Below are 144,179 nucleotides of genomic sequence, written 5' to 3' on the forward strand. Positions count from 1 at the left end.
GCATGAACAACAAACATTGTTTAATGACCTATCAAGGAAGATACCAGTACAAATGGTTATGTTTAACTTCATGTAAAGCTATGTGGATATTAGGAAAGATTCCTAGCACCAGGCAAGAAGTAGGGTACCTTCTAAACACTGGAAGTTCAGGTACTTTACCCCTTTTAGGAGTTGCCTAAAGTACTTACATGTACTCTAATTAACCATTGTCCCAATATTGTGCACCTTCATTATGAGTTAAAACTGTAACAAAAAGTGCTTCATAAATTTTTATTGATGGCATTTTATCCCATGGTTTAACATGTTAATTATACTGTAATAAACATGGCTTTAATATTAAACTTCTCCTTATTATCCAAAGTCACCACAGTCCATTTCAGTAAATATAAAAATATATGTTTAATACTTTGTACAATACTGGTTTTTGGTCCAAACAAAACTGGATCAGAAAAGCCAATAAATTCAACTTTAAGAATCTCCAATTTTTTTTTTTAAAGATTTCCAAATGGATTTAGGCAACTTTGAATAATGGGATTTACATAATAAAATCTGAGACAAGACTAAACAAAAAAGTCTAACACAAAATTAAAATTTCAAGTTCACAGATTTATGTTATGCCAAAAAAGTACAGAAACAATTGTATTTACAGATGTTTCATAATAAAATAATGAAAAAGGCAAGACGGGTGATAGAATGAAAATATAGAAATAGCATATAATTATTCAATGGAGAATGAACTAGATCTAACAGGTCCTTAGCATGGACCACTCTTTAATCACGCTTTCTCTATCAGAAAATTTTTGTGCACAATACACCCACCTCACTCACTTCACACATACACCAGCACAAACTCAGCATAGAAATCATTCATTTCAACATCCTCTAATCTATACAGAATTCCTCATATATAATTACAATTCCACGCGTTCCATAAACACTGCACATAGTGGTGCAGACAGAGGTTCTACACAAGCCATTCACCGTGCAGGCTCTATTTCTGGTACAGCCAGACTACGCCAAGCCAGTGAATAATGTGCTAGATCATAAAGTGTTCTTGCTTTAGAATCAGACACCAGTCTAGCTATTATTTTCAAAAAAGGGGTGGGAAAGGTGGGGCAGGGGCTTCCATAGAGAAGAAGATCATTCCAAATTAGAGAAGTCCTTAGGCTCTGATTTCGGATAAGCCCAGTATGTAGTACAATCCAGTATCTGAAAGCAGGGCACCAGCTGTTGTTAAAACTCTTGGGTATAACACCTTTGTCACCTTTATTTCCTACGTCTAACAGCAGTCTTTATCTTGCGACCAGAAACTGAAGTTCCAGAAGAGGAGAACAAATTTTTCCCATTTGACCTGTGAAAAACAAGACTTCATATTGTGACATGATGTTCAGAGCAAGTTTTAGGATTATAACATTTAACATGACCAGCAGCAAAGAGGACAGGAACTCTACTGTTAAAACAAATACATTTCCTCTTATACGTGACACACATCACTATTTCTCAGATGATAAATACAATCTTCCAAAAGTGCTGCAATAGGAGAATATGTCTAACTGTACCCAAACTATACTGCATCTTGATGACTTAAAAAAAAGCAAAACATGCATGCATACCTTACAATGTAAATTATCTGTTAAGAAAAAAATTCTCTTACCCCACAGTAAATGCTGCTGAAGACTGGTTAAATGCAAAGCCCCCAGAGCCTGAAGGCTGGGCTGAGGCTGCAGGTGTACTGGGATTTGCACCAAATGTGAAATTGAAATTTGTAGTGCTGCTGCCAAATTGGAATACAGAACCTGTAATTGTTGCAGAAATATGTCATTAACGCTGGCCTCTACATATGAAAACACATAAAGGTTTAAGATCTGTTATGCTCAATCTTTTCCCTTGACACTTTCAACAAATGATGTAACTTACCATGACCAAGAGATAAAGAGCAGAATGGAGAAATAACTGGTTTAAGATGGCAAAATCAGCAAAAACTTGGTAGCATTATATTGTTTTAAAAGTGAATTAAAGTAACAGCAAAGGGATATTTATTGGTCCCCAGTTATTCACCGAAAAGCCAGAAATGGAACTGTGGCTCAAGTGGTAGAGTCAGCTTTAAGCAAAAACATCAACAAAAGGACAGTGCCCAGGAGTCAGCTTGAGTTACACACACACACACACACACACACACACACACACACACACACACACGCGCGCGCGCGCGCGCACGCACACACACAAACGCACACGCACGAGATAGACTATTGGTTTCCTAGACTCGGACACACCTACCCCAATACCACACAAGACAGTAATTCTCTTTTACTCTAGAACCTAAGTTTAGTCTTTGTAGAAGACAACAAGATGCCAAAGTTACAGCTAATAAAATGCATAACTGACAACTCCTATTAACTGAGCTACCAGAACCCTGGCAAGCAGACTGGAAGTATCTTCTCAGGAATTTAACACACTGAACAGGAAGTTTTAATTTAAAGATAACAAGCTGGGTACTGATGTCTTACACCTGCAATATAGCTACTTAGAAGGCTGACAACTGAGGAGCACTGTTCAAAGCCAGCCAAGGTAGGAAGGTCCATGAGACAGCTCCAGTTAACCACCAGAAAACTGGAAATAGACCAGCGGCTCAAAATGGTAGAACACTAACCTTGAACACAAAAGCTCAAGGACAGCACCTGAATTCAAGCCCTGTGATTGACAACAACAACAACAAAACCAACTACGTTTTACCAAACAAAGTTAAAACAGAAAAATCTACAATGAAACTGAAGACCCATAGCTTTCCATTTTCAAGTGAATAGCCAAGTAGCACCAGACATTTAAGGGCAGTATTTTATATCAGATATACAAAAACAGTTGGGGACAACTGGGGGCAAGAAAGAAAAAAAAATCAGAAAACAACAGGATTTAGAAATGAAAAGATTGAACTTTTTATCTTTTTACAAAAAATAAAAAGTGCAAAGTTCAGAGAAAAAGAACAGAATTTTTTTTAAAAAGATCAGAGAGCCAGGTGCTGGTGGCTCACGCTTATAATCCTAGCTACTCAGGAAGCTGAGATATGAAGATCACGGTTCAAAGCCATCCTGGGCAGGAAACTCCATGAGACTCTTATCTCTAATAAACCACCAGAAAACTGGAAGTGGCGCTGTGGCTCAAGCGGTAGAGCGCTCACCTTGAGCTGAAGAGCTGAGGGGACAGCACCCAGGCCCAGAGTTCAACTCTAGAAGCCAGAAAGTTCACAAAGCAAAAATGCATTCAACGCTACCTATATTCAGTTAAAATCTTACCAAACACTGGAACAAAGAAAGATACTTCTAAAAATGCAAGGCCTGAACATTTTTATTCCCTCAACTTTTAAGAAACCACTAGAAACAGGATGTGGCTCAGTAGTAGAGCATTTGCCCAGCATGCCTAAGACCCTGAGTATGATTTCAGTACCACCAAAAAGGAAAAAAAAAATTACTATTAGATGTGCTTATCTAAGTGTTAAGATGGAAGAACACATGATAACCAAGAAAGGAGAGTTTTCTTCAATAAGCTAAAAGACAGGCACTGGTAGCCTGCACCTGCAATCCTAGCTAGTCATGAGATTCTAATTTGAGGACTCAGGTTCAAAGCCAGATCAGAAGGAAAAGTCCACAAGACTCTTATCTCCAGTAAACTACTACTAAAAAGGAAAAAAAGCCAGACATGAAGCTGAGGCTAGAGCCCTTATCTTGACTAAAAAAAAAAGTTCAAGGACAGAATCCAGGCCCTGAGTTCAATCCTCCGGACAGGCACCACCACCACCAAAAAAAAATTAGAGAGAGAGAGAGAGAGAGAGAGGAAACAACACTTTAAAAACATTTGACACCTTCAAAATGCTGTAATTGTACACTGAGAATATGGTTATGAAATAAATTCACACATAATCTGCTGTCAAGTATGAAGATAAAAAAGGTATGAATACGTTCAAAAAAAAATACTATTTTTTAAAGACACAGAATCTAAATAGATACAATCTACATTATTTGATACAATCTACGAACTTACTGGAATTAGGAGCTGAACCAGAGCCAAATGCAGATTGACTAGGCTGTTGTCCAAACACAGGAGGCTGGCTACTGCTTGATACTGTTCCAAAAGTAGGTGGTGCAGGCTGAGAACTAGCAGGAAACAATGCTGTTGAAGATGATATAGATCCAAAGCTTGGAGGATTAGGCTGGCTGGCACCTTGAGTTTGTCCAAACGTAGGGGTCTGGTTAGCACCAAATGCTGGACTGGCAGATGGTGCTGAAGGTGCACTACCAAACACAAAGGAGGATCCTGAAAGCCCAGAAAAATACTTGATTCAGCACGTTTACTGTGAGATAATTCCACAAGAAATTTGTTAGCCACAAGCAAATTTCAAGCTTCTCTTACTTCAATCAAGTTTTGAATAATTAAAATGTTAACTCTCTACCACTATTTAGTAAAACATACAGAATCCATACAAACAAAAACACTACAATTTTGCAGCCAAATTTAATGTGTGCATTAACCAATCACCTGAGGACTAGAGCTAGTACCTAACAAGAGACAACCACTAGTGCTTCCTTCTGACAACCTGGAATTTTAAGAAACCTTGGAAACATTTATTATAATCTTACCATGACTAGTAAAATAGTTTCTAAGATTCAATCTCAACAAACACACACAGTTCAGTAAATAATCATTCTAGGTATAGATGATATGGAGGCACTCACACCATTTTTGGTGATGACCTGGTATATCATTTGCTAAGAACCGACACTACTAATAATATTAAAGCCAATTCAATCATATGTTCTTTTCCAAATACCTGCAGTACTAGAAGTGGTTGTGGCTCCAAAGCTGAACCCAGAGGTTGCAGTGTTGTTACTGCTGGCTCCTGGTCCAAAGACAAATGGGGTGACAGCTGAACCTGTGCTGGATGTAGTAGCTGGTTTGCTATCCTGAGAAAATAGCAAAGACTGAGATGTACTGGATTCAGCAGAGTTACCAAAGGCAGAGCTGCTCACAGGATTGCTGGCCTGTCCAAACACAAAGGCAGCCACAGGTGGGTTGGAGGAAGATGTGGAACTACCAAATATGCCTCCACCTGCTGAAGTAGTTGGGGTACTTGAACTAGAGGAACTGTTGTTCAAGAAGTTAAAAACTGGTTTTGATGCACCTTGATCTGTAAGACAGAAATTAAGAAATCATTAAATCATCACAGAAACACCTTTCCTACATAAGTAAAATTCTTACATAGATATATTCATCAAATGAACATTAATAGTTTTGCATAATCAAAAATATTCGTATTTCCTTTTCTGGCTTAAGGATTTTCTGCTTTTCATAGGAAAGCCTTCAGCTTTTAAGTAAAAACACTATGCCTCAAATCCAAATCTTACTTGATGCTGTGTTGTTTAGATCATCAATTCAGATAATGAAAGATGGTTGCCTTTTTATGTATTGTATTTACAAATTTGTGCTGCCATGTGCAACAGGTTCTTAACTTCAATTCACCCATATAGCTAGGCATTTTTATAGCAAGGACCTAATGCCATCTCTGACACACTGAAGCTATTATACCTATTTGTTCCCTGTGGTGTTGCCATTAGGTTGTTTTAACTATACTCAAGTTAAAACTATACTAATATAATAGTAAAACTATACTTAAAATTTAACTATATTATTATTAGGCTTCTGCAACTTCCTGAGTCTGACTTCCTTAATCTTGTAATTTCTTTTCTGTGTAAATTTTAAAGTAGGTTAGCTTGTCAAGTTCCCCAAAAATTCCTCTAAGAACTAAAATTAAGTGGGTGGGTAAAATACTCCTACTCTCAGGAACTTCATTGTTTACGTTGTTTTACAGCATTCTGCTACTGTTACAAACATAAATTAGACATGTAAGAAAACAAATCAGATTATGATGTCCAACTCCTGCTGCCTGGAGAAGAGCTTTTTCTTTTGGTGACCCTAAATAAACTCAGCTTACTAAGGACTTTTTCTGCTGTTCCTATCTCGGTTGCAGCAATGCACAATAGTCAGGGTGAATCACAGGATGCTGTGACATTAGTATGACATTAATGCTATGAACTATTGCCTGAATTTCAAGTTGGCTTATGAAAGGTAAAGAAAGACCTTTCATGATTAAGGTTTTTGTCCTTTTAAAAATCCCTTTTCAAATAATTTAAATTCTGATTGCCTTTGTAGGTAGCTTTCAAATTCTTAAGTAAAAATTTAATAGGGAAAAAAAAAGTCTAAGTTATTAAGCCAGGCACTGTGGCTCACATCTGTAATCCTAGCTACTCAGGAGGCTGGTGTCTGAGGATGGAGGTTCAAAGCCAGTACAGGCAAGAAAGTCTGTAAGATTCTTATCTCCAGTTAGCCACCAGGAAATTGGAAATAAAGCTGTGGCTCAAAGTGGTAGAGTAACTAGGCCTTCAACAAAAGAGCTCAAGGACAATGCCCAGACAGAGTTCTGGCCCACAACAAATCCCCCTCCCCCAAATCCTCAATTCTTTGTTAAATTCTATATTTTAGGTTAATCTTTAATTTTCAATGTTTCTAAATTATTCAAATGTTAATCAAATATATATGTATGTATATATATATATATGTATGTATATGTATATGTATTTTTTTGGTCGGTCATGGGGCTTGAACTTTGGGCCTGGGAGCTGTCCCTGCACTCTTCAGCACAAGGCAAGCACTGTACTGCTTGAGCCACAGCACCACTTCTGGTTTTCTAGTGGTTTATTGGAGATAAGAATCTCACAGACTTTCATGCCTGGGCTGGCTTAGAACTGAGATCCTCAGCTCTCAGCCTCCTGAGTAGCTAAGTATTATAGATGTGAGCCACCAGTGCCCGGCTTTATATTGTTTTTACATGAAACATTTTATGCTTCAATAAACTTGGCTAGTTACAGAATTCTATGTCCAAGAATGTTTTTACTTTGAAACACTGATGTTGTCAAATTAAGAAATCTAAGCTGCGGGGCACTGGATGGCTCACACTAGTAATCTTAGCTATTCGGAGACTAAGATCTAAGAATGGCGGTTAGAAGCCAGCTTGGAGAGGAATGCCTGTGAGACTATTATCTCCAAAAAACCTGCAAAAAGCAGAAACAGCCATGGCTCAATTGGTTGGGCACTAGTCAAAGCTGAGGGCTATCACCTAGGCCCTGAGTCGAAGCCCGAGGACTGACACAAAAAATAAAAATCTGATGCTAATCTGAAAAACAGATTCTTTCTCTGAAAACCCACAGTTTTAACTTTGGAATATCCCCTATCTCTCATTTTCAAATTGCTCCAATGTCTCTGCTACTCAGTCCACAGAATGATTTTACTTCAACAACCATGCTTTAACTTAAAAATGGTATTTTTATTTTTTCTTCAGGATTTTAGTTTCTAAAACCATCTGTTTGCTCAGGGTTTAATTATATTTGTTGCCTCTATTCTTTAAATGTTTGATGATGATTGGTTAACTATAATTACTTGTAAACGAAGGCCTTTATATGAAAATCCTAGTAAAACAGTATTTTGAGCTTTAAAATCCCTATTTTCCTGGGTAGCTTATAACAACTCTAATTATAAAAAAACCCAGACAGAAAGGAGAAAGATAAATATCAATGTACACTATAGGAACTTGTTACCTACTAAGGACTGTATTTTTTCAAAATTGTATTTGTACATAACTTCAGCAGAAACATGAGGGTTTGAAGCAATTACAACTCAAAAAAAAAATCTCTGGCTCCTTCCCACAAGAATTTCACAGCTGGCATTCTCAACCATGTTCTATATAAACCATTCCTTGAGTTGCTGCATTTGTCAAGGTATCAAAGGCACCCTATAAAAAAAGGAGGAAAAAAAAAACAAAAAAACAAAAACACCTACACTTACCAGCTGTAGTACTAGTTTGAGCTCCAAAGGCAAAAGTGGATTTAGTTGGCTGTTCTGATTCCTTCTCAGGTGGTTTTACCATACTGAAACTAAATGTTGATTTTGAAGAACTCTCATCTTTGGTTTGTTCTGAATTCCCAAAGGAAAATACTTGTTGACACTTTGGCTCCTGGTTGTCAGCTTTTTTCCCAAACACTAGAGAAGTAGAAGTGACAGGCTCTTGTTGCTTCTCTTCTGTCCTTCCCAAAGCAAATACTGAGGCAGATGGTAGAGAGGCAGATTCCATACTGCCAAAAGTGAACCCTGCCTTGGTGGCAGGCGTCTCTTCTTTTTTTGCTTCCGTTTTACATGTGAAAGGAGACACTGAGACATTCTTGGTTTCTAGGGTTCCAAAGCTGAAGGTGCTCTTGCTCTCAGAGGTCACTGCAGTGTCAGTAGCAGCAGGGGTGGGGTTACTAACACCCGTACCAGTTCCAAAGCTAAAGCCTGAAGATGAAGATTTAGGTAATTCCTCTTTCTTTTCTTGCTGCCCAAGGCTAGCCACTGCAAACTGAAATGGAGCTGAAGAAACAGGGTTGCTTAAACCAGAACAAAGTCCAAATTTAAAATTGTTATCAGTCTGACTGTCTTTCTTAACTTCTTCAGGTTTAGAATCAGATGAAATTCCAAATTTAAAATCTCCAGTTGGTTTAGAAAATTTAAAGCTTTCATTCATGGAGTTAACAGACCCCGAGTCAGATGTAACACCTATTTTAAATGCCCCCTGATCTCCAAATTTAAAATTTCCAGTGCTTGTTAAGGTCTGAGAAGGCCCAGAAGATGAGATACCAAATTTGAAGGATGAAGCTGCTGGGTTCAAAGATGGGGATGATGTACCTCCAAAGCCTTCAAAAACATACAAGACATGGCATTAATGTGTTTATCCCTTAAACAAATGCAAACCATAAAAGCCAAAATAATACATGGAATAACTTTGAAAAGGCCTTCTTGAGGAGTATTAACCAATGGCAGTAAACACATTTTACGGGGGGGGGGGGGGGGGGGGGGCCCCGCAGGGGTCTGCAAAAGACAAGAATGAAACTAGTTTTCAAACTTGCCTCAAAAGGCTCCACAGACCAATTTAAAGTATGGTGTGACACTGTGTTACTGGGAGAAAACATGGGAAAGGCACTGTAAAGCAACAAGAAGGTGATGAAATGGACAGAAAAAGTCACCTTCCATGTGTAGTTTTCAAACTATCAGTTGTATCCCATTAATCATCCAATTAATTTAATCCATTTTCTTCTAAAATGAAAATACAAGATACTAGGTATTTCATACATACCAAAGATTACTATTTTATTTTAATCAAAATATAGACAAATACAATGCGTGGACATGAGGGGTTATATAGATTAATACCTTAGAAAACTAAATCTTCCTCTCCTGAACAGTTCTACAGATCAATGATCTCTTCTGCTTCCTAAGTTTGTCAAATTTTTGACTGAAATGTATATGAGTAAATAATTTATGTGATAAAAAAAAATTGTAAAATTCAGTTTCCAAATAGTTTACCTGACCATCAATTACGATATGAAGTTCCTCCTTTATACTTATATAGCAAAATAATAAGGAAAGTTCTTTTTCTGAGATACTGTGGGAAACTAAAGTCTAAAATGAGATGCCTTATAATAAGGTCCTAGGGATGTGAGTTCTTAATCAGGTAAAAGTCAAGAAATTCATTTAGGGGCTGGGAAGGTGGCTCAGTGGTAAAGCGCTTGCCTTGCATGCATGAGGCCCTGGGTTCGATTCCTCAGCACCATATAAGCAAAAAAAAAAAAAAAAAAAATTCATTTAGGGGTTAGAAATACAGCTCCACTGGTAGAGCACTTGTCTAGTAAGTGCTAGGCTTTAAAGTGTAACCCCTCAGTACTAACATCACACACACACACACACACACACACTCATCTAAGATGAACAAAATTTCCTACCAGACTACCACACACACACACACACACACACACACACACACACTCATCTAAGATGAACAAAATTTCCTACCAGACTACCATGTGAGGAGGGTGAGATCTGAGGACCACAGTTAAACCAGGCAAGAAAGCCTTGAGCCTTATCTTTCAATTAACTACCTAAAAAGCCACAAATAGAGCTGTGACTCTAGTGGTAGATTGCTATCCTTAAGGAAAAAAGCTAAAGGACAGCACCTAGGCCCTGAGTTCAAGCCCTAAGACTGGCTTAAAGAAAATCACTCATTTTCTGAGACTCAGTAACACAGATGCAAAAAAAGGCATCTCACTAGTAACATGCAACCACCTTAACTTTATAGTGATTCAGAAACAGATGTGTATGAAAACATGTAAGGACAATATCCCATACTGTATGAATTCTCAAATGAATTTAACTTAAAAAACAAAGCTATTAGCAAAACATTTCACCTTAAATCTTCTTACCTTTAAACTCTGATTTCATGCCTGGCTTTGCACTTTCACATGCTACACATTTAGTGGAGTCTGCTTTATTCTGCACTAGGCACACTTCACAGTCCCAGCTGCCCTCAGGCTTTTTGAACTTGTCCAATCCCAGACAGCCTCCAGATGACAAAGAGACAGGTACAGCACTGCTACTTGAAACAGGTACTGAACTTCCTAAGAAATAATAGGGAAAACTCATGAAAATTTTAATTTATGTTATATCATCATCTTAATGGTACCACAACTAAGTGTGTTCTAAGTGTGTTCTTCTAACCTTATGAACAATTTGCTCTAACCTGGCTCAATAGTGACCTGGGTCTTAATCTAGTTCAAATGGCTCCAGTTGAAAAGAACAAATCCCTAAAAACCCACATTCTAACAAACTCAAGACTACAAGGCAATTTGTCTTTTAACAATGTTTGTCAAATTTCTACAAACAGCACAGCATTCTAAAACATATAAATTGGAGACAATATCATAACACATAAAATACACAGCTCTATAGCTAAAGCTACTCATGTACACATTCATTTCGCAGAAAGTTTCCCATCATTCACTCTGCAAATAAATGTATTAAGTTCACAACACTCTGGCTATTATATGCTATTTAACAGACATTTTTATGAAGCACCATTAATACTGGTAGGTTCTGGGGACATAAAGATAAATAAAATGGTACTTAACTTCTAAGGTGCTAGAGGTCTCAAAGGGAGAAAATAAAACAAATGCATGGTAGTACCATTACCAAGTGATAAATGATCTGAAACAAATGTGCAAGAAAAAATGACTAAGAAGCATGAGAAACTGTCCCCCCTCTGTACATCACCTTTTTTATACCAGTAATTTTTTCATGTACTCTTTACCTGACTTACATAACTATAACCTCTCCCCTGTATATCACCTTTATAATATCAATTTAAAAAATTTAAAGACACATGCCAAGCTATTCATGACAAAAAGGGGGAAAAAAGGAAGCATGAGAAGGATTCTCAGAGTTGATCATCTTTAAGCAGAACTAGCAAGGCACAATGTAGAGGAGACAGTTAAGAGTAAAGACAATCATACTAGTAACAGTTTCTCAAGTCTCCACCTGCTGTGACTTCTCCCAGTTACCTGAATTTTATACGTATGTCTCTTGCCAACAAAGTGCTAGCTAGGATCCCATTTTTGGTCCACTGTCCTGAAAAGCTTTCATCTTACTCTGATGGTTTTAAACACTAACATCAATTTCCTAATCTATACTTGTAACCCACACTTCTCTTCTGAGATACTGTTAGTGGTGGTTCTACCACCAACTTGGTTTAAGTGAGAGAGCTTCATTTCTCTTCCTCCATAATTATTTCTCAAATTTCTTTCAATATTTCTCTGATTTTTCTGTCACTCTCATTCAAGTCCCTCTCATCAAGTTCCTTCCTCATGTCTTCCTTATATATTTGCCATCTTATTGAAGTCTCTGGTCTTATTCCTCTGTTTTTCTTCTCTTTACACCAATTTGATAGGTACAAGTTTTATTCCTACCACCTCCTATTCACCACTGCTACTGTGACTTTCATGATATCAACTCATGGCTTAGGATGACTCCCAGATCTGTACTTCCAGTCTCAAGGTCTATAATCCATATAAATGTATGCAAAGGCACCACACGTATCTGAACCTTTCATAAGCTTGGAAATAGAATGTCCTCAACTGTACATCATTGTGTATCCTCTTTATTTAATTGCATTAATACATATCACCAGTATCTATATTACTCATATAGCTTTCCTTAGCTGTCCTCTAAATTGACGCCTTCAAATCTATTAACCAAAAAACTAGTTATTTCAGAGCTTCACATTACAGAAACTAAATCCAAGTCATTAACAATGGAAATATAATTCACAAGGTATTTGTTTTATTGTCTATATTAATATATATCCATACCATAATAACTACATACTGGCATTACAAAAATCACATTAAAAACTGATGTGAACTTTTTTTTTTGCCAGTCCTGGGGCTTGAACTCAAGTCAGGACCTGGGCACTGTCCCTGAGCTTCTTTTGCTCAAGGCTAGCACTCTACCACTTCAGCTACAGTACCACTTCCAGCCTTTTCTGTTCATGTAGCACTGAGGAATCAAACCCAGAACTTCATGCATCCTAGGCAAGCACTCTACCACTAAGCCACATTCCCAGCCCTGATGTAAATTTTTATTTTTTTTAAATTTTTTTAATTTTTGGGTCCGGTCATGGGGCCTGAACTCTGGGCCTGGGCGCTTTCCCTCAGCTCAAGGCTAGCGCTCTACCACTTGAGCCACAGCGCCACTTCCGGCTTTTTTCTTTTTGCTTATGTGGTGCTGAGGAATCGAACCCAGGGCCTCAGGCAAGTGTTCTACCACTGAGCCAACTTCCCAGCCCCCCTGATGTAAATTTTTAACTCAGCCTCTAAACAGGAATTTTCTAGCTAGTAATTTTTCATAAAACATTTCGGTAATTTTTACTGGCATCTCAGATATAGATGCTATCAATTAGTATTCATCTGGAGCCTTGTCACAAGCATTACTGTCTACCCCTTAAAGAAACAACTATCTTTCTTTTCTACAAAGACAAAATAATATTTCACTCTGCCCCACTCTGAAAGTTTCCAGTATCCACTGATCATCCTTGATAATTATCAAGATAGCAAAAATATTTCTAATAAAAATCACAAAGAAAAAGATTAGCATACTAGATCTAACCCCAACCAAGTCTTTTTAGATTTTTAAGATGCACAAAGAAATACTTAATTCTGGTTCATTTGAAATACTGGGACTGGTTCTTAGCTGATTTACAAGATAAATTAAAATTACTGCTGTAATAAGCAAAATTATTCCACAGTTGAATAAACTTACCAGGTTTCTCAGACATACAAGACACACATTTGTTGTCTTCTGAATTATTAGAAACACAGCACACTGGACACTCCCAAGATCCCACAGGCCTTTTGAATTTATCTCCGAATCCTAAGCTACCAGTGGCCACAGTACAGCTAGAAGTCGAAGCAGTCATCGTTTCAGGACTTTCTGAAACCACTGTCAATGTAAGGACTCGCTTCACACCAGTTCCAGGCTTCGGTGTTTCACAGGCAACACATTTTACTGCTTCAGGTTTGTTTTGCACCAAACAGGTATCACAGTCCCAGGTTCCCATCACTGGTTTAAATTTGTCTCCAAAGCCTGTCCCTGATAGAGGAGTTGCTTTGCCACTTTTGCTTGATGTCCCAATTCCAGACTGTTTAGCAGTTTCTCTTGGTGGCAATTTTGCTGCTTGGCAAGCTATACACTTATTGTCTGTTACTTTGTTCTGGACAAGACATGTGTCACACTGCCAAGAGGATCCAGCTTTTAAACTTTCTCCAAATCCAGTCCCACTAGAAGAAAAGGTACTTATTGCTGGTCTTGTATAAACTACTGGACTTGTAGTAGTAGGTTGAGCAGCAAAAGAATCTACCTTTGGTGATGCAAAACCTACAATGCAGGAAGACAGTGTTTCAATGAAAAAATATAGAAAGACTAATTAAAAAATAACTACAACATTTTTACTGATACAACTTTATATATTTACATTTACCTAACCATATTTATTGAAAGTATAATAAACAAAACTTAGACCTAGTTAAAATCCTACAAAGTGCATTTTTTTAAGTTATATAACCCTAACTATAAGTTGTCTTCCTTGCAATAATAAACTATAATATACTCAGTCTCTGTCCTTTCTTCTTTCAAGTGTTTACTTGGTTTTGCCAAATGACTTCAGTATTTATAATTCTGACATTGTCCAATCATTATCCATAGCATCTGCTTACAGTAAAACCTACTGAGCTAAGCAGCCATGATTATTTGATAGATGTCCCTCCCAAAGCACAACACAGTGGTAAAGATTTTTTGTTGGTCTGTTTCCTTGTTTGAGACACGGTCTCACTATGCAACCCAGGCTTGCCTTACCCATGTTCTCCCTCCTGCTTTAGCTTCCCAAGCAAGTACAGGTGTAATCTTAAAATTATTCTTATTCATAGTAAGTTTTAAAACTGGGTTGCTTAGTGACAAGATAAAGCCCAACAAAGATGTACTAAGCTCTCTGAAAAGGCATAGAAATACAAAATATAATTAAGACCTAGTCTTATCTTCGTTTAGCAAGAACTCATAGCTGTATATAAAGTTCTGAACAGTAACTCAATAACACAATTGTCCAAAGTATCTTTTGAATGTAATTTCAAGGAACTTTTCACAATTTATCTTCTTTTTTAAAAATAAAAAATAAAAAAGGAAGGTATACCTAAGCAATTAAGGTATTTACATGGAAAAGGCCAGAGGAATCTGTTTCCTCAGATCTGGCAGAGGAATTTGCCAGAACCGCTGTTAGTGAAATGATCCACTCAAGAAAATGCCTTTCTAATCCATGATTTGAGATAAACAAATTTTTACACATATCAACACCATTCACTAATGATGTTTCTCCAGCCTTTAAAAACAAAGGAAAAGAAAATTACAAAGGAAGAAAAATTGGAAGATTGCCAGATTTCCTAGTGGTACCAAGAAATAATCCAGCTAACACTGCTGACAAAATTTTAACAGTAATCACTAATCCATTAGAATTTTTTTCCTTCCATTTTGTCACATTTTCATAATTTCACACAAATGAAGACAAATCTTTCTCATTCAGAATTGAAAGAGGCAGGTTTTTGAAAGCAAAGTGTAACCCTAAACACGTAAGATTAACCGATGTATCTGATGCTTGCCAACTACTTTGGCCATTTTCTAGTACAGGCATTACAGAATTCTGGCACAAATACATAAAATTATATATAATTGGACTCTAATAGGCAGCATACACCATCTATAAAATGAGAAAGCTGGAACAAAACAACTTATTTTTGTAAATCTTGTAGAAACTGCCCTTATTTTTTTTAAACCTATTCTTTACACACAAATACATCTGCTAAGTAAATCTAAACTCAATCTGAGCTATTTGGTTTTCTAATAGTTTTGTATTCTTGTATTATATGCATCACATCAGAAACTATGAACATCTTGACTTCAAAATGAAAACTCCTATTCATTCCTTCCAAATTATATATCTCCCCAGATCATTACATGTTTGATCACTGCACATTTGTATACTTATATTGACTTATATTTTACTTCATGTTGTCAAAATATAATTATTATTATACAGGGCCTGTGCCCACTATCAAGTAATTCATTTTTCTCTTTTTATACCTTCACCAATACAGAATTCTTGAATTCTAAAAGCTTCTAAGGCATTTCCCATAAAAGGATAGCTGACCACACCGACACTCAAATATCAACTTTCTATCATGATTTTTAAAAGTTATAACATATTAGGAGATCATGAAATTTTAATTAATATCTCTGGCTGCCTAGAGGCAGCCATTATCTTACCAGGGTTTTTCAGAATATCTAGAACACTTCCTTCTTTCTGGATTTTGGCAGGTCTAAAAGGACCCTCATATTCTTCGTCTCGCTTCTTACAGCTTGTACTTGTATTATTTGATGCAATGTTATCTGGAGCTGTAATTGTTTAATTGTATGATATCATGAAAAGAAAAACATAGGACTCAAATTTTTAAACATCTTCCCAAATCATTTCTTTTGGATCCATTTCTAAAACCTTATGGAAGTCATCATAATTAAAAAATAATGAAAAAGGGGGCTAGGAAGGTGGTTCAGTGGTAGAGTGCTTGCCTTGCATGCATGAGGCCCTGGGTTTGATTTCTCAGCAACATATAAGCAGAAAAGGCCACAAGTGGCACTATGGCTCAAGTGGTAGACGCTAGCCTTGAACTGAAGATCTAAGGGACAGAACCCAGGCCCAGAATTCAGGCCCCATGACCGACCAAAAAAAGAGTAAAAGTATATGGTTAATTGGTCATTGCAAGGAGGCAAAAATACTATTTCCCATAATTTCCCCACTATCGCAAAAGGGCAAGAAGTATAACTACCAGCCAATGAACTCAGTGAAAGAACATCAAACAAACTTTGGAGGCATATAGCAACTAAAGCAGCACTTTCCCACTGACTCATATAATTTGACTGTGCAGCAACTTAAAATATTAACATTCCTCCCCCCAAAAAACTTTAAAAATAATCTTCAACTATGCCAATTAGTTCATATATACCAATTCATACTATAATTAGAAATACCTTTCATGCTAGTTGATGGTTCACACTAACAATCCTAACTACTCCTCCCTCCTAAGGATTGGAAGTTGAAGCCAGCCTGATCAGACAAAAGAGATTCTTATCTCCAAATAATAAGAGACACAGAAGTGAAGGTAGGGCTCAAGTGACAGCACCACACTTGAGCAAAAAAGCTAAGAGAGAAGAAGCCTTGAGTTCAAGCCCCCCCAACATTAACTTATTTTAAGCAGCACAGTTCAGTAAAAACTGGTGACAGGCTAGGAATGTGGTTCAGTGGTAGAGTGCTTGCCTAGCATGCATGAAGCTCTAGGTTTGATTCCTTAGTACCACACTAATAAAAGAAGCAGGAAGTGGTGCAGTGGCTCAAGTGGTAGAATACTAGCCTTGAGCACAGAGAGGCTCAGGGACGGCGCCCAGGCCCTGAGTTTAAACCCCAGGACCGGCAAAAAAAACTGTTGACAAAGTCTTTAAGATTTACAATGTTTTAATCTAGATTATTGTCACTGCTAGTGATGATAGGCACTCTAATTTTTCAGATCACCCAGCATGAAAAAGCTCTCTAGCTTCTAGTACTTCCTTTTTCTTACAACTTTGAAGAAACAACATAGTATTCTAGTTCTTTCAGCAGATATTTCTAGGTAGAAAAAAAAGCTCTCTATTGAGTTTCTACCTATACCCTCCCTCATGCTGTATTCCTATCACCATACCTTACACCTACCTCACTCATCGTCCTACCACATTCAGAATAAAACTCAACTCCTTTGCATGGCACTCAGGAATTATTACCACCTCATAACAAATTGTCTTCAATATGCAGAGTATGCCATGCTTTTTCTCTTGTGCCTATGTCCTTGCGGTGACTCCTCACTTCGTGTGTAAAATATCCTATTTCAAAGTTCTTGATCTGAATGACTCAATCCAGATGTTTCTGTATTTTGAACACTGAAAAAGAAGCCACTACTACTACAAATAAATTGTTTCAACTACCTGATTATTCATTTGTCAATGATGTTGATTTCTTCAGTTCCTAAGTTGTATATCACTATCTGCACCACAACCTGTGTAACTCTTTCTTATCACTAAAAACGCTTATGCATCAGCTGCACTGGACATTGATCAAAACGAACTAAGCAACTCAATGGCAGCGATGGGAGGGAGGGAATGAGTGGGAAAGAAGGAACAGCTGATGCTATGCAAAACGAAAGAAATATACATATCACCTGATGTGGAAGAAATAACTGTATTGTCAAAGCTCACAGAACTCATAAATGTTGTAGACCACAATAGACAATTTACTCCATGAAAGTTAGAATGTGTTTGTGACTTTAACTAAGCATCACTATCCTACAATATTGTGAAATTTGGGAAATTATGTAACCATTTAATCACAATAATTTGGGGGGGAAAAAACACCTATGCATCAATCAGTTCACCCCAAATTATAATGTAGACAACCCTTAAATTTGCAATAAGAATCCATTTAAACAAAAATTTCACCTTATTTTGACTAGATAAAAGCAATGAATAAATTTGCTATTTGGGGGCTGGGAAGATGGCTCAGTAGTAGAGTGCTTGCCATGCATGAGGCCCTGGGTTTCATTCCTCGGCACCACATAAACAGAAAAGGCTATAAGTGGCGCTGTGGCTCAAGTGGTAGAACACTTGCCTTGAGCTAAAGAGCCTAAGGGACAGCGCCCAGGCCTGGAGTTCAAGCCCATGACCAACCAAAAAAAAAAAAATGCTATTTTTACTTGCCCACTCAAAACAATCTATGAAAGCTAAATATCCCTAAATATAATTTTTAAAAAGCATTGATGAAGAGTTTTTTTACATGCCTTTAGAACTGATTCATTTAAGTGAAGGCATTTAGAAAAATTTGAGAAAAAAACCAAAGTACTACTCTAATGTAAGCACTCTTTATTGTTTTTCCTTTGGTAAAAATATGTGAAAAATGTGTACTTACCTGAAGTACTTCTAATTGGTTCTGAAGTACTACTAGAGCCAGAAAGTTCTGTTTTTGCAACAGGCACACTAAATGTAAATCCAATCTATAAAGAAAAAAGGTGTATTTTGTCAAATTACTTTCAAACAAATTAAAAGCTTAGTTTAATTACAAATTAAAAAATACACTGAATTATGTATTTCAAATCTCCATAAAGAGTTCATAAGCTACTTAGCACAGCTGGGGGCCAACACTTGGGAGGCTAAGGCAGAAATGCTTGAGCCCAGAAATTGAGTCTGACTGGGAAAATATAGCAAGACCCTATTTTGAATAAGTGAGTGAATGAATAAATATTAAGCTGAGGTTTTCTTATATTTCATGTCAAAACACAGTTTAACATTTTAATTTCTTGGGTATTTTTCCTTTGAAAACAATGGTATGTTCCTAATGTCTAGTTCTGTTTCTGAATGCTATTTTTTAATACAAAACATGAGATTTTTGGGGAAACCCATAGATTCCAGACAGCAAGGAAAATCTATTTCATCTGCCACACCTATTTCTAATAGAAAACAAAGACAAATCAGAAAACATGTTAAAACGTGCCAAATAGAAAGCAGTTTTAGTGTTCCAGTGAACAGTCCTAGGCCAGAGAATTACACCAAGCGTGCCATCACAGTACAGAGAGTTTGGCTAGAGAGGGAAAATCCAGGCAGAGACAGTTCTGAGCACTTGCTGGCAACCGTGGCGGCCATAGCCGCCATACCTTCAACACAGAGAGTCCAGGACAAAGGCGCCAGACCCAGACGCAGTGGGCGAGCGGATTCTACTTAACACCAGCAAGAACTGACAAGGAGGAGATATCTTCATCTTGCAGAACGAAGACCAGAGACGATCCAGGAACCAAGACTCTGGCAGCATGAGTAGAAGCCTGACATCCTCACTCCTCCTCAGGGAGCAGAGGAGGGAAGGCACCCATCCCCCACCCCACTACCGGAGATCTCCATCTTTGATACTGACAAAAGCCCAGCTGAGCTGCCAGTTCCAACTCAGGCCTTGAGAGAAAACAAGACAGTCATTTAGCAGGTCACGGGAAGTGCCAGACCTGCCAGGCTCAACTCCACCCAGGAAAAAGTCATCCACCCCAGGCAGAGGAAAATCTGCCCCCAGGAGTGGCTTTCTTCACTGGGCAAACAGAGCCAGAGGATGCCCCTCCCTACAGCAGCCTAGACAATCAATTGAAATTCAGTAAACATAAACCCTGAGAAAGGCTCCAGGCTGGGCTCTGTGAGTATCTCAGAAGCTAGCATCTCAGGGAAAAGCTAGTGTTTGCAGAAAGGTCTCAACTCTACCCAGAACCTAGCCTCATCTCAACATCTCCAAACTAGAGCAAACAGCCATCTCCCTCTTTTGCCATACTCAAACAGATCCCTCTCCTACTGAACTAGCCTGGGAGAAGGTAAAGCAGAGCATTTTTCTGCTTGCCCAAACAAACTGACTTAAGTAACCAATCAAGCCACAGGAAAACCAAGCACCACAATCAGACCAGAGACTCCACCAAGAGACTGGTTAAAGACACAAGAGACATACAGAATCTTCCCATCCCCCCCCCTCAAAAAAAAAAATAAATCAAAGAACTTTTTTTATACCTTATTTTTAATTTTTTAATTTTTATTTTAGGTGTATATGTGAGTGTGCTTCTTTTTTATCTCTACTGACCTTTTGATCCTTTTTTCATTTCTTTCTTTTTCTCATTCTTTTCACTTCTCTTTCATTCTTTTCTGCATGACTTAATTGCTGTTCTGCTCACCCTCAAATATACCCGTGGTTGATTATTAGATCTTATCCTCCATTGTACACACTTAATCCAGACATTTATTACTCAATTCAAAACCTCTTAGGCTTAAAATTCCTTAATAGCAGTATTACCTCTTTATACCCATATAATATTTTAAACATTTTTATTTTTCTAGTTTTTCATGTCTCCTTTCTATTCCTCCCCTCCTCTCATCCCATCCCCATTCTCTGAATACAACTCCTTCAAACTTGCAGTTTTTAAGGGTTTCACTTTTTAATTTAAAATTTTTGTTTTTCCATTTTTTCTCATCTCTTTTTTTTCCCTTCTTTTTCTTTTCTTTCTTTTTTTCTCTCTCTGCTATCATTCTGTCCAATCCATTTCCCTCTTTGAGATTAGGACATGGTTAATTCCATTCTTCCTCACCTTCCCGCATCCCTCTAATCCTATGTTTCCCCATTTTCCCTAAACCTAATAATTTCTGGTTGCCAAATTCTCCTTTGCTGTACTTAGGCCATTAAGACATAGCTGTTTGATGTTCAATAGATTGTATCTCTTGAACCAGATTTTTGACTGTGCAACTACGGACTTTGGTTGATGCTTACCTTAAAATAGTGTTCTAGCACAAAACTGGTGTAATTCTCATCCCAAATGGGCAGAACAAGCCAGAAAACACAAGAAAAATGGCAAGCCCGGGGATCTCAACTCCCACTCATTATAATGAATAATCCAGAGGAGAGTTGCCAAAAAGCTCTACAAACACTACAGGTAAACAGGGTAAATGAAAAGAGTGAAAACCTGCAAAGGTCTCAGTGTGAGCATGATAGGGAGAGAGAGGAGGCAAACCAAAGATCAATACAGGAGTCTCATGAGCGTGAGGAAGCTACTCAAAGATTGATATAGGAATTGTGTGAGCAGGTTGAGAACACTCAAAGAGAAATAAGGAATTGCGTGAGCAGGTTGAGATCAGTCAAAGAGATAGACAGGAATTGCCTGAGCTGGCTGAGAACAGACAAAGAGAAAGTCAGGAATGGCATGAACAGGCTGAGAACACGCAAAGAGAACTACAGGAAATGGGTGTGAACATGAGGATGCTAATCAAAGAGAAATAAAGGAACTGAGAGATCGGGATGAGAATAGACAACGATCAATGGAGGCATTCATGGAATACATAAACGGGAGAGCTGAAAGAAATCAGGGAGACCTTAAAGGGAATGCTCAGTGGAGCCCAACAGAAGGAATGGGAGTCCAAGGAAACCATAACCAATCAACTAAGTGATTTGAGAATAAACATGGAACACCAAATTAAGGAAGTAAAGAAGTTCTTACAAGATCTAGAACAAAGGTCCAACAAAGAATTTGAAGCCATCAAAGGAAAAGAAATAAAAAAGTAAAAAGTCTTGACAGTAAGTTAGACCATGCAGAAGATCGAATCTCGGGTAATGAAGACAGCCTAGATATTATAGAGAAAGTACATACAACTATCCAAGACAAATCCAAGAAATATGATAGATCTATTCAAGATTTGAGAGACACCTAATCTGAGGATAATGGGGCGTGGAGGAGTACCTAGAGACAGAAGTTAATGGTCTAGGAAATTTGTTTAACAGGATCCTAGCAGAGAACTTCCCAAACATGCAAAAAGATAGGCCTATTCAGATACAAGAAGCTTTTAGAACCCCAAATAGACCAGACCAGAACAGGACGTCCCACCATCACATTATAATCCGCACAGGATCAATTCAGACCAAGGAAAACATCCTTAAAGCTGTCAAGGAGAAAAGATCAATCACCTATAAAGGGAAACCAATTAGAATCACCTCAGATTTCTCAGCAGAGACAATTAAAGCAAGAAGAGCCTGGAATGATAGATGCCACGCCCTAAAGACAAACAACTATCAACCAAGAATACTGTACCCAGCTAGACTCTCCTTTATAACCGAAGGTCAAATAAAAACCTTCCATAGCAAAGAAAAATTGAAACAATATTTATCTCCACCAAACCAGCCCTACAAAAGATACTTAAAGATGTCCTACACATAGAAAACCAACAAACCACAATAAAGGCCAAGGAACCGCACCCAAACTGAGAATCAAGAACCATAGGAAGAGCCCAGTTGCAGCAGCCCCCAAGAAGGTGGATAAAATGGCAGGAACTCCCAAATACCTCTCAGTCCTATCTCTTAACATCAATGGGCTTACCTCTCCAATTATTCGACATAGACATAAACAGGCGGGAGTTGCAATACTAATATCAGATAAAATAGACTTCAAATTAAAATTACTTCTAAGAGATAAAGGTCCCTACATACCAATTAAGGGATCTCTCCTCCAGGAGGATATTACAATTCTAAATCTCTATTTGCCAAGCAACGGAGCACCCAAATTTATCCAAGAAACACTACTTTCTCTCAAATCTCATATAGATCCAAAGACATTAATTGTCGGGGACTTTAACACACCACTATCCCCACTAGATAGATCAACTCGGCAAAAACTCAACAGAGAAACCGCAGACCTAAACAACTGCATAGATCAACTAGATTTAACAGACATCTACCAAATATTTCACCCAACAGCATCAGAATACAAGTTCTTCTCAACAACACATGGAACATTTTTCCAAAATAGACCACATTTTAGGTCACAAAGCAAACTTGTCCAAATACAGAAACATTAAAGTTATACCTTGCATTCTCTCAGACCACAAGGGAATAAAATTAGAACTCAACACCAAAAGCTACCAAAGAAAAGTCCTGTAACACATGGAGGCTGAACAACACACTGTTGAACCACAAGTGGGTCATGGAAAAGATTAGAAACGAAATTCAAGTGTTCATGATATCCACCAAAAATGAGCACACAAACTACCAGCTCCTCTGGGACACAGCAAAGGCAGTACTCAGAGGCAAGTTTATAGCTCTGAGTTCCTACATCAACAAATTGGAGAGATCTGAAACCAACAATTTAATGAGACAGCTGAGCCTCCTTGAAAAAGAGCAGCAAGATAAACCCCAATCCAGTAGACAGAAAGAAATAAAATTAAATCAGAATTAAATGAATTAGAATCCAAAAAAACCATAGAAAGAATCAACAAAACAAAGAGTTGGAAAAAATTAACAAAATAGACAGACCCTTAGCAAATCTTATCAGAAAAAGAAGAGAAGACATCCAAATAAATAAACTCAAGAGATGAGAATGGAAACATCACCACAGAAACAACCAAGATTCATAACATTATAAGGGAATACTTCTCAAACTCTTAGGCTAATAAGTTTGAGAACTTGGCAGAAATGGACCTTTTCCTAGCAAATATTGACATGCCAAAACTAAACCAAGATGAGTTAAACCATCTTAACAGGCCCATATCAAAATAGAAACAGCAATAAGAGACTTCCCATCTAAGAAAAGCCCAGGACCAGATGGTTTTACAGCGGAATTCTACAAGGCCTTCAAAAGCAGAACTCACACCAATACTCCTCCAACTCTTCAATGAAATTGAAAGAGAAAGTTCACTACCAAATTCATTCTATGAAGCTATAATAATCCTCATCCCAAAACCAGGCAGGGACTCATCGAACAAAGAGAACTATAGACCCATTTCTTTGATGAACATTGATGCAAAACTTCTCAATAAAATTTTGGCCAATTGACTTCAACAATTCATCCAAAAAAATCATACACCACGATCAAATAGGATTCATTTCAGGGATGCAAAGCTGGTTCAATATACGCAAATCAATTAACGTAATTCATCACATCAACAAGAGCAAGGCTAAGAACCACATGGTTATCTCAATAGATGCAGAAAAAGCATTTGACAAGATCCAACACCTCTTTATGATGAAGGTTTTGGAAAAACTAGGAATCCATGGAACCTTCCTCAATACAATAAAGGCTGTATATGACAAACCTACAGCCAGTATTATACTCAATGGTGAAAAACTAAAGCCACTTTCTCTATACTCAGGAATGAGACAAGAGAGTGGGCACTCTTTCCACTGCTCTTCAATCTAGTATTAGAATGCCTAGCTACAGTAATAAGATGCAAACATAAAGGGGATCCAAATAGGGAAAGAAGTAAAACTCTCCCTATTTGCAGATGACATGATCTTGTATTTAAAGAATCCCATGGACTCCGCTCCCAAATTACTCAAGGTGATTCAAAACTTTGGCAAAGTAGCAGGGTATAAAATTAACCCTCAAAAATCAATGGCTTTTCTATATGCCAACAATGAGAAAAGTGTGGCTGAAATCAGGAAAGCAACTCTATTCGTAATACCTCCACAAAAAATAAAATACCTAGGAATTAACCAAAGAAGTGAAGGACCTCTATGATGAAAACTTCAAAAACCTGAAAAAGGAAATCAAAACAGAACTTAGAAAGTGGCAAAAACTCCCATGCCCCTGGATTGGAAAGATCAACATTGTGAAAATGGCAATACTGGGGGGCTGGGAAGGTGGCTCAGTGGTAGAGCACTTGCCTTGCATGCATGAGGCCCTGGGTTTGATTCCTCAGCACCACATAAGCAAAAGAAAAAAGCCAGAAGTGGCGCTGTGGCTCAAGTGGTAGAGCCCTAGCCTTGAGCTGAAGAGCTGAGGGACAGCTCCCAGGCACAGAGTTCAGGCCCTATGACCAGACACACACCCCACCCCCACCCCCCCCCACCCCCGCCAAAAAAAAACAACAAAAAAGACAATGGCAATACTTCCCAAGGCTATCTACAAATTCAATGAGATACCTATCAATATTCCAACCTCATTCTTCAAGGAAATAGAAGAGGCAATCCAAAAATTCATATGGAACAAGAAAAGACCTTGAATAGCAAAACTGATCCTTAACAGAAAGAACAGTGCTGGAGGACTGTCAATACCAAATTTCAAACTCTACTACAAAGCCATAGTAATCAAAACAGCTTGGTACTGGCACAAGAACAGACCCCAGGACCAATGGAATAGAATTGAAAACCCAGAAATGAACCTACAGACCTATACCCATCTAATCTTCGATAAGGGAGCTAAAAAAATAGAATGGAAGAAAGACAGCCTCTTCAGTAAATGGTGCTGGCAAAATTGGTTAACTACTTGCAGAAAACTAAAGCTAAATCCTTATATATCACCCTGCACCAGAATCAACTCCAAATGGATCAAAGACCTCAGACACCCTGAAAACATTACAGGATGGAATAGGAGAAACTCTAGGACTCCTTGGCAAAGGCCGAAATTTTAGTTAGTAATGTCCTTGTTTTTAATAGGATCCAGGATCAACAGAAATAAAAAAGCTATTAAAAGACATTCTGGAAATAGTAAGGAAATATGGACTATATCATACGACTTTTTTGAGGTATAGCTATTGAATGAATACAAAGAAATACCCTTTTACTTACAGGATATACAGGAAAACATTTGGGCATCAAAATGTTCGCATTTTGTCAAATGGCACAGGAGAATATGCATACAAATACATGTATATAATTATTCTGCATTAAGCTTTTTTCTCAATATCATGTTTTTTGTTGTTGTTGCTGTTTGGGTTTTTTTTTTTACCAAAGGCATATAAAAGTTTGACAAAAATACAGCATCACTTATGAAGTCAATAAACATATGAGATTCCTTGCTTGCTACTTACAGATGGTGGAGGTAGTAGTACATCTGCCTCAGTAGATTTTACAATCGGAGATGAAAATCTAAACATAGGACTGCCAGTGCTGCCTGGGGAGGTCATTTGTACCTAATTTTCCATAAGATTAAGAAATAACAAAAAGAGCAACTCAGAAAACAGGCTAAGAATATTATTTCTAGGAAATTAATAGCATTCTTTTGCCTTTTTGATTAAAAATAATCATGTTAACATCTGAAAACACATTGAAAAGTGACTTGCTATATAAAATCTGGCTTTCTCATGGAAGAGAAATACACATGATTATACATGAATTTCTGTTCAAAGAAGAGAGTAATTTCTATACACCTTTGGAGGAAGTAAAAAGCTAGGGAACAATAAACCACAGGAACATATTAAAGGTATTAATCCTGTCTAAGAAATAAAACATACATACATCTTTCAAAAAATTACCTTATTAAAAATACTGCTTGAAAAAAAAAAACCTTATGTTTCTTTAATGTAGAAGACTTTAAACAATATTTCCATTGTTTTTACACATATGTGAAAGAATACTTTTTTTGAGAAAATAATACATCATTATCAGTTCTCTGGGGCTAGGGTATAACTAACTACTCAATAATATAGTATATATCCCTAATGCATAAGGCCCTGAGATTCAATCCCCAGCAGAAAAAAAGCAAAACTAAAACACCTCTGTTTCATTCTGCTAACGATGAGTTATTAACGTCCATGGTGAAAATCCATCACTGCTTTTAAAACAAATACTCTATTTGTAAAATTAAATCATAAGAACAAAAATCACTTCATTTATATATGCTTTTGTACCTTGTTTGTCAATGATTGAGGAGGACTGATGGGTGAGGGAGAGGAAGTTGTATTCACAGGAGAGCTAAAATTGAAGGTAGGAAGTGAAGAACTGGTAATTGGTAGAGAGATTTTCGGTAACACTGGTACTTCCATTTCCTAAAACAATAATGTTATAATGATTTATTGCACCTTTTCTGACATTCATTTATTTTCAGGTAGAACTGACAAAGTAATAGGCAAAGTCAATACTATACAATTCTAACAATGTAGACTCAAATTAAAAAACATAATTAAGATTTGAATACCAGCTGTGTTACTGACCATCACATCATCTGACTTTGAAAAAGTATTACTCTCAGCACCAATTTTCTACTTCAAAAAATTTGCAGAGAAAAAAATTCTTACTTGATACCACAGTTATAGGGTGAATATAAAGCCTATGTCATGTATAGTCTTTGCATGTAATACAAGGACTTTTTAATCATCAGAAAGCTGAGCATGATGACACACATCTGCAATCTCAGCAGTCAGGAGGCTGAATGAAGCAGGAGAAACAGTTTATGAGGCCAGCCGGGGTTAGGAGTTACGTATATAGGAAGACCGTGTCTTAATAAATGGAAGCCAGGCACTGGTGACACTCACACCTGTAATGCTAGCTACTCAGGAGGCTGAGATTGAAGGATCATGGTTCAAAGCCAGCCCGGGCAAGAAAACCCATGAGATTCTTATCTCCAATTAACCACCAGAAAACTGAAAGTGGTGCTGTGGCTCAAAGTGGTAGACCACTAGCCTTGAGCTGAAGAGCTCAGGGCCAGCACCCAGTTTCTGAGTTCAAGCCCCACGACCGACCAAAAAAATAATAATGAAAACAAAGAAAGGAAATAGAAAACCAAACCACCCTGTGTACATCGTAATTTTTTTTAAAATCACAACCCATGAGTCTGTTGAACAATCTTATTTTCTCACTTGAAGTCTCTAATGGCTTAGATTAAAAGCCCACAAGAAACATTTATGTATCTACTAGTGAAGTAGTTTGTATATGATCTATGCCCTGGACAGATAAACTATGGGAGAAAATATAACAAAAACTATCTGGAAACATTGTAAAACCAACCCCCCCCCCCCAAAAAAAAACAAGAAAGAAAAAGAAAAAGTGGATGGAAAACAACAATCAAAAGAGGGAAAGGCTCTGAGTAAGCTGTCACTGGACAATGAAGAAAACTACAACCTGAGGAAATCAGAGGACAATTTTCACTATTAGCAGCTACAAAATAAGGAAAAATGCAAAAGCTAAGAGGTACAGAATTGGAAGCACAAAAAGTCTTTAAATAGACACCAAAGTGATCCTGAGCAAAAAGGACAATGCTGGAAGAAGTATTTTAATACCCAACTTCAAACAACCCTCTGGTTTTTTAAAATGAAAAACCCTATGTTGGGGGAAAAAATGGTATTGAGTAAATGGATAGCTAGATGTAGAGCACAGAAACTAGATCCATATCTCTCATCCTACAGAAAAAATTAATTCACTGGGTAACACAGGACTATAATCTTAGCTATTCTTCAGAAGGCTGTGAGATCCAAGGATTGTGATTTGAAAGCCAACCCAGGCAGGATATTCCCTGAGACTCTCATCTCCAATTAATCACCAGAAAAGCAGAAGTGACACTGTAGCGCAGAGATGTAAAGCACTTGCCTTGAGCAAAAGCTCAGGGACAGCATCTAGGCCCTGAACTGAAGCCCGACAATGGAAGGGGGGAAAAATTCAAAGCAGGATATTGGTGCTTCACAAAGATGAGCTCTGAGGATTGAGGTCTGATGTCAGCTCAGGGAGGAAAATCTGTGAAGACTCTTATCTCCAATTAAAAACATTTTAAATATAGATTTCTATTGACATGAATGTTTAATGCCTCAAGAATACACAGGATCTAAAAGTAATATAATCTACATGCCACTAAAAATAAATTTCTTCCATTTGCCCTTTCTGAAAGACCCAGTAAAATACTCATCAAGAAAAGTCCAACTAGAAGTGAATTAGTGTTTGAACAAGTAAACAAAAAAAACCAGCATTGTATTCAAAGTAACTATAGACTTGAGTGTACAAATCTATTGTATCCAAATTAACAAAGGAGATAGAAAATCTGAGGCAGCCAACCCATTAACCCATTAGTACCTCTTCCCTTAGAGACTGCAACTCCAATGTGGAAAAGAGCCAGGGATAGGAGGGTGAAGGATTCTGGGATGGAAATTGGCAGTTGGCTAGAGTGGGGGAGGGGAAGAGAATGAGGGGTGTGTTTAAAGAGCTCTTCAATTAGTATATCAAACAACAAACAAGAACAAAATTCAAAACACATCTAAGATACACTAAACACATATATCTGCAAGATGATTTCAATTAAATTAAAGGTAACAATCTGGGCTTCAGCTTAAGATCTTAGAAATTTTACCCTTAAAAACTGAATGATGAGCAAAACCTACATAGTTTGTCATCTGGCAACAAACCAAAATATTTTCCTCATCAAGGGGTAGTATGTAAACCTCAAACACTCAAGACTCAGGATTTTTTCAATGTGATGGAATACACATATATTTCCTCTCTTCACAACACTCCAGAAGCAGAGTGATGAACAGGACTTATGGAAAAGATAGAGCCTCCAAAAAGTAATCGAGCCAAGGCTCTTAAGCATAATCCCAACCACGCACTGTAAGACATGAAGTCCAAAATGCCCAAGGAGGATTATTCTGGTAATCCAGAGAGATACAACTACTGAAATAGGAAAAGAGGAGATAAAAACCCGCAAAAGCAAAATACTAACAAATATTAAGAACCTAACAATAAGACATACAACAACTTCAATTAAAGTGTTAAATGCACTCCCTACCACAATCACGGGCAAAGGAAGACACAAATGAAATTCTAACTGAAAACAAATGACAAATGGAGGAAGTATGATATACCAAAGCTTGAAGTCTTTTTCTTCCTTAAAAAAATAAAAAAATAAAAAAATAAAGGAGGAAGTAGTGTTAAAATGATCCAGCTTGATTGGAACACATTAAAAAACTACACCCAATTCAAATGTAATTAAAACTGCAGACAGGCTAAATGAAGCTATTTTCAATTCGTTTTGCAAATACATAATACTTTTCTCAAAAAAAAAAAAAAAAAAGACTCCACAGAAAAAATGAATATAGAAAACTCCAAGCCAGGGCTGGGAAGGTGGCTCAGTGGTAGAGCACTTGCCTTGCATGCCTGAGGCCCTGGGTTCAATTCCCCAGCACCACATCAGCAAAAAGAAAAAAAGCCGGAAGTGGCGCTGTGGCTCAAGTGATAGAGCGCTAGCCTTGAGCTGAAGAGCTGAGGGACAGCGCTCAGGCCCAGAGTTCAGGCCCCACGACTGGACCCAAAAAAAAAAAAAAAAAAGAAAACTCCAAGCTAGTCACCAATGGCTCACACATGTAATCGTAGCTACTGAATCTGACACTGCAGTTCCAAGCCAGTTTGGACAACAAAGTCCATGACACTTATCTCCAAATAATGACCAAAATAAAAAAATAAAAAAATCCAGAACCAGAGCTGTTTGTGGGTCAAGTGGTAGAACGCTAACCTTGAGAAGAAAAAGCTCAGGAACAACACTCGTGCCCTGAGTACAAGCCCCAGGACAGACACACACACAAAAAAAGATCCAAATTGTTAAAAGCTACACCAAAAAAGATGTACTTCACCCAATAAGCAAGGAAATGGAAAATAAAACTCTGATGATACACTTCATACTCGTAATATTGGCAAAAAAAAAAAAAAACCCTCTAAAGTCAATAATCAAATGGTGGTTAGAATAAAAAAAAACTAGATCTATCTACTGTCACTTGGAAATGTTAATATCTAAAATTATCTTGAGAAAAGCAACACAGTAACATCTAATACATGTAAACGTGGCATCCCTATATTCCAACAATCCCATTCCTAGATAAACAATCTAGAGAAAATACTGCATGTGGGCAGAAATATTTACCATTACACATATTGGGAATCAACCCAAGTGTACCCTAATGGTAGCATAAATTTTGAAAAAGAATCTTTGTATTGGATATATAGCAATGAATAAAGTAACTTACTTTTCACACCAAAAGTAAAAAATAGAAATAGAGGCAAGGACAAGTGAGAAAAATACATACAGTATTAAGCATTTACATAGATTTTAGAAGCAGGAAAAACTATAAATAGTCCTATAATTAAATAATCAATAATTTGGAGGATGGTATTTGTGTTTCGTTTTATAATCATGAAATTTGGGGAACCAAGTATAAGCATAGTTCTTTTTTTTTTTTTTGGTCGGTCGTGAACCAGATCTGGGCTTGGGTATTGTCCCTGTGCTCTTCAGCTCAAGGCGAGCACTCTACCGCTCAAGCCACAGCACCACTTCCGGTTTTCTAGTGGTTTGTTGCAGATATGAGTCTTATGGACTTTCTTGCCCAGGCTGGCTTTGAACTGTGATTATCAGATCTCAGCCTTCTGAATAACTAGGATTATAGGTGTGAGCCACCGGCACCCGGCTAGCATAGTTCTTTTTTTTTTTTTGGGGGGGGGGGGGGGGGGGAGGGGGCGGGTCCTGGGGCCCGAACTCTGGGCCTGGGCACTGTCCCTCAGCTCTTCAACTCAAGGCTAGCACTCTACCACTTGAGCCACAGCGCCACTTTCGGCTTTTTTCTTTTTGCTTATGTAGTGCTGAGGACTCGAACCCAGGGACTCAGGCATGCAAGGCAAGCGCTCTACCACTGAGCCACCTTCCCAGCCTTTAGCATAGCTCTTTAATGGTATATTTTCTTCAACATTACCCCCATTCCTATCTTCTAAGTTCTCCCTTAACACTACCACCACACCACTAATTCTAAGCTTTTAACCTACCTCTTCCTCTGGAGGCTTGGCAGCAACAAAGCGTGTTCTCTCTCGTCTCATCTTGCCACCTCCACAACCTGCTCCAGATGATATACCATTGGCTGCTGGAATACTGAAATTTGGGTACGAAAAGCCACTAGCAAATAAAAAGAAAATGGACACAATATAGTATTATGGCATGTAACTTGAATACTTGCAAGTGAAAAATAGTTGTGCAGCAGAATGATTTTTAAAATATGCATTATGTGTGTAAAGTTTCTACTTTTTGATTTTCTTCATCTTCAACAAAGGTATTTTTACATATTAAGAAATCTAGCTGTATGTGAACTGACATACCTTTCGTGCTCTCTATTTTGCCTTGATGTTGTACTTTTTTCATATATAGTCTAGAAAAACAAAAAGTGAGGTGATTATTTAATTTTTGCCAGATTGAAACATACTCTAACATTGAGCTAACTCCCAGCTCTACTTGCTTAATTTCCTAATTGGTATCCATCTTCCTATGAATTTTATTATTTGAAATCAGATTTGGTAGAGGATTTTTGTTTGCTTTTTTTGGGGGGGAAGGAGGGGAATCCAGTCTGGGGCTTAAATTCAGGGGCAGAATAATGTTCTTCATCTTTTTTGCTCAAGGATAGTGCTCTAGCAACTTGAACCACAACTCCTTACAGCTTTTTGCTGGTATTTAACTCAGATAAGCATCTCACAGACTTTGCTGCAGTGGCTTTGAATCATGATCTTCCAATTTCTTCTTCCTAAGTAGCTAAGATTACAAGCATGAGCCCTCAGTGGCTGGCTTTGACAGGTTTAAGCTAATAAACCTTGAAATTTCCATCTTAAACCTTATCTTTCTAAGTGCTAATCAAGAGTTACAATATAAGCCGGGCGCTGGTGGCTCACGCCTGTAATCCTAGCTACTCAGGAGGCTGAGATCTGAGGATCTCGGTCAAAGCCAGCCCGGGCAGGAGAGACCGTGAGACTCCTATCTCCAATAAACCACCAGAAAACCGGAATTGGCGCTGTAGCTCAAGTGGTAGAGCGCTCGCCTTGAGCTGAGAGCTGAGGGACAGTGCCCAGGCCCAGAGTTCAAGCCCCACGACCGACAAAAAAAAAAAAAAAAAAGAGTTACAAGATGTTACTGATCACACATTAGTCTCTGAACAAAATCACAGAATATAAACCAAGTATATACACTTACTAGCCTGAAAAACACTCTTTGCCCTGTTAAATGAACAAACAAATTTGCAAGGCTATTTTTTTAGAAATATTTTCATGCAATTTAAAAGTCCTTCCACTGAAAAGAAATCAATGTTCCCTGAGAAGTGGATGTTAAAGGGCAGGAAATATACAAGTTGAACCTTACTTTGTAATATCAAAAACAAAGTACTTAAAACATGCTGGGAATATATACTAAAAGAATACACCATTAATCCTAGCTATTCAGTAGGCTGAGATCTGAGGATAATGGTTCAAAGCCAGCCTGGGCAGGAAAGTTCATGATACAATTATCTCCAATTAACCACCAGAAAGCTATTAAGTGGTGCTGTGGCTCAAGTGGTAGAGTGCTAGCCTTGTGCTAAAGAGCTCAGGGACAGGTCCCAGGCCCAGAGTTCAAGCCTCATGACCAACCAAAAAAAAAAAGAACATAGGAGCCAATTCAAAGAGAAAGCAAAACGGCAAACAATTATCATAAAGAATGTTACTCAATTTTAAAATTCTGGTCAACATCAAAAAGCAATAGGTTAACTAAAAGCTAAAGAAAAACTTCCTTATACTACATGCCTATTAACTATATGTAAAGGCATAGTAGAATCAGAAAAATAATGAGCTATCAACCCAGCACCAAAACAAACAAAACTCACAAATCTGAAGATCCAAACTTATATTCAAAATATCCGTGTGTTAAAAGCTAATGAAAAAGTGTGCCAAAAAGACAAATGTGAAGAAAATGTTAACGACTAATAAATAAATCAAGGTAAGTACATGGGGATTCACTGCACAACTATGGTTAATTTCCCAGTTTGGAGTTTCTAAAGAAACTGAGTTCTTACAAGGTTAAATTAGTACATCACAACCAGTATGTGAAAGAAGCTCAGCAATTTATTTATTATTATTTTTTGCCAGTCCTGTGGCACTGTCCCTGAGCTTCTTTTGCTCAAGACTAGTATTCTACCACTTGAGCCACATTGCCACTTCTGTCTTTTTCTGTGTAGGTGATACTGAGGAATCAAACCCAGGGCTTCATGTATGCTAGGCAAGCTCTCTACCACTAAGCCACATTGCTGGCCCCATCGGCAAGCATTTTTAAACGACACAGAAAATGGATAAACAGCTACTGTAGAATACAAATGGCCTTGTCTCTTCAAACACCAATGAGCCAAGAAACTCCATTCCTAGGCATAGACCCAAGAGAAATGTCTACCAACAAAAGGCTTAGCAATGTTTATTGAAGTAGCATTCACTATAGTCAAAAGTGAAAATTGTCCAAATATCCTTCAACTAATAAATAGTTAAGAAAAATCTGATATATCCACATAAAATAGTATTCAGTCATTTATAAAGAGAGTGAAGCATCAGTGGCTTGGGTCTATAATCCTAGCTACTCAGGAAGCTGAGATCTGAGGACTACAGTTCAAAGTCAGCCCAGGTGGGAATGTCCATGAGACTCATCTCCAATTAACTACAAAAAGCTAGAAATGGAGCTGTGGCTCAGCACTACAGCCTTGAGCAAAAAAACCTCAAGGACAACACCCCAGGGTCTGAATTCAAGCCTCAAAACCAGAAAACACTTGTACCTGCTAAAATATAGACAAGATCCAGAACATCATTCTAAAATACCATAAAAAAAAAGAATTTTGAGGGGATAAGAGACACGATGAAAATATTCCAAAATTGTTATGGGAGCTGAAGAACTCTGAGCTCATGGTAAAAAACTAAAATTTTAGATGAATTGCAATATATGTGGATTATCTCAAAAAACCAAAACCAAGCCAGAAACTGGTGGCTCACATCTGTAATCCCAGTCACTCAGGAGGCTGAACTGAGTATTGTAGTTCAAAACCAGCCTCAGAACTAATTACCAAAGAGCCAAAAGCAGGGCTTGTGGCTCAAGTGGTAGAGGGCTAGCTTTGAGCAAAATACGCTCAAGGAAAGTGCCCAGACCCAGAGTTTAAGCCTTAGCAATGGAACTAAAAAAAAAAGAATGCAGATAAGATAGATGAGAGAATACAAGAGGAAGTACTTAATACTTATAAGATAAATGTCAAAGTACTTATGATAGGATATCATCGAAAAATGAGATGTTGGAAATGTATTTCCAGATGATTCAATAGGAACCTAAGTAAAGCAAGCTGGACACAAATTTACCTATACAATGAATAACAGCTTACCACTAAATACTAATTTAGGGTTTGATCAAGGTAAAAGCCATCTTAATTAAAGGCACACCAAAATTCCTTATCATCATTACTTAACAAACTGCATTTTTTTTGCTACATTGTAGTGACAGAGTACTTGTAGTTTACATTATTTATTCTTACTCATTTCAATCAACATTCAAAGACTGGTTAAAAAAAAAAAGACTTAAAAACAAACATATACTCACACTGTGCTTTTTATCTATCCTTTCATTAGTCTTCCTTAATTCACCAGATGGGGTTAGAGATGGTCTAAAATAGACAGTTCTATTTGTTGCTATGGAAACTGGCTTCGGGGTCATGAGTCTCTGAACAGGGGGATACTGAGAGTCCACCTTATAAGCAAGCAGAAACCAGAGACAAATATTTTCATATATATGAATGTCTTATGTCTAAATTATTTCACAATAGCTAATGTGACGTACATACATTCAGTACGTCCTAGAGAATTCTGAGGTGGATGTAAATACCAGGAGGAAAAAGTATCAAATGGTATTTACTGACCGCACACGCGCGCGTGTGCTCATACAGACACACAATTCTAAGCAATTCCATAGGTAGACTGAGTGACTCTTTACATGAAAATGTGCGTACACAATCTCAGCTTCTACAGGATGAATTTTGAATATGATTAATGTGACTTATGTACGACTCATATGCTCCCCAAATTTGTTTTCTTTTATCTTCCGTTGATATTTTAACTAGCTGTATTTTTTTAAATTCCTAAAAACATTACCAAATCCTTCACCAATCTGGTTTCTCCCTTTTATAAACCAACCAAGTCCGACAATATAAACTGGTAAAATATGTTAAGACTGGAAATCTTTCTGAAATGAGCTGATTTTATTGTCTAACTACACAATAGTTTCATTAATAGTGCTGTGCTTCACTCGAACAATGGTATATGAATAGGGTCCTTTCACTCAGGAACAGCTGTGAACAATGTTGCTTTCCAGGGCAAAGTCTCAGTAAGTTACTAGTTCTTCCTTAAATTCTTTTCCTAAGTGATTCTACAACAAGTCTATTTTGTATACTGTTTTCATTACATCTATGATACACAAACTATAATAAAGACTCTTCTAATTAATAAGTTAACATTACAGGCCAGTCTTAAATTTTTACTTTTTAAATAACTAGATATGTAGGTCTGAAAAGTTAACCACTTAGATCCACAATAACAGCTAATACTAGGTTCTCCTTCTTCAATTACCAACATCTAGATAATCCTAAAATTGAGAACATATCTTCTAAGAAAAAAATATTCAGGGGCTGGGAAGGTGGCTCAGTGGTAGAGTGCTTGCCTTGCATGCATGAGGCCCTGGGTTTGATTCCTCAGCACCACATAAGCAGAAAAAAAAAGCTGGAAATGGCACTGTGGCTCAAGTGGTACAACACTAGCCTTCAGGTGAAGAGCTGAGGGACAGCACCCAGGCCCAGAGTTCAGGCCCCCCCCCCCAAAATAAAAAATTATTCAATTTTAGCTTTCTTCTCTGTATCAATTTCAGCAAGAATAACTTACCAACCTCTCATATCTAATCCCCACAATTCAGGTAATTATAATAATGTTATTCATTATATGGGCAGCTTAATGTTGCAATGTTTCCACAAGTAACAATCAAGGAGTATGTGCTTTTTCTGGGGGGATAGTTAACCAATGATAAATATAGCCAACCAAAAAAGACAAATGACTATTTTAATATAAATTATTAAGCATCTTATTTTCCTTAACAATATCCTTGAAAGTTAATGTGAACCACATAGAATACTGAAAGGTTATGAAGACATCTACACTGTATTTTTAATTAGCCTTGATATCCTGGAATAGTATTTTGACTGGCTGATGAAATGTATCCAAGTTGAAATTCTACCCACAACAGATATGATATCATGTTGATTAATGTGGAAATTTTTCAGACAATTATTCAAATGAGGATTTTTGTTCACTGTCAGAACACAATGAAAAGCTAACCAAAAACTATTAAATGACACTTATGAATACAGAGCCTTAAGGCTGTGAGAACAGTGTCCTGAAAGAAACTCATTTTTCAATGTTCCCTAGTGAAAACCAGCCAAATCCATCTGCACACTTGTTGACTATCTACACAACAATATTACTAGCACTTCAAAAAACTGTCTTACCTTTTCTGTTTTGGCCTGAAAGACTGTGGTATCCATCCCACTTCTACTGAAAGGCTGAAAAAGTAAAATACTATTAGAATGGATGGGAAGCTCTAAAATAAGACTTGTATCATGTAATAGGTTTAAAAGTCAACTTACAAAATTGAGAGAAGAAACAGCAGATGGAATTCTTTTTGCATCCTGTTAATTTATAATAACAGAATTTATTTTTGTGAAATAACAAAATTAAGATTTTTTTTCCATGAAACTCAAACTTCATTACACATTTCTATATTCAATTGTACTTTTAAAAACTTACCCGCTAGAGGGCTTGACATCTTCTCTAAAGACTGCAATATTCGTCTAGCTGTGGAACTGGTCACACCATAAGATTGTGCATTAAGTTGCTTAGCTTTCATCTGTCTTCTAACCGGTGCCTATGAATATTAGTATTTATTAGATTAAAAATCGAAGGCACATATGCCATGGGTTGAAAATATAAAATAGAATGGATGTACAAAGTGAAACAAAATTAATATGTTAAAGCAACTTATCCTAAAAGGATGATAAAATAACACTCACCATTCCTTGGCAGAAATGGGACAACTAAGTAGTGCTGTGGTTCAAGTGGTAGAGCACCTCACCTTGAGCTTGAAAAGGTCAGGGACAGGGGCTGGGAAGGTGGCTCAGTGGTAGAGCGCTTGCCTTGCAATGCCTGAGGCCCTGGGTTCGATTCCTCAGCACCACATAAGCAAAAAGAAAAAAGCTGGAAGTGGTGCTGTGGCTCAAGTGGTAGAGCACTAGCCTTGAGCTGAAGAGCTGAGGGACAGCGCCCAGGCCCAGAGTTCAGGCCCCACGACCAGACCCAAAAAATATTTTAAAAAACGAAAAGAAAAGGTCAGGGACAGCACCCAAACCCAAATTCAAGACCAATGACCAGGGGAAAAAAAAAAAAAAAGAAATGGGACAACTAATAACTTCTAGCACTAGCTTTGATCTACTTACTCTTGATATTTATATCATAGAGCATTAATGAAAATGAATTAAATATCTACCATACTGAGTACTAAAGTAACTTAATTAAATAAGTTCCAACAGACTAGATCCTGCCATGAGGACGTTAATGTTTTAATACTAAAAACATAACTTGTTTCTCAAAAGTAGAGGTATGGCTCAAGGACACTGAAGCAACGGAAGGGGGGGACAGAATTATATTCATTACTTACTACCCGATTCATGTAACTACAGCCCCTTTGTATATCAACTCTGTAATAACAATGTAAAAAACTGTTTAAAAACGTTTAGATAAGGGAAAACAAAGGAGGAGGGCAACAATGCTTGATAAGAAATGCACTCATTACCTTGCAATTACCATGTAATTGCAACCCCTCTGTATGGTATTTTCACAATTAAAAAAAGATGGATTGATTAGAAATAATTTTTTTTTTTTTGGGGGGGGGGGGTCCAGTCGTGAGGGCCTGAACTCTGGGCCTGGGCACTGTCCCTCAGCTCTTCACCTCAAGGCTAGCACTGATTAGAAATAATTTTTTTAAAAAAGAAAAAAAAAAGTGGTAGAGCACTAGCCTTGAGCCAAAAGGGGTGAGGCCATGGCTCAACTGGTAAAGAAATCAAGAGCAAAGCCCAGAGTTCAAACTCTAGTTAATAAATAAATTAATTAATTAATTAATTAAATAAAAGCCACGTAAAATATCCACCAACAAAATATTGTAACAATCTTTTCATTGGACTCTACTGGCTTCTTATGGTCTCAGTCACTAATACAGTATAACTGAGTTACAAACTCTTTAATCTCGGGCTGGGAAGGTGGCTCAATGGTAGAGCGCTTGCCTTGCATGCCTGAGACCCTGGGTTTGATTCCTTAGCACCACATAAACAAAAAGAAAAAAGCCGGAAGCGGTGCTGTGGCTCAAGTGGTAGGGCGCTAGCCTTGAGCTGAAGAGCTGAGGGACAGCGCCCAGGCCCCCACGACCGGACCCCCCCCCCCCAAAAAAAAACCTAGAAAACAAAGCTCTAATTGGTAATTATAGAGGCAGAGTATAGCTCAGTGGCAGAATAGTTGCTTAGTAAGCATGTAGCCCTAGGCCCTAGGTTGGAGCCCCAAAATATGGGTTGGGAGGAAGAGGGTGCTAAGGAAACCTACAAATATTTTGGAAGCCTGTATGGAAAATTATTCTCAAGGTATTAATTTACCATTTCACATTCAAAAGGCTGGGCTGGAGGCATGCCTCAAGCAGTAAGAATGTCTAGCAAGCACAAAGCCATGAATTGCAACTGCCTCCTCTCTCCCTCAAAAAAGGAAAATAAAAAAGTATGAAGCTTTGGCTACAGGATGGTAAATGCTTATAACCAGAACTCATTAGGTTGAGGCAGAGGATTGTAAGTCAGAGGCCAGCTTGGGCTACCTACTAGACTCTCTCAAAGAAAAGGGCAGGAGAGTAGGGGAGTCCATCAATCATTCTACTCCACCAAACCAACCTGATAAGGTGTATTTCGTAGTTTGGACTGTCTTGCAGCTGCTGCCGCCCCACCATACGTTGTTTTTCCTGGATAGAAAGGAGAATCTCCAAGCTGACTTGCTTTAAGAACTGAAGAATTCCCAAGTGACTGTACAGAAACACAATGACAGAAATTGTAAGCCAAAATATTTAAGACTAAGGTGATTAAATCCAATCCAGGTAGTACTTACAGGGGACAGTGTTCCAAAGGCAGACAAGTTAAATGCTGGTTTTTTTGAGCTGGTGGCAGTATGCTGTGAGAGTGAATGAGAACGTTCAGCTTCTGGGGACCACAGAGGTGGCAAGGAAGTATTCTTTGAAACTGCTATATCTGAAACAAAAATGCAAAATTCACAATAGTACCAATTACAGGACCCTAGATTTTTATAAAGAAAAATTAAAATTAAAACTAAGTCTGAAAAAATTCACACATGAAGTTTAAAATTTTTAGATACCAATATTACTTACAATCAAGTTAAATAAGAATACCTTTATCAGAAGCTCTTGAAGAAAAACCACTGGTGGTTGAGATGTTATCATCATCATGCTGAGAGGTAGAATCTTTAATTTCCTTTACAAGGGAAAATCCAGAACTGCCAATTGGAAATGCAGAGGATGTAGATGGCTGACAGTGTAATGCAGGGGTTTCCAACATGGAGAAATTCAAGTGACTCCGATGAAGAGAAGGCCTTGTTAATACATCTGGATAATTTGAAGCAGTATTGGTTGTTGATGATTCTTAAAAGAAGAGCAATAATAACAGCACATTATATACTAAATAAGGTCATAATATTGTGTTTAGATTTGCATCAGCCATAAATGCCTTGTTTCTAGAAGTATAGCTATAATCACAAAGGCAAGCTTTGTTTTGCCGGTCATGGGGCCTGAACTCTGGGCCTGGACACTGTCCCTCAGCTCTTCAGCTCAATGCTAGCACTCTACAACTTGAGCCACAACTCCACGTCCACATGCATGCAAGGCAAGCACTCTACCACTGAGCCACCTTCCCAGCACCAGCAAGCCTAATGTTTTAAAAAGCATGTAACTGCCCGGGCCTGGCACTGGTGGTTCACACCTGTAATCCTACCTACTCAGGAGGCTGAGATCTAAGGATCACAGTTCAAAGCAACCCCAGGTAGAAGTCTTATCTCCAATTAATTACCAGAAAACTGGAAGTGGTGCTGTGGTGCAAAGTGGTAGAGTGCTAGCCTTTAAGTGAAAAAAGCTTAGGGACAGGGCCCAGGCCCTGAGTTCAAGCCCTGTGTAAAAAGTAAGAGAAAGAGAGAAAGAGAAAGAAAGAAAGAGAGAGAAAGAAAAAGAAAAGAAAGAAAGAGAGAGAGAGGAAAGAAAGAAAGAAAGGAAGGAAGGAAGGAAGGAAGGAAGGAAGGAAGGAGGGGAAAGGAGAAAGGAAGGAAGGAAGGAAGGAAGGAAGGAAGGAAGGAAGGAAGGAAGGAAGGAAGGAAGGAAGAAAGAAAGAAAGAAAGAAAGAAAGAAAGAAAGAAAGAAAGAAAGAAAGAGGCTAGAGATAAAGGCTCAGTGGTAAGGTAGTATGCACTAAGAACCGTGGTTTAATCCACAGCACAACACACAAACATTTTCTCTACCCGGCCCCCCCAACATACACAGATTAACTGGACTTCAAAATTAAATACAATTATGTTTCAAAGAGTGTCAGCAACAGCCAGGCACTGGTAGCTCTAGCACTGGTAGCTCTATCATCTTACTCATGAGGCTGACATCTAAAGATCAAGATTCAAAGCCAGCTGAGAAGAAAAGTCTTGTGAGATTTTTTTTTTTTTGGGGGGGGGGGGGGTCACTTGTGGGGCTGGAACTCAGGGCCTATGCCCTGTCCCTGAACTTTTTTGCTCAAGGCTAGCCCTCTTCCACTTTGAGTCACATGTCCACTTCTGATTTTTGAGTGGTTAACTAGATTTATTATGAATTATCCTGTCAGGGTTGGCCTTGAACTGAGATCCTCAGATCTCAGCCTCCTGAGTAGCTAGGATTGCAGGCGTGAGCCACCAGCACTGGCAAGTCCCATGTGATTCTTACCTCCATTTAATCACCAAAAAGTCAGAAGTAGCAGTATGGCTGAAGTGATAGAGCTCTACCCTTAGGCAAAACACTCAAGTAAAAGCTTAGGGCTCTGAGTTCAACAAAAACTGGAGGCCCTGAGTTCTAGTCCCAGTATAGCACAAGGGGATAGGGGTTTGGAGTGCCTTGGAATCCCAACAAGAAAGTGAAAGCATAACCACAGAATGGAGGAACATACCAACAAATCACACTGATAAGGGATTTATATTTGACACATAAAGATATCTTACTATTAAACAAAAACACAACCAAATTAAACAGTCATTTCATGAGGTAAGTACTTTCAAAGATGCATCAAGGGAAACATAAATCAAAACCACAATGATACCACTACTTTCACTAAGACAGCTATAATACATTGAAAATCATATAATAATAAATATATATGCTATCATTAAATAATGTTATTTATTACATGATATATAATAAATTTAAAATAAGTACTGGTAAGTATATAAATGAGAATTTTCATATACTGCAGGTAGGAAGCTATAAAAATAGTTTAGCCAGGATTTCATTGTAAAAGAATTACTATATGACTCAGTAATTTAAATGTACACAAAAACTTACATATAAATATTCACAGTACTATTTATATTAAAAAAAAAGTAAAAACAACCAAAATGCTTATCATCTGATGAATGGACAAAGAAAATATAGTTTATCTATACAACAGAATATTGTCAACAATAAGAGAAACAATGTTCTAAAATGTGACATAGTATTATGAACTTTGAATATATCATGCTAAGTAAACAAGGTAAGTTAGCCAAAAGCAGAGCACTACTGGCTCACACGTGTAAATTTAATTTTTCAGGAGGCTGATATCTGAGAATCACGATTTGAAGCCAGTCAGGGCAGGAAAGTCTAAGAGATTCTTATCTCCAATTTAGCACCAGAATGCCAGAAGTGGAGCTGTGGTTCAAGTGGAAGGAAGGAAGGAAGGAAGGAAGGGAGGAAGGAAGGAAGGAAGGAAGGGAAAGAAGGAAGGAAAGAAAGAAAGAGAGAAGAGAGAAAGAAAGAGAGAGAAAGGAGAGAGAAAGAAAGGAGAGAGAGAGAAAGAGAGAAAGAGGAGGGAGGGAGGGGGGGAGGGAGGGAGGGAAGGAAGGAAGGAAGGAAGGAAGGAAGGAAGGAAGGAAGGAAGGAAGGAAGGAAGGAAGGAAGGAAGGAAGGAAGGAAGGAAGGAAGGAAAAAAAAGTTACCAAGACTCCATTCTTAAAGTTTTGTGCCAGTCCTAGGACTAGAACACTGGGTGCTATCCATGAGTTTCATTTTGCTCAAGGCTAGTGCTCTACCACTGGAGCCACAGCTCCACTTGCAGCTTTTCTGGTTGGTAATTGGAGATAAGAGTCTCATAAACTTTCCTACCCGGACTGGCTGTGACCATCAGATCTCAGAATCCAGAGCAGCTAGGGTAACAGGTGTAAGCCACCGGTGCCCACCTGACTCCAGTCATATGAAATGTATAATAAACCCAAATGCACAGAGATTATAGTGAGCCCTGGGAACTCCCAGATAGGAAAAAAGGGAGCCAAAACTAATAGGAATGAGGCTTCTTGGAGTGACAAAAATGTTCTTAAAAAAAAATAGCAATGATGTTAATATTGACTATAGAATTCTTTGAATGTAATAAAACATACTAATTTCTTTTTCTTCATCAGCATAGATCATGGCTCACAATCATCCTGCCTCAGCCTCCAAAGCACTGGGATTACAGGTGTGTGCCACTAGGTTAGGCTCCTCAACCACATACTGTAAATAGGTGAGGTTTATGGAATTTGAATGTATCTCAATAAAGCTGTTAACAAACAGTCAAATAATAGAGTAATATCCCTGAATATGCATGGGTTTATACTGTATGAATTTAATACTTGTAAACCTTACCGACTAATTGCAAAATAAATTTTTAAAAAGCTCCAACTTTTAAATGTAGAGTTATTTACCTGAAAGACTAATGTGGGATGACCCAGTTGCTGATGGACTGGACAGGAGTCCACTACAGTTACACTCAAATTCACATGTTTTGAGACACACTATCAGTTTCAAGTTAAGTTTTTCTACTGCTCCCTTAGCTTCAGGAAATTGTCTAAGGACTCCTTTTTTTTGAAATGGAGTCAGTATCAAACTCTCAAAGTTATGGGGTCAAGTGATTCCCTCATCTTACTCTCCCCAGCAGCTAGGACAGTAGGCATATACCAACATACCCAGCTTATACTTTTTTAGAAAACTTACACATGGGAGCAAATATATTATCTTCCCAGAGACACCTGACTAATATTGTTAGTATACAACTTCAAATTCACTGTCTAACATCAGAGCATGTACTCTTAACTGATTTATCAACCTTTCTTACTGGACAGCTGATAAAATATATCCAATATGATGAACCTGATCATCACCCTCCTCATATGTGGTTTTTGTACTGCTTGACCAGAGTTTTCCCACAGCCAGTTAATATAGATATTATAATTAAGGGCATGAAAGCTTTTCACTTGCAACAAAACATTCACATACTATTTACCTTCTGTGTTGCCAACTGCTGGCTCAGGGGTGATTCTCCCATCATTGATATTAGATCTTTCCTCATCAGCATAGATCATACGGTCATTGTCTCGATTTTCTGACCAGTGTGGTACTTCATTTGCATCTGATGAACAGCTACATGCATTTTCATTCTTATTGAAGTATCTTTGTAACCAACCTGGCACAATGTTCTTAACAGATTCTGTAACTCTACTAAGAATGCCCTGTTGAGAAAAAACATGTAGACATTAGAAATCCATCTATTAAATAAGTACCTACACCAAACTGAGGATGTAGATATAGTTTAGTGGCAAATCTCTTGCCTAGCAAACATGAGGGTTGGGTTGGAGCACCAGCACCAAAAGTATATAACAGCTGGGCACCAGTGTCTCACTCCTCACTTGGCTGAGATCAGAGGATCACAGTTCCAAGCCAGCCCAAGAAGCAAAGTCCCTAAGACTCTTATCTCCAATTAAACACCAAAATGCCCAAAGTGGAGCTATAGTTCAAGTAGTAGAGCACTAGGCCTTGGGCTTTTATAAAAGCTCAAGGACAGTGCCATGTCCTGAGTTCAAGCCCCATGACTGGCATACTACATATATACATACATACATACTTATTACTTACTGAAATCTGTATCAAGGAAAACTTAAGCCTTTCCAAAAAAATTTACTAAAATTAAGTTACCAAAGTTCTAATAACAATAGTATGCAGTTCTATATTATAAAATTGCTTTTGTTCTAAATGCAATGTCAATACTTGTCACAAATAGCTTTCTAATTCTTTAAAAATATCAATAAACCAACAAATAAGTAAAATTAGATTAATAAAATATGCAATGAATGTTTTAACCTAAGAAAAGGTATCTTTTTTAATCCCACCATATGAGATATGTACAATACAAACCATCTTTGACAATTGTATTTTTTAAAACAACAAACACTGAGATAGATTTTCTAAAAATACAAAATAATTCAACATTCAAGAAATACCCTAACAGCCAGGCATTGGTGGCTCAGGTCTATAATCCCATCTACTCAGAAGGTTTAGTTCTAGACACTCTCAGCTCAAAGGCAGCAGAGAAGTTCCCAAGACTCCTAGTCCAAAATAACTAGCAAAAAATAGAAAGGTAGCTGTAAAAAACAAAAAACCCTGTCAACAGAAAATATGAAAAATATATCATAGAGGTAAAAACTGATAATTATTTTTACATGCTTTCCTAACTTAATTTTTTTTAACATAGCTACAAGGTAAGCTCTCTAACACAAATCTAACAGGTTCTAGAATGTTCACTACTGAAAAACACAAATTCACTCTTTTCCTTTACTACACCTAAGTTACATAGTATTGTCACTTATATGTCAGCATCAGATAACTTAAAAAAGAATCAGAAAATAGAAATGAGCAAGTCGGTAAGATATAATAAGCCTGGTGTAGTGTCTTATGCCTGTAATCTTAACTATTTAAAGCTCAAATTGAGAGGATTTCAGTTCAAGGCCAATTGAGCAAAAAGTTCACTAGACTCCATCTTAATCAAAAAACTGGAAACTGTGGGTGCTTGCCAATCCCAGCTATTCAGGAAGCACAAACAGGAGGGGGATTATGGTCCAGACCAGCTCAGGCATAAAAGGAAGATTCTATTTAAAAAATAGTAAGACATGCTGATAGTATGGTTTAAGTGGTAGCAGATGCCTAGCAATCAAATACCAGTAACCAAATACACAAACACAAAATAAACGTACTCTAAGTGTGTGAACTGTGTTTTTAAGACTTTCTTCTATACCAAGGTTTAGACAACTTATCTACTCTAGCTATGAGCAGCTTAGTACAGAAAAATTGCAGTGGGACAGAGTTCCTAATGGCACAATAATAAAAGAAACATAATTATAAAGTTGAATTGCAACCATTATAACATTCTTGTACTTCAGCAACAATATATATATACACATAATAAGTACATATATGTTCTTTTGTAGGTTAAATGATCTGACCTAAATTATCAGTAGAAAGTTAAATTAAGCTTAAGATACTATAATACTAATGATTCTTAAAGAATGGTCCTTTTACCACTATTTCAGGTTTCATATGTGGTCCTACTAAAGACAGACTAAGGTAGGACCCCCATCTCTTTTATCAAGTCTTTCCAAGTGATTCTGGAACACACTAAAGTTTGAGAAGCACTATTATATAGTTAAAGAGATTAGGATTACACATCAAGACCCTGATATCTGGGCATGAGTGACTTAGACCTACAATCCTAGATACTCAGGAGGCTGAGAGATCTGAGGATGAAGGTTTGAAGCCAGCCTGATGAAAACTCTTTTTTCCAATAAACCAGTGAAACACCAAAGTGGAGGCACGCCTCAACTGATAAGAACAGGAACCTTAAGCAAAACAGCTGAGTTAAAAGTACAGGACCCCGAGTTCAAACCTCAATACCAGCACCAAAAAAAAAAAAAGACAGTGACTAGCAAGAAAAAACAAAACCTTAAAAAAGTACATATATGTAGATGTGAAACACTAGTTGTTAAACAGTAATTAAAACATAATGAAAATATTTTAAGACCAGAACAACAACTTTCAAGATGTTCATTTTAAATTGTGCTGAATACAATGCAGTTTACATATTGCCATTCAAGTCAATCAGTTACTGATCACGTACTGTGCGTAAGGCACTGAACAAGAATATAGCAGTAAACAAGTCTCTAATAACTTGGAGCTTGAGGAGAAAAAAGCAAAGAAACAAAATATGTAATACAGAATACGGTGATTAAATACCATGAATGAAAATAAAGCAAAATGGCAAAATGAGTTAGGCATCCAATTACAAGCACACACCTGAATAATTAAGGAATGAGCAATGCATGATTCTAGTACAAATTGGGAACCAAAGGTACAAAGACCCAACATAGAATCATCATGGATAGGCTGTCCACTTCTGGTAACTTTACTAATAAACACAAAAATCCTTCAAAAACCCTCATGATTCACTCACTTATACATGTGCCTATTTGCTCTGTAGCTTACACGTCTAGTCACTATAAAAGGACTAAATCAGCAATTCTTAATGTTAAGTCCTCAGACCAATAGTGTTACAAATGAGTTCTGTTAAAAGGCAATTTTTTAAACAAGCTCAAGATTCCTATGCAAATTAAAGTTTAAGAATCTCTGCTGGGAAAAAGATGGAAGAGATTACACTGCTTAATAAGAAATATACTTATTATCTAACTTATTATATAACACCTCTGTACATCACCTTTACAAAAAACAAAAAAACTCCCTATTAAAACCATATAAGCAGAGGAAATGAGAGCAGTGGCGGCTGCCCAACCTGGGGGGAGGGAGGGAGCTACTGTCTACAACAATCAAGGAAGTGTGTGATGGGTGGTCTCTTATGAACCATGATTGCTTTGCACTGCAACATGCTGACAGTTCAAACTTCTGTATCATGGAAAAAGTCTTATGAAACTGCACCCTGAGACACATTAGGAGAGGATGATGGGAGATGAAATTATGAACATATTGATAGCCCTCTTGACTCTGAAGATTACCAATGCAAGATTTGTCATAGAAGCAGAGAAGAAAAAGATGCTCACTGAAGAAGTAAAGGATTTCTTCAATCAAATGGCAGAGGAACTCGACTTTGAAGTCTGTGTCCTTGATGACCTCTGGCTTCCACTATATTCTAGTTATTTCAATGGGAACAGAAGGTAAAAATTCCTTGGAAATTACTTCTCAGACAGTGATGCAAGCTAAAGAAAAGAAATGAACTATATAACTTGGGGGATCAGGGGAGTCAGGAGGGCAAACACTGGGAGAACATAAGGGGTGACACTTGAAATGTACTCGATGCCTGACTAAAGCAACTGTAATCCCTCTAAATTTCACCTTTATAAACAAAAGAATCATCCGATTCTCAGAATGAGACTGAAGCTCAGCCCACACCTAGAATGATGAAGAAGACAGATAGCTCCAACCAGGAATTCCTGTATCATGCACAATGTGAAAGGAGGTAATGAAGTGTGTGGCCCACACATATCTCACAACCAAAGCACAAAGCTTTCCGTGTTAAAACCCCAAGTATTTCTTCCAGTCCATCTGCAGTTGTGTCTTCAGAAAAGCTGGGGTTCCCCCAAGGGCATTTGAAAGGGAAGAGGTTTTTCTGCTTCTCATTATAAAAATGAGACCCAGTCCTTCAGTCTCATGGCCTTGATTGGAGCCATGCACTATCCCTCCCAAACCAGTCTCTTACCTATCTCCTCATATCCTCCTTCCACCTTCCTTGTGCCCAAAAAACATTACAAGAAGTTGGACACATGACTGATGCATGCAGTCCCAGCTAGCCAGGAGGCAGGAATTGGGAGGATCACAGTTCAGGGCCAGGAAGAACTAAACTGTTAGCATGACCCCTCTCAAACAGTAAGCTGGGTGTGGTGGCATGTACCTTTGCGTGTAGCTCCATGGATGACTACAGGTTCAAAGGATCCTGGTCCAACCTGAACTAGGACAAACCAGGAGGGGCTATGATAGATTTGCCTTAGAGAACAGTAGGGAGTAAATTACCCGTGTGGTGTGTCACCAACAATGATAAAAACTGACATCATGTAGGGTACTGGTGGCTCATGCTTGTAATCCTAGCTCCTCAGGAGGCTGGGACCTGAGGAATGCAGTTCAAAGTCAGTCGGGGTGGGAGAGTCCAAGAGACTCTTATCTAAAATGAACCACCAAAAAGCCGTAAGTGGTAGCCTTAAGCATAAAGTTTAGGGACAGTGCCTAAGCCCTGGGAGAGAGAGAGAGAGAGAGAGAGAGAGAGAGAGAGAGAGAGAGAGAGAGAGAGAGAGAGAGAGAGAGAGAGAGAGACACACACACACACACGATACAACTAACCTCACATCTAAGTATATAAGAATTAAATAATTATGAAAAATACTTTACTTCAATGACAAATATGTTAGTAGATTAAAATAAGACTAGAAAATTCATATTCTCTAGACAGGATAACAGGTCATCTATAGTAGATGCAATAGGAATACACAACTTTATTGATCTCAAATAAGTTTTCTGCTTATGAAGAAAACTCTACCAAAAGACTGTAAATTGTGGTACATATTTCCTGCTTATAATCCAATAAAACTGGAATTCACACTTTTATATATATATATATATATATATGTATATGTATATGTAGAAAAAGGCAGAAGTGGTGCTGTGGCTCAAGTGGTAGTGCTAGCCTTAAGCTGAAAAGCTGAGAGACAGCACCCAGGCCCTGAGTTCAGGCCCCTGGATTGATTAAAAAATCAGCACTCTGTTACTCAAATTACATTTTGATAAAAAAATAACCCTGAGTATAAGCTACAATATAAGGTAAAATCTTACTGAAAAGGCTACCATATTTTCATGATTATCCCATTTTGTACTAAATACATATACCAGTAAAGTCATAATAAGTGTATTGAAGTTTTTTTGGTTTTTTTTTGGTCAGTCGTGGGGCCTGAACTCTGGACCTTGGCACTGTCCCTCAGCTCTTCAGCTCAAGGCTAGCGCTGTACTGCTTGAGCCACAGTGCCACTTCCAGCTTTTTCTGCTTATGTGGTGGTGAGTAATTGAACCCAGAGCCTCATGCATGTGAGTCGAGCACTGTACCACTGAGCCACCTTCCCAGCCCATAGTGGGCAGAGTGTTCACCTCGCACGCATGAAGCCTTGGGTTCGTTCCTCAACACCATATACACAGAAAAAGCTGGCAGTGATACTGTGGCTCAAGTAAGTGGTAGAACGCCAGCCTTGAGCAAAAGAAGCTCAGGGTCAGTGCCCAGGACCTGAGTCCAAGCCCCAGGTCTGGCAAAAAAAAGAAAAAGACATTTTAATGAGCACCTACTTTATAATATCAACTATGAAAATCAAATATAAACATGTCTACCTTTGAGTCTATATTTTATTTCACTTGATTTACACAAAGATTATGTATTTCACTTATAGTAAGTAAATAACCAACTATCAGACATAATTACTTAAAAGCTGCTTGGAAGGAACAACATCTGCTGCCTATGCATAATGGGGTAAGGATCTAGTCTATCACACAGATTTGGAGAAGTGGCTCCCAACCTGGTAACTGTCAGTTTGATCCAAGTACCAATGGCCTTTTAGCTACTAATGGAAAACTGAGAAAGAATGAAAGGAGGTAGAAAAAAGAAAAATGGTTGTTTTTTTTTACAGAAGGAAGTTTCCACTGACTACAGAAGGTCCAATAAAAATGCATGTATCTGTTCAGGAGTTCTTATAGCAAAAGTTTTTCCGGTAGTTATAGGAATGAGGCCTATCAGCTTCAAGAAAACATGCTTCGCAATTAAAAAGTGCCACCACTGGGGCTGGGAAGGTGGCTCAGTGGTAGAGTGCTTTCACCACCACATAAGCAGAAAAAGCTGGAAGTGGGGCTGTGGCTCAAGTGGTAGAGTGCTAGCCTTGAGCTGAAGAGCTGAGGGACAGTGCCCAGGCCCAGAGTTCAGGCCCCATGACCGACAAAAAAAAACACCACTCAAGAGGGAGAAAGAAATGCTGAGAAAAAGTTTTCAAGGGAATGAGTACTCAAACCCTACTTTAACATCCTACTGTCAGAGGCTTCAAGCAACATTACAGCAATAATTTGATCCAGAAAATTCTCACCCTCCAAAGTCTGGGACAATCATTCCCTTATATATGTAACATGTGCTCCAGTATGATGGTAATTTGTCAAACAGATGGTAATTACAGTCTGTCCATGGCATCAGACTGATGCCATGTTGGCTTGAGGTCTGACAGTGCAGATTAATTGCTGCATGGGTTTATCTATACAGCTGCACTACTCAAATAACATCTTAGTGTCACATCTGTATATTCTAGGGCAAACTACTGAAAACAGCAACAAATCCAAAACCCCAAAATAAGCAATTTGCATAGTTAATATTTCATCTTTAGCAATTATCTTTGTTGCTTCACTAATCTTTTCCTTACAAAAATTACCTTCTGAAGTTAGTCAAGAAGGGAAAAGAACCATTCTCTAAAATAAAAACCACTAACTAGAAAGATAGCCCCAAAAGGAAAATTAATGGAGCTCTTAGGAGGAAAAAAAAATTAACATCTCAAAAATATGACTTGTGGCACTAAAGCAAAGTCTATACTAAGTCAAATTCAAGTATTAAAAGAGTGAATTTTGCCAGTCGCTAGTGGCTCATGCTTGTATTACTAGCTACTCAAGAAGCTGAGATATGAGGATCACAGTTTGAAGCCAAGCCCAGGCAGGAAACCCTGTGAGATGCTCATCTCCAACTAACCACTAAAAAAAGGTGGAAGTGAAGCTGTGGCTCAAGTTGTAGAACATAAGCCTTGGGCAAAAAAGCTAAAGAACAGCTCCTAACCCCTGAATTCAAGCCTCAAGCCCCAGCTTTTCTCTATCTCATTGAAGAATGAGGTTGAGTTTTGTTTTTTGTTTTGGCCAGTCTTGGGGCTTGAATTCAGAGCTTTGGCACTGTCTTCTTTTGCTCAACACTAGCACTTTAGTACTTGAACCACAGCACCACTTCCAGCTTTTTTTTAGTTGTACCGAGGAACCAAACGTAAGGCATCATGCATGCTAGACAAGCACTCCACCACTAAGCCACATTCCAATGTTCAGATTTTTGATGGGGACTGCATTGAATATATACACTGCTTTGGGCAGTATTGCCATTTTCATGATATTCTGCCAATCCAAGAACATGGAAGGTCTTTCCATTTCTTTGTCTTCTTCATAGTTTCTTTCATCAGATTTTTATAGTTTTGCAAAGGCCCTTCACATGCTTGGTTAGGTTGATTCCTAGGGCTTTGGGGTTTTTTGTTTTTGAGACTACTGTAAATGGAGTTGCTTCCCTGATAAAAGGCACTGATTTTGCCGGGTGCCAGTTGTCACACCTGTAATCCTAGTTACTCAGGAGGCTGAGATCTGAGGATCACAGTTCAAAGCCAGCCCGGGCAGCAAAGTCCATGAGACTTTAAAAACCACTTATAAACCACTAGAAAACTAAAAGTGGCACTATAGCTCAAATGGTAGAACACTAGTCTTGAGCTGAAGAGCTGAGGGACAGTGCCTAGGCCTACGTTCAAGCATGAGGTTCAAGCCTCATGGCAGACAAAAAAAAAAAAGGTACTGATTTTTGTAGATTGATTTTTATGCTCTGCTACTTTGTAATTGCTCTAGCAGCTTAGGGGAGGAGTCCACAGGATTCTGCAGGATCATGTCATCTGCAAATAGGGATAATTTTATACCTTCCTTCCCTATTTGTATCCCCTTTCCTTAAACCATCATCAAAGAATCAATAACCTAATTAATAAATGGGCAAATGAGCTAGCTGAGCAAGAGATTTCTCAGAATAAATAAAAATAGCCAACAGACTCATAAAGAAATAAATGTTCAACAAATCTGGCCATAAAGAAAATGCAAATCCAAACACCATTGAGATTCCTCCTCACTCCAGTTAGAGTGGCCATCATCAAGGATACAAACCTAACAGGCCAGCTTGGATGGGAGTTACCTTGTTCAACGTCTCTAGAAGCCAGTATGGAGATTCCTCAAAATGCCCTATGATCCAGCAATTCCGCTCTAGTGCATTTATCCAAAAGATTACATACTAGGATACAGTAAAGCTACCAAGCAGAACTATCTTCATTGCAGCAATATTCAACATAGCCAAGAAATGGAATCAGCTCAGATGCCCCTCAACGGTCAAATAAATCAAAAGAATGTGGTACGCATACAATGGAATTTTACTCATCCATTAGAAAGAACAATACTGCAAAGAAATGGAAGGACCTGGGAAAAATCATGTTAGTAAAGTTAAGTCAGGCCCAGGGAGACATAGATACAGATAGAGATAGACACAGACATAGAAACAGAGAGCTGTATCTGTATATGTCATATATATACATAAATCAGATATAGATATTGAAAGCCAACATACATGAGTGAATTTTTAAACTTGAACTGGTTAATAAATCCACTAGTTTGTTGTTGAATTTCTTCCCCCAAAAGTAAGATCTCTTCATTTGACAAAAAACATCAAAAACGTTACTGGAGGGTTACAATAGATATTCAATTTGGGGACTCATCACAGCACATACAAATGAAGAATATTCAAACTGGGCACCATTGGCTCATGATTACAATCCTACTCAGGAGACTGAGATCTGAGGATCTAGGTTTGAAAGAAGCAGGAGTAGGGAAGTCCGTTAACAACCCCCACAAAAAAGCAGAAAGTAAAGCAGGGCACTGGGTAGCCCACGCCTGTAATCCTAGCTACTCAGGAGGCTGACATCTGAGGATCATGATTCAAAGCCAACTGGGACAGGAAAGTCCAGTAACCACCAGAAAACTGGAAATGGAACTGTGGCTCAAAGTGGTAGAGGGCTAGCCTTGAGCAAAAGAGCTCAGGGACAGCACCCAGGCTTGAGTTCAAGCCCTAGGACTGACCAAAAAAAAAAAAATAGAAAGTAGAGCTGTGACTCAAGTGGTAGAACCCCACCTTAGGTGAAAAAGTTAAGGCACCCACACATACGTGCACACACACCCAATGTTATACAGATACACATACACACATCAAGTAATATACATATATATGTTCAGTATATATGGCACTGTAAATTTATTAGCTTTTCAAATTATATTTAATCTGAGTTCAAATACTAATGAAAGAAGGTTGGAGTTAAAGGGGGAAAACCTATTTTACAACAACTACTCAGAACTGACCTTGTAATTGACCTTTTTTTCCTTTGAAACTTTACATTTTTAAAATTCTAGCCAACTTTTTTTTATTGGGGGGTTGGGGCTGGTCCTGGGGCTTAATTCTGGGCCTAGGCACTATCCCATCCCTAAGCTTCTTTTGCTCAATGGAACACTCTACCACTGGTGTCACAGCACCACTTCCAGCTTTTTTGAGTAGTTTATTGGAGATAAGAATCTCAGGGCATTTCCTGCCTGGGGTTGGCTTTGAACCTTAACCCTCAGATCTCAGCCTCCTCAGTAGCTAAGATTATACAGGCATGAGATACCTGCATGTGGCTTCCTTATTTCTTATACATGTTCTGGCTTCTCCCTCACTTCTTTTCTCCTTCAGTCGTTCAATTTAACTTTTGTCATATAATCCTTTATTAAATAGTTACACATTCACACTGAGTACCAATGGCTCACACTTGGTGTACCAGGCAATCATCTCAGATGTAATAAAATGCGTAAAAAATAGGCTGATCAAGTGTCTAGGCAGGATGTAAGACTCTTAGCACAAAAATTATCATTGCAAAAAAAGGGATGGAGGCATGGCTCAGCAGTAGAGTTAACTGCCAGATAAGCTCAAGGCAGAGTTCAAACCCCAATACTCCACAATTTTTTTTAGAAGAGTAGTAGATTCTAAAAACATCTTTTTTCAAGTAATTTCACTGGATCTCTAATCATAAACACCAAATGCAGTTTTACTTTTTCTCAATATTAGGCTCCTTTGGTTTTTTACCTTGTCCTTTGTTCCCTCCAATGGTAACTCTAAAGAACTTGAGATTCTACCTAAATAGAATAATCTAGCTACAAAATTATGTGGTTTTTTGTTTGGTTGGGGTTTTTTTTGAGACAAGTCTCATTCAATAGCCCAAATCGGTCTCAAACTTGCGATCCTTTTGCCTTAGACTCCTGAAGGCTGGGATTGTAGGTATCTTATCACTCCTGGCTATAAAAACATCTTTAAAAACAAACGGTAAAATTCTACATACTATTTTCATACTTTAGTACTTGGAAATTTTAATATATCCATTTTAATTACTTGAAGCTTCTTCATTATGTATCAATACGTATTTGACATTATTGAGAAATATTACTCAGGGGCTGGGAAGGTGGCTCAGTGGTAGAGCGCTTGCCTTGCATGCCTGAGGCCCTGGGTTCGATTCCTCAGCACTACATAAGAAAAAAGCCAGAAGTGGCGCTGTGGCTCAAGTGGTAGAGCACTAGTGTTGAGCTGAAGAGCTGAGGGACAGCCCCCAGGCCTAGAGTTCAGGCCCCACAACCGGACCCCCCCCCCCAAAAAAAAAAAACCCAAAGAAATATTACTCAAATTATACTGATTCTAATTTCCATAGTCTGAATTTAACTTCCAAATACAAAGTATTATCCTAGAAATCACTTAGCAGCCAAGTTTGCCCTATTGACTCAGACCAAGTCCTATGGCCACCAGAAATACTTGTCTGCAAAAAGAATCAAACATCTAAAATTGTGTACATTTTTTTACCTCCTTCAAAGGATACACACACATATATGGAGTTCAAGCACAGGCTGAACTACTTAGTAAGACCATGTCTCTAAAACAAAAACTCCATAAAACTTTTTGAAAGCTGAACAAGGTGGCACAAGACTATTACCAGCACTATGGAGGCAGAACACAAGGATCAACCTGGACTACATAGTGAGTTCCAGGCTATTAACATTAAGTGAGAAGGTTATACAGCAAAGGCCTCTTAAAACAAGCTAGGCTAGGTGGCTAACTCTTGTAATCCTCACTACTTGGTAGCCAACACAGGAGAAGGGGGAGAACAATGACTCAAGGATGCAGAGAAGTTGGCAAGACTCCCTATTATCCAATGGCTGGGTAGCACATGCTTTACATAAATTGAGAACCCTCTTTTAAAAAAGGAGGGGAGGGGGCTGGGAGTGTGGCTCAAGAGATAGAATGTCTGCCCAGCAAGAATGAAACTGCACATCAAATCCCAATTACTGCTAAAAAAAAGTGTGAAAATATAAAATCATTACAACTTTTCAATAATATTCTACAACTAATGAAAATTGTTTTAATTAGTGACACACAACTAAAGTCTTCCTTTTACTTCAAAGTAAGACATCTACCTGCCTCATCAGAAGACTTTCCAGGAAATGGAGATATCCCCTAAGTTCTAGTCATTTATTTTACTTAAAATAATGCTGAAAACACGTGCACCTCCAGGTTTATTGAAGCACTGTTCGCAATAGCTAGAATATGGAAACAACCTAGATGCCCCACCACAGATGAATGGATCCAAAAATTGTGGTATCTATACACAATGGAATATTATGCAGCCATTAGAAATGACAAAATAATGGCATTTGCAGGGAAATGGATGGAGCTAGAAGGAATCATGTTGAGCGAGGTAAGCCAAGAACGAAGAGACAAACGGTACATGGTCTCCCTGATAAGTGGATGCTAAATCCAAAATGTTAGGTGATACGACAAAACTAACAGGACTTAAGAAACAAAGAACTCCCGCTCATCTGGTTGAACCACTACTAAATATCCCCATGCTGCTGATCACAAATATGGTATATAACATGTGAACACTGTTATATATTACAGACTGTGATAGACAATTTGCTCCAGGAAAGTTAGAATGAACTTGTGACTTTGAAATTATGTAATCACTTAATCACAATCAAAAAAAAAAGAACCTCGGGGAAGGGAGGGAGGGAGGGGATGGTAGGGGGAAAACAATGGAGGGGGTAACAATGTTCAAGAGGAAGTGTACTCAATACCTCACTCATGTAACTGTAACCCTCTGTATAGTATCTTTACAATTAAAAAATAAAATAAAATAAAATAATGCTGAAAAAGTAGTAAAATATGCCAGGGACTACCATCACAAACAAAAACCTCCACTTTCTCTGTTGGACAATTTATTGTTTGGACTTATTTCTCTCTTTGTACTTAAGTTGCTCACTGTCTACAAGAAAAACACTAAGCACTTAAAAAGGCAGAAATAGTTTTAAGGCTTGGCCTCATCACTTAGTAAACAAAGATCTTTAAATCCAATATAGAAGTTTATAAGGCTTAAACCTGAGTGGAAGGACTCTTATGAGGCAGCAAAATGCATAAGCAATTTTAAAACATTGTATTTCAATGGCCCTGAGTCCTATCTATCTACCTGAGGCCTCAAACCAAAACCCTCTGGCCTCAACCTCCGAAGGAGCTAGGATTACAGGCCTGTGCCACCAGGCCCAACTCTGTCAGGTACTATTCCAAAAGCTTTCCTTTAGAAAAGATTTTTATTTAGAATGAACTACTGTGCTGACTTCATAATGATTTTCATTTTACAGATAATAAAATTAAGCAGAAGTTGTTACAAGCCAGGGCAGACAGGGATTCAAATTTCCATTTCTATATTCACTGACAGTATTAACCATCTAGGATAATACAAATAAATACAAAAGTCAAAACTACTTAGTGACTTCTGCAATGAGTTACTCAACCTGAACTATACCTCCTTTCCAAAACTGAAAACACTCTAGCCATCAGATATCAGGCAAAACACTCTTATTGAAGCAAAGTATCATGTATAAGGCACCAAACAAAACGCCACACTATCACATAAACCAGGGTCCATATTAAAATCATGGAGACAGTGATACCTCTGTATGTTCTTACATAGCTAATAGTTTTTACACCTGTCAAAGGGTTGTAAGGAAAAGAATTGGCAAGAAAGAACTGAGGATATAGCTCAGTAACAGAGCACTTGTCTAGTAAAGGTGAGGCCCTGGGTTCAATCCCAGGGCAAGTAAAAAGAATTGGCAACAGCAGAGCCAAAAAAAAAAAAAAAAAATGTTTCTTTACCAAAAAAATAAAAAATTACTCACCCTTGACCTAAGCTACTGGTAGGGAGTGGAGTGATACCTCCCCAAGCCCTCCTCTCCCTATTTCCAGCTTTTTCTGTTTATGTGGTACTGAGGAATTGAACCCAAGGATTCATGCATGCTAGGCAAGGACTCTAACACTAAGCCACATTCCCAGCCCTTCCTCTCCCTATTGTAAACAGTTAACACATAAGTAGTTATGCTGTAAATAGTTAATTTGTAAAATAAGAAAAAACATCCTATCATCTATGCTGATTCTAGGAGGGTTAACAGTGGATTTCCTTAGACTCAGACCAGAAGAAAAACCTCCTGAACCTCACCTCCCACAAAAGGGCAAAAATGGTTTCCGCTCACCAGAAGGTGGCAGTAGGTTCTTTCAAAGGCAATTTCTGGTTTGCCTATGGGCTCAAAAATTTTTTGTGGGGCTATTAACAACAGCAAACAGCTTGTTAGCTGCTCCCCCCAAAAGATAAACTAAACAGCTTACAAGAATTAACCACATTAACCACATTCTCCTTAGCATAGTGTTCAGTCTCAACTAGAAAAAGTAAACCACTCCTTATAACTGTCTGGATAGAAAAGAATGAACAAAAAAGACAAATGAAAATTATTCCTTCTAATTTTTTTTAAAGATATTCGGTCCCTTCAGTTAGGTAAGCAACAAGTTCAAGATGACATTTATAAAGATCAGCAATTAAAAGGAGAAAAATGATAGGTTTTAGACATTTCCCAGCAGAGGTAAACCAAAGTCTAAACAGGAAATTGCAAACCAGCTGAACACATGCAGAAGTCACAGGTACCGGTGACTGCACTAGCTAATTGGACTGCACTAGCTTAAGTGGCCTGATAGGCAATGGCAAAGATCCATACCTTACACTGCCAAACCTCTCATTCTTTTTCCAACTTCTACTCTCTCTCTCTCTATAGATATACATGTATATAAACCAAAAGCTTCATATTACCTGCCCCCCAAATGGTTGGACACTTAACAAGTGCATTCGTATTAAACATGCCATGTCATGAAGCTCCCTGCTATGCATGATGACTCAGCAGCTGCTGCAAAACATCCAATTGACAACCTAGGCTAGTAAATAGCAATTGGGTCCACTGAAGTTGCAGTAACTGGACTAAAAAACGTCCTGGTTTTTAGGATGGGAAGGGTGTAAGTCAGCAAAATTGGATGATCATTTTATATATTCCTGAATAATTTCCTTTGGTAGTTTTGTCCAGTATTGAAAAATACTGCAATGTGGATCAAGAAACCCCTACACATCTTTTAATCCCAATTCAAAAGCTAAAATATATTTTCTCTTGTAATTATGAAACTCTCAATTACAAAACTTTTTTCTATATGTGGCACGAGATGTAAAAAAGAAAAGTGATTGATTCTTAGAAGAAATAAAAAGCGTGTATGTCTAACTTCTATTCTGCAATATTAAATAGCCAGGCTTGTGGCCTGTATTCTTATCTGAAATCTGTCTAATACTTTGCTGTTCCTCATAAAAACAGAAAACTGAGCATTCAGTACATATCTGCAAGTGGGATTATCCCAAACCTGACATGGCAGGAACTACTTAAAACAAAAAACCACTTTTATTATTCAAAACTTTCTCCCAAATCTTTACTTTTAAAATGTTTTTATGATAACAAAACGTTAATGCATTATATTATCCAGAATAAAAATAAGAAGTCTAAACAATATGCAACAAGTCACCAGACCTTTTTAGTATACTTGTTTTAAACAAGTTTAAGTTAGATGTACACTTCCTACTTTGGGATCATTCAGAACTGTTACAAATGGCTTCACTGCAATTATTTTAGCCTTTTTTCTTAATCCTAAAAAGCAACTTTTTAAAATCGTCATTTTCTCAGACTCAAACGTGTCCTTTACAACTAGGATAAACTACTTTTTGTAAAGATCCATGAATGCATATGGTGGCTAAATTATAAGATCACCAACCGACTTGGCATATCCACAGTACCTATACTTCAAGAATATGCCCCATATTATTCAAGCATTGTGAATATGCGATCAGAGCTGGAGACCTGGTCAACCGTGGAGAATGGCCGATTGCGGCCTCCAAAATAAAGGGGAGGAGAGAATCAGGGAGGGGAAGTCACGCAGCAGAGCATAGACGTATGGGTGGAGAGGGACTTTTAAAACGCCCCAGTGCCACGGTAAAGCACAACCCAGTTGGGGGGGAGGGCGAAAAAAAAATCAAAGGCAATGTTTTCGTTTGAGAGGCCCAGGTCGGGGGGGAGGGGGGTAGAGTGAGGGGGGGTGGGGGGAAACCGAGAATTCCTTAATAGGCTGAGACTAAGTTATTCCTCTTTCCGGGTAACAGCGCCTCCCGCTCTGCGTCCCAAAGGCAGATTTACTCCATCATCAGTTCCCCCTCCCCAGACAAACTTGAACACCAACAGCAGAACGAGAGAAGAAAAAAAATTACCAAACTAATTTAAAAGACAATCTGAGGTGCCTCCAACCATAGCTTCCCCCTCCTCTCCCCCCACCCCCCCGAGAAAACCTAACAGCGACCCGCCGAAAGAAAGGAAGAAAGAAAGAAAGAGACTCTCTCAAGCCTGGGATTTCTTTTCCCGCCCAGCGTCCCGCCGGGGAGAGCCCCTCGGCCTGAAGGCTGGAGCCACACGTGTGCGCCCGGCCGGTCTCAAACCCACTTCCGTCGCCACCACCTCCCCCCCCGCCCTGCGGCCTGAGCTCCCGCCGCCTCACTCGGGCCTTTCCCGAGGTCCTCCAGTCCGCTCCACGTGGGGCGCCGCGGCGGCCCCCCCCTCCCCAACACACGCCCTGATGACTTCCCGACCCCGCCGCTAGGCCACGGTGGTGGACCCCGTACCTGGTGCTGTGGTCGCCCCTGCTGGTAAGGCTTAATTGGCCCCTGGTGGCAGCGCCGCGTCCGGATCTTGCCGCCACCGCCCCCTCCTATTCCTCCGGCTCCGGAGGCCATGGCGGAGCCTGGGCGTCTTCCCGCTCACGGGCGGGAGAGGCAGAGGCGGCGGCCTGGAGGCCGCCCCCGCCCGGCCCCGGCCACCAAGTCCGGCGGCGCTGGCCCACCCCGTAAGGCACAGACCGACACACCGAGGACCGCGAGGGTGCGAGCGGGAACCGAGAGCGCGCGCACGCCGGCGGGCACGGAGGGAGGCGGCGGGTGAGGCCGGCGGTCGGGCTCCGCTCCGGCCACCTGGCGCGGCCCGGCGCGCCGGTGTTTGTCACGGTCTCTATGGAGATCTCTCGCGGGCGGCTCGAGCCGTTCCAGGCGCTGCTGAGGCCTAACTCGACCGCCGGCTGATGGAGGTTCTTCTTCCGTCGCCCTAGCCGTCGCTGCCGCAGTTGAAGCCGCCGGCGCCGCCTACTCCTTCCCTCCCCACCCCTCCCCTCCCCTCCCCTCCCCTCCCCTCTGCGCACAGCGCCCGCCCCGCCGCCGCCGGCGTCGTCGTCCCTGCAGTCGCCGCCGCGGTTGCGCCTATTGCCGCTGCTAAGGCCGCCGCCGCGGTCGCGAGCCAGGGCTACGTCACCCGTCGGCGCCCGGCGCGCCTGTATCATCACGCTGCGACTGGGTGACAGGCCGAGGAAAGAACGGCTGGTGGAGCCCGCGCTCTTAGCCGCGCAGCTCGCTGGGAGACGTAGTTCCGCGCAAGAATACGGATTCTCAGAAGGGCACACAGACGCGGAAGGACATCGCGCAGCGCTGCCGGGCACAAAGCCCGGACTCGTTTGTTGGCTGTAAATTTAAATTCTAAAAAGGCATTTAGGGCTTAAAAGGTAACGTCTTTCTCTGCTTCTTTTCATCGGTTAGGTGAGCAGATATAAAGTAAACCGTAAAATCAAACACTAGAGCTAGTGGTCAATTTATTAAAATAGAACAACAACAACAAAAAAAAAAACTAGTGAATAAACAATGTTCACGATCCTTAGGCCTAAAGCAGAACTCCAAACTATATGCAGCTTCATTAATCGTTCATTAGACATATAAAGGCTAGAATTCTGGCTTCACTACTCTTTGACCTTGGATGACTCAAACCCTGAGCCTTGACTCTTTTCTCTATACAATGGAAACTTTAATATACACCTCATAAAGTTGCGGTGGAAATTAGATATAAGCAACCAGGCTGAGCACTTAGTATGTCTATTTCATGGTATGCCAGAAATGAAGTAAATGGCTACAATTATAACCCATGTAGTCAGTTCACATTAGGGGTAACTAATATAGTCCTGGTAATAAAGTATACAAGTAGAATACATTCCAAATAGAAAGCATTGTATTTCGGACAGTAAATACTGTGAGCTAGACTCAAAGACTGAATCCACAAATTGTACCTTGCAGGAGTTAATAGAAAGGTCTGGATATGGTCGGCCCAGCTCTACCCTCTCCTTCAATCGGCAAGAAATAAAGCCCAGGAATGTAGGTGGCACAGTAAGTAGAGAAGTCAAATCAAATACTGTACCCAAATTTTCTACCAGAGTTAAAACAAGTAGATAAATAATTAGGAGAAGATTCTACTGAGAAAAACTATAGACTTTTTCATTTGAGATAATTATTTTAGTTTATCATAATTTTGGAATGCTACATAATTGAAATCTATCACTTACTAGCTGTATGGCCTTGGGAAAGTTACTGATCCTCTTTCTAAGCTTCAATTTTCTCATCTGCAAATAGAATAAATATTTACCTCAATAGGGCAGTGCTTTTGCTGAAAAGGTTAATGTATATCTAGGTCATGATCATTCTCTCCACAGGAAGCATATAATATCAATCAGAAGGCCGGGCGCTGGTGGCTCACGCCTGTAATCCTAGCTACTCAGGAGGCTGAGATCTGAGGATCGCAGTTCAAAGCCAGCCCGGGCAAGAAAGACCGTGAGACTCCTATCTCCAATAAACCACCAGAAAACCGGAAGTGGCGCTGTAGCTCAAGTGGTAGAGCGCTCGCCTTGAGCTGAAGAGCTGAAGGACAGCGCCCAGGCCCAGAGTTCAAGCCCCACGACCGACAAAAAAAAAAAAAAAAAAAAAAATATCAATCAGAAGTCAGCTACAAATAATGTGCTCTCTGTTACAGTCTCACCCCCAAATCACACAATCCAACTCACTATTTAAATCATTAATTAAATTATGAAACCAATTTAACAGAGCTTTGAACTTGGAATACCACTCAGCACCTAAACTTTAGGTGGAGAACATTCTGGTACATGGTAAAATAAACATATGTTCTTCTTGATGGCTGCAATAGACATCTGCCTGTATTGACAATTTTGTATGGCCTTGAATGATATTATAAATGTTCAATGGCTCTAAACAAAAGTTTCCCAACACTGAAAGAATCATGCATGCTATACTACGTATAAGCTACTTCTGACCACAATCACCAAGACATTTTGCTAAAGGTGATATAACTACTTGTTCTCCTGTTTCATGCCCTTTTCCCCACCATTACCTGGGCTCTACACTCTCTTCCGTATGTTCTCTTCCTAGATAAGACCTATATTTGGATCTCCAAATTGGGCTACATATATAGGAGACTGAAAGGCCACATCCCATCTTCCTTTTTCACCCTCCAGAAACAAGATTTCCAGCACAGGAAATTATCTCCTTCTTGGAAGGGACATCCCTCAGAACCAAACTCTGAAAGGAACAGATCTGTAAAATAATTTGCCTTGAGCTGGGTTTGGTGGGTCATGCCTGTAATCTCAGTATTAGGGAAGTTGAGGCAGGAGGGTGGGAAGTTTAAGATCAGTCTGGACAATATAGCAAATTTGAGGGCATCCTGGGCCACATAGGAAGTAATAAGTAATAATAAAAAAAAATTGCCAAACCTTGTTTTGTTTTGTTTTGTCAGTTTGTGGGGCTTGAACTCTAGGCCAGGGCGCTGTCCCTCAGCTCTTCAGCTCAAGGCTAGTGCTCTACTACTTGAGCCACAGTGCTAATTGGTGGCTAATTGGAGTTAGTCTCATGGATCACCTCCTGCCCAAGCTGGCTTTGAACTGCAATCCTCAGATCTCAGCCTCCTATGTAGCTAAGATTACAGGTGGGAGCCACCTCACCCACCTTAGCTAAAATGTAAGAATCAAAGATTTGTAGAATCTGAGAAGACAGGGAAGACTCAACATCCTTCTTAGGATCGTTCTCAGTTATTTACCCCATTTCACAAGTAGTTAGTTCACTGAACTAAAGCAAAATTTTGGGCTGGGAATGTAGGTTAGTGGTAGAGCGCTTGCCTAGCATGCAGGAAGCCCTGGGTTCGATTCCTCAGTACCACATAAACAGAAAAAGCTAGAAATGGCATTGTGGCCCAAGTGGTAAAGTGCTAGCCTTGAGCAAAAGAAGCTCAGGGACAGTGCTCAGGCCCTGAGTTCAAGCACCAGGATTGGCAAAAAGAAAAGAAAAAAGAACTCTAAAGGCTAGAGATATGGCCCAGGGAAAGAGGCATTTTTCTTTTTCTTTCTTTCTTTTTTTTTTTCCAGTCGTGGGGCTTGAACTCTGGGCCTGAGTGCTGTCCCTCAGCTCTTCAGCTCAAGATGAGTACTCTACCACTTGAGCCACAGTGCCACTTCTGGTTTTCTGATGGTTAATTGGAGATAAAGTCTCACAGACTTTCCTGCCCAGGCTGGCTTTGAATCGTGATCCTCAGATATCAGCTTCCTGAGTAGCTAGGATTACAGGCATGAGCCACCAGTGCCTGGCTGGAAGAAGCCTTATATAGGATACACCCTAAGGTTCAATACCCAGCACCACAAAATGTATCACCAGAATTAAGAATGCCCAAAATATTAAGAGCCTAAAATGAAATATTAATCATTAAATACTGAGTACATATATTAAAAATATTTATTAATTTCAAAATGTCCTTCATTCTTTTCATTTAGAATTAGTTCAGGAGTAACAAAAGCATAAGTATAAACCAAAAATCAAGAAGCTACAAGCAGAGAGAAATTCAGCCCACTTGCATAGAATTGTAAATGGTTTTTAATCTTAAAAAAATATTTTTAAGAAGGAAGTGCTCTGAGAGGAATATTTTCTTGGGTCTGAGCTAGCATCTCTTCTAGAATGCTAGATGAATAGTCAGACAACTTGGAATAAAATCTATAATTTCTTAAATAACTTAAAAAATTGCAAAGGCAAAAATCACAGTAGCTTTCTACTTGACAGATCAGAAAAGAAAACCAAATAGTTTGCTGGCTTCTAGTAATTTAACTTCATATAGGTTCTATGAAACTAGACAATATTCAGATGCAGTATTTTCTCTAAAAATTATTTATGCAAAAGTTTGATATGATAGACATGATGGTCTTAATATTCCCCATATCTGGTCATCAGAATATTCTTTCCTCAACATACCTACAGTTCTATTGCAAGGAAGATCTAAAACTGGTGTAAAATGCCAAAAGTGAAAGTTTATGCTAAAAGGATCACATTCATTTCCTCATTTAGCCAAAATAGTGACACATTTACTTATATGAACACTTACACATCAAGACAAAATAATCAGATAACCAAAGATTCTGAAAAGATCAAGCTTATGAATTCCTACAATAATCAGTAAGTAAGAGTTGATGGGATCATAGTTTATAGAGCATGTAGATTTTTCTTTTTATTTAATCTATGGTAAATTAAACAGTTACTATTTTCATTAAAATAGTATTTTTACTATTTACCCAGCACTTATGTATGGCCCAAGACTGCAGGATGGCTCACCTTATTTGAGACCATTATAAGAGAAGGAGGATATCATGAGCTACTAGAAATAGGGTTCTTCAAACCAAAAAAGTAAACAACAAAGAACTTTTCAAGTATTCTATAAACCAAAGGTGAATGAAGTATCATTCTACATTCTACATATTAGAGTCATTCTACATATTATTATAGGCCCATTGCCAAGCAAACAAAAGGAAACTCACTGTGGAAAACCTACTTACCCAGCCAGGGAAAACAATCTCTATATAGAAAGGTTGCATATGTGCTTTAAAGTGTCAAAGCAGACCATAGATCTCCACAGAGGCCAGAAACAACAAATTGCTTTTACCAGTCACAGCTAAACCCAAGCCATGCCTTCAGTGCTTTAAGTTAGTAACCACTTTGTCTTCTGTGTAGATCAGCAGTGACTCCTAATCACATACTACAAAATGCACTGCCAATAACCCATCCTTTCAGCTGGAGCTGAGACCAATGCTAGCATCTTTCTGGCTAACATATTCCTGGCCTCATACTAGAGTCACACAGAACGCAGTTGCTCTGAAAAGTAGTGATCTGCTGCTGAGATTGAGGGAGCCAATCTACAAAAGAAGTAGGCAATCAGGAAGGAAAGCCACTTTTCTCTTCCCAGGCTATCTGTTGAGATTTTCCTCTCTTTCTCTCTCTGCTCCTTATCCTGCGCATCTACCTTATTCATCCACAGACGTTAGCCACACTCCTCCTCTCAAGAGTTGGCCTTGACTTTTTCCCTCGTGATGTTCTCCATCACTAACTTTTGTACAAAGCCCCCTGAAAAGTATTCAAACCTGAGAGAGAAGAAAAGATGCAACAGTTCTGAGAAGCTTTCTGTCCTAGTTTTGGAATTTAGAAAATTAGAAGGACTAGTTCTCCCTCTGCTTTAAACAAGACAGGTCAGATCATTTGTTTAAATTTCCCCTGGCAGTGTTCTACTGAAAACTTAGAAAAGCAAGAGGAAAGGTTGAAGAGGTGATGTAAGAGAAGAGAGGGAGATGGCTACAGGGAAGGCTAACTTTAAAATCTGACAAATAGTCACTACATGCATTTTTGAAAACAATATTCAAAAAAAAAATTCAGCCAAGTTCATGGCTGACCTGAACTCACCTTTGGTGTATTTTCAAGTCAGTTTTATGGGTCCAGATTGGTTCCTTGTAGACCCAAATTCAAAAACTGTGAAACAAACAGAGGGATGAATAACAGCTCTCAGGAATGGTGCTACGGAAGCCCAGAGTGTCACTTCCTAGTGTCATAAATAATGAAGGACTAATAAATAATACACAGGGAAGAGAAGACCCTCCTTCTTATCTCTCCATGTCTCCCTAGTGCCAGGCACAAATTAAATACATCTTGAATGGTTGAATGCTTATTCATACAATGTTTTGCAATTCTTATTTTTCTTACACAAATCTCTGCATTTGGAAAAAAATACTTCAAAGTAAATTTTGTTAAAATTACCTTTTATTGTTAAAATACTTTCATTTTATTTTTATTTTATAGTGCTGGGATTCAAATCTAGGCTTAAGTATACCAGGCAAATGCTGAATACTAAGCTACAACCTCCTCAGAACCCTTTCCTTTAAGACATAATGTTCCTTAGGCTATGAACTAATTGCCATGTCAGAGGTAAATAGTAAAATCACTTATGTAATCAGATCAACATAATTCTCCCCTGAGGGATATTAGCAAAATAGGAGCTGTGAACTAAAGACAGAAAGATATGACTATACTTTGAAATTAGACCTTCAGCTGGGTGCTTGTGGCTCAAGCCTGTAATCCTAGCAACTCAGGAGGCTGAGATCTGAGGATCATGGTTAAAAGCCAGCCTGGGCAGGAAAACCTGGAAATGGCACTGTAGCACAAGTGGTAGAGCACTAGCCTTGAGCTGAAGAGCTGAGGGACAGCACCCAGGCCCAGGGTTCAAGCCCTACAACTGACAAAACAAAAATAGACCTTCAAAAATAACATTCAACCAATATTTACTATATCCCCACCATGTGTTCTTCAAACAGAAATGTGGTAACATAGTCCTTCCATTTAGAGCAAATAGCAATAGTTCCAGTGGTTTTTTGTTTTTATGTGTTTTGATTAAATATGCACATAAATTCCTTTTTTTAAAAAAATTGTGTTGGGGCTGGGAAGGTGGCTCAGTGGTAGAGTGCTTGCCTTGCATGCATGAGGCCCTGGGTTCGATTTCTCAGCACCACATAAACAGAAAAAGCTGTAAGTGGCGCTGTGGCTCAAGTGGTAAGAGCACTAGCCTTGAAGTGAAGAGCTGAGGGACAGTGCCCAGGCCCAGAGTTCAAGCCCCACAACCCAAAAGAAAAAAAAATGACTCTTCATTTATACAACTTGTCAAGTAGACAACAAAAGCTTCCAATAATTTGTCCTGGTCTCCAGCCTAGCTCAGTGGGATTGTACTCAGGAATCACAATTAGAGAACCTGAGGACAATTTAGTGAGCCTTCAACAGAGTGAACCACTTCATTCTTTAGATATAAATAATTTTTTCATATGAAGGGCTAGGTTGCAGCAGGTATTCAAAAGAGAGACATTTGGAAGTGGCACTGTAGCTCAAGTGGTAGAGCACTAGCCTTGAGCTGAAGAGCTAAGGGACAGCGCTCAGGCCCAGAGTTCAAGCCCCACGACCAACAAAAACAAACAAACCAACAAACCTGTATTTTCGAGAGAGATACATAGACCTAAGGTTGTAAATGGACAAATGGTGTCCTCAGATAATTGCCATATCTAAGCAGGATCTCTCAGAAGTGAGGAAGAGCCAAGGAATATGATTTGTCCAGTTGCCTCTTTAATGCAGATGCTTTGTAGTCATCCCTTTTCTTCAGAGGAGCAGGCCTCACCTGCAGCTTTAGAATGTGCCAAGGCTCCAAATCTTCTGGCACCAGACTACCCTTCCTTGTCTGTGTTCTTATCCCACTAGGAGTCTGAATCAGGATTTACTCTGCCACTAAATCCCAGTCTCTCCAGATGTTTCCCCAGGGAAGGGCACATAGTCCCTCTCCTTAGAGAATGCAAGGTAACCTGGACCCCTTGGGCTTCCCTCCTCCTCTCTTTGGCCTCAGCCATCTTTTTTTCTAGCAGTGCCTTCAGAGAAACTCCACTCTCTTCAATACCCCACCCTCCAGTTCTCAACTGATTCCTGGTGTAACTGTCTCCCTAAGGTTATGGATTTTAAAAGACAGTGAAAGGTTAGTCTTTTCTACCCTGGCCTATTCTATTCTTCTGGTGAGAAAGTGAGCAGTCTTCAAGGGGAGACAAGATGGGAGAATAAAGAAAAAGGCCTCCTAACCAACTAATTTTAAATATCCTTGAGCCTTTTTTCCAAGGCTTGAGCTGAAAACTACTGCCTGATTTGTTTAACTTTTGACTTTCACAAATCTTGCAATAGCATCTGATGGGAAACACTGAAATAAGGATTATCAGGCCAGACCTACACTATCTCTAGGACTGAATTTAGGAATTTTCTCTGTGTGTGTGTGTGTGTGTGTGTGCATGCACGTGCATGTACATGCACACACACACACACACCTACATGCACCAATCCTGGGGCTTGAATCAGGGCCTGGGCCCAGCCCCTGAGCTGTTTTGCTCATGGTTAGCACACTAACACTCGAGGCACAACTCCACTTTTAGCATTCTGGTGGTTAATTGGAGATGAGAGTCTCTACCCAGACTGTCTTCAAACTGTGATCCTCCCTGAGTAGTTAGGATTACAGGTATGAACCACTAGTGCTCAAAACCTTTTTTTTCTTTTTGTCAGTCATGGGGCTTGAACTCTGAGCCTGAATGCTGTCCCTCAGCTCTTCAAGGCTAGCACACTACTACTTGAGCCACTGTGCCACTTCCGGTTTTCTGGTGGTTAATTGGAGATAAGAGTCTCACGGACTTTCCTGCCCAGGCTGGCTTTGAAACCACAATCCTCAGATCTCACCCTCCTGAGTAGCTAGGATTACAGGTGTGAGCCACCAGCACCCGGCCTACTGGCCTACTTTTTCTTTTTAAAAAAGATACATAGTGTTACGGATTGAAACCAATACCATGCTAAATCAACAGTCTATCACTGAGCTCCACCCCAACCCCTAGTGATCTGTCACCTAACAAATCCCTTACTACTGGTGTTTGAACTTTGGGCTGTGTGCTCTCACTCAGCTTTTTTGTTCACGATAATACTGTACCACATGAGTCACACTTCCAGTTCTGGCTTTTTAGGTGGTTAACTGAAGATAAAGAGTCCCCTGAGTTTATCTACTCAGGCTGACTTTGAACCCTGGTCCTCAAATCTCAGCCTTCTGAATACCTCGGATTCTAGCCCATGAGATACTGGTGCCTAGCAACAAATCTTTTACCAGATCTTTCTTAAGTATTCTGTTGCACTGATCCTCTGACCTCCTTGGAAATTACAACTCCCTGGAAATTGTTTTCTTTTCCACACCCTCTGTCTTCTCTTTCTTTCTTACCCCTGGAGTTGTTAAAGATCGCCTGCATGGAACCAAAGTCTCGTGTGCTGCTCTGTATCCATCTTTCAAAGGGAAGGTAACGCAGAGGCCATATGGATATTCGAGTCTTGTCTACTCATCTCTGTTTGCCATTTTTATCATCTTTAGTCTTCTGTCCACATGCCAAGAAAAAAGTCTGAATCTAACCCACTACCCACCACATGAGACTATCTCAAGAGCCCACCCTTCAATCCATATCAAATGTGAAAATATTTCCCCAGAAACCTAAATGTTACTTGATTCTTCAGGTAAACCATCAGCACATCAAAGCAGCCCAGTTTCACAAGGTAAATTTAGAGAAACTTGAAGATGTAAAGTCCTAAGCAATTAATGTATTTCCACCTTACAAAGTAAGGTGTGTGCGTGTGTGTGTGTGTGCATGCGCACGCACACACACACCAGTTCTTGGGCTTTTTTCCCCCAAGGCTAGAGCTCTACTCTACCACTTAACACGCAGCTCCACTTCCAGCCTCTTGGCAGTTAATTGGAGATGAGAGTCTCATGAACTTTCCTGCTGGGCTAGCTTTGAACTGCAATCTTCACATCTCAGCTTCCTCCCTAATAGCTAAGATTACAGGTGTGAGCCACAGGCATCCAACCTAAGTAAGTTTTTGTTTTTTTTGTCGGTTATGGGGCTTGAACTCTGGGCCTGGGTGCTGTCCCTCAGCTCTTCAGCTCAAGGCTAGTGCTCTACCACTTGAGCCACAACACCACTTCAGTTTTCTGATAGTTTATTGGAGATAACAGACTTTTCTTCCCAGGCTGGCTTTGAACCATGATTCTCAGATCTCAGCTTTCTTAGTAGCTAGGATTGCAGGTGTGAGCCACTGTTGTCCGGCAAGATTTTTTTTTTCAGATTACTTGCATTAATTTAATTTCTTGTTAAGCTCACTCAATTCATTTGGAGTGCCTTCCCCCAAAAGTGAGTAGCTGGATGACATCTTTTTTGGTGTAAATTTGGCTACCTAAGACATATTAGGCTGGCAACATTACTAGCCTAATTCTAAAATGAGGGTAAGGGTGTTGAACTACCTTGGAACTATTAAATTTTACTTCTTAAAAAGTGATGATAGAAGCTGGGCGCCAGTGGCTCATGCCTATAACCCTAGCTTCTCAGGAGACTGAGATCTGAGGATTGCAGTTCAAAGCCAGCCTGGGCAGGCAAGTTTGGGAGACTCTTATCTCCAATTAAGCACCAGAAAACTGGAAGTAGTGGTGTGGCGCAAAGTGGTAGAATGCTAGTTTTGAGTGAAAAAGCTCAGGGACAGGGCCAGGCCCTGTTTTCAAGCCCTATGACAAAAAAAAAAAAGAGAGAGAGAGAGAGAGATCCTGACTGAAAATTACCCACATCAGTGAATGGGAAGACTCACCCCCCTAGGATGGTTGTTGATATTGATAAAAGTCAGCTAAGTTTATTGACTTGACTCAACAAAATGTCACTGCTATTGTGACATCAGAATTCTACTCCAGAGTAAACAACAAAGGGAATAAAAAATGAGAGATGGGCAGGATGAACAAGATTCAGAGAAGTGAACTAAACCAGGTCCAAGAGTTACTTCCTTTATGAAAATAGCCAGGCATAATTGTTCATGCTTGTAATCCCAGCACTTGGGAAGCTGAGGCTAGGAATTGCAAATTTCAGGCCAACACACTATGACTCTTCAGTTCTCTCCCACTATGAGCAACCTGAGACAACTCTCCTCTCACTTCCATGAGTCCAGAGGTTTCTTCTATAGAGAACTGAGGTTTCAGAGAAGGCCTAGTTCAAAGGAATCGCTGGGCAGTGAGGGAGGACCCACTGGCTTGGAATTGACTAGGAATTGTCTCTGCTACAATATCACAACATCTGACAGTTCCCCCTACAGAGCTGGCCACCAGGACTCTATTGAAAGGAGTGGGGGAGGGCGAATCTTGTTTAGAAAAAAATTAGTAAAGTCTCAACTATTTGCATATGTTATGACTGTGGATTTCTTTGGATTTGTTTTAACCTTTTTAAAATTATTTTTTTTTGTGCCAGTCCTGGAGCTTGAACTCAGGGCCTGGGTGTTGTCCCTGAGCTTTTTTAGGCTCAAAGCTAGCATACTACCCTGTGAGCCATAGCTCTACCTTGGGCTTTTTGCTGGTTAATTGGAGATGAGTCTCACAGACTTTCCTGACTGAACTGGATTCAAACTGCAAATTGCTGGTGCCTGGCTTTTTACAACCCAATTCCATTCTCACCTACACTAAGGGTAGAAAAAAAAAATCACAGAGTAATACAATTTGTGGCCAAGAAAGATGAACCTGTTTAGTATTAATAAATAACCCCATGGTATGGCAGTTTATTTGGTGTAAAGGATTTTAAATTCATTGCCCCTTATAAAAATTTCAGTAAGTCTGTGAGGTACATACAACCACTAATCCCACTTTAGATATGGGGAAACTGAGTCTTAAGTAAAGGTCATGAAGGGTAGTTGTGGTGAAGCTGGAACTTAAATCCAGGAAGACTATCCTCATGAGTTGTGTGATACTTTCCACTATTACATTTGATTCTTAGTTTTGAATTTTCAGCAGAATAAGGAAAACTGTAGTCAGTGGCATTCCTTCTTTCTCTACTTAGCATGGAGAACTTGGCTGTGTGTTTTTTGTCTAATGCTCCCCACCCTGTAGCTCAAACTGTTGGCAGAGACATCTTTCATAGTCACTGAATTGGTATTTAAGATCTATGGGTTAAAGAAGCTTGTTCTAGTGGAATGTAACTAGTATAAAACCTGAAGCACTACTTCATGTGATGACAAGGTCAACATCAATAGTGAAGTCATACAGCACAAACCCTTCAACATGTGATGAAAACAACACTCTCTATGATCTTCTCCCTAGGTCCAGAATTCCAGTCAATAATGAAAACAAAAACCAATCTATTAGATGGGTGGCTTTCACATACCTTATTCCTCAAGACTGCCAAAGACCAACACAGAGTGTGAATAAGGTTGAAGTATTTTATATGTGTGAAAATTCATTTAGAGACTTTGCTCTACATTTGCTGTCAAGACCAGCACTCTCCCACTTGACCCACAACTCTACTTTTGTCTTTTTTGTTTTATGGACATCCTGGCCCAGGCTGGTTTCAAACCTTTATCCTTAGATCTCCTTAGTTTTTCATGGAGTGTTATTTTCCTTTTCATCCTGACTTTATGAATGAAAGCACTGAGTTTCCTTTATCTACTTTTTGTAGGTTCTAGTTCACTTGGTTTCACCTCAGGCCTTCAGCTATAAAACTTCTAGCTAGTTGTGATGGTTTAAAATTATCTTCAAATCTTTTTATAGTCCTCAAAGGAAGAGTCTGATTCTCCTCCTCCCTCAGTGGGAGCCAGACTTAAGCCTCTCACCTCTAATAAATAGAATGTGGTGGGAGTGAGGAAATGTGACTTCCAAGATTGCATCATAAAAGGCCCTGCTGCTTCTGATCTCTTGAACCACTCACATGAGGAAGTCAGTGCCCTGTTTTAAGGATACTCTAGCAGTGTAGAGAAGCCTTACATGGCAGGCTGATCAGCTGTGTGTGAACTGCTCTAAAAGTGGATCCTCAGGCTCAGATAATAGCAGCTACACACAACTGTAACCTTACAAAAGATTTCAGCCAGAAGCTTTCAAAGTTACCCAGACCTGAATTTGGGGCCCACTGTCAGAGATGATAAATGTTTCATATTATTTAAGAATGGTAAGCCTAAGGTTGATCCATTCTGTAGTAACAGATAAGTAATATACCACTTTTCTTACATAAATACAAGGACTTTCTTACATATATGAAGGACTAGCATAAAAATGTATGGGGCTGGGAAGGTGGCTCAGTGCTAGAGTGCTTGCCTTGCATGCATGAGGCTCTGGGTTCAATTCCTCAGCACAACATAAGCAGAAAAAGCTGGAAGTGGCACTGTGGCTCAAGCGGTAGAGCGCTAGCCTTAGCTGAAGAGCTGAGGGACAGTGCCCAGGCCCAGAGTTCAAACCCCATTACCAAAAAAAAAAAAAAAAAAAAGTGAGTATGGTGCTAAGAGTCAGTGGCTCATACTTAAACCTAGCTATTCAAAAGATTTGAGGATTGCCATTTGAAGCCAGCCCAAGCAGGAAAGTCTGTGAGAATTTTATTTCCAAAACAACCACCACAAAGCCCTAAGTAGAGCTCTGGCTCAAGTGCTAGAGCACTAGCCTTGAGCAAAAAATCTCAAGGACAGTGTCCAGGCCCTGAGTCAGCATCCTCAAATGAAGGCAGTCCTGAATACTAGTGTCAAGGCTGTTATCTTAGATCCTTCCTGTTGAAGTCTGTCTTCTTGGCAGTTGCTGCTGCCGAATATTTTTTTTTCTCAATTGTGGGGCTTGAACTCAGGACCTGGACACTGTCCCTGAGCTCATTCACTCAAGGCTAGTGCTCTACCACTTTGAGCCACAGCATCACTTCCAGTTTTCTGGTGACTATCCTATCCAGGCTGGCTTTGACTTGCAGTCCTCAGATCTCTGCCTTCTGAATAGCTAGGATTACAGGCATGAGCCTCCAGCACCCAGACAGTTAAGTATTTTAACACTTTTGTTTGTAGGGTTGGCTTACTTGTAGTTAACCACCCGTAGGTAGAGGAGGGTAATGAACCAATTACACAAAGGGCCTGTTTTTCTTTGACTAAAAATCCTAGGAAAATTGATCCACTTTGCTACAGCTACCTCTGAAACCTTTCTGGACTAGAAAGACAATCAATCACAAATTTGAGAACCTTCCATGGTTTGACTCAGGAAGATGTTTGGGAGATGAAGGCCCCAAATAAGTGCCTAGCTGTTATAAACATTTTCCAGTTTTAAAATCTACATAGTTCAAAGTATTTTAGATAGTGTGACAGAGCCAGGTTGGTTCACACTATGTTAAAACCAAGCTGGACTGATTTTTCTTTTCCAAGTTGACCTTCCCTTTTTCCAGAGACTCAATTACAAAACTTACCTGTTTTGTTTGCTTTGGTGTAACATTGTTCTATTAATTATCTTCCTAGAATATTCACCAACAGGGCCCCTGAAGAATTGAAGAGTTCCTTTCTCAGAGGGCTAAGAAAACCCTAAGGCAAGCTCCAAGATGTGGCCAGTTGTTGCCAATTGGGCTCACGGTGCAATGATGGTAACCCTGAATGTGGGAACACTATGTAAGGCGCAGGAACCCAGTGAGCATCCGAGACTAGAAAAAGAACTTGTTCTCCCAAGCATACATAGAGGTCTGTGTGTGTCCCAGGACACTGGGAAGATAAGACCAAGGAGTTTCATTTCAGTTGTGCCAATTGTATCCAGAGAACAATGGCCATTAAGTGGTACTCAATCTATAATTCTTTTTCCTCTACTCAGGGGATTAGAGACAAACACAAGCAGGTTAAATTTAGACTTTGGGTTTTGCTTTCACTCTTGTCAGCTCCAATTCATACTCTGTGAAAGGGCAGATCTTGCCTTCTGCCCTTCCCATGGAAGATTCATTTTCTCCACTAGCAAGAGATGGCAGTAACATCCAGGATTCATGGGGGAAGCTGCTGGCATTAGAACAAACTGCATTTCTTTTAGAAGAGGAGAAAACTCTTGAGAGGAACTGCAACATATTTTAGCAGTTTGGCATTTTGTTCTTGCCTTGTTTGTGTGTTTAATCTCAAAAAACGGGCTGCACTGCTGATACTATACAAGTTCAAGGCTAAATATCCAAAGGGATGCCAGTAGCTCTTGGTTCAGAAGACAGCAAAAATTCTTCAAGAATTTTTTCATGATATGACCAGAATGCTTTATTTTTTTTTGTGCTGGTACTGGGGCTTGAACTCTGGGACATGTGCTCTTGCTTGGCTCAGCTGGCTCCATCTCCATTTAATACTTTAAGAATCTTATGAACTTTTCTGCACACACCGGCTTCAAACTGTCATTTTAATTGGTCATTGTTATGTAAGTATCAAGTAGCTGACTCCTTTTTATAAAATTCAAGTAAGTTAGGGCTTTCTCTCCATTTTTCCCTCCTCTGGAAGTGGCCATAAAGCACTCTTGACTCAGAGCAGGTTAGGTCTAATTCTCGGAAGCTTCAGAATATACCATTTTTTTCTTTTGTGGGGCTTGAACTTGGGGCCTGGGCACTGTCGCAGGCCTTGAGCTCTTTTGCTCAAGGTTAATGCTGTACCATTTTGAGCCACAGCACCATTTCTGGTTTTCTGGTGGTTATCTGGAGATAAGAATCTCATGGACTTTTTTCTGCTTGGGCTGGCTTCGAACCACAATCCTCAGATCTCAGCCTCCCGAGTTGCTAGGATTAAAAGTGTGAGCCACCGGCACCTGAATAATACCATTTTTAGGTAGAATGTTGGCAGTAAGCTATCTATGGCACTATTTCACAGATATAGGTGTCCTGCTATTTTCTGTAAAGATTTTAAGCATTTTGGACATAGTAACACAACATGTTTTACCTACTCCAGAAATTCCCTGGACGAGTGGGATTTGTGTCTCTCAGGATGCCACACCCTCTTGTCCTTGGTAAGGTGCCCACATCTTCCTCCAAGTAGTCGTCCCTCCAGGTGGAACACAGAAAGGACAGGCTGATGGAAATGTGGGCTGAATTCCTCCATTGTCCACACTCACTAACTGCTGTGTTCAGCTCTTAGAAACAATGATGCTTATGATATGCATGCTGTCAGAGTAATTGATAATAAGTATCAAATGTTTAGAATAGTGCCTAGTGAACAGCAAGCCCTTAACAATGTTAGCAGGTAGGCTGGGATGTAGCTCAGTGGCAAAGTGCTTGCCCAGCAACTGCAACATCCTGGGTTTGAGGACAAAGTTAGCTGATAATGTTTATAGGGATCGGCAGCTATGCAAATACAGTAAGTCAGAACTGCAGGGTTATTAAAGACAAACAGCTCATATTTTAAAATCTGAATTAGACAATTTGTATTCTAAAACACACATACACAAATCTGTACCAATTAAATACAATAAAGTTGAAAGGGGATATAAATTACAGGTTTTTCTTTTTAAAAACAGACAATAGTAAAATAACTACAGTCAGTTCACTATACACAAAAAGTCATGAACAGCAGCTTTTCAATAAAGTCTCCAATATATCTGACTCATTTATGGATGCAAGAACTTAAAAAAGGTACATACAGCAGGCTGTACACATTCTCTTACTCTTCCTCTCATGACATGTCTGCATCTGTACAGACCAGTTATACAGGAATCTACAGAATAGGTAAAGTACTGTAGTACAAATGTCCACAAGCATAACTCTACAGTGTCTCCATTCACAGGAGAACTTTACAACTGAAGACAGAACCGCAAGTACATCAACCATCTTCAAACAGTGAATAGTGAACCTGTGAACTCTGTAGTTCAGGCCATCTTGTCAGCATTTTTTTTTTTCAGAATTAACAGCAAAACCACACCACAGTGAAATTTATCAATCCCAACACACACACACACACACACACACACACACACACACACACACACACACACACACACACACACACACACACACACACACACACACACACACACACACACACACACACACACACACACATCCTTCCTCTAGTTCCCAACCCCAACCCTTGGTGCTCCTTTGTGTTTGCTTACAGTAATACTGCTCTCTGCATTGTACCTGCCTGATTGGGCTGAACCAAGGTACAGGAAATGCTGGGCTGGAGTGACAGCCCCAGTCATTTTCAATGGTTATAATACAATGTCAAGTCAACAGGTGTTGGGCCAGGTGGGAAACAATAGCTGGGAGATTTCTCAGTGTGCTTAGGAAACAGAGGACAGAGAAGGGGCAGCACATGGCCTGGTAGCCAAGGGAAGTATGGCACCAAACTTGCAGTCATATATGCTCACTAAAACAAGTGGACACCAAAGACGTTCAATCTCATGTAAGTTCTTTGGTTATATAAAGAACAGTATCTGTAACCTTTCCTGTAAAGATGGATTTGCAGATTTATCCTTAGGCAATAAAATAATTTTCATCTGCTTATGTAAAAACAATTGCCCAAGTTATGTGGTAATAAAGTCCAGTACCTTATAATTTTCTATAAATCATTTTATGTGCATTTTAGTGTGCAGCCTGTCTCTGAACAGACATACTATAGATACACATTTCATATACATAATATATATTATTTATACAAAACAAATTAGAGCATTGACTCAGATTCTACCATAAGAACTGATTAAAACTGTACAAGAATAAAGTCCGTTTGAATCTGTAGAGATCTCTACACGGCGGGGATGTGTAGTAGTAAGTGCAAACAAAAATACTGTCACTTAATTCGATCCAGAATTTCAGTTATCATGCTTTCTGGAAAAAGCAGAGGCTGCAAGTCCCCCCAGTGGCAAAGTGCTGCTTTTCCAGCTGGGGTGGGGAGGCACGTGGCTCCCTGTGCTGGTCTGAGGTCAGGCTGGGTTGGAGCAAGTTGTAAGATGGGGCTGGTGCTTTTTCATGATGACCAGGTGAACAGAGCTGTTGAGCTGTGGCCAAGCCTGGGCACGCCTGCTGCCTCTCACCGTGTGGCTGTGCTCTCCTGGAATGCAGAGGCTGGTGAGTCTAAGCTCCTTTTCCCTACCTCTACAAGGGGCCCACCCCTAAGGGGGCTCTTCCTGAAGGGGCCTGCTGGACTAAATTTATTATGGAATCCACTTCTGGAATCCACACCACACAAGAGAAAAACTTAGGCCAAAGATGAACCTCCTACGAAGTGATCCATGCATGATCTAAGACACTAAAATCAAGTTTTAGTAAAGAGTTCTCAAATAGACTTTAATACTGTCAGAACAAATGTGCTTGCCTAACACTCAAACCCTAGCAGTGCAAACAACAAAACACGAATATGACAAAAAGCAAACAAAAAACCACAAAAAAATTAAAGCAAAGAAACAAAACCCCCTCTATCCTGTTATTTTGGTACAACATTTTTTCAGAATCCACTTTTTTTTTTTTTTGCCAGTCCAGAGGCTTGAACTCAGGGTCTAGGCACTGTCCCTGAGCTGCTTTTGCTCAAGACTAGCATTCTACCACTTGGGCCACAACGCCACTTCTGGCTTTTTCTGCTTATGTGGTACCGAGGAATCAAATCTAGAGCTTCCTGCATGCTAGGCAAGCTCTCTACCACTAAGGCACATTCCCAGCCCAGAATCCACTTTTAAGACAAGCCGTTTTATCAGGGACACACTATTGCAAGATCTCCTGGAAGAGAAGCTTTTTGTATTTGTTGGGTTCCAAACAATCTAGGCAAGAGGGGTTGTGACATCTCTTCCCTCTTTCGTGGCCCACAGTCTCAGGAAGCCTCTTAGACACTCCACTTTCCCTTACTTTATCCTGAAGGGGGGTTGTGAAAACTTCATTTCCCCTCTTCCACTATATATGGATCAACATTTGAGGGTGGTCTAATTCCTGGGAATTTGATGTTTTGCAGGGTGCCTTTCTCATTGAAGGTTGAGAAGAAAACCCAATTCAGGTTTTCATTTCAAGACCAATAGGGGGAAAATGTTTTCCTTGCAAGAACAAATTGGACCAGTGAATGACTTTCTTTTTTAATAGGATGCTGGGAAGTGAACTTGGGACCTTATACATGTTGAGCTAGATCCTCCCATATACATGCATGCTACACTTCTGGCTTTTGGTGGTTAGTTAGAAATAAAAGTCTCATGGACTTTCCTGCCCAGTGTAGCTTCAAACTAACCCTCAGATCTCAGCCTCTTGAGCAGCTAGGATTACAGGCTCGAATCATGAGAACCTAGCAACATTATTACTCAGGGCCTAGGTTCTGTCCCTGTTTTCTGTTTGTTTGTTGTTTTTGTGCTCAAGGCTAGACTGGTGTTCTACCATTTGAACTACAACTCTACTTCTGGCTTTTTGATGGTTAATTGGAGATAAGAATCTCATGGACTTTTCTGCCCACATTGGCTCTGAACCTGAATCCTCAGATCAGGTATGAGCCACTGGTGCCCAGCAGCTTTATTATTCTTATAACAAGGAGAGAAAAGCTGTTGTTGTTTAACCTGTAAGAGATCACTGGTTAGTTTTTGGTGCTTATTTGTATATGCTGTGTAAATGACACTACACGAACATGTTAAAGGCTAGCATAGCATGAAAAGAACACACCTATGATGAGTAAGTTTCTCAGACATTGGTTGGAGAAGTACCATAACTATGGCATCCTTCACCAAGCTTATGTCTTGTTGGGTTTACTCGGTGTTTTTGCCAAGCCATGACTCTCCCACAACTTATATAGGAATGCCACCAAAAAAGGGGGGCAGGAATGGGGGGGGGGCGCGGGGGATGTGAATAGAAAGAAATGGCAGTGCTTAAGAACAGATTGCTTAGAAGAAGGTGATAATCTCTTGTTTACATAATTCATTTTTTTCTGTGGCAAAAACCTATTTTGTTCCAATATGGAAATTAAACAATATTATAAGCCAATCTGGTTAACAGCCAAAATCCAAACTTCAATTGCTCAGGAAATCTGCTCACTCCTTCCTGAAACACCCTTTTTCACCAGATTACTGTTGTTTCTTACAGTTGCTGATGTGATTTTTCTTTTCTAGTGCTGGGAATGGAATCCAGGACTAATGATCTACCACTAAGCTACACTCTCCCAGTCCAGTGTTTTTCTTTCTTACTGATACAAGGTAAAACAAGATATAGGAACCAAAGGATACACAAATTAATTCTCATGGTAGATGCTATCATTATTTGGAGATAGGCCAAAGCCACCAGAGAATTAACATGACATTAAATGATCCTTAGCCACCTGAATATTAATTCAACATCGATTCATATGCCAATTTCAAAGAATCTATTGGTCCTATATTTCATGGTTCCCAAAGCAGATCAGCTCTTCATAAGGGAATGATCTGCACAGACAGGGAGCTTGCTCCCTAGTGGGCCTGTGTTTCCTACAAAGTTTACTGTGGTGAAGGACCTCTGGGGGTAGGTGTACAATTAGACATGCTCACTGAGAACCCAGAACCCAGTGGGCTGCCTCTGAAGTGTATTACCTGGTTATTCTCTAACTTGTTATGCGTCTGTCCAGCATCCTGTGGCCCACCTGGGACACTCTCACTGTCTGCTTTATTTGGTAGGTGTCTCCTACCAGATGGCTGTCCAGCAGAAGAATCTGTCAAACCATCAAAATCTTTTCCATCTGACACACCCATGAACTCTGTGAAGGAATGATCCTCCAGGATGTTCATGGTATGTTCTACCGTCACCTCCCTGGGGCAGAAATCTCTGGCCAGTTGACCATTTTTGCTGGGGCAGGCATCTAATTCTGAATGTGAACCATTCCTGCACATCACTTTAGAGTTTTTCTCAGGGGTGCTCTGGGATGAAGTGTTCCCTTTGGCTAAGGCACTGTTTTCCTTGAGTGGCACCACAATGATTTTATCCTTTTCCAAGACTTTTTCTTCCTCCATCAATTCTTTGCTTGAGGATGGTCTGAAATCATGCACAATGGAAGGCCCAGGGTGTTCACTGGAGTCGGGCTCCTTCATCTGAATGGTGAGCTGGTCTGAGCTATCGCTAGAAGGGACCACCATGTCAGACAGAGTGGCATTGGAGGCACTATGGGAAAAGTAGCCACTGGTAATACTGCTGGTGGTAGGGCTACGAGACACTTCCTTCTCCAAGACCCGTGAGTTTGTCAGATCCACTTTAGAAGAAAACCATTCCCTGTTCTCCAAGCTGGCATTGTAAACACTGAAGTCAGCAAACTCCACAGGTACATAAGGCTGGGAACTTATCAGCTTCCGGTTAATAGCTTCCAGCTCATTTTCTTCCTCCTCAGAGTCCTAGAGGAATGAAGCAAACTTCAGTTACTAACTCTTTGTGGAAACAGTATTATTTTGACAAGTTTTAGCTACTTCACTATGAAAGGCTCTTACTCTCACATCTTCAATTTTTCTCCCTTTTTCTCCAAGTCTGATCAAATCTTGTTGCCTATTGTAGACATGAGCATTCTATTCTCTGAGCTCTGTGAATATAAAATCTAATACAAAGGCACTTCTGTGCTCACTCCAGGTTAATGAGAAACTTTACCTTCTTTGGTTTATGAAAAGGAATGGTTTTAAAGTACAGTGGTTACTCATAACATTTTCTCTTTTCCCATTGAGCAGAAGGAAAGCTAGAAACAGAATGGCCATTCCTGCATTTGGTCTTGAAATCTTCACCTTGGAAGCAAGGTATGGTGGCAAAAGCACTCTGTGAGAAGTTTCTGAACTGTTTTATGAGGGGGAACAGTAACATAAAACGCGCTATAGCAGAAAGGCAAAGAATACAGTTTCAGCCCTTATTCTCAGTATTGCACTAAATATGGTAACATAGCAAAATATTAATATTTTTGAGGGGCATGCATTTGGTTAGAAAATGAGGAACATAGGTAGTGAGTTTAAATGAAACTCTCCATTATGAAATTTTGGAACTTTGTAAAGATTGCTAACTATGCAAAAATGGGTGTCATTACCTCCTCAATCTCTTATCAAAATGAATGATGCTTAAAAACATTTGGTAGAAAACATTGTATAACATGTGGTATTGTATGTTCAAATAAAAATAAATGTTATTTCTCATTATTTTAAATTAGCCTCATTAACCAGCATCAATGCAAACATTGCCTTTTACTGAGTATAAAACTCAGGGCCTCACACGTGGTAGTGCAAGCACTTCACCACTTGAGCTATGCTTCCAGCCTACAACATTGCTTTATAAATCTGATTTTAAAATTGCCTGAGCATTTGGAGTATTGGTGATCAGCTGAAAGAGATATGGTCCCTCTCTCAGTGAGAAAAGATGTGGGCCCTTGCTTTTATAACAATCCTGAATTCTGCTTGGGTGGCTGCAAGTCTCATTTGAAGCACAACTTAGAACCTTAGAAGTTCTTAGGTTTTTTCCCCCACTGGTCACCTGGTTTGACAAGATATTTAAATTGCCTGTACAACTGTAAGGACTAAGTGACTGTAAAAATGCAGAACCAAAGCATTACTCATTAAGGGGGTGGGGAGAGAAGGGAGGATGACCTATGAGAGACAGCAACCATCATAATGTGGCAGATGGCTGTTTACAAATGATGGTAAGTTTCATTTGTTCATGTGGGGGGGGGGGGGGGCGGGCTTGAGCTCTTGTTTGGCTTTTTCGTTCAAGGTTGGTACTCGACCACTTAAACAACAGCTCAATTTCTAGCTTTTTGCTGGTTAACTGGATATAAGAGTCTCATAGATGTCTGCCCTGGCCAGCTTCAACCTGAGATCCTCAGATCTCAGCCTCCTGAGTAACTAGGATTACAGGCATGAGCCACCAGCATCTGGTTTTGGAGAGACTCTTCTCTTCAATTAAGCAAACCCCCTCCCCCCCCCCAAAAAAAAGCTGTAAGTGGAGCTGTGGCTCAAGTGGTTGAGCAAAAAAGTTCAGGGACAGTACCCAGGTCCTGAGTTCAAGCCCCAGGACCAGAGCAAAAACAACATCAAAAAGTGTGTGGATATTACTACTTCTCAAGAATGATTGAGATTCTTTCCATTAGTCTGACTCACTGATTGTCTGTTTTTTCCAGAATGCAAGAGAAAAAAAATGAATTAGGATCAAAGAAAGAAATAGTTTACATAAACTTATAATGTGAAAATAAAATTAAAGCTTCCAACAGACAAAATAAAATCTCAGATCAAACAAACAAGGTACTTAAATGCTACCAGAGCACCCTGGAAGACTCTCTGTGGAGTCATTTAAACAGAACAGGCAGTAGCTGCAGAGACAGGAGTGCTCAGAAAGCCGGCTTTCAAAGGAGAGTGGAAGTGCCCCTCTCAAGTCAGACCCCAGTAAGAAAAGAGTTTCATCCAACCATACTCAGCGTATTTCAGGGCGCACTTCATTACAAAGTATATTTCAGAGTACACTTCATTACAACATTTAACTGCTGCTTAAAATTTGTTGGGTCAAGAGGACCTGGTTCTATCGCACACTCTATAGGTGAGCTGAGTTTTATGTTAAGCCATTTAACGAAAATAATGACAGGACCCAGTACGTGAACTGTGACCTATATGCTGCACAGCTCTGAGGGGCATCTGGCAGTCCTTGGATGTATTGTGCCAAAATGGATTGTTCTGATAGGTTTAAGTTTTATGTCTATGCACATCAGGGAAGAGAGTCGTGACAATGAACAGACAGAACCAATCAGACATAGACCCAGACAATTTAAGAGCTAACTGACTAGCCTACCCCTGAGTCCTTATCAACAGGACAAGAGGTGGTCAGGTAAATGAGTTGATTATGATTCACAGAGATGAGGGGGTAGATGAAGAAGTGAAGGTCTTATATCTTCTTCTCCATCACAAACCAGGACAAAGGCTTTGAACAGAACAGGGAGAACCCAGAAGCAGAGGACAGAAAGAGGGACAGAAAAAAGGGAAAATAGTACATGCCTTCTTCATGATAGGAGCATCATTTCTTTTTTGGGGTGGGGATGGGGGTTGGGGTGGCTGGATATGCAGGTACTGGGGCTTGATCAGAGCCTGGGTGCTGTCCATTAGCTTTTTGCTCAAGGCTCTACCACATCTACCACTTAAGCTACATACAACTCCACTTCTGGCTTTTTGATCGTTAATCAGAGATAAAGAGTCTGGAACTTGTCTGCCCAGGCTAGCTTGAAACTCAACCTCCTCAGTAGCTGGGATTACAAGCAGGAGCCACTAGTGCCTGGCTCAGGAACACTGTTTCTTAAGATCTATTAGTAGCCCATGCAGGCAAGTAGCTAACTGCAGGTCAGGATTAAGCTGTAGTTGGTGTTCACACAGTGGTGAGCAATAGCAGCGTATTCTGGTGCTGTTAAAGGATCTCACATTAAGGAGGATGGATCTAATACAACCTAGCTGGGAATGAAACCCTCTGCACTCTGCCTAACACAGGTCATATGCAGGCATAAACACCATGCAGCCTCCTCTCATCTGAGGCTGGTTTTATTTTTTTTTTCTAAGCATTAGGAAGCAACAAAAGAGGGAAAACTGAGACAAAATTGGGAAATTCTTCCAGGCCGGAAAAATATACAGGCTCTCAAAATTTTTCAAATGAGGTTATAAATGGATAATTTGTACTGCTTGGCCTAACTGTTCTCAAAAGCTTTATCTCAAATATGTTGATTTAAAAAGCACATACTAGGGAATGGAGTTTTGCAGGTAGGGTTTCAACCTACTGGTGATAGAACAGAGATAAGCCATCCTGAAAGCAAGGCTGAGAACAACAGATTGACATGTATTTTACCAGCTAACTAACAAAGGTTACCTGTGCTAGAGGGATGATGGTGTAATGGGTGGCAATGAACTACCGAGCAGCTACAAACTACAGAATTATCTTGGCAGTAGCATCAGGCAACATAGAAAAAGCTTTCAAACATACCCACAGCTAAATGCATGATTTACTTACTCCAAGTAAGTGCAATTCCTCTAGGTAGATTAACTTCAGAATCTGGGTCATATGTATAGGCACATTAGAAAGATTTCAGTATTAGTCAAAAGTGATCTCTTAGTTATACTGTTCTTAAGTTAAGACCAGAATCATCAAAGTGTTTTCTTTTTCTTTTAGCTAAGCAAACTTATACTAAGCAAAAATAAGTGTTAAAAAAATAGAATGAACACTTAGAAGAAAAAAAAATCACAAGTCACAGACATATTCATGCAAAAGACTCAACATGTCTTAATTTCTTCTAAAGCATTTGGAAGAGTCCGTGAAAGGGCTTTAAACCCACCACCAGGCAATTATGACAGAAATGGTTCCAGAACTTACAATCTTCTTCTCACGTTTGCTACTGTGTTCTACTGGCATGCTGCTGCCATTGCTTCCTGAGGGTACAATGCAGCCAGGGTTATGTGCCTGAGATGGAGACATGCTCTGCAAAGGTTAAGACACACAGATGCATCACACACAAAAGATGACAACCTCTGAAACACCTATTAAGTACATGCATGTTAGACAAGCAATGCAACAGTTCTATTACACATGAGTAATGCAGCAGCCAGTTTTGCAGGCCAGAGTTGTGAACTACTGATGAAATCTGACAGGACTACACAGATTTGGCGGCAAAAAGGAAAGAAAACAAAAGACAACAAAAAAGTTTTCCTTAAAAAACGAATCAATAAAAGCTTTTAGTATTTTCAAAATATCCAGAGGACATCTCTTTCTCATTTAAAAGGTTAAAATGTGTGTGTGTGTGTGTGTGTGTGTGTGTGTGTGTGTGTACTTTGAAAAGCCACTGACACAAAGGAATAAAACCACAGAAATAACCACCACCAAAAACTTCAACCTCATCCTATGTGCTTGAGAAAGAGGTATCCAAGAACAGGGGCCACAAAGTGATAAACTCGTGCTTGTCTGCATGCAGCATTTCACTTGCGAGTACTAACAGCCATTCTCTGCAGACACCACCAATCCATCCTGTTTCACACCATACAAACTAGCCAGGCATTTACCTCTTGGCTTAGAAGAGGTCTTGCTTCAAGAGCTATCCTTTTCTTATGTTCCTCTTTTACAGGCATTAGGGGTTTGAAAAACTTTGGCGGCTGGGGGGAGAATGCTTTAAAAGGGCTGACCGTTAAGGCATGAGGATTCTCCGATGTACAACCTGAGAAAGACAAAGAGGTGTGAGTGTATGGATACAGAGCATTTTTTTTCTCACTTCACCCAGGAAGCTGGGCAATAACCCACTGTTGATAGAGTATGGATATAAAATGTCTCCAAAGGCTCTTCTGTTGAAGGCTCAATCCTCAGCTGGTGGTGTTAGGAAGTGATTGGATTATGAGGGTGCTAACTTCATCCACTGATGAGTTCACAGATGAATGAATTAGGAGATGGGAGAACAAATGGTGGAAGATGGTCATTGGGAGACTTGTCTTCAAAAGGAGTTTCTTGTTTCTGGCCCCTCCTCTCCCTCTTTTTGCTCCTTAGTGGTACCAGATGAAGAGCTACCCCTACCACACATTCCTGCTGCTATGATATCCTCAGGCCCAGAGCAATGGAATCAGTTGACCCTGGCCTGAAACCTCTGCACTCAGAGCCAAGATAAACCCTTTCTTCTTCTGTTTACCCTCAGGTATTTTGTCACAGCAATAGAAAGGGGACTAAAATACATCACACAGTAGGGTCTTATAGAACAGGGAATACATAGCCTAATGGTTAAGCATTGAAATGGATTTTGGCAAAAAGAAGGATAAGTCTGTATAGTCATAAAGCATTACTAAAGGCAAGAGTGAGAAAAACTAGAAGTGATAGTTTTCTACCATCTTTTGAAAATTGAGTAATACTTACCAGGCCAATTTTAGTTCATGCTGTCTTGCCAAATCTGAATTCTGAGCCCTTAGAGTCAGATATTTTGCTTCCTATATCATCTATCTTATTTCAAATGAAATAAGATAGATGATATAGATTTGACATTTGAAAATATCAACCAGAGGCTTAAGAAGTACACTCAATGAATGAATATTATATACTCTTTCATGTAATTCCCTGTTTTCCTCAGGACAACTAGCTCTATCTAAGAAAAGGTAATTCTTGCTTTCTTGTTCTCTGTGTGTGTCTCTCTCTCTGTCTCTGTCTCTCTCTGTCTCTCTCTCTCTGCCTTGTTTGGCTTCTTTCTCCTTTATTTTCTTAGTTCTTATAACAATGAAATTTAGAAGGTGAAAATACAAAGTATAAGCTGATTTACATTTTCAGAGAATGCTGTCCCCTCAGACATTGGGAGGCTGTATTTAGGTAATTTTGTCACTGATCAAATTCACTTCTGGCATCACTTCTGAACCAGATTCATGTTTTCTTCAACATTCCTTTTAGTACAGAAACATGACAGAGGTAGATATTCCTTTGTAGGAAAAAATGAAGTAAGAATTGCATGTCTCAAAATGACTTCAAACTTAGAACAGGCTGCAATGAAGAACACTTAGGAAAATCTAAAGCTATATACATAAAGTGCTGTATTGTTGGGCTGAGGCTGTAGCCCAGTGGCAGAGAGACTACTATGTGAGGCCCTCCAGGTTCAAACCCAACCCCCCACCCCCCAAAAAAAGTACTATTATTCAATATGATGGATACAAAAAGAAGTCCCAGTAAGTGAATTTTAAGATCATCTAACTAGCTAGAATTTCAGCTTTTATCACAGTATATACTATCTGTGAACATTTTAGGCCATTCCTAAGTAATTAAAAGAAAAATCATTATAATCTCACCATTGCCTTCTTTGCTCCTTCGAGGTGAATCCCTGGGTAAAGTTCCATAACATGCTACATCTTGGTAACTGGAGCTGTAGTCAGACACGTCTAACTGGTTCTCTGGCCAACCCTACAGGGGAGAAATATGGGTTAACTGTGATGCAATCACTCTAAAATAAGAAAAGAAGCCAGGACTCGATTTTCTTCTATTTTTTTTTTAATGGCGGTGTATGCCCTTCTTTATTTTTCTTATGAAATATTTGAAACACATAGAAAAGTGCTAACTATTAATAACCATCATAGCCAAGGGACACCCACAGTGAATAAATATTGATATTTTACAAACCAGAGGCTTAAGAAGTACACTCAATGAATGAATATTGTATACACTTTCACGTAATTCCCTGTTTTCCTCAGGACAACTAGCTCTATCTAAGAAAAGGTAATTCTTGCTTTCTTGTTCTCTCTGTATGTGTGAAGTCTACTTTTGAAACCCTGTGTGGTCCCATTCACTTTTACCTAGCCCATAAGGAGTTAATTTGATCAGTTTGGTACATTTCTAGGATAACTGGATAATTTACAGACCAAGTTGAAACTTTTTTTTTTTTGGTCAGTCGTAGGGCCTGAACTCAGTTCCTTGGGGCTGCCCACTCAAGGCTAGTGCTCTACTACTTTGAGCCCAGCTCCACTTCTGGTTTTCTGGTAGTTAATTAGGGATAAAAGTCTCATGGACTTTCCTGCCTGGGCTGGCTTTGGACCACAATCCTCAGATCTCAGCATCCTGACTAACTAGGATTACAGACATACACCACCAACATCCACCTTGAAACACTTTTGAGAATTAAATAGTTGTATTCCATAATTTTGCCTGGGTTAACAATATAACCTGGGACTCTGCCAGACAAACTGGAAGTATAATTACATACCATAGATTATTGAAACTTAAAGATTTCAAACTTAGAAGTTTTAAAAGAGATTTAAAAATTCCAAATAGACACAAGACATTGAGGGTACTGGGAAGAGAAACCTCTTGTATATTATATAAGCTTATTTCAACCTTACTTCAACTTCTTACAAGTTGGCTGTCTCTAATGACTAGATTTGAAACGTCTGGAGGACATAAAAAATTTAAGCACAAATTTCCATCTTAAGAACTTAGTTCTGTTGATAACCCAGCCCACATGTACACACCTTATCATCTTCTTCAAAGCCAGAAAGGTCTGGTCGACTAGAAGAAACCTATAAGAGATGAACAGTTTATCAGTATAGGTTATATATTTGACATCATTTTATTTCCTGTTCTTTTGGCAATAATAGAGTTTGAATGCAGGGCCTTGGAATTGCTGGGCTAGTATTCTATAACTTAAGCCCCAGCCCACAGTTTTCTTTCTATATAAGGAAATATAAAGTATAGATATGGCTGACACCAGTATGATCTTCTTCCTTCTTTCTTAGCTCCCCAGGAATAATTACCACCCTCAACTTGGGAGTTATTACCTCCATGCATATTTTATGTAATTACATGCAAATATGCTCATAAACAATAACTAGTATTATTCTGCAACTTTTTATACCTCACAAATGCTACCTTACATAGTCTTCTATAGTATACTATTTTTGGTCCCATCTTCCTATTGGTGGATATCTAAGCTGCTTCTAATTATTTTTCCAATTATGAAACATGATGAAGTTGAGCATAATGGCATAGACCTGCAATCCTAGAAATAGGGAGGCTAAGGTAGGAAGACCATGAGCTCAAGGGCAGTCTGGGCTACATAGAGAGACCTGGTCTCAAAAATAAAGACAAAGCCAGGTGCCAGTGGCTCACACCTGTAATCCTAGCTACTCAGGAGGATGAGCTCTGAGGATCACAGTTCAAAGTCAGCCCGAGCAGGAAAGTCCATGAAATTCTTTTTTTTTTTTTTAATTGTGAAAATACCTTACAGAGGGGTTACAATTACATGGGCAAGATAACGAGTACATTTCTTATCAAGCATTGTTGCCTCCTCCTTTGTTTTTCCTTCCCATCCCTTCCCATATCTCCCTGCCTGCTCCCCCCTACCTGATCCTCCCCCACCCCACCAAAGTTGCAAAGTTCCTTTTTTGACATAACGACTTGTTGCAATGGGTCCACCTGTATCCCTATTTAAACGATTTGTTTTTCCCTTCTCCTCCACAAATTATACCAACATCAAATACAGTGAAAGCAGAGGTTATACCATGGGGGAGGGACATACAAAGCAACAAAGAAATCATCTTATAAATATGTTAGAAACAATTGCATGAAAGAAAAAAAAACATTTGAATACTTATCTTGGGGTTCATTTCCCTAACATCAACTTATCTAACCTTTTCTGCTTGACTCAGACATACACTGGTTATTGCAAATACGGGAAACCATGGGACCTATTGTTTCTTTGGGCCTGGCTTACTTCACTTAATATAATTTTTTCTAAGTCTTTCTACTTCTAACAAATGGGGCAATGTCATTCTTTCTGATGGATGCATAGAATTCCATTGTGTATATATACCACATTTTCTTGATCCATTCATCTACTGAAGGGCATCTGGGTTAGTTCCATATCTTAGCTATGGTAAATAATGCTGCAATAAATATAGTTGTGCTGGTAGCTTTAGTACATGAAATTCTTTTTTTTTTTTTTTTGGGGGGGGGGGGTCCGGTCATGGGGCCTGAACTCTGGGCCTGGGCGCTGTCCCTCAGCTCTTTAGGTCAAGGCTAGCGCTCTACCACTTGAGCCACAGCACCACTTCCGGCTTTTTTCTTTTTGCTTATGTGGTGCTGAGGAATCGAACCCAGGGCCTCATGCATGCAAGGCAAGCACTCTACCACTGAGCTACCCTCCCAACCCCTAGTGCATGAAATTCTTATCTCCAGTAAACCACTAGAAAACTGGAAGTGGCACCATAGCTCAAGTGGTAGAGCGCTAGCCTTGAAGAGCTGAGAGTCAGCGCTCAGGTCCAGAGTTCAAGCCCCACGACTGACCAAAACAAAAAGAAAAAAGACAAAAATATGATGAAATAATTGTTTTACCCTGTCTCTAAGCACCACTCTGGATGCATTCTTCAAAGTAGTAGCCTTTAGTTTTATTTACTTTTTCTTTTAATTGGGGGAAGGGGGTTGCTGGTTCTGGGCCTTGGCGGGGGTATTGTCCTTGAGCTTTTTTGCTCAGTGTTAGCACTCTACTACTTGTCACAGTTCCACTTCTGGCTTTTTGTTAACTGAAGAGTCTCACAAACTTTCTTGCTTGGGCTCGTTTCAAACAATGATCCTCGGAGCTAAGCCTATATTTTTTAGATCTATATAATTTGTGTATCAATAAGAATCTCTAGCCAGTGCTAGTGGCTGCCTGTAATGATAGCACTGAGGCTGAGATCTGAGGACCAAGGTTCAAAGCCAGCCTGGGCAGGAAAGTCCATGAGACTCTTATCTCCAGTTAACCTCAGAAAACCAGAAGTGCAGCTGTGGCTCAAAGTAGTAAGAGTGCTAGCAAGCCTTGAGTGAAAACAAAACACAAAACAAAACAACAAAAAAAAACCTCACCAAAAGAACTTGTAGACTACACACATCTAGGGCACAGAATATCTGGCCTGTAGATAAAATATGTATGCTTTCAACTCTGCTTTTCCATAGAAATTTTAGGGTAAACTCATAAAATCCTCCAAAATCTGCTGGGAGTTTGTAGTAAGTTTACACTTATATGTTAAGTTTTTGATTTGATACGTTTCCATCAATGAACAAAGTCATTATATAAGGCCTTTTTGTATGTGTGCAGTAATTGTGTTCCTGTTTCTTTCTGATGGAATTTTTGCAGGAAATTTCCATCTTGTTTAAACTTTTACATGTAATTGCATGGCATTCATGGTTCACTCACCTGTCTCAGTGTCTATTATTTCTATAGCAATACTTCCTTATATTCCCAATAATATTCTTATCTGCTCTTTTTTGCCTATTATCTTTTACTCTCCAATCAATCTAAACTAAAAGTCAGTCACTAGTCTTTTCAGACAATCTGCTTTTTAGCGTTGTTGGTTCTTTTACTTCAGCTATGTTCAAATATTATTTGGATTTAGTGTGTTTCTGTTGTAATATTTACTTCATTCTTTCCTCGAAATATTCTAGTATTTTTTAGCTTAAAACAATTTTTCTTTCAGATATGAATATAACATATATTAGGTTGTATGCTCCCTTTTAATTCCTATTTTGATTCAATTTTATTACTTCCTAGCTTTAATTTATTGGCTTCAGAATGTAGTTGTTTTGTTTATGAAGAAAAAGTTTATAACTATAGAGGTAAAGTTTAAGTTTTGCTTACATAAGAGGTTGGTTACCTGTCTAGCTTTAAAATCTTTTAACCTTATTCTTGTATGAGTATCTAAAATATAAATCTTTCCCACTCAATTTTCTAAAAAAGGTCATAACCACAATAAAATGGTTACATCTTCAGGGACACAGAAAAGTAGGCTGGACACTGGGTTGCCGACTCTACTTAGCTCCATGTGTATTATTCCCACTGAGTCAATATCAACATCACATCCCTCTAAGGTCTCCCATCCCACAGTCTGAGACAGCACATGTAAAAGCAGGTGTACTTGCACATTTGCTGTACAAGGTGCTGTACTTACATTGTGAACATTTGGTGTGCTGAGGCTCCTCCGAATGTGCCGAGCCTTGGTGGAAAGTGCTTCTTTGACTGTGACAGCCTGTAAACATAATAATTTCAACATAATACTTATTATTTTCTTATCTGACTTCAAGAGGAAGATGTTTATTTGTAGAATATTTATAAATCACGTCAATAATGCATATACCTACAAAAATACCTATTTATAAGACACAAATCTTAATGTGACTGATTTTTCTGTATGTGTGCCAGTCCTCAGGGTTGAACTCAGTGCCTGTACACTATCCCTGAGCTTTTTTTAATTAAACTCATGCTATGCCACCTGAGCCATGGCTCTTCTCACTCTTGTGTTTTAGGTAGTTAATTGGAGGTTAACAGTTTCATGGACTTTCCTGCCCAGGCTGGCTTAGAATGACAATCCTCAGATCTCAGCCCCCTGAGTAGCTAGGATTACAGGCATGAGCCAAGCCAACAGCTCCTCCACATTCTCCCCGCCCCCCCCCCCCCCGCCACAATCAAAAACATACTTCAAAAACAAGCCAAGAAAGCTTCTTAGCAAAAGACAGATCTATGTTGGGAATTATTTTCTCAAGCAAATAGGCAGAGGAAATGAATGTTATGTGGGTTTTACTTGTGTATCTATTCTGGTAGGATTTCCATTAGGAGAAGATTTTGGTGACTGATGCACTCCTATGAGTCAATACTCACTATCTGTCACGCAAACTCCTGCACCACAGGGGAGTGTTACTGAAGGGCATAGCTAGTCTTATAGCCCCGATACTGTGTGTTATAATTTCCACCTTAATGGATTATCTCTAAAGTTAACCTGAGTGCAAACATTAGAGGGCTAGGGAATATACATGGTTAAATACATGGTAAATCTATGTGGGTTTTCACCTGCCCTAATTGTAAAACCTGAGCAAGTTGGCTAACTGCCCTTAGCCTGAATTGTCTCATTGCAACAGTACATTCCTGTTGATCATTGAATGAAACAATGAATCTAAAGTACTGAGGCACAGCCCCTTTCAAAAAGGAAGTACTCAGTAAGTGTTCTTTATTGTTTTTATTTTTGGAATGATTTTTTTCAACAAATCACTTTTCAAGTTCTCCTTTTCTGCATGACTTAAGAGAGATGACTGGTGAACAAATTCATCTTTGTCCAATGTCGGGGGAAAGCTGGTGATTACAACCTTCAGGCCCTCTAGTCAGTCACTTGCCTGTCGGAGCCGTTCAAGGCTCAGAATGTTCTCCACATGCAGCACGCCCCGTGTGTATTTCTCAATGTATGTCTCTCCATCTAACGTGCCCTCGTTTTCACTCCGTGCTGCCAGGAGAGCCAGCGTTTCCCGGTCCTCAATCTCCTCGGTTGCCTTTGGTATATTGGAAACTATTTCATAAGTTACACCGCAGGAATAGAATATGTTCTTCAATGATATCCTCCTCTTCAAACTCTGGGTAAAACTCTGAAAAGGAAAACTGGGTTAAGTTACGTGACAAATCTAAGTTTACAAACTGTAACAGCATTTTATAAATGACCACAGTTCTTCATAGAGAGTCATATATAAGATTCGGTGAAACAGGCAAACAAATTGAACTTGAGACTCTCTGTCTCCTTTCCAGATGGATGATAACGGCCAAGTCTTGTGTGGGGACTAGTTTACAGAACATATGGGACATTCAGGTTTCTAAGGGTGCTTTCTCCCCTCTGCAGACTGGCTTTGCCTTTCCGGGTTTCACCAGTCCTTCTGGAGACCAGCTGAACAACACAGGGGCGGGGGTGGGGGGGTGTTGACAGTACCTCTCAGATGCAATCTGGCAAGGATAGGGATTTCTTTGGAGTCTGTGTTTGGTTCTGTCTGTGTCTGTCACTAACCTGATTGTACCTGGTACTTAACCTCTCCACTTTCAGTGTTTCCACTTTTCAAACAAGGAAATGTCACAGCCAGTGTCACCTAGAATTATGGGTTTCATATCAAAGTGGACATGTCTTTTGGGGATGACATTTGCCTCTCTTGCCCTATTATCTCAGATAATGAGCAAAGCCTCCCAACTCAGCCAGCAAGGCTCCATTCTGCACATTCTCTGATAAATTAGTGCCACAGAACATGAATGTATGAGAGACAAGAAGAAATCTGTAGTCTGAAAGACATAATGGCAGAGCTGGTCCCCATTACTACCTGTTTGTTGTAAATATTGGCTGCAATCCGCTTTCGTAATACTAACTCCATGGCGGCCGGGTGACTGAGTTGGACTGTGGTCTTCACGATAAGATAAATCCTCTCGTTCTGGGGTGTGACTCTATTCAAGTGAACAGAGTCGTGCACCGAAGAGTCCCAGGAGGCTGTGGCTGAAACCTGGGAGTGGGAGAAGGATGGGGAGATGGAAAGAGATGACTCAGCTGTTTATAAATTAACTCAATGTCACCCAAGAGCCAGCCTTCCTCATCTAGTTTGAGTGACAGCACATAAAGTTTTCTTTATTTTATTTTTAAATTTTCTTTTTAGGACTCTAACCTTCTTTCCCAAAGCAAACTATAGTGGTTTCACAGGAGGGCAGGCCCACGGAACTTATGTGTTAATCTGAAGCCCTGTAGGAGAGTCCTGGGGAGGAATTACCTCGTCATCACTATGCTTTATGATAGGCAGGTAGAAAAACTGGCTGCCATGTTCCTTGGGCAAGATGGAGTTCACACCTGATGCATGGGGACCAACAAGCTGTTCATTGGCACTGAGGTCATCCGCTAATCAAGGTCAAGGCACAAAATAAAAGAGTAGGGGATAAAGTTAGTTTTGAAGTAACAACATTTAAAAAGATACACACCCACCTTCCCCTATAATTAAAAGGTGCTGGGGTCAAACTCAGGGGCTGGGATAGGCTAAACTGCATGTCAACCAAAAATATGTTTTTTAACAGATGAAGTTTACATGTAACACATTCCTAACTCCCCCCCCCCCCCCATTACTTATCTTGCAGTTGAAATAGATACTCCAAGAGTCAGGGTAGCTTTCATTTTTTATTTATTTTCAGTTACTACTATTTTTGGTGTGTGCCACTGCTAGGGCTTGAACTCAGGGCTCTGTGCTCTCCTTGGCTTGCTTGTTTATGGCTGGCGCTCTATCACTTGAGCAGCACAACTCTTGTCTGCATTTTGCTGGTCAACTGGAGATGGAGTCTTAAGGACTTTTCTGCCTTGGCTGGCTTTGTCCATCTATCCTCAGATTTTCGCCTCCTGAGTAGCAAGGATAACAGGTGCCTGGCTTCCATTTGTGCTCTTAAAACAATTAGAATTTTGCTGGTCTTTTTCTTTCCTTTTCTCTTTCTTATGGTGCTAGGGATTGAACCTAAGGATCAGCATATGCTCAGCAAATGCTGTACAACTTGAGCCATGCCCCCTAGTCCAAGAACACATAAGGCAAGGTTACACTGTGATCATTTCTAGCATCAAAATTATTGGGTTTGAGTAGCAAAAGACATTAGTCAGAATGCAGCTTCCTAGGCCATTGCCAAGGCTGAGTCAGAATATCTGAAGGTGATTACTTTTCCAAGTAATAACTATGCCTATTAATATTCCAAAACAACTATATACTTCTCTCAATCTCCCTAGGTGCTCTCATACTTTGATTAAACAACCGCATCCCTTCTTCTGTGATTCTACATGTCATGCGTATATATTTTTGGTTGAAACAAAAATGTCATCTCTATGTGGCATAAGAGTAATTACAAGTGATTTATCAATAAAAATGTGAGCAAATGGATGATAAATCTTAATTAAGTGTAACAATCCCTGGAATGTTAAGTACCTACTCACCATTCAAATCAAGGAAGAGAACTGGTATGTGAGTTTCCATGCCAGGAGGTGGGATCCTAAATTGAATGACAAAATTTAGAAATATTTTATATCTTACTGGGATAATAAAACAACACACAACCATGGAAGCAGAAAACCACTGGGGAGATACAGGCCCTTTTCATGAAGTATGTTCACATTTTACTTCTCTGTTAACACAAATCATGGAAACTATGTCACATATACACATTAAAAACCTGCCAGTCAATATGAATTACCCATAATTACTTGAAGCAAAGATTAAAGCCTTGCTCAAAATAATTTTTGTGAAGCCAGGCATGGTGGTATAATCCCAGCTGTAATCCCAGCTACTTGGGATGTAGAGGGAGGAGGATGGCGAGTTTCAAGGTAGCTAGCCAAAGGTTCTGACAGTCCCTGTTTCAAAAGCAAAATAGAAATAAAAGGGTTGTGAGTGTGGCTTAAGTGACAGAGTACTGTCCTAGCGTGAGCAAGGCCTTGGGTTCAGTCCTCAGTAGTGTAATAATAATAGCTATACTACTATTAATAGCAATTTTAGTGATGAAACAAGGGTTGTGGTGGTGTTAGAGATAGTAGATTAGCTCAGAGCCTAGAGGAAGTAAACAGAAGTGACATTATGCAATAAGCTTGGATGAGATGAGAATTATAAATTGTGTGGGGTGGGACTAAGCAGTGTACTGTCTAAACTGGCCCAGCTACAGCAGAAATCACTCCCCTGGCCCCCCCCCTCGTCGGTCATGGGCCTGAACTCTGGACCTGGGCGCTGTCCCTCAGCTCTTCAGCTCAAGGCTAGCGCTCTACCACTTGAGCCACAGCGCCACGTGTGGATTTTTCTGCTTATATGGTGCTGAGGAATTGAATCCAGGGCCTCATGCATGCAAGGCAAGCGCTCAACCACTGAGCCACCTTCCCAGCCCCACTTTCATCTCTTAAGATGAAGAGTCTCAGGCCTTCTTTCCCTTTCTGAATCAGAATAACAAGGTGGGATCCAGGACTACATTATCCAAACCCTGCAGATGATCTGCAGTTTGAAAAAAACATCGTGTGAGAATCAGGTGAGGACTATCTGGAGCGAGCGCCGAGGAACAGCACAAGGCTAGGAATGAGCTCATTGTGCATAGGAAGTGGCAGTGGGTGGCTTGCAGGATTCAGCACACAAGGACAAATGTCAAGGATGAACAGCGGCTTACAAATTGTGTGTTTACAAATTTAGATTCTCTACTCTCTAAAGGAGACTATTAAAATCAATTACATTCCATTTACCAATAGAGACTGTTTCTATGTCTATCCAAAGAAGTCTATGTGGCCACACACCCTCTGTGTTCAAAGGGAATCTTGAATTTTTCTCTTAAATGCTTAGGACAAAAGCTGGAGATGTAGCTCAGCAATAAAGTGCTTGCCTAGCATGTGCAAGGTTCCAGATTCCATCACTAGCACCACAGAAAAACAAAGAAACACAACGTAAATAAAACTAGCAAACACGCTCAGGGCGTTTTCTGCAGTAAGAATGAGAAAGGCTGAAGCAACTGCAGTTGAATCAACATGAAAGAAGCAAGAAATTAAATCCAGATCTACTTTACTCCAGACGCTGCTATCAAACCAGGCTATTTCTATTAACATGTCTAGGACTGACTAATCAACTGATTGATCATGTAGTGCTAAAATGTTTAAGTCAGTTGCCAAACTAAGCAGGTACTAGAGCGAGTAACATCTCTTTTGCTCTCTTCAAGTATACCCTAGAAACCTTCTCAAGCCAAAATGAGAGAATTTCTACAGATCAGAAAATGTTCAAGTTGCTATTCAGAACAACAGAGCAGTATAGTATTTGATTCCTTCCTCTGAAGGAAGTTGGCAGTGATTCGAAGATGTAATGACAAAGGAGTACTAGAGATGGCATTTCCTGGGCCAGTCACGGAAAGCCACCTGCATGGCTCTATCAGGCAGGTAGTAGATCCCACCCTGCCAGGCATGCAGGAGAGGGCAGCCTTACCAGTCAGCAGGAGCCCCAGGGATCCCACTGCCTGGGGCTGGTACCAACACAGCATTCCTTTCCTCCGTCAGTCCCACCCACTGCTCCACAAGCCGAGCTTCCCGTTCCACATCATCCTCTGTTTTCTCTGCAGAAGAAAATGAAGAGATGAATGAGAATGAGACGGGAAGCACAATCCCTAAAGTTAAAAATAAGTAGATCTTCACCCTGTGATAACCAAAAAGGCCTAGACATCCACTATGTCCCCAAAATGGATGGAGGCTTCAAAGGCAAGCATGAACATCCAGGCCTGGAAAGGCTATGACAGCCGCTTCAGGCAGTATAAGCCAGAAACAGTAGAAAGAGCACTGGAACAGCAATGACAAATCTTAGATCATGTGACCAGTGCTAAGATTTGGGGAAGTTGTTCAACAGATGAGTCTGTTTCCTAATCTGTCAAACAGGAATTCAAGTCATTTCTGCTCTGTCACATGGTGTTATGATTAAGTAAAATAATGGACTGGACATCATAAAATAATATACCATGTCACAATTTTAATTTTTAAAACATATGTTTGTTTTATTCCAAAAAACTTTTTATGCTCCCTTCATGCTTATTAGGAAAAGGATTTTATTTGATACATTCTTAAAATTTTCATGTCTGTAATTGAATTCTGGGACTCCCTGGGGATACTAGCGATGGGTTTTCATGATCACAATATGCATATGAGTCAACACCACACTTCTTCAAGAAATGAATTAACAGCCATAATGTGTTTATTGATGTAGAATCAACCACAAGGACAATGAAGTCAGGATGAGTGATAGGATTCTTTTGAGACAGGGTCTTACTATGTAGCCCAGGCTGGTCTTGAACTCCAGATCATCTAGCCTTTATATCCCAAATGCTGTGATTACAAGTACATATCAACTGAACTGGACTGAGACAAAAATTTGAAGGACATATTTCTACTACAGGATCCAAGTGCATAGTAAGCAAATGGGTACCCTTAGGGGCAGAGAGTACAACTACAGAGCCACACTGCCCGACAGGAATAAGGCACCATGTGGTCTAGATGGTGTTCATGCACGCTGACATTCTGTATACCAGCACACTGGTAATGACCACATTTGTGATCACTGAAACACAATTGAGCTGGACATTTAATGTCACAGCTTTTTGACACACTCATAGTTATATGAAAAGTTATACCATTCAGAGACTTCTTAATAGAAAGGTATAATTTGGTTCAGTAATGTCTTTAATGGTTTCAAGTTCAACTAAGATGGTACTGTCTAACGAAGGAAAGAAAGGAATCTACTACCAGTGAATAGAAATGAAAAGACTATTCCCAGAGCATTTAACCTCATATATCTTAAAAGAAAATTATTAGCTTACATTTCACATACCTTTTTTGTTGTTGACTTTTTTAATCTGTTCATCTAAGTATTCTCTCCGTTTAATGAGTGCATCTGACCACCTCTCTCTCACGCAGTTTAAATCTTCTTCCTGGCAACATGGGCAGAAAACATTCGTCTGTAAGATGCTAGACACCTATTTTCTTTAAAAAACAAAAGTCTAAATTGATTAGCAAACTTTCCATTAGGAAAGGCCATTGAACACTGGTGTGTGATTAATGTGCAGGAAAGCAGGGGACTCAGTAGCACCACATGCTGATCAAGGATTTGGGTCCCCAGAAATCAGATCTCTACAAGGATAATAATTAGCCTTTTTAAAGCAAGACAAGCTCAGCTGATACCAGGGATCGCATGATTTTTAGGCTAAGTTCATGCATTGTACTTAAATGGCAGCTACTGATTGAAAGATGTACAATTTTAAACAGGAAGACCACCTATAACATATCAAACAGATAGAGGAGGACAGGCATTTATTTCACAGTTCAGTGGCCTAGTAACATGTATTTTCTGAAATGGAAAGAATAGGTCAGCAGAGAAGCTTTTGAACTTTCTCCAAAGATTTTACATCCAAATGTCACCATGAGACTAAACAACAGTCTCCCATGCAAAAACCCAACATGCATTCAGCCATGCTTGAAGAAATTCCCGAAGCAGCCATGAACTTGGATGTGCATGACATGGCAGGAAGCACGCAAAAAGCCAAAAGACGTTAGTCAATGGCACTGCTGACATCCCAGGGAACACTGACCTTTCCCCTAAGGTTTGTTTGCATTTGCTTCTTTCCTTTCTACGTAAAATTATGAGCAAGGAAAGAAAAGTCTCCAGTTTTATTCAAAAATGCTCATTGGCTTAATGCTAGTCTAATGGTAAAGACATTATACTAAGGCTAGACACTAGGAACTTCTAATGCTATTTCTATAATGTTCCCACTTTTTTTGTGGGGTGGGGTGGGGCAGACAGCAGGATTTGAACTCAATGTCCTTGCTCAGGCATTCTACCACATGAGCCAGATCTCCACTGCAGCTTCATACTATTGGGAGTTTTTTGTTTTTTGGAAATGGAGTCTCATGTAATTTCCTGCCTAAATTGGCAGGAATTTCAACCCTTCAGATCTCAGCCTTCTGAGGAGCCAGGATGAAAGGTGTGAGCCACTGGTGCCTAGCAATGGACCCATATTTTATATACTGGAAGGCACAACTGGGGAAATATCTTCTGAATTTGTGTGGAGAAGCAGTACAAAGACTGGGAATCAAAGACAGAAACCATCTCAGTTCACTGGTTTGATCATGCATGCTATCAGGCTAGTCAGTGCTAACCCTTTTATAGCTGCACATATCTTTTTTCTCTACATTTCCAACAAGAAAAGGCTGAGATTTAAATTCTATAACTTATGGAGAACTAACCTTTTCCCTAATGAAAGGAGAAAACTAGCTAAACAAAAGAAAGCTATGTGCATAAAATGCCTCTAAGTTTCCTGCCCAGTAAGTGTTTTAAAGTTAAATGGTATTTTAGAACAACACTAATTTCTTGCGTATAAGAAGCAAAGTACAGTTTAGCATAGGAAAGATAAGAATCTAAAGATTATGGATGGAAAACTATGTAAATTTTTTTAGGAGCAGTACTTTTAATATAGTGATAATGATCTTGCTTAGCAAGGCTTTACAAGCTAATAATTTCAGATCGCAGAGGAAAAAATGCAGTATCTGGTTATAAATTCTGAAAACAGAGAGGAAAAACAACAGACATAGTATTGTACATTTGATTACATATGAAGCAATTCAAAAGCACGGGCAAAACTGCACATTCTTGCTCTCTAAGCCACTTTCCTCCTCCCTGGCCTCTGCTTTTGCAAATGCTGGCAATTAGCAATAGCTGTGCCCCATGCCACAGGATTGACAGCAGTAGCAATACCTGATAACTATCCATATCATCACCATCCTCATCATTTCTCTGGTAGGAAAAAAATAAACACAAAGGACATGCATTTTGTTTCTCCAACAGCACATGGGAAATAATTCTCTAATACACATCACAATGGGCAAGTCACATGAAATTGGCATAATAAAACATTTCAACAAAATTCCAAAAGTTGAATGGATTTATTCACTCTGTCATGTAAAGTTAACAGTGCTGGTAATGGAACCCAGAAACTTGTCTATGCCAGGCATTCTTTCTATACTGAGCTACATACAACTCCATCCCTAACAAACTGTTTTAAGGAAAGCAGTTATATTGAAACTAAGACAGGGAAAGAAATCCACAGCCTTAGTTAGGACTTCTGCCACTGTTGTAAGACAATTAGGTAATATGTATAGGTAGGCTATAGATAAATATCATTTGTAGGTAGACTGTGAGATGGGGAATGGGCTTAAGAACATAGAAAACAATGCCTACAAGGACTTCAGAGATTCTCTTGCCCAACTTTGGCTTTGGCTAGGCAGCAACAGAGGCCCTCCAGGATACAGTGATTTAATCAAGGTTCACACACTAGAGGACAACCAGGATGGAAGGAAAGCCCTTAGTCGCCAACCTTACGGGTTATTGCCCTAAAATCACCACACCTGAATGAAATCAGATCACCCAAGTCCTGTACAGCTCTCTTGCAATAAAAAAGAAAGAAAGAAAGAACTCCCTTCTATCCTGGGGGCCAAATAACAGTTTAGTTGAGAAATGTTAAAAACACGGCAACATTTCATGATAAAGTAACAATTCTGGCAAAAAAAAAAAAGTAACATACTGACAGGAATTTTAACTGAGACAATTTTCTTTAGAAATAAGATTTTTTTTAAGAGTCTGGTAATTATTACTATCAGTTATGTGACTAATTTATTAAATACAAACATAATCCTGAACTAATTTATCTTTGAAGTAAGGTTCCCTAGGAGTTAAAGAAATAGCTCTACTATACCACAAATTTCTAGATCAGGAAAGTACTTTCACCAACTAAAGACTAGCCCAAGCTTCTGTGATGTAGAACTGTTGTGAAACAAGAATATTTTGTATTGGTTTTGGCTATTGCTTTAGCGAAATTCTAAAGAACTGTGTCAACAACAACGGAAAGTTTGTAGACATTACCTTAAGCACAGCAGCCAAGGGGATGGATTAAAAACCTTGGAAACTGTCACAGTTTCCATTTGTGGGGCTGGTATTGGCTGGGACTCAATTTTTTTTGTTTTACAAAGCTAAGGAGCGAAGGCAGAGTCCTCATACTTGCTAACTAGGCACATGTTCTACCACTGAGCAACCTCCCAGCCCTGATACTCTGCTCTTAAGATTGCATATAGCACTGGAAAAAGATCAATAGTTCAAAATCCATGCTTTGACAAAAATTTATTTTAACTGGACGTATGGCTGTTGAAGGAATGCAAATAATCAATAGGTACACGAAGAAAGAACTTTCAGCTAAGTGACAGAACACATTCTGTAAAGGTCACTGGTTCAGATATATAAATTGCTTTATCAAACAGCAAAAACTTCTTAAGCCACAATGTTTTACTACAAAAAGGAACCTCTGAGAGTTACTAAGTTTATCTCATCATTTTGGACAAGAAAAAAAAAAAAAACAATCCTAAGTTTAAAATACCCAGCAAAAATCATGACTTGGTAGAAATGAACCTGATAAAGACTGCAGGCCTCCCGCTCCAAGTCCAATGTCAGCTCTTCCTACCAAATCCTGAGGCTACCGGGGAAGCCGTAGGCCAGGGAAGGCCTGAACTGGGATGAAAATCCTTACAACCCAATTCCCCAATCACAGACTGTGACCAACACAAGAAGTCTGGTGGAAAAGTGTCCTATGCAAACCGGACCTTGGCTAGGGTGGCCTTCATACCTGGAAAGAAGTGTGTGGGTTCGGAGAGCTGGAGAGAATTTGAACCTAGGAGAGGAAGGGTTTGCCTGACAAAGCTACACCTTCCTGACAGCTCAAGAGTTTGTGCACTGACGTTTAGCTTTGAGGAAAGGTCTTCCCGAACACCAGGAAGCCCAAAGAAAAACAGGGAGAGATGGACCATTCTCAGGATTGGCTGAGCTCCTGCCTGGACTCCAGAGAGAAATACGGGAGAAATGTTTTCTCCCTGCAGGCAAGGCAAGACAACGCCAGGCAGGGCAAAGCAAAGCAGGGAGAGTGCTCCTATCACACAGGGCAGGGCAGCAAGGGCGCAGGATTAAACCACGATTCTTTCCTGTCTGAACTCACATCTAGTGAAGCTCACGATGCCCATTAGGCAGGTAAGGGTGGGGATGAAGTTCATAACTAGAGTTTATCCTCAAGGAGTCCAGAAGAGGTCTCACCAATCCCATGAAAGTCAATTCTTAGGGGATTTCATCTTTTTATTTTTTTAAATATGAAGATAAGATTTAGGAGATGAAGATTTAATGGATGAAAGTGATCACGAAGACAGACTGCTTGTTAAAAAAAAAAAAGCAGTAAAGCTTGCAATTAAGTGGCTCATTACAATTTAAAAAAGAGTACACTAAAAAAAGAATGTTTAGCCAAGTGATGGAACTCATTCTGTAAAGGTCACTGTTTAAGATATATAAACTGTTCTATCAAACAGCAAAAACTTCTTAAGCTACATACAATGTTTTACTGCAGAAAAGAACCTCCGAGAATTACTACATTTATGTCATCATTTTAGACAAGAAAACAAGAACTCTTTCAATTAGCCAGCAAAAATCATGATTTAGTTTATGGTGTTATCATTAGGTATGGTATTAATAAAAGTAAGTTGAGGCTAGGCAGCAACACCAAATATCCAACAGTTTGGGCTAGCTATAAAATAAAACCTGTCTAGCTTTCATCAGTATCTTTATAAATAAAATTACTACTAATTAGAACTAGGCAAACATAATATTTTAAATCTAGAAAGAAAGGCAATGAATGGAAATGTGAACTGGGAGAAGAAAGGAGCCAGGACAAGGAGTTTTTTAATCTCCCTAAATAGGTCCCATTATGGGTCATTCATTTCCCCCCTTCTGCATCATCCCATCTTTCTTACTGTTCCAAGTGTAAGGAATGGAACCCAGGGCCTCAAGGCTACAAAACAAGAGTTCTACCACTGAGCCACCTGCCAGCTCCCAATCTTTGTTAGTACTATTTTAAATCTATCTTACCTGGTAACTGTCCAGCCCTCTTTGGAGTTTGGTGGACCTGGCAGTTACACAGCCAATGGATACTGACAATATGGCTTCAACCATGAGTGGCAATGTCCCTGAATGCTGTACAGGCTGTACTGTGACTTGTACTCGACGTGAGTGACCCTGCAAGGTGGGATAGGGAGGTCAGGAATATGGGAAGGGAAGAAGGGAAAGGTAAAGAATTAGGGAACAGAAACTCAAATAATTAGAAAAATTCTAGGCCAGGCTCTGGTGTCCCGCACGTATAGTCTTAGCTACTCAGGAGGCTGAGATCTGAGGATCGCAGTTTGAAGCCAGCCCAAGCAGGAAAGTTTGTGACTCTTATCTCCAATTAACAATCAGAAAACCGGGAGTGGAGCTGTGGCTTAAGTATATTAGAATGCTAGCTTGGAGCCACAAAAAAAACACCAACAATTCAGGCCTGGACAGTAACCAGGCCTGAGTTCAAACCTCAGGACTGGCAAAATAATAATAATAATAACAGGCAAAGAGAAAAACAATCTTAGTACCTGTCTAAGCTGAAAGATGCCGCCTGTGTTGACATCTTTTGCTTGATGAAGTTCCACTGCAGTGTATTCCCCCAACTCATTCAACTCTAGTATGGAAATCCACATTTCTATTCTTCGAGTGACTTCATTCCACCTGCAAAAACACATCCCCACAAGCAGCAAAGGTAGGTCACCCAGGGACACGATTAAAGAAGTGGCAAGCTATCATTTACGGAGCATTTACTATGCTCTAGGCCCATGTCAGCTTTATCACACAAACACATTTAACTCTCAAACATCCCTAGGGTATAGACTTAAAAGTTTGCTAGTGTCTACTACTGTTCCAGTCCCCACATTCCTGTAGCAGCTTGGCATTTCTTATAGATTATCTCCACCTGCTTTCCTATCAATGGAATTATGCAGTATAAATTCGTGACTGGCTTCTCTTATTTGGCATAATGGTTTTGAGATCCACACAAATCTGTAAACTGTCCTTTACTAATGCTGCCAAAATATTCTACTGTATGAGTAATATGACAATGTGTTCATTTGTCCACTGAAGGCCTCCTGGTTGTTTAATTTCGAGGTACTACAAAGTTGCCATGAATATTCATGTACAACTGTAAGGACGTACTTCAGGTTTCCTTTCTCTTGGGTAAATACCTACATGTGGGATTGTTGGCTCAATGAAGAGGCAAATGATGAACTTCACAACAAACGATCCAGCTTTCTTCCAGACAGTAGCCTGCCCATGTATGTTCATAGTGATGCCTTTTAATAAGCTAAGCTTTGAATGGTATTGAAGTCTAACAAGAATGTTTTCCTCTATGGTCAGAGCTTTCTGTGGCCTCTCTGCAAATCTGTGACCATGTCTAAATCATAAAAATATTTCCCTACAAGCCCCACTACTGACAAAAAACAAAAAAAAATATTTCCCTAGATGATGCCTAGAATTGCCCATCTGTAATCCCAGCACATGGAAAGCAGAGGTTAGAGGATTGCTCAAGTTTAAGATCAGCCAGGACTACAAAAAAATAAACAACAACCAAAAAACCCAAACCCCCAAAGTCAACAAATAAAAAAAAAAACACCAAAATCCCTACTGTTTCTTCCATCACATTTTACACACACAGAGTTTGTTTGTTTGGGGTGGTATTGGGATTTTTACTTAGGGAAATACTCTTGCTAAAAAGATGTTCCATGTTCCCAACCCTTTTTTGCTTTATTTATTGTTTGGATAAGGTACCAATGTTTTGCATGAGACTGGTCTCCTAGAGCCATCTTCCTACCTATACCTCCCACACATACCTAAATAGAAGGTACCACCACACCTACATTGGGTCTCACAAATGTTTTGACTAGGTAGGCCTCAGATCATGATCCTTCTGATCTCTGCCTTCTGAGTATCTGGGATTACAATTGGGGCATCATACTTGGCAGGCCAAGTTTTAACTTTTACATCCGAAGTTGGAATTCATGTCAAGTCCATTTTTGTGTATGGTATACAGTAAGATCAAGGTTGACATTGTCCGTGTGTGTGTGTGGGGGGGGGGGGGGGCGGCGTGTCATAGTCTTCTTTCCAGCTTACCTTTATTAAATTATATTTCTTTGATGCCTACTGATTCCTTCTGTCATTCTCATTTGCAGAGGAGGGAACAGGTTCAGAGAGGCTAAGTAACTTGTCCAAACTAACATTAGCGGTGATTGGGATCTTGGGATCATATCCTATATCCTACTGATTGATTGATTGAGATCATCTTGGGGCTTGAACTTAGGGCCTGGGCACTGTTTCTGAGCACTTTTGCTAACGGTGAGCACTTTACTACTGGAGCCATAGTTCTACTTCTGGCTTTTTGGTGGTTAACTAAAGATAAGAGTATCATAGTCTTTCCTGCCCAGGCTGGCTTCAAACCATGATCCTCAGATCTCAGCTTCCTGAATAGCTAGGATTATAGACATGAGCCATGGGTGCCCCATAGTTGTATTCTTTTGTTGTTGGTGGTCATGGGGCTTGAACTCTGGGCCTGGGCGCGTCGCTCCGCTCTTCAGCTCAAGGCTAGCGCTCTACCACTTGGGCCACAGTACCACTTCCAGATTTCTGGTGATTTATTGGAGATAAGAGTCTCATGGACTTTCCTGCCTGGGTTGGCTCTGAACTGTGATCCTCAGATCTCTTAGCTTTCTGAGTAGCTAGGATTACAGGCATGAACCACTGGCACCCAGCTTAGCCTGTATTCTTAATCACTGTTAAAGTGCCAGTCTCAACCTGTACTTATACCTGTCATGCAGCGTTCTTGTCTTTGCATGGAGAGAGTCAACTTCCCAGATAGAGCTTCCATTTCCAGCACACCGGTGGCCCCACACTTCAATTGCCAGTGCTCCCTCCGAAATAAACTCCAGGAATTCTTCCGTGACGTTCACCACGTAATCCTGAGAGGAGGGGTAGGGAGGAGAACACAGCAAGCATTATGCAGGAGGAGTCTGTGCAATTTCCCTTCCAAGTTTTACTTACAGACAGATTTACTTTGGGGATATTAGCTTGATCTCAACCTTAAACTTATTTTTTCTATTTTACAGGAAACCATACAGAAAACCATACAACATATGATCTGGAGGGACAATTATAAGGCCAGTTAATTTCATTTTGTGATAGGGTATTGCTATGAAGTCCATGCTGACCTTTAACTCATGTTCTTCCTATTTCTGCCTTCCAAAGGGCTGGGATTACAGGCATGCACCAGCATACTCGGTTTCAACCTCCCTTTCTGTCATAAATGAGAAAACTGGAGAATGCGACTTGTCTTAAGTATAATTTCTTGCTTTAGTTGCAGAGCTGGATCTTGCTTCTCTCACTCTTGGCTCATTCTCAGTTCCCTGGTAGCAGTCTGGCTTGCTTAGCTGTCACGGACTTGCCATGGATAGAAGACTAGTACCAAAACTAAATTATCTGTGAGTTATCTTCATGATCTATGCTGTTGCTCTGAAGCTTTCCCACCCCAATTCTTCATTCTAAAACACACAGATGGCTCTGTGTGTAGAGCCAGAAAGAATAGGCATGATTTACACAAGAAAGAGCCTAGAGCATCCTGATCTTTGAGTTGATCTTTAAGAAGTGACTTGTTGACAGTCTCAACTGAAAACCAAGAAGGCTGGTGATATCTCACAGTTGATCCAGCCAGAGTTTGCTCTCACAGTCGATCCAGCCAGAGTTCGCTCTAAAGTCCACAGGTTCCATTTCATATTGTCTTTAAGAATTAGTACTGTATGCTGTGCTTAGAATGCTATGCTGCATTTAAAACAGGAAATATCTGCAACTTACATGTTACAGGACCATAATGCTGCAATGTGCATAACATGAGCCACTTTTGTAAAAAACTTAAAACAAGTTCTGTGTAGGAGTTAGGTGCATGGCTCACGAGGTAGAGCGTCCATCTGAAGTTATGTGTGCACACAAGCTATGGCTTAGAGTGGTAGAGCACTAGCCTTGAGCAAAAGAACACAGGAACACTGCCCAGGCCCTGAGTTCAAACTCCATAACTGACCCTCCCAAAACAAACAACAACAACAACAACAAGAAAAACCACCCAAAACACAAGAGAGAAAGTGAGCAAACTCACTTATGTTTCTGTTTCTGAGGAGGAAGACTAGAGGTTGAGATGTTTCATTTTCTGTAGTTCTAAAATTTTTGGATTTGTCATGAGATTACACAGTCCAGTTAAGATAGTATGTTCAACAAAAATCTTCATGGGAAAAACTTGCAAGTTCTAATTCATTTTCATAACTGTACACAACTCCATATGCAACAGGAAATCCACCCTCCCATGGCTTGCCCCTGTAACCTTCCTGCTTTGTGTTGAGCTGAATTTGCCTCCTTGCAACCTGACTTCTGAAAATAATCTCATTTATGTCCATTTTCAGGTTAGCATGGGAATAGCTGAGACTCAACTATCATTTTCTACCCGGAAACTCCCATTCCCCATGTTTGCTTATATATTTATCGTGTTTGTTTATATATTCATTTGGTCAAATGCTTCATTACCCTTTTCATTTGATCAGATACTTAGTCTCAATGAGACATCAAGATAAGATTGTTGGGCTGGGAAGGTGGCTCAGTGGTAGAGTGCTTGCCTTGCATGCATGAGGCCCTGGGTTCGATTCCTCAGCACCACATAAGTAAAAAATGCCGGAAGTGGCACTGCAGCTCAAGTGGTAGAGTGCTAGCCTTGAGCAGAAAGAAGCTCAGGTCAGTGCTCAGGCTCTGAGTTCAAGCCCCAGGACTGAGGGAAAAAAAAAAAAAAAAGATAAAGTTGTGGGTCCTGCCATCAGAAAACTCATGGTCAATTGTGGAAAAACAGGAAGAAGTCAAAAGCTCAATATAGTTCTCTCTATAGTCACTGCTGTTGCTTTGCTACTTACTATGGAGTGGAACCCTGGCTCTATGGCACACTAAGCCTTACTGTCCCATTGCGCTGTACCTGGCCCCACAGTACATTGGGTGATGTTGTTTGTACCTTACAGTGAGAGAAGGTCACCGCATACTGCACATCCTTGGACTGCAGTGATGGCACCTCTGGGTCCACCACCGGGGCAGCCACCGTAGACTCACACTGGTCCCAGAACGTATATTGACAGAAGACAAAATTGGACAGGCTTAAGGGGAGTCCAGTTGCTTCTTTAATTTTTACCTGAAAAGAGGGGCAAAAAAAAAAAAAAAGTGAAATACAATTCCTGTGAAGGCCATATTAGTTTCTACATTATTTTCTACTTCCTGTTATTTCAAATTGAAGAGGTGATGGGTTAAATCAGACATCCATTTGACGCCACCTCGTGAAGTGTCCTGTCTACCATGAAATCTGCACCATCTTTCTCTAACCATAAAACAGATGCACACACCCCTGTGAAATTTCTGAATGACTAAGTTTCTGATATAGATGGAAAATTTATTTGAAAAACACAATGCACCTTGAAATATAGGCTCCTTGTAAATACATAGATGCTTCTGACTCTATTAGCCACCAGGAGACTGAAAATATTTGGAAATAAAATGGTGCTTATACTAAACATGCAAATACATTTTTTTTTTACCCTTCTAGAGAAAGTTCTATCTGCTGTCAGACAGCAGATGTATGATGCTGGACGAGAAACTCATTTATGCTTTGGTAAAACGCTGAAACAGTAAAAAGTCTTTGCTTCCACTTACCCGGCATGTCAGCTTTTTGACTCGGTGAATGATCTCTCCATTGCTGTCTACTACCTCCAGGCTCCCACTTTCACTGGAGTTCTCTGAGGAGTCATCCTCCACCACACGCTCTGGAACAGCTCCTGTGACACGCATCACTTCCACGTGGAGACGCCCTGCAACCTGGGTCAAAGACCCAGAGCACTTTGAGGTTCAAAGGCATCCCACAGGCCACAATGACTTTAGATAGAAGCACACTGAGCAGCTCTGTGCTCTGCAGCTCTGCCTCGCCATCTCCAACCATGAGAAACCCACACTCCTATGGCTTGCCTCCATAACCTTCCTGCTTTGTGTTGAGCTGAATTTGCCTCCTTGCAACCTGACTTCTGGAATATCCTCACTTGTACCCATTTTCAGGTCAGTGTAGGAATAGCTGAGACTCAACTCTCATTTTTACCTGGAAATTCCCCTTCCCCATGTTTGTTTATATATTTATATTTGTTTGTATATTCATTTGGTCAAATGCTTCACTAACCTTTTCATTTGATCAGACACTTAGTCTCAATGAGACATCAAGTTGTGGGTCCTGCCATCAGAAAACTCACGGTCAATTGCAGAAAGACAGGGAGAAGTCAAAAACCAACAATAATAATAATATAAACTAGTTGTGGACACAGATATGTATAAGGATAGGATAAATATGTGTAGAATTAACTTATCTACTCAGCAAGTACTTACTGAGAATTGATGGTGCCAAGAACTGTGCTAAGCCCTGTAATTACAATAGTAAACCAAATACCAGGTTTATGAGCCCTATGGGCTCCTGCAATCAAGAACAGCATGCAAGCCAAACACCCAGAGGCTCATACCTGAAACCCTAGCTACTCAGGTGGCTAAGATCTGCAGATTCACAGTCCAAGGCCATCCTAGGCAGAAAAGTCCATGAGACTCAATTTCTACCAGCAAAAACCCAGGCTAGAGTCATGGTTCAAGTTGTAGAGCATCAGCCAAGTAAGCCACGCAAGGGCAAGGATCTGAGTTCAAATCCCAATATTGGCAAAAACAAAAAATGTTTTGCAATTCAGAGTAGGGATGGAAGCAGGATAAAGAAATAGTTATGTTTTTCATTTGGTAATTCAGGCTGGCCTTGAATTCAAGATCCCTTGAACTCAAGATGCCTTAGTCTCTCAGGTGCTGGTTTATAAGCAGATACCACTATATTGGGCTCCAAGAATACTGTTTTTCATTAAAAATGCATTACATTTTTCCCATCATAGGGGCAGGTCTCTGAATAGGAGTTGGTAGACACAGCTCCTCTTACAGCTTACACAGAACTGTACTTAAAGAATAGGGATTATTCTGAGTTGCTTTCTTGGAGTGTCATCATTGGTGGAGTTATCTTTCACTATCCAGTTTGAGTCTGTGATAACTATGGTTGTAAACATGACAGTTTTGGTTGTGCTGTTGTCACCTTAAAGAGTGAGGGCTATTTTAGAGGTAGATCACATAGCAACTGGCACTGGGACCAAGGATGTAAGAGGAATTGGTCAATGACATTTGGTAAGTTAGACAAATTTGGAGGAAGTAATGTTCAGGTTGAAAAAAGAAAATAAATCAGCTAGGAGACAGTGATCCAAGCATTTTTAATAATAATATACTTTTTAAAATATAATTTTAGGGGAATTCACAGAATACCCAGAGTCCACTATGATCCCAAGTTAAGAAGCCCTGAGCAAGGGCCTTACCCTCTGGATCTCTTTGCCAGATAAGTTGTATGCATTTTTAACATGGAGAAAAGCAATTCTGGCCATTAGCTTAGAGCAGAACATTCCAGAGGGTTACCACATACAGATCACCATGCCCTACTTTCCGGGTCTATTTAAGACAAAGCTTAAACACACACACACACACACACACACACACACACACACACACACACACACACACACACAAACACACACACACACACACACACACACACACACACACACACACACACACACACACACACAGCAACATTGAGAGCCTGGAACATTTTCTCGGCAGCATCCCTCACTTACCTCCCCCTGCTGGCTAATGATAGGCACTGCATACTGAAGTTTTACATCACAGAACAGGCATTCCAAGAACACGTTTGCCACACCTATCAGGTTGTGATTCTCTTGGGCTTCATAAAAAGGGTCGCCTCGTTTCCCATACAGTCTCTTTGCCTGAGTGGTAGGTGCAGTGAAAAACTAGCATTATGAGGAGTTTAAAGGAATATAACTATAGAAATAAAAAAGTAAAATGAGAATCAGGTCCATTCATAAAACACAGGCAGCGGTCAAGAGAGGAGCTATGTGATGCCCAAGTGCTGTGCTCAGCCTCCTCCTCCCCCTCCCGCCCCGCCCGCAGCCTTTTCCAGTGCATTCCCTGTGCTTGCCTCCTCAACTTTGCAAGTCTTCTTCCTATTACTGATGTGAGGAAAAACAGGTTCTGCATAGCAAATGACTTAAAACCTCCCCAGCTGTGATCACAGTTAGAGGTGCCTGAACAACCAAGAACGAATAGGAAATCCAGGCTGGCACTAACCAAATCTGATTCTGCAAGTCACAAACAAAACTGTGTCCATATACTTCATCCCACTTCATTTTGCTAGAACGAGGTAAAAAATGAAGCCAAATAAGAATCTGCTTTGTGTGCTCTTCATTCTGTTCTTCTCCATGTAAATAGTACCGACCCCATTCAGCATTCCTGTCAAGACCATTTTATCTTACGTACCTAACACACATGTCCTAAGTATCACTGTGTGTGTGTGTGTGTAAATGCACGTGTATAGTGGTTACATCATTTATGATTTTTGCTCTTAAGTCTAACAAAATTTCCTTTGTATTTTGTCTCTTTTACCTCAGGAACGTTTTCCTTCCATTCTTGGTAAAGGTCTCTCATATCAATTAACTTATTTTCCAGCTTCTCAATGGTCCAGACTTGGGTGCTCTTCCCTTTCCTCCTCACTTGGATGGCGGGCTCACTCACTATTGCACCTCTCTGCACAACAAAACGAGACGTACAGAATGGACATTACTGTCACTTCTCTCTCTCTCTTTTTTTTGTTTGTCGGTCGTGGGGCTTGAACTCTGGGCTTAGGCGCTGCCCTTGCGCTCTTCAGCTCAAGGTGAGCGCTCTACCACTTGAGCCACAGTGCCACTTCCTGTCACTTCTCTTTTGATTACTAGAGCTCATATACTTATATTTATACATGCCCCTTTTCTCACAACACACCAAGTAACAATATAATTTCACATCCCAATCTTTTCTCCATTGTTTAAATTGGAACCACTTTCTTCTCAATCAACATTCTTCATAAATATGATTTTAGTGACAGCATAGCAATCCATCAAATATATCTGCCACACATTCTATCATGTGTCTTTCCAGGTTTTCCTATTGTAAGCATCTTGTCAGATTTTTAACTCTAACAGTACCCTTGTATATAAAGAATATCAAAGTATGTACACTTCCATGCCTAAGGGACTTAGACTACTAAGTTACCAGCTAAATTACCCTGAGTCACTACTAAGTCACCCAACAAACCAGGATTTTCAATTTTGTGACATATTTGTGACATGTCTAAGCCCTATAGTCTTGCTCTCTAGACAGAAAAATAATGAATGAAAAATTACTCTCCTTTTCAGGAAAATTTCTCCAAGTTAAATGACAAGAACCTTCCAAGCAACTACCAAGAATATGAAGACAAGCATCACAGTTATCTTCCTTTCTAACAGAATGAACTCTCAGAAAGGTACTATATGAAAAAAATCACCTACCACATCCCCACTTCCGAAGGGGACATTTACATGCAAGAAAAAGCTGGCACTGGACAGAGTTATTTATTTATAACCTAGTTCCACTCTTTCAAAGAAAGCATTTAAAATTAGCAAGTCACCATGATTCTCCACATTCTGACAAATGGGAGGGCACTGTTTATTGTTTTGACAGCTTTCCTACCCAGGGAGGTGCACACAGGAGGGCTTACCAAGGGTAAACACCCGGACTTCAGGTCATAGTATTTGCTAGGGTACCTCTCGCTCTCCTCTTCTCTACAGATATGCTTACCTTTCTGTTAGCACTGAGGTTCGCAGCAGGAATCTGAAGAGTCACCTGGTAATCAGTAAGCTTGCTCATTTCTTCAGCCAGGAAATTTGCTTCCCTCACTAGGGTATTTGCTTTAACAAGCTGCTCTCGTAGTTTGGCCAGGCTTTGCCGGAACAGTTCATCCCTGTGGTATTGCAGAAAAGGAAGTGAACTAAGGCAATTATGTTCACAGTGCAACATCCTTCCCTGTACAATTAATATGTCCCTATTCCTCTCTATATAACTTTCTGAACAAAATAGTTCTCTTACAACCTGCTAAATCTCCCAAAATACACCTTAACCCCTCTCCTTGGTTTCTACCTGTTTATGTAAACTCTCCTGGCTAAATGTCCTCCTACCAGGGCTGGAATGTAGTTTAGTAGATGTGGGCACACTTAGCATGTGCAAGGCCCTGGGTTCCACCTCAGCACTAAAAAGAAAGAAGCTAAAAGGAAGACCAATACAATCACTCCTATCTTCCCTCCACATATGCAAACCCTACCCCTTTCATGCTCACTTGAAATCCTCCTTTCTCCACAAAACTTTCCATACAAGACCCATTACCATAGTCATGTCCTCCATTAAATAATTCATCAACTTACTTGGCATACTTAACAATCGCATATGTGCTCATTATGTTAGTAACTTCATACTATCAATACAAAGAGAAAGCACTAAATACCTAACATGTAACCTCGTTCTGAGCACTAGGGATACTTCAATGAATGAAATGGATATCCTGTCCCCGGAACATATTTTCTAGGGGAGAACACAAAAAGGATGTAATCATAAAATCATACTTCCTATTGAACAAAACTGCTCAGTGTCCAGGGTTACAGGTATGTACTACCATGCTCAATTAAAATCATATATATATATTTTTTTTCTTTTCTTTTCTTTTGGTTGGTCATGGGGCTTAAACTCAGGGCCAGAACACTATCCCTGAGCTCTTTTGCTCAAGGCTAGTACTCTACCACTTTGAGCCACAACTCTACTTTCTGTTTTCTGGTGGTTAATTGGAGATGAATCTCATAGACTTTTCTGCCTAGGCTGTTTTTGAACCACATCCTCAGATCTCAGCCCCCTGAGTAGCTAGGATTACAGGTGTGAGCCACTGGCATCTGGCTAAAGTCATAAATCTTGAAAACTCACATTTAAAAGAATCTCACCCCTAAATTTTATTTAAATAGAATTGCAAGTAAATTTAAAAAAAGAAAAATGGGGAGGGTTTTTTTTCCCCCCTGTTAAAGACATTCAAATGTCTTCTATTTCAGTAACTGTCTTAAGTTTTCCAACATGATTCCATTTTTACTGAAGGAAAAAGAATGGGATTGTGAACAAGATGGTGTTTAACTACAGCAAATTTAGGATGAAAAATATTTATGAAAGGAAAAGCCAAGTATCAAATCAGAAATGGGACTATGATTTCCTCCTTTTCCCCCTTCTTTTATTTTTTATTGTGAAAGTATCGCACAGAGGGGTTACAATTATATGAGCGTAGTCCCCCTTCTTTTGTATGCCAGTACTGAGGCTTGACCTCTGGACCTGGATGCTGTCCCTTAGCTTTTTTGCTCAAAGCTAGCATTTGACCACTTGAGTCACAGCTCCACTTCCGGGTTTTGGGTGATTCATCAGAGATAAGGATATCACAGTCTTTCTAGCCTGGGCTGATTTCATACTATGATCCTCAGATCTTAGCCTCCTGAATAGCTAGAATTGCAGCATGAACCACTGGTGCCTGACTTACAATTTCCTTCTTTGTGATGTTTGACCCCATTGATAGGTCTTCATCAGGCTGTGGGCCCTGGACCTTATCTCTGGGTTGCTGGCCTGCCATTCTTACCTCTCCTCCGCCCACTGAGTGACCTTCTGCTGGGCTGTCTGGCTACTGTAGGCCAGGCGGTCGGGCCCACTGCTCTGTGGCTGCCTCTCAGGGGAGAGCTGCTGGCGGAGTTGCTCCAGTTCTCGCTCGTACATGAGCCGCTGCTCCTCCAAGGCACTTCTCTTCTCTTCTAAGTATTGCTTCTCCAGGACCTGAACTACATTTTGAACTGGGTCTGGTGAGCCAAGAGAAAAGCAACGGGTGGATAAGACAGGTCTCCACATGGGCACTGAACTCTGTCCTGGCTTTTTCCAACCAGAATCATTTCCCGCCAGACAGTATGTGTTTCATGTCAGAGGCTTGAGGGGCTCAGAGGTGAAATCCTGTATCCTTTTACTAACATTTCAGATAAACTCTCTCCACAACCACTGTTGAGTTTCTTCAGCTTGCCAAATCCATTCTACTATCAGGTGATGGAAGAAAAGGGGAAGTGATCCTATACATGAGAAGAAAAATTCTATAAAAATTCTATAAAATCTAAGGCAGCCCCATGGATAAAAGTAGGCATGACTGGATTTGTGCCGCAGTTACTTCTATGCCCATTTAACATGCGTTCTGGTCTATGACCAGATTTTCACAAATTTCATGACTTTTATATTTCTCTATGGTGGGAGCAAACTTAAAAAACATAGCATGTATTCGAAGGTATTATTTATTGAGCATATGATTATGGCAATTTCTCAGGTGCTACTAAGAGGGCAATTGCTAAAATAACAAAATCCTGCTTCTGGTGTCATATTGGTTCAGATCTAGAGCTCCCTCCCATGCACACAGCTGAGTAGGGTCAGACATGCCAACAGCTCTTGCTCAAAGGAGTAGCTACAAACACTAGTGGTAGCTGTGGTACATGGCAGGACTTGACTCCAAAGAACTAGTTAGACCAATCAGTGGGATGCCAAGGAGACAGATTAGGTCACTGGCAACATAAACAAAATTTCAACTTCCTTCAATAAGTAGACTGCAGGAAGACAGTACGCTAGAAAGACTAGAGGGTATGAGAAGAAAACCACCACAACAATGAATATTTCTCCCCAATTGGTGGGCTTGGGAGGGGATGCCTGGGATATACTTTCCTCCTTGCAGGTTCACACAGTTGCCTGCTATTCAGTGCCATCTGGCCTGTCTTTCCACGCATTAGTTCTCAGTTTCAGGAGGTATTCCTCAGGAGGAATTTTTACATAACCTTATTATGGCTACTGACCAACTTTCAAAATACCCGCATTAGTGTATAAAATAAAGATGTAAATTATACCAAGTTTCTATATGAGCGGTAACAGAAAAACATAACTTTAGGGTTAAATAATCCAAAACAAAAAAGAGCCTTTGAAAAAATATCACAAGATGTGCTTATATGGGTGAGTTGCTTCAATAAAAGTGAGAAACACAAAGGCTACTGGTGATGTTTCAGTAGAGGGACTAGACGGTTTGAATGTATCATCTCATGGAAAAATTCCTTTTGTTTGTTTTGGAATGGCTTGAACTTGGCCTCATGCTTGCTATTATGATACAGTATAACTGCTATGCACCAGGGGCCACAATCCAATGCTCAGAGATGGAAGAGAGAGCAACAGAGACTTCTGAGCCTGTGATGGCCCCAGCACACTCTCAGGTTCATCTTCTTGAGACTCACCACGGCCCCTGTAGAGGGTTAGGGGCTCCCAAAAACACCTTTGTCAGAGACATCTTAAAACACCTCTCCCTCCTATCAATCAATTTGAACCCTTTGCCACTATCCAGCATGTTTAATAGATCATCCTAATTAATTGGCAAGGCAATCTGACTGTATAATATGGGACAGAAGCTAAGGATCATCTGTCCTGTTCTCTAATGACTCAGTCAGATATCAGGAGATTGCCCAGCTTTGTTTCACCGCTTCACTTTCCTTTTCTTCTTCTCCCTTCCTCTCTTCTCTTGCCAAGTCTGGGGATTGAACTCAGGGCTCTGAGATACACCCTAGCCTACTTTCCTTTCAAATGAACAGTGTTGGGCTGGGAAGTTGGCTCAATGGTAAAACGCTTGCCTTGCATGCCTGAGGCCCTGGGTTCGATTCCTCAGCATCACATAAGCAAAAAGAAAAAAGCCGGAAGTGGCGCTGTGGCTCAAGTGGTAGAGCGCTAGCCTTGAGCTGAAGAGCTGAGGGAAAGCGCCCAGGCCCAGAGTTCAGGCCCCGCGACTGGACCCCAAAAAAAAAAAAAAAGAACTCAAATGAACAGTGTTAAAATGCAGTGAGCCTGGTATTTAAGCCAAGAAACCAAAGAGTTAATATCTTTTAAGGAGAAAGAAAGGACAGTGTTATTATTTTGGTAGTATAAATACACCCTCTTCATTACTTCATTCTTTCCCTGGGAGATGTCTTTGAAATGAGCTCAAAGTAATCTCCCATCCAGTGAATGGAAGGAAGGATGGTGGTAGTAGTACTGGTAGGAGAAAATTTATGTGGGAAAGAGTATTGAAAGTTATACTCCCAGATGTCCAAAGCAAAAGAAGAACCTTTAAATCCTAAATGGAATAAATGGGCTCTATGACCTTGGCCAGCTCCTCATTAGTTCACCCCTGTAGAGCTAGTTAGCACTGAAATTGGGAAGAGATGAGTATCTAATTTCTATCATGAGCCCTTGGGAAGAAGGCAATTATTGTTTATAGATCCTAGGTGGATTTTTTTTAACTTTTAAATTCAAATGAATTGGCTGGTAGACCAATATTTACTCTAGAGGCTCAAAACCACATTATTCTTGGGTATTTCTGGGAAAATGGATGTGACTCTATCAGGAGTACTGCTGTTCTGAACTGTCATGTTCTCAAGAGCAAGAAAGCCGTTAGTAACAGTAGCAATCATCCTTCTCTATGCAGTTGGCTACAAAAGGGGAAGGACCTCTTGTCAGATTTTAATCACTAGGAAGGTAGTTGGGTTGGGACATGGCAGGCATGTTTCCCACCACAAATGTAGAGCAACTCTGTCAGGCATGAAGCTTCTGCTTCTTCCCAGGCATGTAGCGCAAGCGTCCATCAGCAGCACTGCTAGAAACCAGCCAAGCTCTCATGCTAACACCAGTCCATTCATAACCTTTGTCCCAGTGTTTGTGGAGGAGCTTCGTCTGAAACCACAGGAGAGGGAAAAGGATCTTCAAATAAGACCACCACGGGGACGACCACCAGGCAGACAGGCTTACTACCGGGAATCCACCTAAGCAGGAGAGGGGAACCCTGTGAACACTGTTGGCCATCAGCACCCCAACTCTTGTGTCAGAGCAATTTGTACCCCAGACAGAAGGAAGTTCCATTTATTGGTGGAATTGGGGAAAAGGAGAGAAAGGGAACCATTCGTTTTTCATTGACAAAAGTCAATACTGGAGAGCAAGGCCTGATCCAGGATGCAAAGAAATAGCTTGTTAATACCACAGACCACCAAAGATTCTAATAGGTCTGGGTCAAAGGAGGGAGGAATTAATGAATGCTATTTATTGGTTCCTCTTATATGTGATAAGCCTGAGATCTGGGATAGATAAATGATCAAACGGATACCTGGTGTGTATATAGTCTGCAGAGCTAAAGAATGGTTATCCAGAATTCTATTGCCTCTTTTGACAAAATAAACTCTCTTCACTAGGCTACTCCTCTATCTGGAATTGGGAGCTCACACCCTCTTTGCACTTCCTGTCGCAACATGAATCTACTTGAGCTTCTGAAAGATCATTCACAAGAGACTTGTTGCTCAGGTATGTTGTGAAATACTCATTAATGTGATTCTGATGACTCAACACCACTTTGGCAGGTCTTTGGGAGTCCTCTCCATTAGTGGGTAAGTGGGAGCATCCTGCAACTGGATTTTCAGCTAAAGCCTACCTTGCACAGCAGTGTCAAAAGGCCTAGTATCTAATCGAAACACTGTATAGACAGAGATGCCCAAACTTCTTTTGTAACATCATGTTCTTTTCATGGTCCTATACTCTACATAAAGACACTATGCTTAATTTTCAAAGTCTTGTCTTTACCTTTTATAAAAGGGTTCCTGAGGCTAAAAGTCCATAAAGAGATAAATTAAAAAAAAAAAAGGTCAAAATCTTTACAGAATCCTCAGTTTCATGACAGAGACCTGACAATTCTCCAGTCTTGATCAAATTCCTCCCAGAGATACTTATTCAGAGTAGAAGGAGACAGTCACTCTTGAAGAGCAAAGCTGAACTCTGAACAACAAAAGGCTCTCTGAGCACACTATCGGTTAGAAGCTGTCTCAGGCTCTCTGATCCTGGGGTTCCTCCTTGGCTCAAACTGGATCCTTCAGTACCGCAGGGACACTCAAGGGGGACAGTGGGCTTGGACCAAGTCCACAAATTCATTTCCTCAGGTGTTCCTGAGAGTAGCCTCAACTTCATCCTTGGAGGATAGTTCTCATCCCCAAATGCTGCCTTAATACTTGGTAACAGGGAGGCTGGAATTCAGGGCTAGCGTCTCACCATTACTATTCAGGGTCTTCATGATAACTTCCATCTGGGCAAATTCATAGTTATAGTCTGGTTCTGAGGAAGCCTCACTGGCCGCATCCACGTCATGCTCGGCAGGACTTGTTTCCTTCTCCAAGTCTCTCAACCAATCTCGTCGTTTCCTCTTAGGTAAATTAATTCTGTGTGGGTGTTCACCATTAGAGAAAATCAACTTATTTGCACGTCACTAGATAAAGTGGAAAAAATGCTATGCAAATACAAGAGCACACGAAGATGTTACCTAAAAAAGTGATTATTCCCCCACAGGATCCTGTCCCCATGCCACAGCTGGGTTACACTGCACACAAGGGTGCCATTCACACAGGACCTGAAGGAACACAAAGGAAAACATCAGGAACAAGAAAAGGGCATGAAACTCTGCTCTGGCACTCAGAGATAACTAAAGAGCTTTCACTTCATAGACGTATCTCAACTAATACCTGCAGGAATAATGATTTGTACACTGTGACAGTCTACGCCATGATGTCACTGATGGCCACCCCACTAAGACCTAACATGATGCGCTCTATTCTGATGGAGATGGAAAATGTCACCAAAGGGAAAAAGCTGGTCAAATTTTGTAAAAATCAAAAGACATACATTCAAGGAAGAGCTCATCACAATAAAGGAGGTTTTGATGGTAAGTTAGAAACAAACTATTGGGGGAACGGTCTGTTAATTAAAGTTAAATTTGTTAGAAGGTAAAGTTTGATGGAGGAAAATAATGGATATTATTTTGACTTCTAATTTTTCTAGTAAGTTACATCTATAGTCGTGTTATCTGAGTTCCTGAGCTCTATAAGCCTCTAAAGCTCAGAGTTGTAGTGTAAGTGAGCACTGGAACTCATGTAATGAAAATCATCACTCCTTCATAGCAGTAGTTCAACTCTGACAACAAAGGTCTTTATTAATAATAAGAGTTAGAGGCTTCTAAATGTGGTTTTACTATTGTATAAAAAGAAAGCAAACCTCATAGAGATCTAGTGTATCCTGAACTTTGATGTAACTGAAGAAAAAAAAAAAACCTACAAAGAGGTAGCTTCCTCTTTCTGAAAAGAAGGCACAAAAGGAATGTGAAGTTGCTGCTTATTTCTCCTACCTTGCATTTTCTTTCGGAGTCAGAGTGACATCTCCATCAGAAGCAATATCAATCTCACAGTGCTCAGGTTGAATCCCTATACCAAAGAGCTGGATATCCTGAGAGGTATCTGCACCCACTCTGGTGTGATCCTAACAATACAATTTTAAAGGAAAAAGAAAACCCCAGACTTACAAGTAAGTCAATGAAATCTGATCACAATCATTCTGAATAACCTAACAAGATATACATAACAATATATAAAAAAGAATCATACTAGTGCTTGCCTAGTATGCATGAAGCCCTGGGTTCAATTCCTCAATACCACATAAACAGAAAAAGCCAGAAGTGGTGTTGTGGCTCAAATGGTAGAATGCTAGCCTCAAGCAAAAGAAGTTCAGGGACAGTGCCCAGGCCCTGAGTTCAAGGCCCACGACTGCCCCCCCTCCCCACCCCAAAAAAAGAATCATGCTAGAGATCTGCATCATTAGAATTCAAAAGCTTACCCTTAACACACTTAACTTAAACAACAACAACAACATATGAGTGCTGTGGCTGTGCAGATTAGTGCAACTAAAGTACACCCCAAACACACAAATATCACCACAACCAGTGGCCTAGTCACTGTTCATCCACCCCTCGTTAATCTATTGCTTCACAACAGTTAACCAGTCTTTTCTGTTGCATAGAGAATAGTATTTCCCTAATTATATTTTCCTATGCAACAGAGAAGACTTGGTCTTCTAAAATTAAGATTTGAGAAAGTATTTCTTCACTCTAATTGTTTCCTAAATGAACAGATCTTAAGATGGTTCATGGACTCTCAAAAAGTCATGGGCTATTTGTACCATATTTAATCTGGGAAAAATAGAACAGAAAAGATCACAGCAGATTGAAGTCCTGTATTTAATTAACTCTAGTTCATTCTCCACTGCATTTTATATATTCCCGGGAAAGATCAGGATCTTGAACAAAATGATGTCCATGAAACCTTTCATAAGTAGGTAATTCACATTTAAGTATGTGGACAGTATATATGAACTACCTTCAAGGCCACAGTCCCTAAACCTTCCAACTTCCATATAATTTCTACATACTACCATAACCTTGTGAGTGTATGAGTATGAGAGAGAGAGAGAGAGAGAGAGAGAGAGAGAGAGAGAGTGTGTGTGTGTGTGTGTGTGTGTGTGTGTGTGTGTGTGTGTGTGTGTGTGGTTAGATATGCCTTCCCTAATGGTCAATTGGATGCCCTATATTATTTTCAATCATAGGTCTTGTTTGAGATGTCTTACTGCTTACTGACAAAGTAACCAGCAGTTACTAAAGGACTGTCTGGCAATCTGGCATTTCTGAAACCTTTAGAAAGGCCCAAGAAGTCAAAACTACTTTAATAAAAATAGTAAGATGCCATTTGCCTCTGCTCTGTCATACTGAATGCATAGTGGATGTGTGATGCTGTAGTTCTTTTGAAGTCAAATTAATTTCAAACTGTCTGCAGTCTTAAGCACTAATGCAATTAACATAGACAGAGTTCTTTGGAATCCTGGATTCTTCTTAAGAGTGTGAGTAGGTTCTAGAGCCAGGGACTGTGCAATAACCTATCCAACATGGTCAGTGCATAATGAGGCCAAAGTAACAACTGCAAGAGGTGATTAGAAGGCAACAGTCCTTTCTTCAAGACCTAAGTTTAAAGAAGACAGGCTTGGAAGAGCTAGGATGTCTACTGTAGTTACTGGACCTTATTGTAAGCACATGTGGCTCTTTAGATCTCTTACACTCAGAACATAACTGAGAACCTCCAGAGCTTCTCAGGTTGGCTGAACCCAGAGTCTCAGAACCTGTGTCACCTCACATTTGGAGCTTTCTTCTCTTTTTTCTTTGTCTTTTTCTTTTTGTCAATCACAGGGCTTGAGCTCAGGGTCTGGGTGCTATCCCTGAGCTTTTTGGGTCAAGGCTAGCACTCTACCACTTGGAGCCACAGTGCCACTTATGGTTTTCTGGTGTTTACTTTGAGATAAAGAGTCTCATAGAGGTTCCTGCCCCAGCTGGCTTCAAACCACATCTCAGCCTTCCGAGTATCTAGGATTACAGACGTGAGCCACTGGCACTTGCACATTTGGGGCTTTCTGTATGTGAGGATCACCTGGACACTATCCGTTGGCCGTCTGCATCCCTCTGATGCGTGCATTCCCAGGGAATCTACCCCAATTGCCAGGCTCAGGTGCAACTGGAGTTTTTCACTGTCAATGGTAAAAGTCTATATTATCCTTTGTTTTACTTTTTTTGGTACCAGTTCTGAGGCTTGAACTCAGGGCCTAAGCACTGTCCCTCAGCTTTTGTCCTCAAGACTAGCACTCTACCACTTGAGCCAGAAGCTCCACTTCTGGTTTCTGGGTAGTTCATTGGAAGTAAGAGTCTCACAGACTTTCTTGCCAAAACTGGCTTCAAACCTGGATCCTTAGATAGCAGCCTCCTAAGTAGCTAGGATTACAGGTGGGAGACAATGGCACCTATTTTCATTTAAAAAAATTTTTTTTTATTTTGTCAGTCATGGGGCTTGAACTCAGGGCTTAGTAGCTGTCCCTGAGCTCTTTTCTTTGAGCCACAGTGTCATTTCCATTTTTCTTGAGGTTAACTGGAGGTAAGAGTCTTGTGGCCTTTCCTGCCAGTGCTGGCTCTGAACCATAATCCTAAGAGTTCAGCTTCCTGAGCAGCTAGCATTCCAGGCGTGAACCACCAGTGCCTGGCCTTTGTTTTACGATTGCCAGTTGTGATGGATTCAAAAAAAACAAGATCATGGAGACAGGCATCTAAGTTCAACTGGGAATATTATGTGAATGATTCAGGACTGCAGCTCTGTCTACTTTTACACTCTCTCACCTTTAAATAATAAACCAAAAGTTCATTGAGAGCAGGGTCTGCATTCAGGTTGACCAAGTAGCACTTATCATCCCCCACTTTGATTCCAGAGGTCTCCAGAGAAATCCCCATGCTCTCAAGCTGTCGTTGTCTCTCCTGGGCACAAAAATAGACAAAAGCAGGGAACTGTTATTTGTTGCTCTATTCACAAGATGTATCCATGGAAAGAGTAAGTCACTGTTTCTGGGGACAATGCCAATGAGGTGACACATTCTACTCAGCTCAACCAAGTTTACTGAGAGCCTGCAGGATCTGACATCTTAGGAAAGTCACAGGAGAACAAAGGGGGAGCCAGATACCATCTCGGCCATTAAGGAGGGTAAGAGTCTCACACAGAGAGTAAGACCATAGAATCAGAATTCAAACGAAGAGAGAACACTATGCCATGAAGGAAGACAGAGAGCTGAAGGCCTTCAAAGGGTGAAAATCACAAAGGGTTAAGAGATCAAAGGAGGCTGTAGAAAAGAGTGTATAGTTGAGAGAGCTCTTGAATCATTCAAAGAATTGCAACAAGAAGTGAGTGTGTAGTAAGAAAAATATAAGGTGTATAGCAGTGTACATAGGTTGGCAACCTATAGTTGAATGCCATGAATTCATACATTCCTTCATTCAACAAACATTTGTTCAAGAATTATTTAATAGAATCTACAGTGTCGTAGGTCCCGATCTAGGGCTAGGAATACAATAGTGAATAAAACTTAAGCCCCTCCTTTCATGAGAATATTCATTCTAATGACAGGAAACAGACCATAAAAACAGATAGGTTATAAGTAGACTCTCTAATGGTGTCAGGTACCATGGAAAACCCTAAAGCAATAGAAGAGAGAGAGTGTGTGTATTTGTTATCTGTAAGAATCACCTGGGGGAGAGGGAGGAGTTGGGGAGGTAGGGAGGGAAGGGATGGTAGGGGAAAAACAAAGGAGGAGGTAACAATGCTTGATAGGAAATGTACTCATTACCTTACTCATGTAACTGTAACCCCTCTGTATATTATCTCTATAATAAAAAATATATACTAAAAACAATCATCTAAGCAGAAATAGGACCAAAGGGCATGGACTACTTTTTAGTTAATTGAGAGGGATGGTCCAATATTTCCAGGCCATCAGTAGAATTAAAATGTTCATGAAATGCACGCTAAATAGAGAGATATAACACACTCTCATACCACTGTAGAATTAGTCCTTAATTTATATTTTATTAAAGCTCTTATAGTACCTTCTAATAAGCCCAAAGAATCAAACACACTGAAACAGTGCTATTGTAGTGTATGTCATGAATTCTCTGCCAGTAAGAACTGTCAATCTTGTGTACTGTCAAGTGATCTAACATCACAAAATGGACTTTGCCTGTTCAAGCACAACACTACTGACCACTTCTGACAATACACAGAACAAACTATAAACTGATAAAAGACACAAAGTCAGTGTCTAAACTGATCCGTGCTGTCTCTGGGTCAGCAGAAGGAAAGAGGTTTTGACGATGGCAGGAGATGGTATAGAAAAGACAACATGAAGGAGAATCACAGTACTTCAGGCCCAAAGTATCAGGCTACCTGTGCAATCTCTTCTGTTCTCCTGAGCTTCTCTTCCCATGTCACTGTTAGCTCTTTTATCAGCTTTTCAGACTCTTCAAGCTTCTCCTTCAGTTCTGGGGCCTTCATGGCCTTTAAAACAAAACCAGAGCATTTGACTTTCAAAATTGTTGCAGCATTATACGCGAGACACATACCTACATAACAGACATATGCCCTTCATAACCAAGTATCAATAGTCTATCGGAAGCAATTATTGCACACACTGTTAGCAGACTTTAGACCTCTAGTAATCAAAGGACATCACCTGTCTCAAGGAGAAAAATACTATTGTCACAAATGACAACGAGACAAATGGTAACAAAGTCATTGTATGAATCATAGTTATGTACCACATTTAAAGACTAAAAGGATGCTAAAGTTCATCTTTGAAATATCAAGGGAGGGAAAAATAAAGGTTTCTTAAGAAGACTTTTTTCAGTAAGACAGAGATCAATGCATACCACCAATAAACACATTCTAAGCTGGGCACCATTGGCTCATGCCAGTAATTCTGGCTGCTAAGGAGGCTGAGATCTCAGGATTGTGGTAAAACAAGCTAGGACAAGAATATTTATGAAATCTTTATCTTCAGTTAAGCACCCAAAATTCTGGAAGTAGATCTCTGGCTCAAGCGGTAGAGGGCTAGCTTTGAGCAACAAAGCTGAGGCACAGTGCTCAGGCCCTGAGTTCAGGCCCTAGGACTGGCACAAAACAAAACAAACGAAACAAGGTATTTTCTAATATTAACAAATTAGCAAAGGTAAAGATTCTTTTTATTTACTTTAAAATGAGGAGCATTTTAACATACCCTTCTGCGAGAATGATGATACATTTGGTTGTATTTATCTATCATCAGAAAGCAGGAATGTTGGTTTGTTCAATAAGAATGACTACAGAATCTAAATATACGTACTTGTAATTTAAAAAAAAAAATTGAGGGGAAGCTGGGCACGAGTAACTCACACCATTTGAGAGGCCAAGACCAGAAAAGGCAGAAGAGTCTATGAGACTCTACCTTCAAAATAATCAGAAAAATGCCAGGCTTGAGGTGTGGTTCAAATGATAAAGCATCAGCTCTGAGCAAGCAAGCCAAGTGAGGGAACTTTATGTGACAGTGCTTTGTTTTGACACCCTAAGTTATTGTGAGTGTCTATAGAGAAAAGCCCCATGAGCAAGAAAGATGAGAGAGCTTAGACTAGAAGCTGGAATGGTGATGATCTGGAGCTGGCTGAGTACTCCTCAGAGCCTGAGTGACATTTAGTGCTGAATACACATCTAGAGTTCCAGGTAGAACCATGTGGTTTCCCTTCTCTTTCCCTTGGCCAGATGCTTCCCTAGCCACATGGTCTAGGTAATATGGTAACCGTGGAAGTGTAAACTCAGGAACAGGAAGCAGGCAGATCGTCTACCAATGAATTTCAGAACCATTACACTTTCCTTCTGAGGTTACAACTCTTTAAACTTTATCAGCATTTTGATTTTTCTGGAATCTTTCAAATTCTTCTTAGCATCAAGAGAGATATAACCTTTAAGGCAAAACAAAACCTAACTTTTCCTGAACACTTACTAATGTATAAGGCATTTAGGGAAGCATTTTCCAACCATGTTTTTAATCATCGTTGTGTTAGGGGTTGGAGATGAAAACATTAATAAAACATGGCTTCCTGTGCTTTCAAAACCCACAGTGCAGAAGACAGAGATGTGAACAAAAAGGTATGAAAGTACCTGCTCCACCCATTAAAGTGGAGTCAGAAGAGAGTGATGTGAAAAATATGAACTTAGAAATATCAGGTACAAAGGATGGAGTTGTGGATCAGTGGCAAGATCACCTGTCTAGCAAGTATGAGGCCTTGAGTTCAAACCCTTTTACCACCAAAAGAAGAAAAAGAAAAAGAAGTATCAGGTCAGGTCCACACCCAAGTCCTGGCCCAGGGGAGCAGGTGACTTCAGCTAAGGCTCTTCACCTCTAGCTCAGAACTCATACCTATTTCAAATGAAACAGTACCTTATCCAACACTTATTTGGAGGACTATGTGGATATTAAATATGAGGAACAATGTTTAATATCCATGACTTAACAAGGCAATGATTCCCAACTCCTCTGAAAACTGCAAGGCTCTGTGGAAACACAGCCTTTACAATGTTAATAAAACTTGGTTCTGAGGATTACACATTTGAAGCTCAAGGGTCCACTGCTTTAGAGACGCAAACAAATTTGGTAGTAGCAGGAATGATCTCATTTGCCTCCTTGTCTGAAAGTTGCTAGGACAGGACCCCCGTGTTATTCATGACAATTCACAATGCTTATGAGCAGAGTCTATGACAATAAACATCAGAACGTTGACTCACAAGGAGATGATGGAGCATTGCATGCAAGCATGGCCTCGCTTGGGGGTAGGGGGGCAGGGAGGGAGGGCAGGGATGGGAAGAGGAAACAAAGGAGGATGCAACAATGCTTGGTAAGAAATGTACTGATCACCTTGCTCATGTAACTGTAACCCCTCTGTATGGTATTTTCACAATAAAAAAAAATTAATAATTTTTTAAAAAGAAGGTATTGGCCTAAAAACAACCAGAAAAATTAAACTAGGTTAACTGTGAAAAAAAAAAAAGAAAGAAAGAAAGAAAAAAGAAATACCAAATTATGGAGCTTCAACGAGAGGGCGCCTGTGTTGGTCTCACCTCAGCCTGGCAGAGCTGCTCTCTGAGTTTCTCTACTTCCTCCCGCAGCTCCCGGATGACTTTGGCATTGGGGTCCTCATTCACGACAGCATGGTTCACAATCCTTTTGGCTCGGTCTGCGTATCTTAGTGTGGAGAGGGTCTCCTCATAGTTGTCGGCTGCTGGGCTGATGGTAGCTATCATAGAAGTCTGGCTGTTGCCTCCCAAGTTGTCCTGGAAAACATTTCAAACAGCATCTTGGGGAAGACCATTGGATGGGAGCAATAAATCTGCACAAATGACATTGCTCTCCATGAGGAAAATGCTCTGTGAGAAAAGGTTCGCATTGCACAGATAATGTGATGACAGGAAGAAATGTGACCGATTTATTCAAAGCTATGACTGACTGACACCTGTCAGACAACACTGTAGTAGGATGAAAAGCAACAGGCAACTGAGCATTCTGGTGACTGGGAATTTGGCTGAAAGTATGCATTTGGCTAGCTTGACACACACCTCTTCTCTGGTTACAACAGATATAGCCAGTTTTCAACGACAACAACAACGACGACAACTTACCTTAAGAAGCCAAGTGAGGACTGAATCTCGATAAGGCACAAACTTGTTTTTTCCCTTGCCAGCTGCCTGGTCGGCCAGTGATGATATAACCAACCCCAAGGTTGTAAGGGACCTGCCAAGAGAAACAAAATGTTCATTCTATGGAATGTCTTATTTTCCTTTCATAACACAACAGTTCTTCTAGATAACAAGTTTAAAATACACAGAACAATAAGGCCCTAAAGTCGGCATCACCAAATCTTCATCCACATGCCAAAAAGCCAAGAAGAGGAAAAATAAAAAAAAAAGAACTCAAACGGGAGGAAAGGAGGGAGGAAGGGAGAGAGAAAGAGAAAATTTAGACTCCCCATAAGAAAAGTCCTTCTCTGTACCTGGAGAGGAGAGTTGTACTGAGGGGTGAGGGGGTGAGGGATATCCTGTTGGGGTACGGTTAAGTGCTAACTGCTTTTAAAATAGGGCTGCTTAGGCTACCCTCAAACTCAAGATCTTCCTGTCTCAGCCTCGCAAGGATCTAGATTGGAGTAATGTCTCAGTGTACTGAGTTCAAAAAGTACGTTTTATTTATTTTTTATGTATTTATTTTTTTTTGGGTCCGGTGGTGGGGCCTGAACTCTGGGCCTGGGTGCTGTCCCTCAGCTCTTCAGCTCAAGGCTAGCGCTCTACCACTGGAGCCACAGCGCCACTTCCAGCTTTTTTCTTTTTGCTTATGTGGTGCTGAGGAATCAAACCCAGGGCCTCGAGCATGCAAGGCAAGTGCTCTACCACTGAGCCACCTTCCCAGCCCCAAAAAGTACGTTTTAAAGGAAATCAATTGGACCACAAAATTAGCCATCAAAACACAGAGGCCTAAGCAGATCTCACAGGATTGCAAGGAGGGTTGCATGATACCACACAGCAGATTATTTAAAAAGCTAAGTGTTGGGGTTGGAGGCATGATACCAGCCAATGAGCAAAAGCATCAAGTTCTATTTAGTTTTAGTCAAAAGAAAAAAAAAAGGTTACTATTTTAGGAACCCCCTCCTCTTTAGATCTTTTACCATGAGTTCTTGGGTAGGGTAGGGAGTGAAGAGGACTGGAGAGGAAGGAAGAAAGTTGGGTTAGTAGGTAACATTTATAACCATGGGTTTTTTTGTTTTTATATGCTTTGGTGGTCTGAGGATAAATCTAGAGCTTCATACATGCTTTAGGAGATTCTACCACCAAGTAACTAATACCACTGCCTGTCATGTATAACTGTTTTTGTTTTTTTTTTTCAAAAAAAAAAAATGGATCCTACTGAACACCATTCTTGGGAATCTTAACATATGCTGCACTTGGACTTCTGTTATCATTAAGTTTGGCAATGATGATCTGGAAGTTGCATAGTCTTCATTCTTGCAGGACTTCTCAGAGCTCTCAGTACTTGACTCTCCAAAAATAGGTTTTTATAAATGAGTTCCTTACAATTACTTGTCCAGGGATTCTTTTATCTCCCAGAACCACTCCCTTTGAGTGTTTCATAGGAATCTTTGGAAAACATGAAGGTAACCCTGTCATACACCACAAAAAGATGCGGCTACTGTATCTCAAGATTTTTTTTAACTGTCCTTTCTAGGACTCTCATGTTAAATACAAAGACATCTATCTAGGGTTCTTATTGTTGTTTTATTATTGCTTTTAACCCCTTCCCACATGCTTGGATCCTACAATGTACTACTTGTAATTAGCAATAACCACTATCTACCATTGGATAATGGATAGAAGATGGCCATTTTCTTTCTTCCTCAATACAAATTTGTATTTATTTAGATAATAAAGAAAATTTTTTGAGAAGAAATGAACATGAGCCAAGACAAGTATTCAAGAAGACAAAGAGAAAAGGAAGACAACAGTGGAGGTCAGGCTGGGCCTGTTGCAGGCTACTCTATATTGTACAGGTTGAAGCTGACCTTTACAATGAGTGACTCCATTTTGTAAAATAGTAGTTTATGTCATTTTTGACTGCAAATGCTGGGGGAATAATGACTCTATATCCTGTTTGTACAATTACCATCTGTCTAGCACAAAGCACAAGGCAAGTTGTTTATCCACATAAAATATGATCACTCGTCTGCTTGAGGGTTGGAGATCAATAATATTGAGGTTCAAGGCCAGCCCAAGTAAAAAGTTCCTGAGATCTCATTTCAACCAACAGCTGGGTTTGGTGGTATATACCTTCCATTAACTATATATTCATTCTACTAAGGTAAGAAATATACATAGGAGGCTCAAGGTTCAGGGCACAAGGAAAGACCCTATCTCAAAATTAACCAGAGCAAAAAGTGCAATGGTAAAGGGTCTGCCTAGTACTTGAGTGCAAACCTCAGTACGGTTAAAAAGAAAATTACCTACAAATGTATCCAATTCAATCAGAATTACAAAGACATGGGACAAATCCATAATATATACAGACCAAAGAATGATGCAACCTTCTCACCAGGATCATATAAAAAGAAGGGACCTAACACTGGGACTATGGTAGCTTCATACCTGGAGCATGCCAGCACTACGCCTTGAACTATCACTGCTCTGCTTTTGGATATCCCTGTGCCCAAACAACTGTGATTGGGTTATGTTAATACCTTATCTGACCATTTGAAGGATTCTTCTTGCATCTGTATCAGCTCTCTATTGAAGCTTACAGCTGGCAGGCACCTCTGAACTCTTTAACAATACCTTTAACCCTTTTTTCACCATTCTGTAGATTATATACCTTAGTGAAGTATAATGTGTGATCTGAGAGTTAATATTAGTGATTAAGATTGGAAAAGATCCTGTTTGTCTAATGGCTCACAACTACCAAGTGAAATCAAAAGTACTTGGTGAATGAATGCCCACAAAATTGATACAGCTTGAATTTACTGTTATTCAACATATTCTGACAATGTGGAAAGACGTGAATGTGTCTGTATCTGACACAGCTCACTTGTCACAACAGTATCCCATAGATATTAGAAAAAATAAGCTTATAGGCTGCTGTAATGAATCATGTGACACCATTCTAGAAGTAATGCATATGAATATTCCTGGAATAAGTGTTCGGTCAAACTCATTTTTGGAAATGCTAACACATACTTTACTATTAACCACAGAAACTGAGATGGAAATCACACTCATTAGATGACTACTGTTTGTGTTTAGTGACTGCCTCCTTGAGAAGGAATGTCTGGCTTTAGAGAGAGTGTTCATGAGCTACATGAATGTACAGAGAAGCTAAAACAGGCAGACTCCAGCAGTTGGTAAAAGGCTTTTTCACCCTTGCCCCACTTTCAGTAGATGCATGGACAGCAACTAGCTCTTTCAGATAGATTCACTGTGAAAGCATCTACAGATCTACACTGCGTGGCCTAGTGCATTCATTGGCAATGCAAACATGCAGCACCTTCACTCTTCAAACGAAAGGGGTACCGTATGCTTTAAAGCTCTTAAGAGCTTGGGGAGAGATGAGCCCTTAAATCCATAGCCCATTAAGCAGACACTGAGGGCTGTGTGATGTCACTGACAGGTCTGCTTAAAGGGATTATTAATGTTCTATCCAAAGAAGCCTAGCCAGGAGGCTGAGAGAGGGAGAGCTTAAGAAACATGTCGATTTCTTTAATTTCAGCATTCAACTGGGCACTGATTATAAGGTGTAGAAAGCCATTTGTGGAACGGTTAGGCAATCGTTTCGAATTATTACTTCATTAGCACAGTTTCCTATGTGCTGGACCTACTCTAAGTACTTTAGAGAAAGCAACTAATTTTGTCCTCATAATAATCCTACTCATTAGCTGTTTCCTTTATAAATGTATAAACTGAGGCAGAGAAAAGTCACATAGCTGGAGAAACTGCCAAGAACCTGCAGTGTCTCCTCTGGAAAGCCCTCCCTGACCCCCCAGTACTGCTATACATCCCTTCCCTCTGCTTCCACTGCACTCTGTGCAAGTTTCTGTAGCCATCGAATTAGTCCAACTGTCCCAAAAATCATCCTCCCCCACTTCTGGAAGCCAGGTCCCACCATACTCATATCTCTGTGTTCTTGCCTACTCAGAGGTCAAAACATATTTATTAAACTGGATCAAAAATGTACAAGTCCATATCTATATTTGAAATACAGTACAAGTCCCTATCTATATCTGAAATCCTTGTGGTCATGTGTCTTGGAATTTAGAATACTTCGGACTTTAGAAAGCTAAAGTGGTGTGTACACTATAGACCTCAGATACAAGTGAGGAAAGAGGGGCATATTGAGGAAAAATGCATTCAGCTCCCAGAGACTAAATAAAAGAGCTAGTTGATGAGGGATCTGAGTTACAGACAGGACATAATTTAGAACAGAACTTTAAACAAGCACCATTAGGCTGGGAATGTGCCTTAGTGATAGAGTGCTTGCCTAGCATGCATGAAGCAGTGGGTTCAATTCTTCAGTACCACATAATCAAAAAATAAACATTTTCTTTAAAAGCATCATTAGTTTTTATGCTGAGGCAAAAATATCAGACTTTTCCAGGTAAAAAGAATCAGTAGCTTTGTTCAGTTTAGTGGTTAAGCCTGGGCTTTTTTTTTTTTTTTTTTTTTTGAGCCTGTATGCATCCAAATACAAGATCCACACTTGGAGCATGATAGTCTGATACATTAGTTAAGACCCTGCCTTGGTTTCCTTATCTGAAAAATGAAGAGAAGAGACCCATGCCACAGTGCTGATAGGAAGATCAGCTGTGCTGACACTAAAGAATGCTCAACAAAAAACACTGTCATTCTACATTACAGGCAGCCGTACCACATTCTTTATCTTTGTCACTAGTCCACTGAAAATGCAAGGGCTTGGCATTGCTGAGCTCTAGTAACTGAACCTCTAGCAAAGGTGATATTCTTTGCATTGATATCAATTCCCTCATACCCCCATTTCTGCATTCCTGTCCTATTTCCTGAGCTCTTGTGGAACAGAGCTACAGTGCCAGCCTGGAATCTTGCAATGCCTCGTCATGAAATACAGCAAAATCCCTTGTTATTAGAGCAGGAGACAGGATGACTGGAAGATTAGCTCCCTAAAGTAGCAGCCTTTCCCAGTGTGTGAGGCCATGTCTGCTGCATTTCACCTCTAATGTTTAAACTTTCATACGCTAAAATCACACCATGCCAGCAATATTTTAAAATACAAGCTGCACAAACATGTTCTTGAATGTATTTCCTCTTGTCACATTCTCTAAGTAAGACTTCAAGTTATTAAAGCTCAACAGAAAAAAGATAACAACTATAGGGCAAACTATTTTCTGCTGAACTTGGAGTCATGATAGTGATTATGATCATTACAGAAATTATTATAACAATTAGTATTTACTCAGGGTATACTACATGCCAGGCATTGCTCTAAAGGCATTCAGTCCAACAATTCTAGGAAGCAGATACTATTATCATCTTCATTTTATAGATGAGAAAAACGAGGCACAGAGTTACAGTTTTTGCCCATAGAACACGTATCTACGAAGTACTAAAGGCTGGGTTAAAAGCCAGGCAGTCTGTCCAGGGTGTACTTTTTTTTTCCATACAAATTCTGCTTCCTCTCAAGTTGGAAAGCTAAGAGATTTTCTCTTGCAGATCAGGAGCCATACCAACGATATATATGCCACATGTACCAAGGATGCATCTGCCATGCCCAGCCTGTACATCCAGTCATTTCCTTCCTGCCTTTGCAGCTTCTGCTACATGGAGAAACTGAATCTTTCTCTGTGTCTCTGGGGGAATCTCTGACTCATCTTTCACTACTCTTCTCTTTCAGACTTTACTACAGCACAAGGCACACTGCGTGCAGTCAAGGCAAACAACAAGGTTCCAAGTGTGAGACAGACTGCAAGATTCAATAACTGTTAAATTTTTCCTGCATTACTGATAGTTAAACAGCATTAGCCTGACAAAAGGACTGAAAGCAGGAGAAGCTCCCTAAGTTAACATTTAAGATGGGATTTGATTTATGAAACTGTGATTTATTTTTTATTTTTACTGATTGATTGATTGATATTGGTACGAGGACTTGAACTCAGGGCCTGAAGTTCTCAATCAGCTTTCTTGCTCAAGATGGCAGTCTATCCCTTGAGCTATGCCTCTAGCCTGGCTTTTATTCTTGTTAACCGGAGATGGAGCCTCAGGGACTTTTCTGCCCAGCCTGGCTTTGAATTGTAATACTCAGGCTTTTGCCTCTTGAATAGCTAGTATTACGGTCTTGAGACATCAGTGCCCAGTTAAATAGTCCTTAATTTACAGGAGTTAGCTCTTGATAAACTTATTCGAAGATGGAAACAATGAGAAAAAAAAAAAAAGCATGGAAAACGCCAAACATCAGTTCAGCAAGATGGCATACTGTAGACTACTGGGTTTTTTCTTCCATGACTAAGTTGCTGACTGGGAGCTTTGGTCTATCTACTGTCCACTGCCCAGTTCCATTAGGCAAGATCTGATTACAAGCTGAGATAGCCTAGAATAAATGTCCAAATTCAAAATCTGAAGTACAGTTTCTACTGAATGCAGGTTGCTATTGAACTTCCACAAAGTAAAAACAAACAAAACCCTTACATTGAACCTCTTAGAGTTGGGGACCGTCTGTGTATAATACACATAGGTGCCTGTATCACTGTGGGGTAGGGGCACACTGCATAGCTTTCCATGGCTGCACCTGAATAGAGGTGCATGCTGTTTTACTTCAATCCAGCTTCCTAAAGTGACACACGTTCTTAGAATATATTTTCATCAGAACCCTCTGCAACAATCCCACTACATGAGAAAGAAAGCCAAGATTACAAAAAAATTCCACCCATCCCGATCTTCCCCAGGTCCTTACTTGTTAATGTTGCTGCCTTCTTTCAGTCGCTCCCCCGCAGCTCCTGTCTTGGAAACTCTTTCACTCCCCGCCAGGTCTACCAGGCTGACCTTACTGACTTTCTCTCCCGAGTTCTAGGTCCAGAGAACGAGAGAGAGAGAGAAATGATCCATGTAAATGCAGAAGTAAATGGACATCTACACAGAGATGGGGGATGTGACTGAGAACAGAAGCCATCTCACTCCAACAAGTATCGTAGGAGTTCAAGTGGTCCGGAGAGTTATGTGTATTAGCAATTAATTTCATCATCAAATTTGAACTGATGTGAAAATGCAAGTGATGTGTTCTCTAGGTAGAAAATGAGTACAGTCAGCATTCCAGAACATAGTCTAAAAGCTGGAGCCTACGAAGAAATACTAGCATCTAATGTGATTTTCATAATAACCTTCCACAACCATGACATAGATTTAGTTGTTTTCTGGCTCAACTAGTAAGTAGGCGCAAAGTAAGATTACCGGCCTCTGAATCCACACCTGAAACACGTCCTCTGTGGAGACCCTCTGAGTTCTCCCCACCCCCACAGGTTCTGACCATTCCCTCACCCCAGATTGCAGGTCATAAAGTGTCTGGGTGATTATGATGTTGAACACAGCATGGGAGCGGCTGCTTTCTTCGTTCATGTTAGTGGCAGCCACAGTTCGAGACTTGTTTCCCTCAGACATCAATGACTCAATATCCTAGAGGCAAAGCATCAAGAAAACACTATTAACAAAAACGTAACAACACAGTTCTGCAAACAGGTGTGTGCATCCAGTACAGTACCTCTCAGCCTTGCTCACAGCCCTCCATGAAAACCTTCCTGTCTCTCCCTCATAGAGTGGGGCTTGAGCTCCCATCCCTGACAGCTTCCATGTATATGAAGGTCAACCACAATTCTTTCTACTGAACAGCTGTCCTTTTTCCCTGTTAAGACTTTGACTTCTTCTTGATTAGCTTCCAGGAGAGCTAGTGTTCACCAAGTATTCCAGGTATACAAGAACAGTAGTTACCTCATTTAATGCTAACTTTCCTTTTTTTTTTTTTGTTGGTCATGGGGCTTGAACTCTCGGCTTGGACGCTATCCCTCAGCTCTTCAGCTCTAAGCGAGTGCAATACGGCTTGAGCTACAGCACCACTTCTTAATGCTAACTTTCCTAAGTCTATCAGCCTAGAATAGCTTTCTCCCACCTGCTCATCTGCTTCCCTTCTCCAACAAAAGTAGCTTCCTGAAGCCCCTACATTCTTTTTGTACAGTTGTTCCCATTATATATCTGAAGCCAGAGGCACTTATGAAATGTTGGCTGAGTGAATCTGTGCTAGTCAGTTTTTCATTGCTGTGAAAACTCTTAAGCAAAATGACTTAATGGAGGAATGTTTTCTTTGTCTCATGATTTCAGTCCATCATGGCAGGGAGGGTATAATGGAGCTGAGCAGGTCATATCATGGTGGACAGGAAGTACAGAGAGTAAGATAAGGTCTGCTAGTGGACATTCTCCTTTTTCTACTTTATTCCATTTGAGACCTCAGTGCATGGGTGGTGCTGCCTGTGTTCAAGGACAGTCTTCCCCTTTTTGGTTAATACTCTTTAGAAATGTGCTCAGAGAGACACATATTGGTGTCCTTTACTAATCTCATAGATTCTACTTACTCCAGTCAAGTTGACAATCCAGCTTAACCATTCTAGACTCTTATTAATGAAGTAATTTTCCAGGTTTTACATGAAAGAAGCTTAATTTCATGGTGATCAAATAAGTTTTTCCCCCTATCAAATCAGAGGCAAAACCTAAATGCAAAGGAAGAGCTCCTTGGCTCTTACAAGTAAGTGACAGAGTAACATGGATACTGCCATCAGTCCTACTGTGCTGGGAGCCAGGCACATTAGTGAAGGTGCTGACTTAACACCTTTAGATCAGCAAATGTTCCATTCAGAATCTCAATGCTTTTAAAGTGATAACTGGGTCTTATTTTTAAGTTGAGAAACACATATGCATATTTTTATTTAAGTCAGCTTAGGTTAATTTTAGTCGTACTAAATCTAAGGCGATTATGGGTCAGTTACATTCTTTAGATAGCACAAGTGCTGGGATTTTTTTCCATTCATTCATTCACTCACTTGTTCATTCATTTACATTCTTTAGCAACAGAAATAGCAGTTTGTATATTATGAGATGTCCAAATTGGTGACTGTGGAAATAAGAAGAGAACATTGAGTCCTGGCATGAAGATCCAGGGCAGTTAACAGAGAAAGGAGGCTAGAGGCCCTGTCAACAGAAGGGGTTGAATTAACCACCAAATATTGTAGAATCTGTCTCCAAATAGGTCACTTAGGAAGAACAGTTTCAATGCAGTGGTAGCAGTAAAAGTTCTTAGCAACCCCAAAATGTTGGGCCTTGGTCCATACTGTAAAACCTTCACAATGAAGCAGCATGAAGAGTGTGGGTCAATGGCCTTTCTTACTAAAGTATAGTAATTTGAGGTCATGGAGTACCAATGAATTATCATGAAGTAACCACATGTAAATATATATCATACCACTTACACATTCTGACTTACTGCCGGGTTGTTTTGCTTTGCTTTTTTGGAAGTGCTGGATTTTTTGGAAGTGATGGATTCTAAGCTCTATACATGCAAGTGATTTTATAAAAATGACACTTACCTCAAAACTAGTGACAGCCAGTTGAGATAAGCCATCTACATAAGGTCCCAACACTTTATGCTCTCGAACTTTAAGAGACTGCCTACTCCTATAAGGAGAAGTGTTAAAAAGAATGAATCAGACCAAAGTTGGAAGCTTTTGTTTCTTCTTTAAGCTCAGAAACTATTACTATAGCTTTAAAAGAGTTCTGTGGGTTTTTTTTTTTTTTTTAATGATTAAGGAAAAGGGTTCTCTGGGTACTAGTAGCTCATGTCTATAATCCTAGCTACTCAGGAGGCTAAGATCTGAGGATTGTGGTTTAAAGCCAGCCCAGGTAAGAAAGCCCATGAGAAAGTCCACCAGAAAACCAGAAATGAAGCTGTGACTCAAAGTGGTAGAGTGCTATCCTTGATAGAGAGAAAAAAAAAGTCTCAGGCTGGGAAGGTGGCTCAGTGGTAGAGCGCTTGCCTTGCATGCCTGAGGCCCTGGGTTCGATTCCTCAGCACCACGTAAGCAAAAAGAAAAAAGCCGGAGGTGGCGCTGTGGCTCAAGTGGTAGAGCTCTAGCCTTGAGGTGAAGAGCTGAGGGACAGCGCCCAGGCCCAGAGTTCAGGCCCCACTACCGGACCCAAAAAAAAAAAAAAAAAAGTCTCAAGGACAGTGAGGCCAGGTCCTGAGTTCAAGCCCTATACCTGACCCAAAAAGAAAAAAAAAGGGGGGGGGGGGAGGGGGAGAAAAACAGGTTCTAAAAGCTACTTTATTTGGACTAGCAAAATAGCATTCCATATGAGGAATGTTTTTAATATTCTTATTTCTATTTAAAGTAGTGTGCTATTTTTAAAAATTCTATCTCTAGTCCCAAACTACAAGGCCAGTGCACAGCTAGATTGGGCTAACTTGTTTTAATAGATGGACTTCAATTTCAGAGAGAAGAAGAAAGAAAAAAGGAGAAGGAGAGGGAGGAGAAGATGGGAAAAGAAAAGAGAGGCGAGGAGAAGGGGGAAGGAAGAAAAGAAAAGAAGAAAAAAGGAAAAGAAATATTTAAAAAGAACCATAAAAGAACAGAAAAAGAAAAGGGAAAAGGAAAGCACATTCTTAGGAAAAATAATGTCATAATTTCTTGAGCAAATACTGAACAATAATAAAGTAATTTTAACTTTACATCTTCAAGTTATACTGATATATGTTGCTTCTATGTGGACAATTTTATATAGAAAAGGAGATTACATGCAACAGTTGTAGCAGCTGATGTCTATACTTAGAACTGGCTCTGCTGGTGATGATTTTAGAGCCCCTTTGAATTTTTAAATGGCAACTCTACTTTGGAACCCATCTGAAGTGCTAATCAGACAATTGAGAATACAGGTAAACATAACCATTCTATATTATGTAGGTCATGTTTTCCATAGCATTGGATATTAATCATTTTTCAAATTAAGAGACAATGCTTAACATCTCTCAAGTGGAGTGAAAAAGGAACTAAAACCATGGAACACTTCCCAAGGTTTTGGATTGTATCCTAAGCACTCTTGCTTATCTCATTTAATCTCACAACACACAACCAAGTAGGTTTTACTGTGTTTGTGGATGGCGAGTTCAATGTGACAATAAGCAGTTCTGTTGGACTTGAGAAAAGTACCCGTCTTCAAGATAGAAGCAGATGGCCCAGAGCTCTTGGCTCACTGTGTCTGCACCACTGAAGATTCTATCACACCATCTACCAGCAAGAAAAAATGAATGGAACACACTATCAAAGGCTGATAATGGATTTTAACATCTGGAATTCTTGCCCACTGCTGGTGGGTGTGTAAACTGGTATAAACACTTCACACTGTTTTTATAAAGTCTAGGGCCCCAGTAACTTGCAGTTCCACTTCTAGATGTATTTTCTAAAAACTCCTCCTGTAAATCAGGAGACTGACCCGAGAATGCTCAAAACAGTACGGTGATAATGAAAAGTGGAAATCCTAACTATCCTGGAAAAGGGTAAATTATGGCACAATCATAAATGAGATACTATGTAATTAAAAATCAGTGCATTAGTACTGTAAGAATGAATGGATGGAACTGTAGCGTAATGATAAGAGCACTATCTCAACATTTTTCAGTACCTACCACTCAGGTAAAAAATAACTTGGTGTGGTAGTACATCCCTATATACCTGAGGCAGGTAGGTCAGCAGTTTGTGGTCAGCTAGACCTACATTGGGTAGTGGAAGAATAAAGTATTGGAAGGAAAAAAACAAATCACCAAATCTATATACTATGATGTTACCTATATGAACTTAAAAATTGTGCTAAATGATCTGTAAATGTTGAAGTAAGAGAATGAATTATAAACATGAAATTCCTAACAGCATTTATTTTAGGAAAGGGTAGGGAATAGGGAAAAATCCAAGAGAAATATACAGGAAGCTTAAAAACACTGGTCAGGTTCCACAAGTTATGCCAAGTAGTGAGTAGACAGTTACTGATTTTTTTTTTTCTTGTCAGTCGTGGGGCCTTAACTCTGGGTCTGGGCACTGTCTCTCAGCTCTTCAGCTCAAGGCTAGCACTCTACCACTTGAGCCACAGCGCCACTTCTGGCTTTTTCTGTTATGTCCTGCTGTGGAATTGAACCTAGGGCCTCATGCATGCAAGGCAAGCACTCTAACACTGAGCCATCTTCCCAGCCCCAGTTATTGATTTTATTCTTCATAAATTCTAAGTGTTATGTGTTCTTTTTCTATGCATTTAAATAGCTAATAACTCTTTAAAGCAAATAAAAACAGTCCTAACATTGGATCACTTCCTTAACACAAATCATTTTGATGCCATGCCCTGATGTTATTGAAGATCACATGTGCTTACAAGTATTTAGAAATGCTACATGTCAGATGCTAAAAGAACTTAAAACTAATTTCCAATGATACGAGAAGGTGCTCATGAAGTCACATGGTAAACTCAGGATACCGAACTGCATTTACTGAATGACTTTAAGATACAGGCACATCCACATAAAACACAGATGTGAAACACAGGATCAACAGGCACCAAAGTATTAACAGTGGTTATTTTTGACTCATCGGGTTAAAGTTCATTTTTAATTTTAATTTGTTTTGTGCGAGCCATAGGATCCCAAGGGACCTATGATTGGGTACAGGGAGAATGATTCCAGTAGAGAAGTGCTGGTTGTATAAGTGCTTATCCTATGTCTAAATAAAGACACAGGATTGTGTCTGACCTTCTGCAGTAATCCTGTCAAAAGACAAGAAGGAATGCCTTTGAGTACTTATCTGACTACTTCCTGATATCCTCTTTTCTACCTCTTGGAATGTGGCCTTTTAATCTGTTCCTGTAATTCCCTTAAGCTAGCCCCAGAACAATCTGAGGCTATAAAAGCAGAGGAAGGGAAAAATATCTTCCAGTTCAATCATGTGTATAGGTTAAACTTATTCCCTGCCCTATGATGGTACTGGAATATTAATTATTTAATACTAAAATATTAAATATGAGGTATCACTGCACAGGCATTTCTTCATCCATTGTCCCAGTATGTACCAGGTGAAACTGTCATCTTTTTAAACTGTATTTTCTAAATTTTCCTCGAATATGTATTTTAATATCAGTACAAAGCGAAAAAGCAAATGGTACACTTTTCTGTCAGAATCAAATGCATATGGTTTCCATCCCCTAGTTTTGAAAAAAAATATATGCGTGCTCAGGTTTCACCTTGGGTTTACTAAATGATTCTGTGTGAATGAAGTTCAGGTCAGTAGACCTGATCACTCAGCAAATGAACTCACAACATAGAGCATGATTTAAACATCTTAGGATCTATTTCCAAGTGTAATTTTCTTTTTTTCTTTTTTCCAAGTTTAATTTTCAACTCCTAACTTACCCTTTAGGATCTAAAAGATCTCGAACCTTCTCGTTATAAATTTCCATATAGGATACTTCGACTTTAAAGGTCTGTGACTCATTTTGCTCCACAGAGATCCTTTTAAATAAAGCACAGCAGAGCCTTGGAATAAGGCCCAGCTGCTCAGCATGGCCCATCATGGAGAAGGATTTGCCTGAACCTGGAAGGGAGCAAACAGAAGGAAGAAAGGGCAGAAAGAATCAGCCGGCAATGTGTCAAACATATCTTCATCTATCAGCTTAAGTCATATGGAATAAAAGCAAGAAACCAGCTGGGCACCGGTGGCTCACACCTGTAATCCTGGCTACTCAGAAGGCTGAGATCTGAAGATCGTGGTTCAAAGCCAGCCCAGGCAGGAACATCCATGATACTCATCTCCAATTAACCACCAGAAAACCAGAAGTGGTGCTGTGGCTCAAGTGGTAGAGCACTAGCCTTGAGCTGAAGAGCTCAGGTACACAGCCCAGGACCAGAGTTCAAGACCCAGGACTAACAAC

At 39.9% G+C, this 144,179-nt stretch overlaps 2 protein-coding genes and 1 long non-coding RNA gene across 5 annotated transcripts in view; 1 reads left to right on the plus strand and 2 right to left on the minus strand.

The window, feature by feature from the left end:
* Window positions 1-256: 256 nt before the first annotated feature.
* On the minus strand, window positions 257-61,274 carry Nup153 (nucleoporin 153). Of its 3 annotated transcripts, XM_042678505.1 has the most exons (22): window positions 60,764-61,273; window positions 44,260-44,485; window positions 40,134-40,382; window positions 39,836-39,975; window positions 39,625-39,753; window positions 37,448-37,565; window positions 37,288-37,328; window positions 37,150-37,203; window positions 35,199-35,345; window positions 31,931-31,980; window positions 31,604-31,730; window positions 26,722-26,859; window positions 25,903-26,004; window positions 18,503-18,587; window positions 15,781-15,909; window positions 13,231-13,845; window positions 10,341-10,535; window positions 7,894-8,778; window positions 4,826-5,182; window positions 4,039-4,311; window positions 1,655-1,796; window positions 257-1,351 (listed from the first exon to the last, which is right to left on the minus strand). In XM_042678505.1, exons 1-22 carry the CDS (start codon window positions 60,872-60,874, stop codon window positions 1,267-1,269), a joined length of 4,398 nt encoding a protein of 1,465 aa, XP_042534439.1. In that variant the 5' UTR covers window positions 60,875-61,273; the 3' UTR covers window positions 257-1,266. The 3 variants fall into 3 exon arrangements, with proteins under 3 accessions (XP_042534439.1, XP_042534440.1, XP_042534441.1); XM_042678506.1 differs by lacking the exon at window positions 25,903-26,004 and having other exon boundaries at window positions 60,764-61,274; XM_042678507.1 differs by lacking the exon at window positions 35,199-35,345.
* A 204-nt stretch (window positions 61,275-61,478) lies between these two features.
* Window positions 61,479-63,684, plus strand: LOC122107015. Its single transcript, XR_006147276.1, has 3 exons — window positions 61,479-61,689; window positions 62,252-62,341; window positions 63,395-63,684. It is a non-coding gene; the product is annotated as an uncharacterized LOC122107015 (long non-coding RNA).
* A 16,775-nt stretch (window positions 63,685-80,459) lies between these two features.
* Window positions 80,460-144,179, minus strand: part of Kif13a (kinesin family member 13A) — a 160,056-nt gene continuing 96,336 nt past the window's right edge. The window contains 34 exon segments of the mRNA XM_042678512.1: window positions 80,460-81,160; window positions 81,162-81,959; window positions 85,936-86,040; window positions 86,619-86,770; window positions 88,368-88,479; window positions 89,541-89,588; window positions 92,994-93,071; window positions 94,210-94,455; window positions 95,170-95,346; window positions 95,608-95,732; window positions 96,801-96,856; window positions 98,809-98,935; window positions 100,198-100,297; window positions 102,118-102,156; window positions 105,319-105,465; window positions 105,852-105,984; window positions 108,109-108,260; window positions 110,342-110,515; window positions 111,031-111,192; window positions 113,070-113,219; window positions 113,896-114,036; window positions 115,105-115,267; window positions 116,966-117,179; window positions 121,459-121,625; window positions 121,727-121,813; window positions 122,585-122,715; window positions 125,444-125,578; window positions 127,038-127,148; window positions 129,741-129,953; window positions 130,299-130,410; window positions 137,131-137,243; window positions 137,712-137,846; window positions 139,805-139,892; window positions 143,662-143,842. Coding sequence (XP_042534446.1) covers window positions 81,122-81,160; window positions 81,162-81,959; window positions 85,936-86,040; window positions 86,619-86,770; window positions 88,368-88,479; window positions 89,541-89,588; window positions 92,994-93,071; window positions 94,210-94,455; window positions 95,170-95,346; window positions 95,608-95,732; window positions 96,801-96,856; window positions 98,809-98,935; window positions 100,198-100,297; window positions 102,118-102,156; window positions 105,319-105,465; window positions 105,852-105,984; window positions 108,109-108,260; window positions 110,342-110,515; window positions 111,031-111,192; window positions 113,070-113,219; window positions 113,896-114,036; window positions 115,105-115,267; window positions 116,966-117,179; window positions 121,459-121,625; window positions 121,727-121,813; window positions 122,585-122,715; window positions 125,444-125,578; window positions 127,038-127,148; window positions 129,741-129,953; window positions 130,299-130,410; window positions 137,131-137,243; window positions 137,712-137,846; window positions 139,805-139,892; window positions 143,662-143,842 — 5,111 coding nt within the window. The 3' untranslated portion in view covers window positions 80,460-81,121.

This window comes from Dipodomys spectabilis, unplaced genomic scaffold (assembly GCF_019054845.1).
Source record: "Dipodomys spectabilis isolate Male_0828 unplaced genomic scaffold, ASM1905484v1 ptg000045l, whole genome shotgun sequence".
Taxonomy (NCBI): domain Eukaryota; kingdom Metazoa; phylum Chordata; class Mammalia; order Rodentia; family Heteromyidae; genus Dipodomys; species Dipodomys spectabilis.

Bases quoted from the DNA above. Each gene is read 5' to 3' on its own strand.
- Nup153 (XM_042678505.1), bottom strand. From the start codon at position 60,874: ATGGCCTCCGGAGCCGGAGGAATAGGAGGGGGCGGTGGCGGCAAGATC. The intron at 5,183-7,893 runs GTAAGTGTAGGT...TCTGTCTTACAG, and splicing joins TCAAACTAGTACTACAGCTG to ATCAAGGTGCATCAAAACCA. The intron at 4,312-4,825 runs GTATTTGGAAAA...CTGGGCTTTCAG, and splicing joins AACCACTTCTAGTACTGCAG to GATCCTCCTTTGTGTTTGGT.